The sequence below is a fragment of the Silurus aristotelis genome (genome assembly GCF_946808225.1).
Source record: "Silurus aristotelis genome assembly, chromosome: 1".
Lineage (NCBI taxonomy): Eukaryota > Metazoa > Chordata > Actinopteri > Siluriformes > Siluridae > Silurus > Silurus aristotelis.
In genome coordinates this window covers 31397621-31541799 of record NC_139574.1, presented here as the reverse complement: position 1 = coordinate 31541799, position 144179 = coordinate 31397621, and the positions used below count along the sequence as shown (strand labels likewise).

Genomic DNA, 144179 nt, shown 5'->3' with positions numbered 1-144179 from the left:
CATCGTTGGCATAACCCATGTATCAAAATTTAGTTCTTATAGCAATGATAAAAATCAAACCTGATCAATCGAGTCTTCTTAGGCATGAATGCACACATACATTCAGAAGCATTCAATTAAAAGATTTACAAATAAATCCATTTCTATTCAACTTGATCAATGAGGCCACAATGGGAATACCAGGAAACTAAAGGGATGAAGGTTGTGTAATATGTAAGGTGTGCCATAAGGCATCATACCAGATATAAACATGAGAAACTAAATACAAATACTCAAAGACATGTATTTAATCCATTAAACTCCCAGCTGAATGCTGGATGATGAAATACTGAATAATAAGTTCATGAGAATGACATTTAATGCTTCACACCTTTTTTGAGTGCCATTTTTCCCGGTATCAAATACACTGTTGTATTTTGTCACATGAAAAAGAAGCTTTTTTAGGAGTTTTGAATGCTTTTTTGATTATTGCTTCTGTGCTCTAATGTGCTCTTTGTCTGATTAGATTATACATCATTATACCACTAGAGGGCCTGTGTGAAGTGAGCAGCATAGTATGTTCTTCAGACACGTCTGAAACAGAATGAATTTCTTAAAAAGGAGACGCGCTTATTATATAATATTTCTATGTCGTTCCCTAAAGAGAAATGGTACAGAGACCCAGCTAATTTAACGCTGGCCACTTGGCTGTTCAATAGCATGATAGAAAGAAAAAAAAACATTTTTGAAGACACTGGAAAAACTTGGCACAATGCAAGACTTTGTATTATTTGGGGTTGTAGGAAAGTCATATAATAGTTGTTTTGTGTGTGCTGTCTAAACTCAGACAGCAGTGAGAGGAATGGCCGGGAAATCAGGGTTTGTGTAAGAAAAGCCCTGGAAATCTTCTTGATCGATAGCTGCAAGAACATCTGGATCGGATGGAGTCAGGGCTGCAGAGGCTGCTGTGAAAAACTTATCAAAATTCTCTCCTTTTTTCCCTCCCTATAAGACAATAGAGAAAAAAGCAGCTATTATATGATGTTCAAATGCTCACACACACACACACACACACACACACACACACACACACACACACACACACACACACACACACACACACACACACACACACACACAGGGTTCATATACAGATGAGATCACAATTTAAGGAAGCCATCATCTGATTCATAAGTCGTATCACAGCTACAAATATAATTTACACCTTCACAATTTATGCATGTTTGCAGGTTCATGCTGTTTCTGAATCACCCGTTATGCAGAGACAACTTGTGATGGGAGACAAAAAACAAAAAACAAATTCAAGGTATGATGATTTCATGAAATATCTGGACCCAAAACATTTGTGATGTTCAGCTTTTTGAAAATGCCTATTACTTCTTTACCTATTACTGATTTATTGTACAGTGGACCTTTTTAACAAATAGAACACACAAACACACTTGGACATAAATCAATCTCAATCTCAGTTAGCAAAATTAAACTACTGTGATTTTTACATGGTGAGAAAAGTTTTTATCTTCACAAGGACTGACCAAATGTCCCTACATAATTTGAGCATTCAAATAAACAAACAACAAACAAACAAATAATACAATCATTTTAATTTAGATGTCTTTATATTATCTGAATATACGTCATTAACTGTCGTACATACAATGTACATATCTCACATATATTGTACACACACACACACACACACACACACACACACACACACACACACACACACACACACACACACATAGAGCACTGACAGGCCTGGGCTTGAACGGTGGCTGAATCTCCAGTCTCTCTAGTCTGTCCCAGTCTATCCAACGGAAGAATGGATGCTCACGTATCTCTCTCTCTGCATCTTCTCCCCCACCCAGACGCTTTACAGGATTCTTGGTCAAGAGCTAGAGACAGAGAAAAAAAACAGAGGAGAAGTGAGGGAGAGAGAGTAAGAAAGAGATTTATTGGTGGAAATGCACCTCCACAATGAATATAATTTTGGAATTATAGAACTGGTTATCTAAAGCTCAGAAATAGAATATTTGGTGCAGTAGACTTTGGACACTTTGCATTTAAATTGGTTTGAGGAGATTTTTTTTCCTGTGATTGATTAACCGTGCAAGTATTATTATTTTTTTCATTATTTCATTTTTTTCATTTTATATTTTCATTATTATTTTAGCCCAGTGAAGTTAAATAATTTTTTTCCCTCACTCAGATGATTGTGTATTCATAGCCCCCACAGTCAGCTGACTGGATTCAAAGAAGTTCATTTTAGATATGTGGTTTAATCCACTTTTTACAAAAAAACAGTAGTGGATTACCCCTTTGCAAATGGCAACAGCCTCACGAGACAAAGTTTTGGGATATGATATGCTTTGCTCCATGATAGACTGAAACAACTCCTCTTCATCGATTCCATCAAATGGGGGCTGAAAGAAAGAAAAGAATAAATAGATATATAGACAGATGAATTGTTATTATAGTGTTATTATTTTTCAATGATTCCTCTCTTTCCCATAATGCAAGTTGCTATATATGGTAAAGAGTGCTATTCAAGGCAAACCATATAAAAGTGATTTAATCCATGCAATAATACAGAACAGGTCAAATCTTATAGATATAAAATAGTAATTCACTTTTTTTAATGTCCGGACTAAAATTACAGTAAGCTTCTTTTATTCTTAGAAGTCAGTATTTGGTGCATAGTAATTTTCCACAATAGACAAATGTAATTTACTTGTCTATTTTTATATGATGCAATACGAATTAAATAAGTAAAGCACTGATAACAAAAGTGATAAAAATATGAATAATTGCGTGCCTCACTCCTTGTGTTAATAGTTTAATGAAGAACCATTTATGGCTGGAAAAGTCGATTGTTGCATTACTTTTGTCCTTATAGTAAGTAAAAGTAAAGTAAAACAAACTAACTAAACTAACTAAGGTGTGGTTGTGGAAGACAGTTTTCATGTCACAGGTCATAGACCATGGCAAGATCAAGCAAAGCACCTAGTCACAAGATAATTCCACTGCAGTAGCAGGTCTCTACCAAACAAAGATTTCAAAGCAGACCGGGGTTTCAAGATGTGCTGCTTAAGCTATTTCGAGGAAGAACAAAGAAACATGTTGAGGACTGCAGACACAGTGGTTGGCCAAAGAAACCCAAAACAGCAGATGAAAGACACATAATGCTTACTTCACTTTGATACTGGATAATGTCCAACAGTGCCATCAGCAAAGAACTGGTAGAAACCAGTGGGACACTGGTACACCCAGACAATAGAAAACCAAACTGCCGCACGGCTGGAATGTGGTAGAATAATCAGTGTCTAGAGGCAATAGCTAAGAATGATGGAGGTTCCTCACAAAGTTTTTGGCTGCATTGCTGCAAATGGATTTGGAGATTTGGTCAGGATTATTGGTGTCCTCAATAATGAGAAATGCTGCTGAGGCAGGTATTTATCCATCATACAATACCATCAGGAAGGCATCTGATTGGCACCAAATGTATTCTGTCTATTTTCAGCCTAGAGAAGAACAAGGAGTCCTGGAGCCCTTTGGACCTGACAGAGCCCTGATCTCAACATCATCGACTCAGTCTGGGATTACATGAAGAGACAGGAGGATTTAAGGCAGTCTACTGTCAGGAAGCCACCAGTCACACCTTCCTCCTTTACTCAACACTCTCGCTCAGCCTCTCCCTCCTACTAATCACCTACACATGTCCTCCTCCTACTAATCACCTACACCTGTCCCCCATTTACCTGCCCCCTTTACAAGGTCCCTATTCCCCTTCACTCACCATCCAATCTACAGGTTACGACCATAGATCACCCGGACTTCCTACCGCTCTTGTTCCCTGTGCTTCCATGATCCTGGCTACGCTTCTATGCAAGCACTCAGTTAAGTGTAACATTTTGCTCCAGTCACCTCTCTTGTGTGTGAATGTTTAGACAAAAAAAGACGTTCTATTTTACTCCCGGTTTCTGATGCCTGGTCTATCTGTTACATCTACATCTACAAAAGATCTGTAGTTAGTTCTCCAAAAAAGAACTCTTCCTACCTGAAGAGTTCTTTCAAAAACTGTGTGCAAGTGTACCTAAAAAACATGATGCTGTTTTGCATGAAAGAGAAGTCAAATCAAATATAATTTCGAATTCGGATTTCTCTACTGTTCCTTTACTTTTTGTTTTGTTAATTGATCAGAATGAAATGCATTCTTAGTTAACAGCATTGTTTCACACCTGCTAAATCTTTTGCTCATTACTTTGAAGATAATCTGTAAATCAACCTAAACACATTCAATTCAGAGCAGAGAATTCAAATTAAAGCTACCAGGTCTACAGAGAACCCCAAGTAACCCACTCAGCCTGCAGACATGACTGTTGTCCCTCACAACACACACACACACACAAACACCCCCCCCCCACACACACACACACTTATTCACATGCTCACAATCACTCACTTTTAAATGAGACCGACCTTTTTTCTATTACACACATACAGACTCCTGCTAACTATTTAAAACAATTCATGCATAAAAACACTGCAAAGAATTAGCGCTGTTTGTGTAACTCACAGACTATACCAAGCCCCTCATTTGTAATCTCTGGATTTGGATTTCTTGTCTCTCGATTCTCCTGTTCATGTTGTTTGCTGCTCACCTGTCCTTTTGACTTGGACTTAGATTTTTGGAATATGTTTTGGATTTGTTGACAAACTTCAATTGCATTTGTCTGAGCCTTCATTGGATGACACATTCCTTTTTCTGTTAAAACAATTTCCAAATAAAGCAGTGAATTATTCCTTTAATAATTCCCCTGACACATATTGTAAACTGTGGGAATGTCTTTGTATTTTTCCTGCAACTGTAATTGAGTTTATATGAGGACATACAAGGGAGAACTTTATGCAATTGGTTTAAGCGCTTGAGAAAAAAAATAAAAATAAAAAAACAGATATTTTGACAGTGACACTGATTACTTTGGGGAAGGGCTCTTCTAAAAACAGCGAGCCAGAAAACAGTCCAAATTGCTTGCGCCGGTTTCAGATGACAGAACACGGAATCATTATCACACTGCAGGCCTGGGTGAATCATCTACAAACCATCTGAGACTTAAAAAAAAATTTTTGCAGGAATCATGTTCAAGGAATTGAAATCTTTATAACAGTAAAATATTTAAGAGAGTGTATGTTCACATACCTGCCCAGCCAGCATCTCATAGAGAAGAACCCCATACGACCACCAGTCTACTGCTTTACCATATGGCTGGTATGCTACAATCTGATAAATGTACATATAAACAGACATACATGTACATTAGATAGAGCTCCTAATCCAAGATTGTATTATGCACCTTTTTTGTGTGTGTTTTAGCTAGGATGTATTTTTTTGATTCCTGTGAAAGGGTTATCATCTGCCACTTTGTTACTAAAGGACATTGCTAGAACAGCTATGACATTTAATGCGAGATGCTTGCAGTCTTAAACATAAGTGAGAAATTGTTTAAAATGACTAAAAACTACATGAACAGCTTCTGCATTCAAGAAATCCATAGCATGCCCTTTATGGAGCAATCTAGTCTGATTGCTGCTTAGACACCTTGCCCCTTAACCACAACTTCCTCCAGCAGGTGGGTCAGCAGTGGTAGGCCAAAAAGCAATTCCTTTCCTCCTAACATCCACTTGCCATCTCTTCTTTTCTGTGACAACCTCCAGGCTCCTAGAATGCTGTATTTCAGTTACAGCTTCTGTATCCCACCCACCAGTCTTGCATACCAGACTCCTTCATTTGTGGGTTTTAAGGTCATATTGTCCAGCTGCTTTGGGTCCCACCTTGCCTGACTGGTTGGAGTGTTAATGATTTAGGTTTTTGTTTGCTGGTTTTGCCTAAAATTTTATAGTACTGTAGTAATACATTTTGTTTTCATGAGTAACAATATGGGGGAAAATTGTGCATCTATATTTAATACCATTTTCCCATGAATGCTGATCATTTGTCAAGGTAAAATTGTTGAAGTAACTGCTGATCATGATTTTCATGTAGTCTACAATGTGCCAGGCCTAGCCCAAAGCTAACGGAGTCTTAAGTATCTAAACCATTTTATCTATTGACTCATGTGAGAATGTCATCGATTATAAATTCTGATATACTGATTAAGAATACAGTCATTCAGGCTAGACTTTTTTACTTCAAAGTGATAAAAAGAAACTATCAGTAGACTAATATAAATGTAATATGCTTAAATGTTTTCACAGCAGAGATTATATTTGCTGATAAGAAGCAACAAAGAACACAAGGAAATGTGCCTGGGTGATTCCGCTGGAGTAGATAAACTGCTGTCTTGAGTCTATAAAAACTTTATTATGAAGAAGTTTAATGAGCTAGGTTAATGAAATGCCAAATCTAAGTGTGCAATTTAGAGAACAGTATATGTGTTTTGTGTGTGAATGGGTATGGGCATGAGTAAGAGATTTATTTCTTCATCAGCAGGAATAGGTATACTGTACAGTGTCTATGCATAATGATGGACAAAAAGTGAATACTTACATTATAAAATTAATAACAATGGATTTCACTGCTTAAAGGGAAACATTTCACAAGGTATGTACAGTAACTAAACATAGACATGAGGCAGGACTGTATCTTACAGTGTGTCTATTAAAAGTAAAAATGTCTATGGTTATTAAACCACTTCATTTGCTTTGATAGTGTCATAATTAGAAATAATGGATTTTTTACGGCACCGTTGCACCAGATGTCCTAAATATCAAATACTATAATTAAAGCCTCTCTTGATTAATATAATTACAGATATAGATTTTGTAATAATCAGTGGTGCGAGTGTGTGTGTGTGTGTGTGTGTGTGTGTGTGTGTGTGTGTGTGTGTGTGTGTGTCTGCTGTATGTGGGCTATGCTTGGGGAAAAAATGAACCTCAGGAGCAATGTAGTCCGGAGTGCCACAGAAGGTCCGTGTGGTGTCTCCCTCCATCATGCCTTCCCTGCACATCCCAAAATCAGCGATCTTTATGTGGCCCTCACTGTCTAACAGCACGTTATCCAATTTCAGATCTCTAACATATGACAGAGGAAAGAGAAAGACGAAAAAAAAAGGTGTGGGGAAGAACAAATGTTTTTTTGTAAAATCCTGTCATACTTGGCTGCACAGTATATGAAGAGTAAACAGGTTTTCCTGTCCTGTCAGCAGTACCTATAGATGATGCCTTTGCTGTGCAAGAAGAAGAGGCCCACGGCTATCTCTGCTGCATAGAATCTGCCAAGGGAACACGTTCGCTCGCATCAAACACGTTCAGCTAGAGGGAGAATAGAAATCGAAGTGAGGGAAAAAGGGGCGATACTCACGCAGCATGGGGCTCTTTAAATTTGCCAACAATCTGAATATGAAACATGAGGTCTCCACCATTCACGTATTCCATGACATAGTAGAGACGATCCTGCAGCAGGGTAACAAAAAACGAATCCTTTAAAAACAATCATTGTTAAATGACAAACATCGAATCAGGTCAAAGGTTACTAAAAATAGTACTCAAAGGTTACTTAAACTAGTAAAAAGAACTAAATGTCATAACATCGAACAAGCTTACAGTCTTTTACATAATTATGCCCTGTCAGGTTTGAAATCCCTGAGACACCGACATCTCCCCCACACACTCCCACATTATGCAATCCCCCTTAGACTAAATTGAAAAAAGCAAGCCGTTCTCATTAAGTAGCCCCTCCTCTCAGACTATTAATGTCCTTGCTAAAGAGCATGAGGGCTAATGAATTAATTTAATAACCGAGGCACCGATTTAGGCCAGCCCGCTCGTAACGAAGTGAAAAATTTGACATTATCATAATGCGAAATCGGAGGATCGACGTGCTATGCTTCGACATCGCTCGGCCTGAGATGACCTATAAGCAGCCTGCAGCGCTACGAGGGGGTCAGAATAAGGGCAGTTATGTGAGGGAAGACGGCCTAGAGCAAAAACACTGCAGCTGTTCCATCGGCAAAGAAAAAAAAGGAATCATTTTGGTAAATGGGACATCTTGGATGTGTGCATATATATGGTGCATTCGCTCTGCACACACACACACACACACACACACACACACACACACACACACACACACACACACACACACACACACACACACACACACACACACACACACACACACCTCAGTCTGGAAAGCGCAAAAGAGAGACGTTAGGAAGTGAGGACGACCATTCAGTCCCAGGACTCTCCGCTCCACCATGGCGCTCTCCGTGTCCTCGTCCTGAAACAGCACGTCTTTCTTTAGCACCTTCACTGCAAACAAGCGATCGCTCCCTCTTTCCTCAGCAAGCATCACCTGCAGAGAATACGGGCAAAATGCTCGGGCATTCTCATACTCGTATTCTCTCCGTGGAATAAAACTGAATATCGATGTATAAAGGATCCAAGCACTGTATTGTGACTTATTATTCATTATTATCCATCAGTTAATACATTTATAACTTTTGAATAATTCTGCTGACATTTTCATACAGCCCTCAATATATAATCATAGAACCCTTAACACATATGAGAAATGAAATTTTACTGAAGCAGTCAGATTTCCAGCCTGCAGAATCAAAAATATAATTGCGTGACCTCTCATCTCCTCTCTAATTTTCTCCCATATTCTCTTTTCCATGTCACTTCTCTCATCCCTAGCAAGGAAAATCAGCCTGGAGCTGGAAAAAAAAAATGCAAGAAAAAAACTGTTTCAGTAGGACTAGTTTTTCAATTGAATAATATTTTTCCTCTGGTTGACCTGTTTGCTGTCTGCATTGTATGTCTCCCTATCTGTCTCTACTAACCATAACCCTGCACTCTTAGAAACCCAACACATTTAAATACCAAGACTGTATATACAGATTCCTGAATGATCTGCAAACATCATCACAGCAGCCATATTTGTTAATCACAGTCTTTCCAGGCACTGGGAAACAGTTATGCGTCTCACACTAATGACTAGCATTTTGTCTAGTTCTAATCCTACAACTAGTCCCAAACCTATCAAAATACTAAATCTGACAGCATATTGTGGCCATGGAGTTTGGTCTGGCAGGATGACGTTAATAACGATATAGCCTCAACACAAATTATGCTGTGTGGCTGTCAGGCTCGACATATGCAAGTGAACACTATAATAGGCAATACGCTGTCATCCAGTATACACTCTAGCAGCTTGCTTAGAGCGGTTTTAGACATTCTTTTGTTCAACGTTGCTCAAAAACAGCAGGTGTGGTTCCTTTGTCACTGTGTGGAAAGCACATATGATAGTAACAACTTTTGATATTAATCAGATTTGGCAGGATTCACCTAAAATAGTGTTGAAAAGTGCCCAATAATTTTACAATTGGAAAAAAAAGAAACATTTGCCCTTGTGGGGAAAACAAGCTAACACACTTTTTTGATGTACATACACTATAATCCCCATTTCTACACTATATGGATCATCATATTCAAACGCCTGCTTTTTGCAGCCATATATGGTTGGGGATCCAAACTGTTACCACAATGTTGGAGGCATATAACTGTATAGGACGTCTTTAAATGTGGTAGCACCAAATTTTCTCTTTACCATGACTAGGAGAGCCAAACCTGTTCCAGCATGACTATACCCATATTCACAAAGTAAACTCCATGAAAATATGGTTTGCATTATAAGAAAGTGAAAGATTTCGAGTGGGATGTTATAGAGCTCTGGCCTCGATTCTGCTGAACACCTTTGGGATGAACTGGAAAGCACCACAAACCTCCGCACCCTACAACAAGACCTGATGCCCTTGTGGCTGAATGAACAAAATCTCCACACAAGCATACTCCAAAATCTTTTGGAACATCATTACAGAAGACTGGTTATTATAACAGCAAATGGGGACTAAATGTGTTGAAAAAGCAAATATGAATCTTATAGTAGTATATCCACAAACTTTTTTGTTTATATAGTGTACAATAGTAGCTTTCGAGATTCAGCTGTTAGGTCAAGTTTTCTATCATTGTGACAGTGGAAACACACCTGCTTTATACACTTTTTGGAACTTTTGGAAGGTATTCACTGCGATGTTTTCTTATTAGTCCCCCTAAGCATAACCAGAGCAGTGTTTACATTGCAGTTGCAAAAATCAAGCAAAGGGCTCTAAACCTAACAATCATTTCTTCTAAATGTATATACATTTTATATTCACTTCCTTCCCTTAGCTGGCTGTTAAATTATGTATATGCTTAGGCTTGTGAGTTTAGTCTTTTTGACTGAGTACATGGTGTTCACGCCTGAGGTACCTTGCCAAAGCTGCCCTTGCCTAGCACCATAAGGAAGTTGAAGTCGTGTAGTCCAATTCGGCCCTTTCCCACTGGTAAGCTGGTGGGTGCAGGACTCACAACAGGTGGGGTGACAGCATGCACAGGTGTGGGAACAGTAACCGGAGCAGGAGAAAGAGTAGGAGAGACAGCCGAGTCTGGCTCCTGTTGAGAAATAGACAAACATAAAAAGAGACACTTATGCAGAGAGTTTATTCATGTATGACTTCACAACCAAGGACATTGATCGCTCATGAGTGGAACTCTACTGCCCCCATGTGGGATTGCTTAATAAAGAAAATCAATAACGGCTCAGGAGTCACTACATCCCTGACCCTGACAAATTGCATTCTGTCTAATATTAAAAAAATATATCACCAGTTCAGTGTATTTAAATGCGTAGTTCATGTGTTTTTAAAGCTCGAGTAGAAAACTGTGACCTATCTAGAGGGGGACTCTAAGGACTGGATTGGAAAGTACATCACTGAAGACCTGAAAGAGACTATGTCATGAGACATCTCTTGAGAGTCTCGAGTTTCTGGTGTTACAAAAAACAACCTTATAAAAAACTGTTTTAAGTTTTTTTATCCATCCTTGTGAATATTATTCTAACAAACAGGATCTCATTCAGTTATGTTTCTTCTTTTCACAAACAACTAACTCCTTGTTGGCATCCATAGCAGCACAGGCTCCTTTACTTTAAAAACATGCTTAAAAACAACATTCAATGATCATTCCCTTATGTAGTGCTCCCATACTGTGCTCAGGCACTGAATAGCTTTTGTATATATATTTCCAACATGAGCTCAAAATAATCAACTCCCAGACATCATTTGGTTCATTTTAATGAAACATACCCTGATACATCCTCATAACTACATAAATAGGTATGAGTATGAAAAAATTAAAAAAGGGGAACAAACTTTGATTACTCATTTCAAATTTCAGAACTGCAGGTGTGTATGAGGTACCTGTATGTCTGGATCAGGTACAGGGATATTGTAGTACTCCCCCTCATCCTGGTTGAGCAGCTTGAACCATCCGCTAACAGGACGACGGAATATCTCACTCACTCCAAACGAGAGCGCTCCCATAAAGTCATTCCGAGATGTGCGATCCCAGTCCCATACTTCTATTGACAAGCGTCTGTCCCACTGCCTGCCTCTCACTGAACTATTGAGACAGATGGATCAATAGACAGAGAAAAGGAGGCAGACGAGTGAAAATTGAATGGGCAGTGTATGAAATAAAAGGCAGAATTTCAACATGTAAAAAAAAGGAAATATAATCCAAAACAGAAATCCATTATAATGTGTTAAAATGTTAACATAGACACACACACTTACAACACAAAGCTTTCATTCCAGACTGGGTTAAGAGTGGAACGAATAGTCTTGGTTTTCTGTTTGCTATGACTCTTCGGGTCTGGAATCAGTTTGAGCTTCACATAGGGGTCAGAAAGGCCATTGGGATCCATGGGAATCAGGTTCCGTGCCTCACGTACTGCAAACACATAAGGCAAGTTAGAGTGAAAGCAAATACAACAGTAGCATTTTTGATCAGCAGTGTATGATGCAGTGTATGATGCAGTGTATAAACCTTCCATCTAGTGTTTGGGATTCAGACACAGTCTCAGCGTTCAAGTCGAAGCTAAAAACACATTTATTTAGTCAAGCCATTTATCTGTAGGTTTTTCTTAGGTAAAGGTGCAGATCTACAGGGATCGTGGATATCAAGTGTTTGGTGAACTGGGATATTTGTATGGTGTCATCCCCTCACTCTCACATGTTCACACAGGTTGGTTGATGGTGGTGTGGCGGGCCATCATTTATCCCTGAGATCCCCTTACGTCTGTGTTACACTCTCTTTTAGTTCTGCTGCCATAGTGTGTCTTGCTAGAGTCCCCAACTGCACAGTGTCCCTAGCTTTTATACAACAAAAAGAATACTTAATAATCTATATCATACCCTGTCACCCCCCCCCCCCTCTCTCTCTCTCTCTCTCTCTCTCTCTCTCTCTCTCTCTTTCTCTCTCTCTCTCTTCCTTGGTCGAGTTAAAGAAACATGCTCCTGAGATAGCAGTGACCAGTGTTTCTGCCCCTCTCCTCCCTTCAGATCTGCTTGTTTTGTCCCAGCCTGCCTCTGGATGTTGTTCTCTTGGATTGGAGGCCACTCTGTGCTGCTGGGAATGTTTTACAATAACAGCCTGGAGATCCATAAAATTACAGAGTAACACATGCGCTTTGAGGATAGATTTGGACTCTACTTAATTTCAACAGTCTGCTACACTGACTCAGGACTACAGTTTGCATTTGATCACCATCACTGCACACCTCAACATCATTTAACTTTAATGAATGGACATTCGGTGCCACCCAGCTGAGGATGGGTTCTCTCTTAAATCTGGTTCCTCTCATGGTTTCTTCTTTTGCCATCTCAGATCATTTTTTTCCTGCCACAGTGTCCACCAGCTTGCTCATTAAGGACAAACTTACACTTATAAAGAATAATTACATTATTTGTGTCAAGCTGCTTTGAGACAATGTCTATTGTTAAAAATATACTATAAAATAAAAAATTCATTGATCTGATGCGTTAATATTTCCAACAATCTACTATAACTAATAATAATTCATTATTTTTGGTGACTTCACATTTCAAATTGATACTTAAAGTACAGAAGTGTCTACTTATGAATTATTACTCTTTATTTTTTTATAAAGAACTAATTAAATATTCCACTTTGAGATGTTTTCCAGCATGACAATGCCCCTGTGCACAAAGCCAGCTCCATGAAGATATGGATTACAAGGGTTGGATTGGAAGATCTTGCATGACTTGTTATAAAGCTCCGATCTAAACCCTATAAAACATATTTGGGACGAACTGAAATGCTGGCTGCACCTCAGTCCTTCTCACCATACATCAGTAACTGACTTTACTTTATTCATGTGACTCCAACATGCTACACATGATGGGTGTGAGGTCACTCTGGAATTTTGCCAGTCTGCAGTTAGAGGGGGTGAGAACCTCAGGGAGAACATGATGGTACTGTTATTTTTCTGCTCTTTATGCTCTTTCAACAGCTGGGTGTTAAAGGTCCTTTGTCAAGTCCTTAGTGCAGCTCTCCTTTTGTATGACATGTGGAGATAGAAGACCTTTTTAGGGAGCATTCCCAGTTTCAGCATGGGATCTCATTCTAGAAGCTTAAAGATCATCCAAATGGGAACTAAATGTGGAATGGGATGTTTATAAAGCACATACTGTAGAATTTGGTCAGGTGCTCATTATATGTTCTTCATACAGTCTAGTTAACCCAAAGAAAATATAAAGCATCCCAGGAACATACCATCTTCATTAACACTGTAAGGTATATGAATAATGAAGCCTTATAAGACTTTGGTGGAAGTGTGGATTTGACTGTCTGATACTTTTGTACTGTCAATCACACTTTTAGCTTACAGCAGTCTTCCTCAGCCCCTACTTATATCCTGCTTTATATAATCTATGCAGGGCAGCTGAAATGAATATTAGGTGCTGACTGATAATAATGGAAAGAATAAATGCATGCATGATTTTGCTGTGGGAAAGGAAATAAAAAATAAAAGAATCTGACAGTTTGTGTGGAAAAATTAAACGTAAGTATATGTCTAATAAATATTAGCAAAAACAATCAAATAAATAATATACCGGTACACTAATAAACCAGAACCACAATAAAAATATAGATATTATTTACTAAGGCTTTTTTTTCTTTTTATTGTAAATGACAACACTGCTCTCTGCTGGTAAATAGCTGAAGTAAGATAACTTTCACAAACAGTTTATTCACCTAATTTATGACAGTGTCTGTAGTCGTCGTATCTCACCTGTAACAACAACATCTCCTTTTACTCTTACCTTACTGTATATCTTAACCTGTGACTTTAAACCTCAACCTTCATACTTACCTTTAGATGGGACCCCTGCTTTCTACATGTCAACTTCATTCCCCTTTTTGTCTACCCATGTCTATCAGGTCTATGTCGGTCTAAGATGAAGAAATATTCATGGAGCAGAAAACTGATGCCCAGCTAAAGAACTGTTGGACACCAATATCTCTCAGGTGGGCACATTCTCTCCTCATCCTCATTACTTCCTATTTTACCACACATGTCATTTTAGTCTGGCACAACCAAGAGTGACATGAGCACCATTAAAAGAATGTCACAGTGATGCATCTGGCACAAATAAACATGAAGCATCGTCAAGGAAAACACTGGTCTGGTACAGCAAAATGATCGACCACTGAATACATACTTGGAGGTTTTTACTTGTCTGTGGACTAATGGAACCTCCTGCTACTCTAAAACACTATTACTGTCCAGGAGACATCCATTGGCTATTCATTGGCTATTCACTGTTTGACTGTTTGTTTCATAGACCTTATTGAACATGTCTGACAGTGGTGCATAATGGTCAGCCATTTGGGAAACCATAGAGAGATTTTAAAAACATTTTAAACAAAAGGCTTGAGCCTGCTTTCTACTCTTATATTTCCACTTGACATGGCCACTACATAAAAGCATATCAACTGAGGCCAGATGCTCTCAGCCCACCAAAGGCAAGAATGTGGACAAATGCATGAAAGACCAGCAAATGTCTTTAGCACCACACCCAGTCAATCACACATAATCCGACACCAAATCAAAACGGCACCAGGAGTATTTGCTTAGCACTGCCTCTACTTCGTATCTGAGTCTCCAGTTCCGTATTAGGTCCTGAGTAGACAAACAAACTCATAGATTAACAGGGAAGGTCATAACACATCTCAATCCTTAAGCTAACAAAGAGCTATTGACATGTAGCCTTCATTTCAGAGTCACACCCCCCACCACCACCACCACCACCCCATCCATCAGTATTCATCATCCCTATAGACTTAGAAAGATACAGTATATAGGATCCTCCAAGAGGGCACCTTCAACCTTCTAATATCTTATGAATAGTGTACAGCTATGCAACAGCCTAACTAGCTTTCATTTGTACCCTCAAACCCCAAGAGAATTAGTGAAAAACTTTCGACAGCCAGGCACAACCCCCCCCCCCCCCCCCCCCAAAAAAAAAAAAAAAAAAAAAACAGGTACATGCCTTCCTTGAGGCTATTACTGTTGATTTATGACTTAATTCCCCTTTGTAGCCTCCTTCCTTTCAGATAGGACAAAAAAGACTGTCTTAAAAAGGTAAGATGAACAGCAGCAATGGAGACAACGTTCTGCAAGCTAAAGCAGGATCTTAGATTCAAACCAGTGCTGATAAATCTTATTGTCACTTAGATACGTCTAAAACATGCTTGTGGGTATCTATCTATCTATCTATCTATCTATCTATCTATCTATCTATCTATCTATCTATCTATCTATCTATCTATCTATCTATCTATCTATCTATCTATCTATCTATCTATCTATCTATCTATCTATCTATCTATCTATCTATCTATCTATCTATCTATCTATCTATCTATCTATATTGTTGATATAGACATCTTTATAACAGTGTTAGACAACATCATTGTTGTATGATGTTGGAATCTAACTTCAGAGAACTCTGTGTAAATGCTTCCAAGTTATTTCCTTATTGCCAAATACTTTCCATTTCTCACCTGTGACATAAATGTCCTCCTTCTCTCCACGCACACTCAGGTGGATTCGTCCTCTTTTCTCTGTGTGATCATGCCCACATAGGCTGGGTACACTGTTCTCGCATCGCTTATGAACGTTCATCTCACAGCCTCACAAACATACAGAAAGGAAAAAAGATTACTTATTCTTGGCCTTGATTTTGTGCTCGATTTTGTGTTTTTGTTGCTGTTTTCTATATTCCTCACTACTTTTCTGCAAGGCACATACTGAACATGGAGCAAACTTGAAAGCAATGGAAACAGATTTTTGTTGTTTTATATAAATATCTGACTAAATCCTTAACTGCTTGGATTTACATTATAACCAAACAAGCCACACCTCTTTATTACAAGGCCACATTCTATTTGGATAAAAGTTTGTGGACACCTTGCTGTAACGTAAATCACATCTTTATCAAGCTCCCTTTGTGCACAGGGGCATTGCCATCCTAGAACAGGTTTGGGTCTCCTAGTTCAAGTAAAGGGAAAAATGAATGCTACCACACCTACATACCTCCTATATAATTATGTGCCTCCAACTTTGTTGTAAAAGATTGGGAAATAACCATATTTTGAAACTGTTGTCCATTTACATGACTGTTTCAGTCATATGCATTATTTTCCCCAGAGGTGTTACTACAAATTTGGAGGCACAAAATAATGGCACATCTTCCTAGTGAATTGGAAGTTATTATAACAGCAAATGGGGACTAAATGTGGAATTGGATATTCAAAATCCACATACAAATCTTATGGTCAGGTGTCCACAAAATTATGTCCATATATAATGTATAGTGTATATTACACTGATATATTGTCCAAATAATTTGATGGACATAAGGCCTAGTGTTATCATTCAAATATCTTCCTTCCAGGCATCCTTCCTAAAACTAATCAGATGCTACTTCAATCTATTTCTGCTTGCTACTTCCAGATGTCTTTGCATATTTGTGTCTGGATCTGAGACTAAGCCAAAGCATATTAAATGGCCACTGCAGGGGACGTCACACACTATAGAAAATTTAAAATGCGAGTGAAAATGTCATTGCAAGGCAAGGATTCTCCAGGAAAACCAAACACAATCCCAAAATGAGAAAGGAACTGTCAATTGTCTATCATTAGATTGGTAGAGTCAGAAAGAATAAATACATTATATTTATTTTTTTTGTTAACCCAATACAGTCTGGACTTAGTTTTACAAATTGTTCATGTTTAACTCTCATTTTATATCATAAACATTCTAAATGCACATAAATTGTACAAATGTACTTTATTGGCTTTAGTCAAAACAAGTCACACTGTAAATATTGCTACATGTTTTAATTCATGATTTCAATCTAACTTAGTTGTAATTTTTTATTTATTTCACTGCAAATACTGTACTTTATAGTCTATTTGTATATTCTATATGTTATATCAAACTCTTTTTTTTTCATTATTCTTTATTAATGTCATGGACCAGTCGTAATTAGTATTTCGCAGTATGGGACAAATAATTTTAATTTGTTAGACCTGCAAATCATATCCTTTCTTGCTAATATTTGAATATTTGAATGAAACTCGTTGGAACCCATACTTCACGTGAGCATCGCTATTAACCAGTCCAATTATTGCACGATATGAAAGACGACACATGCTCATTCATATCTCTACAAATTACATCCCCGACAATGACACATCATGCAAGTTACACTGGCGATGTTCTGACGATGAACGTTAATTAAATTGATTTCATGTCTTGTTATGATGCCATATTATTCAAAACAATGTCAGTTAAAATCCAGTCTCTCTGCATTTACGCCATATCACAGTGCATCGATCATCATGACGGATGCATAGATACTGCTCCTGATCAGAAAATCGATCTGCAGCCTAAGTTTTAGCAGAATGAGCCTACATATTGTGGCGATCATTTCCTAAAACGAAGTCGTTTGGCACCGCCTGATTCTCTGCCATCTGCTCTAGTAATAAAACATCGGAATAATAGTAAACCATTACAGGATGTTGATTATAACTAAAGCCTTTAATTATCATTATATGACCCCTGTTGAGTTTTAGTTTAATTGCTTAATTGAAAAATGCGCCGAATTTCATCATCGTGCATCACTTGCGCATACACACACGCACACACACACGCACACACACACACACACACACACACACACACACACACACACACACACACACACACACACACACACACTCACTGGTGCATTTCATTCCTTGGTGAATTAGGCCATAGAGCAGAGAGCCGCAGTGATCACAGAAGGTTGGACTGGAGTAAGTTTGTATCTTAAACTTGTGTTTACTCTTCAGATCCTATGAAGAGAGAGAGAGGGAGAGAGAGAGAGAGAGAGAGAGAGAGAGAGAGAGAGAGAGAGAGAGAGAGAGAGAGAGAGAGAGAGAGAGAGAGATAAAAGACAGATGATAGGAGAGTATGAGAGAGGTTTAAATTAGGCTTCTGATCCCAGTGTTACTGGCCTTTATATCTCTATAAATAGAACAGATATAATTTCATTTCTACACACCTGTAAACACACACACACACACACACACACACACACACACACACACACACACACACACACACACACACACACACACACACACACACAAACACACACACAGGAAGGACTCCATTTTGAAGTGACTGTGAGCCAATTAGCTCACACTATTTTGAGGCAGCTGAATGGTGGATGAATAAAACAGCTCAGCCCAGCTGCAGAACCCGAATCTTCATCTCTCTCTCTCTCTCTCTCTCTCTCTCTCTCTCTCTCTCTCTCTCTCTCTCTCTCTCTTACTATCACTTTCTCAATCTTTCTCTCCTCAGCTTGTCTTAACCCCCCCACTTTCTCTCTCATGCTATTTGCCCATCTCCCTCCCTCCCTCTCTTGCTCTTGCGCTCTTTCTTCTTTCCTGACTGTCTCTGTTCTTATTTTCCACACTCAGCTTCTTTCATCTGTCTGTCCAGCACTTCCTCTCCTGTCACTCTCTGCAAAGTTGCCGCCCTCTTTTTTCATCGCATGCCAATCGCTCTTCTCTCCTCCCTCTACTGTGCCAGCCAGTTTCAAATCTCTTTATAAGCAGACCGTCCTGTCACACTCTTCCTATCTGACGCCTGCACACACACACACACACACACACACACACACACACACACACACAACACACACACACACACACACACACACACACACACACACACACACACACACACCTACACACACCTACACACACCGACACACACACACACACACACACACACACACACACACACACACACACAAACACATCATTAGTTTATCCGTTGTATTTAAAAGACTTGTCAAGCATATACAGCAAACAGACAATGCACAGGAGATGAGCAAAATAAATCTGTCATTAGTTTCCTCTCCTTATATTTTTTTACTATTGTCAGTCTTTCTATTGTTAGGTCTCAACACTTCAATAGACCAGCATCACATCGCCACGTCTGTCAGTTTTTCAAAGGATAAGAGATGATGGTGTATTTAAGGTGGTCTGTGTGTGGGGGGATTGGATTTCTGCTTTCCAGATGCATTTTGATGTACTTTATTTATCTTTCTTTAGAACTAACAGCATAGATCTACATTAAGCAAGGATTGGGAATAATGGAACTTTACGAGTATGAGGGGGAGAGAGAAACAGAGACACTGGTATATATATATATGTTTGTGTGTGTGTGTGTGTGTGTGTGTGTGTGTGTGTGTGTGTGTGTGTGTGTGTGTATATATAGATAGATAGATAGATAGATAGATAGATAGATAGATAGATAGATAGATAGATAGATAGATAGATAGATAGATAGAGAGATAGAAAGATAGATAGATAGATAGGTAGATAGATAGATAGATAGATAGATAGATAGATAGATAGATAGATAGATAGATAGATAGATAGATAGATAGATAGATAGATAGATAGATAGATAGATAGATAGATAGATAGATAGATAGATAGAAAAAATAGTGTTCAGACTGTGTAGGAAAGAAAACACACAGTCATACCTCTGCTTTAGGTGCGGTGATGCTTCCAGGACATATGAAAGTCACAAACTCGTGACAGCGTTTGTGCACGACAAAACTGCAAACTAAAACACATTTACATTAGATATGAAAACTTGATATAAATCATCTTAGTAACGTGAACTTTTTTCCTTTTCTTTACCTCATTAATCAAAGGTTCAAATATCAAACTCAAGTTAATATGTTTTAAAAAATTAAACTGTCCCACTGTCTTGACCATGTGTGACACCTTTTGAGTTGAAACAAAAGGATTTTCAAGTTTTCAAGACACATTCCTGACTTTAACCAACTTACAGTATTGTAATGGAGATAACTGAAGCTGATAACCAAATAAACAACAACAATAATAAAATAAAAGTGTCCTTTTGAGTTTACCTTGGCACTGGAATCCTTGCTTTCCTATACCCCTTGAAAAAGATGTAAAAATAAATATATAAAGGTTAATCCTTAATATGGAAAACATGGAGGCCTATGCACACTTTAAGAACACTATATTTACAAACGCACCCACTGAATTTTACAAATATTTTTATTTTGAACATAAATAAGCCTCACCTGTCTATAAGCCTATAAGCTCTATAAGCCATTAGTGTCTACACTAATGAACTTTACACAGGCTTTAACGAAAGACACGTTACACACTGTGTAACGGGTGAAATATGTTGCGCTTCCTTTAGGAGCATAGCAGTATTTTGGGAATAGCATGTCACTGCATTTTTCCGCTAATACTGCATGTGTGGAGACCGAGGAATATGTCCTTATTATTTTTGATGCTCATTTTTAAGTTTCTTTGACTAACCCGTAACGCTTTTGCCAAGAAAAATAAAAAAGCACGAGTTTTGGAAACCTGTCTGTGCTTATATGATTTCTGTTGCAACTGGAGTTAGTGAGCTCTCCTTTTACCCAGACTCAACGTGTTACAACGGCTTGTATCTAAACAGTAGCCTACCAAGAAAGTCATTGTTCACTGTCTTCCTCCTTCCCTTCACAACTATTTTTCTCTGGAGTTTATCTTTTGGCATCGTCATGCGTTTAAAAAAAAGTTTTTTTCTCCCGATGTCGTGCAGCTCAGAACACAGGTGAGGTGCGTTTTTCGTTTCCGTTCAAAAATTTCATTGGTCTAATGTAATGTGGTTCAGTTTTTTGGCTTGAAGTTTGTGAAACCGGGAAAAACCCGCTCCGTTGTTTAAGCCGCAGGGTTCAAAACGTGGGAAAAAAGTAGCGGCTTATAGTCCGGAAAATACGGTATATCTTTTGATGCAGTAGCATTAAATTTTTCCCTTTACTTAAACTATGAAGACACAAACCTGTTCCAGCATGACAAATGCCCCAGTGCACAAAACAAGCTCCATGAACATATGCTTTACATGGGTTGGATTGGAAGGTCTTGAGTGATCTGCTATAGAGCTCTGACCTCAACCCTACTGAACACCTTTTTAAATGAATTTGAACACTGACTGCACCCAAGGCCTCTTCTCCCTACATCAGAACTTAACTTTAATAAAAATCCTTTTGGATGAATGTTCAGAAATCTCCTTAACCTTGTTCCAAAATCTAGTGGAACATCCTCCCAGAAGAGTGGAGGTTATTATAACAGTAAATGTGGACTAAGTGTGGATTATTGTATACTATTCACATTAGTTTGCTTCATCTCTGTAATTTTTTCTGATTCCACATTATATATACAGTATTTATAGTAAAAAGAGAGAGAGAGAGAGAGAGAGAGAGAGAGAGAGAGAGAGAGAGAGAGAGAGAGAGAAAAATTATTATCGTTCTGCTGTAGGTAGACTGACCTCTAACCTGCAACTGTAAACACAATATATGTAGCCAATTATTTTTCCACCAAATAACAAATGGGATATTTAGCCACTGTGACTCTGAAACATTTATAATTAGGTAGTGCCAGCCCTTGCTCTCTTTTCCATCCATTGCCTAAAAAGCATTCTCATGTTTTTCCATAACAAAAAAAAGTCTTTGTTCAACCCACAAGAACAAATAAAAAATATATATTCCTCTAATATTACCCCAGTGGCCCAGTTAATAACATATAATTATTTGAGGAAGTCAGATCAGACAGAGAGAGAGAGAGAGAGAGAGAGAGAGAGAGAGAGAGAGAGAGAGAGAGAGAGAGAGAGAGAGAGTGAGAGAAAGAAAGCAGAACACATTGGTGATTTAAGGGACATATGTCTACCTGTAGCTGTGCACTAGCTGGACCTCAGCATTCACCCCAAGAAAGATCTGCATAATTGAATTCATCCCGGCAGACTTGAGCTTTACCCACCCACAGGGGATGAGGTAAATATAAGCATGCTATACAGTAATATGTAGTAAGTATGCCACATAGCCTCACTCTAGCCTTTAGGAGTAAACCTGAGCAAAAGCCACCCAGTAAACTAATTAACAAATGCATTGAATGTCATACAAAATCTCAAGATAAAAGTGCCAGGAAAAAAATGCTTACAGTAGATATATGTCCATGAATTTGTTCATGAAGGTAGTAAAAACAAATCTGATTCTATAAAGGTAAAGTATAAAGATAATGATAGCAGATGGTTTGTTATTGCTTGTAGTTTTTTTGTTGTTGTTGTTGTTGTTAATTCCACAGTGTACAGATTTACATGTTCAGTCTGAAGCATTACTATGATAGGTAATGCTAATTCGAACAGCACAACAAGAAGCCAGCAAACTCTTGGCACTTGGTCTCTATTGCAGTGATGGACAAACGACTTTGGCCAACTCCCAAGTTGGCAGGAGCAGGAAGCAGACTAGCTGAAATATGTGGCTGTTTCAAGAGATGAGGTCTCAACCCACTAGCACTGTTAGTCACATCAATATGACACACAGGCAAGACTGGGGAAAAAGGCATTTTAAATGCGGGTCAGTCATCTATTTTACCGAATCAAACATCCACTGAGGCCTGATGAGGATAGATTTACATCTATTAATTTGAATTTGAACCCTGGAATTTCTGATGATCGGCAGCTTAATTTAATTCCGCCCTGAAATGATACTGGATCCAGATGGGTTTGAAAATTACACTGATTGGTCTCTCATGGATCTAATGTTTCAAGCAAATGCCTGGAGATCCGGAGTTTGACTCATCACAATGCTTTTGAATAACAAGTCCAAGGGAGTGCTCACCTTTTCCTCATTCCCTTTTTAACCTGTGTAAGGGTTATAGCCTGTAGAAAATGTACTAATCACCAAAAGCTGGGAAGTGTGAACATGTGTTTTATTTGTTATATATCAGTAAACTGATCAGTTGATAGATAACCTGTTTCTACTCTGAAATGGAAAACCTAGTAATCAATAATGCAGAAAAGAGTGAAAATTATGTTAATATTACTATGTTAAATAAATGGTTTAAGAATGCATGAGTAGAAGAATATAACATTTTTCATGATCATTAGTCAGGAAAAAAAATATACCATTAACATCAGTTATGGTAAATGGTGAAAGCTTTGTATCTCTCTCAGCAGACAGAAATTTTGGAATTTCCCATGTGTGTATGTTAAACTGTGAATATAAAGTACCAGATGAAGTCTGTGCAGTGGCTGCAGAAGGTGGGCTGTTTGAAGAAGCGGGCTGTGAACTGATGGTCTTTCACTTCTACAATCCGCTTGTGCTTGAGTGCTCCTTTCCTCTGGAAGACTGGAAGCCTGGGGGGAGGAGAGAGGGGAGAGGGCAAAGGAGAAGAGGAGGGAGAAGGAGAGGACAGGGACAGCGAGGAAAGAGAGGGCGATGGAGAGACTGGTGTAGACATGTTGCTGATTGAAGGATGGGGGCAGGGGGAAAGTAAAAAGGTTAAATGCTAGGTGAAAAAAATGAAAAGGTGAAGATGTGCAGGTGGAGAAATAAAAGAGAAGATGAAGGGTAAAGGAAGAAAAGGAAAAAAACGATGGGAAAGGAGGGCAAAGGATTTTGATAAGGTTTGTGTGTGTGTGTGTGTGTGTGTGTGTGTGTGTGTGTGTGTGTGTGTGTGTGTGTGTGTGTGTGTGTGGTGTGTGTACAGATGGCAGTTTGTGATGCTGATGAAGTCTAGAGAACAAAATTCAGAAGAGAAACAGAGACACAAAGACAGAGAGGGAGACAGCTTGTGAGTGAACAGAATAAAAAAGAGCTTAATACACACACACACACACACACACACACACACACACACACACACACACACACACACACACACACTTGCAATGGGACACTAAAGCACATAGTGATTCTCCTTTACACACACATATATACACACACGCATGCACACGCGTACACACAAACACTCTATTTCACCATGTCAACTATGCCCAGCACCTGCTCCTCTACTTCCCCATCTCCTTTCCTCCTTCTCTCGTTTACATTTCTTTTATTTTCCCCAATTTTTCCACCACACCACTCATTATATTCATAAAGAGCATTTGATACAGGTATCACAAAGATACCTGATATAAAATAGGTAACACATCTAGTCCAGATTCTCCTCTTTTGAATATAACTTTTAACTCAGACATCTGTACTGATTCAGGCAGATTCAGGGTCAAACATCTTGTGCAACAAAAACAGAATCGATCTGAGCCACATTAATTTAGTAGGGCCAATACAGTGCCGCTAGTGAGTGATGAGCCACATTGCAGGATCAAATCTAGCAACAGGAGATAAGAGGGGCCAGCAGAAGAGCACATCAGACAAGAGACAGATAAATTGAGTAGGAAAAGGAAGAAAGGAGAAAATTAGGAAACCTTGACAACCGGAAGAAAATAAATCACCTGCAACAACAAGAAAAAAAAAATCAATGCCAAAGTATTTTTAGAGTTAAAAGAGTAGATTCAGATAAGTTAACAAAGGTCAAGGCAAGACAGAAAGAACAGACGAGAGTGGAGAAATTACCTGTTTGTTGACTGATTTGGCAAAAATGGTTGCTCGCTGTTCTCCCTCCTCCGCTTTATGGAAGGACTTCAACCCTGACTCATGAAAAGTAGAAGATAGTGCAGAAAACCAAAAACCAAAAATAGGGAAAACCCTCTGAACAGCCCTCGAGCGGGAAAAAAGAAGAGAGAAAGAAAGTTGAAGGTTGAGTGAAGATTTCCAGGAACGCAGGAAGGTGGAGGAGGAGTAGAGGGCTCTGTATTCCTTTATCCAATAGAGACTGGAGAGGGGCAGAGACACTGAGGCGATTTTCACTTTCCAAGATTGATTCTGTTTTTACCAACAGGAAGAGTGTGCGAGGTAAAAAAGAGAAAAAGTGACAGAGAAAGAGAGAGAGAGAGAGAGAGAGAGAGAGAGAGAGAGAGAGAGAGAGAGAGAGAGAGAGAGAGAGAAAGAGAGAGAGAGGGAGTGTGTGAGAGAGAGAAGAAGGGAGTAGATGATTAGAGATAGGCAGGAGCTCATTTTTAAAATCTGGGTTATGTCTCTCCAGAGAGTGAAAGAGAGACGGATGGAGGGAGGTAGAAAGAGGACAGAGTGGGAGACACATTGGACAGCTTGGTCAGCGAGCATCTCGGCTCGTCAAAAGTGTGTCCAAACTGTTGACCAGAGCACAGATCATTAGACAGCCTCATGTGCTCAAGCTGATATGTCAAGCTTTGTGAGTGTGTACCACGTTCTTACCTTAAAATGAGCTCATCGGGTGGCTGGGAGCGAAACAATATAGCTGACAAGCATGATGACACCAAAAAAAGAGCATGTCACATAATGCCATATATTTGGAATCCCAAAGAAACCCAGGCATGGTACAGTCTGTGATAGCAAACTCCCTCACACAGGTGGCTGACTCAATCCAGGTCACTGTGGGAGGATTCAGAAAATATAGCAAGATGGCTGCAGTGCAGGGAGGACGAACCGAACGGGGCTAAGGGAAAGAGTGCAGTGAAAAATCAGGACAATGTGCTGCTCTCTTTGACAGTTGGGAAGTGACAAGACTGGGCAGAACAAAAACACCCTCACCCCCATTGGCAACAGGGTTGGTGTGTGTGTGTGAATGTGTGTGGAACATGGGAGAGAACGAGACCAGGCAAAATGGAAAAGGGAGGGATGGTATGAGCTTGCAGCGAGAGATAGAGGGAGTAAAAGGTTAAAGGTCTAATTATGTAAAATGTAGGTTATTAGTCTCCTGATGAGGCCACTGCGAGAAAATTAATTAACAATTATAATTAGCAAGATTGTTAGAGAGCAAAATGGTGTCACTGGGCAAGGATGTGTACAGGGCCAAGCGTGTGTACCTGTGTGGGGGACGTTGGTGTGTCTCACTGTCATTGAGAACGCAAGTGTGGAGGTCAGTCTGCTTTTTTTGCTTTAATTTCACATTGGAGTAGTAGAATCTTTGATTGTGTCCTCATGCATCAGATCAAAAGACTCCAGGACACCAGTCTACTTTGTTTGAAGTGGTTCTGAAAATGAGGTCCAGGAACCCTCAGAGGTTCTGAAGTGTTTGTAGTGGGTCTTCAAATTTAGTTTCACAAAGTACGTTCGCGTAAGTTATACATGATGTACTGTATGTATTACAGTGTTTGACTGATTACTTGAACAAGAACTCAGAAACAAGTAGACTGATTTGCAGAATCTGCATCTTGTCAGTAGCTGGCATGTGGAGCAAAGTCCAGCTATGTTCAAGTTCCAGTTTAAGTTTATTTCTATAGCACTATTCACAAGGGACATTGTGCTTTACAGGATGTAAGAATTATAGAATAAATAAATAGTCTGTATTAGCAACATATCTACATCAGCAAATGTTCATCTGTAAAGATCTTATTTACAGTACATATCTTTACAAATTTAGTTGAAATACTAAATGCCTGGCAGAACTAAGCAGATGTGTTGATTTGCCTGTCTTCCAACATGTTGCCCTATTTAGCACTGCAACACACTCTAATAGTGGCCAATTTGGTCAAGAATCCCTCTGTACTATGCACACTTTATGCACATTTTCATTCATTTGTTATAATGAAAACGGAAGCTATGAATAAACAATACTCTCTTTATAAATCAAACAGGCTGATATGTGCTTCATCTAAACTATTATGTAGCTAGCTATGTAACTAGCTAGAAAACGCTCAAAAAAGTATGCAGGAGAATGGAACACTGAACATGATCAATGATTAGAAATATACATTTCTCAGAAATCAGTCATTTTACTTTTGCAAGCACTTTCTTACTTTCACTTATGTAGAAAAATAAAAGGAGTTATTTTATTCATATTTGAGCAGGGGATTAGTACTTTTACTCAGGTATAGAAATGATATACTTTATCCACTGTTCATTATTAGCATTATTAGGAATGATTAGCTTGTCAAAAAATGCAAATCTAGTGTTTACAGCTTTACTGAAATCAGATTTTATTCACATTTTATGATCACTTGTGCAGTACAGGTATAATGGCTGCTTATAGTTGCACTTCAAAGACATGCCAACAACCTATTGGTACAGATGCACAATGAGAGAAATTCAACTCTACACAATTTCTCAACAGAACCGTGGAATTACTGACAGGTTCTGTTAAAATTATACCAAGAGACTACGAACTGTTGCACCATGTCACGTGTTTGTTTGTGCACCTGATTTACTTTTACGGTAATTAGCAAAGCTATTACTTACAGCTCACAGCGCGCTTTGTCTTTTCTTTGTTATATGCCAGGTTTGTTTTGAGTTCACTCTCACTTCTTGTTCCATACTGTTCTGTTCTTTGTTTCTTTATTTCTCTGTGTCTTGGTGTTACTTTCTTACACCTTGTTCCGTTTGTACTGTTGCCCTTTATAAAACATTTTCCACACTTGCATCCACTTCCCGCCTCATTACATGACAGGCATTCATTTAACGCGATTTATGTAAAGTATTTAAGCGAAGAACAGCATGTTTTTCTGAAACGTAATGGAGTGAAAAGTAAAAGTTTCCCAATATGAAAATACTCTGATAAAGATTAGGTACTTGAAAGATGTACTGAAGTCTATAACAAATTCCAAATATACTGCTGAAGCACATGAAACAGTGAAGTAGCAGTGTTACAGTATATCAGAATTTTCTTTTTTATCTGTTCTGGGGCACTGTTTTTTAGACCAAATGACATCTTTTTGTTCTCCCTTTAACAACTGGTGCATAATTAGTTGTATTTATGGTTTGTCATTTCTAATTTGCTTACTACAAGGTTGCTCTAATTCACTAGAAAGTAGGTTATAGCTTGTTTAAGACTGTGATATTATTCATGTGTTTGGCTCCACCAAGCTTCACATCCACATGTGTTGTTTTTCATCCTCTAAATAGCTGAAATATTACTGGACGCATTTATATAATGTTTAAATAGTTGAACTGTGTTCATTGAAAATCTGTATTGAGAAATAGAATTGATTTAGCATTTAAAGGTAAAAAACGATTGAGAGTTTTAGATTGCCATGAAGCAATCAATTGAATCACAAACACATTTAAAGAGACCTTAATGATTATTTATGGATAAATAAAAATATGAAATTCTTTTTTTCATTAAACATTAATAGAAAAACCTTGGACTGTCCATAAATGTAAATGTAATGGCAAATAAAGGTAAAAAGTTAATAACGTGAAATCAAAAGGAGTTTACAGATTAGCAATAACAGACTGTTTTCAAATCATATACAAACATTAATCCCCACTGTCATAATATAGATCTGGGTATACAGTTCTGAATAATACAGAAATGACTAATAGAGAAATTAACTATAAAGGATATAAGATTTTAACAGAAATGAGGTTGGTTACTTTTGAAATAGAAAAATATTAGTGTTGTATTGAAAAAAACAAATGCTTGCTGCTGACAGAACGAGTGGATGATGGAAGAGTAAAAGGTGGAGTGGAGGACAAACCCATTTCCACCATGCAAATCAGTAATACGTGTTATGCTTAAAGGCTTTGAAGTGTCATTTTGAGAGGTGAACACTATTCATAACAGTGCGAATATATGAAGAGTAACAGAAAGCTGTGTAACTGAACATAATGACTCTTTTAAAAAGAAAAAAAGAAAGAAAGACACATCCATTAAAGCAAACTGGATTTTTTTTTCACGGCCACGTGAAAGTGCAGGATTTTTTTGCCATGGTGAAAATTTCGGCAGGTGTTTTTCATGGATGCATATTCTGGTTGAGCTGCAATGCACTTCTTTGGCTCATAAAGATGAGCTATAACCCCACTGAAATACATTACTGCTATAAAGCACTAGGCCACCCAAAAAACTCAACATTTATAGACACACGTCCTGGAAAGTGAAAGGATGATTTGCTGATATGCTGCTAAAAGAAAAGAGGGCATGATGCGAGCAAATAAAAGCAAACAAGGCATTAGTACTGAATATAATATGCAAAAAGAAAAGAAACTAGATGTGAGGGAGGATGTTTAAGGGAGGAAGGCAATGAGTGCAAAATCATTTCGAACACACAGTACATTTCCGACTCTAGTGTGCCACGCAGATTATAAAAATCTGTATTCGGAATAAATCCAGCCAAATAATCAAGGAAAAACAACCCATCATCTTTCATTTGCTGGAGCTATTTCTGCTCATTCTGCTGACTGGACCCATCTCATTGTCAAAGACTCCTTTTCTGAAAGTTTCATAGCTCATTTCTCTCTCTTAGTTTAGGCAGAGAAAGGCTCTGCCTAAATGCAGTGATTTTTGATTAGGAGGACCTCAAGGCTCTGGGCAGCACCGTAGTCAAAGCCAAGCTGAGCTCTTTTTCCTCAAACCATTTCACCAGTCATTTTTTGCTCATTTTTACACTTATGTTGCATAATAGATAATATATTTTTTTAAGAAAGAAAGAAAAAGCCCTGAGTGAAACTTCTATGCTGATGCCAATATGAGTTTTACTGAGAGTCAAAGACATTATTACAGAAGCAAAAGATAGATGAATTTGTTACAGCGAATAAAAAAAAAAAAAAAAAAGAAGCAGCTGAATTATTGTATTTGATTGTAGCCATTGGTCAGATAACAAAATATCACAACAACACATTTTTTTTCAGAAATGTATGAGATGCATTGCTATTATTTATCTATAAATAAATAAATACATACATACATACATACATACATACATACATACATAAATTGAGCAAATTTAAGTATCTTTAATATAATTCAATATATTGCAATGAGGTTACAATAAATCAAATATAAGATCTTAAAACATTATGTTTTCTTCTAGAAATAATTAAATTGGGTGACCTTATCTGCCAAAAAAATTATATTATATAAGAAACCAAATAAAAAAAAAATTGCTAAATTTGTTTCATGCCAATGCTACACAATGTTTAAACTTGAATTAAGTTTAATGATTTTATAATTGGAAATATTAAATAACACTAAATATAGGTCCCCTGGTGGTCTAGTGGTTAAGATGCAGCGCTCTCACTGCTGCGACCCGGGTTCGATCCCCGGTCAGGGAACCATCCCCAGCCACTCTCAGTGCCGGTCCCAAGCCCGGATAAATTGGGGAGGGTTGTGTTAGGAAGGGCATCCAGCGTAAAACGTGCCAAATCAAAAAACATGCGGAGGATCCGCTGTGGCGACCCCTAACGGGAGAAGCCGAAAGAAAGAAAAATAACACTAAATATAATGAAAATATTTTTGCTCGCTTTTTTTTTGCAGTGAAGCATGTATGGATACAAATCATTATCATGACCATATATGCTATACTTTATTAAATAGTTGATTGTGTAGTGTATTGTGTATAAAAGAGGTGGGAAGTAATGATGTAGAAATACTTCATTACTGTACTTAAGTATATTTTTCTGGTATCAGTAAAAATATTTCACTATTTATTTTTCAGACAACCTTTTACTTTCATTCATTACATCTTTACACAAATATCTGTACTTTCTACTTCTACATTTTCAAAACAGGCTCATAACGTGGATGGGACAGAGGGAGTCAGTAATGTATACATGACTGAGAACAGAGACATTCCTGATTACCTGATCATCATGATTTCTATATGTTCTATATAGTGGTTGTTCAGCCTGGATACATTCATTAGATAACAAAATCTGAAATTCTTTTGTATTAATATATTAATATGATGTGAGGTCCAGTTACCAGCATGACACTAAAGCAGGTAGTAGTAATGGCTTCTGTTTACATAAGTACCTGTCAGAGCCCAAACTTCTTTGCTTTAACTTGAACGAAAAAGTGTAGTCAGTACTTCATACTTTTACCAGAGACTTTTAAAACAAGAGTATCTACTTGAGTGAAGGATGTGCGTACTTTTGTCATCTCTGGTGTATAATTATTGTTTTACACTGCCTGTGTCTGTGATTCGCTCCTCCATTCTGGAGGAAATGCGCAATATGAACAAATATTTGTGCACACCTGACCATAAAATTCTTATGTGTTTTCTGAACATCCCATTCTACATTTAGTTATCATTTGCACTTATAATAACCTCCACTCTTTTGGGAAGATGTTCCACTAGATTTACGGAGTGTGTTTGTAGAGATTTGTGTTCATTGAGCCACAAGGATTTTTGTACAGGGGGTACAGTCAGTATTCACATTTGTTCCAGGGTCAAGGTCAGAGCTCTTTAGCAGGCCAGCTATGTAACTCCAAACCATGTAAGCCATATTTTCATGGAGCTCATTTTTTGCATTGGGGAACATGTTTGATTTTCATGGAGCTCATTTTGTGCATTCAGAAACATGTTTGCCTCTCCTAGTTCAAATGAAGGGGAAATGTAATGCTACTGCACCCAAAGACATTCTATACAATTGTGTGCCTTCAGATTTGTGGTAGAAGTTTGGGGAAGAGTCACATATGGCTGGAAATTTCAGGAGTCCCAATACTTTGTTTCCATATGGTGTAGTTTCACTTGCAACAGATTTTCAGTATAGAATGTATAAACAAAAATTATCATTAGCAAATTAGCACCCTGTATTTATATATTCCAGTGTATAGACTGTATGTATTTATTATTTCATTGATTTTACATTTTGATCAGTGATCAATTCTATCCCACAGTCTGACACTGTTAAAACTATATTTCCTTTCCATTCTGTGATTAGAATTAGAAGAATGTCAACAAACCCTACTTTCCATTACATATATAGGTTTTGGTTCACTGCTTTTTGTTTTATTTCAAATAAAATCATTTGATCCATAAAATAATTTGGCCCACCTAAAACCCGATTAAAAATGAGGGAATAAAATATATAATGTTACAAGAGCAGGTTGTTACTCTACCTTTTTAAAGCATACATGATACATACACCTAGAATTTCATTTCTGCATGGACAATCTTTATAAGCCCTGCTCTGCTCAACACGCCTGATGAAATTCTGCCACCCCAGCTGAGTCCACTGTCTGGCTAACTAATCACCCTAATTTAGGCAAACTGGCCAATTATCCAATCAGGTAAAATGAGCTCCAGCACAAAGCAGCTCTCAATATATCCAGAAAAATGGAATTTGAAAGGATGCATAGTAGAAAAAAGCAGTCATGTAGATCTTTAACTGATTATGAACCTAATTCTGAGACATAAGTGTTTTTAGTGTTTTTTTAACAAAACATAATGGTTTTTATGGTTAGGCAGCAAATCAGTGTATTATGTTGAATGAGGCGTTATAATAATTATTTAAACAGTGTCATTTAATATGTTAGAATTAGGAATTAAAATGAAAGAGAGAAAGAGAGCGTATAAGAGAGAAAGAAGACAAAGCATCTTCCGAACCATGTATACACATTATGGCTATAAGTATTGGGGCACTTAACATCTTCCTAAAAGAATGGAGAATATTATGACTGCGAATGGAGACACCATGCATTGGGATGTTACAAAAGTGCATGTATATTAGGACTGTCATTTATATATACTGTATATATATATATATATATATATATATATATATATATATATATATATATATATACATATATACTGTATTATATATAACATATATAATGTATATGTTTACATCATGGTGGATTTTTGGCACTTTAAAATGTGGTCCTTCAAACAAGTCTCAAACTTGAGACTTGAGGTATCAGTAAAACAAATGTATAGTGGTTAAAAACTATTTGTGAATGGAGTACAATTTTTCCTATATGAGTAAAGAAAGGACGTCGTGAATAAATGTGTGTGGAGTTAAAGGTTTAAATTTATAAAAATGGTCAAACATAAATGCATCAATCGTGCGTTAATAAAATTAGTGCCGTTAAAATGAATTTGTGTTAACGGTGTAAAAGATACTGAATGAGTTATGCTTCACCTCTCTGCTATCCTAAAAACAGCATATTTAAATACACAAGGCATTTAATCTTCTGACAAAAAGCCTTGAGTGTTTAGTCAGCAAAACCCAACACACTACTACCTTCACTCAAAATAAAAATTGAAGTTATAAAAAGAAGAATCAGACAGCTGTAAAATTCTTACACCATGAAATTGTGCCCTATACACCGCCAGAGGAAAAAAGAAATCTGCCTGGACAGCAAAACGGAGGCAGCAAACTGTCGCATGTAATTTGTGATAAACGCCATCTCTGTAGATTTAAGAGGAAGAGAAATTGTGTAAAAAACTACTAAAGTAGGCAACATGTGTTGAGCATCATCATCTGTCCCAATAACCTTGATTTATTCATCTGTTAGCTCAATAAACAGGGACAAATTCTTCCACCTTTTATAATCAGTAATTTGTGATATATCTTACCCTGTTTTTTTTTTTTACTTTTCTTTCTTTTCCAGACAGAACAAAACATCACACATAGCCCACTCTCAAATGGCCCTACAGAACTATTTCATTTCAGAAACAACCTCAATCATACACCTCAATTATTCCTCAATCAACTACCACTTTCTCTCATTAGTGCTTCAGTCCACTTGAATCACAATGTGCCGTCTTGTGTTTCAGCCACTGGGACTTATTTCCAGCTGTACATCCAAAACTGTTTTAAATGAGCACTTTCTGTTGCAGGCGGTAAAGGACCGGAATTCCATTCAAGGTGTAGTCCTGCCTCGCACCCAGTGTTCCTAGGAGTAGGCTCCAGGATTCACCATGGCCCTAAGCAGGATACAGCACTTACTAAAGATAAATGAATGACTATCAGTAGCAGGAGCACAAAATGCCTTTTAGATCCCGAGCCAAATGTCAGATGAACACCTGTTCCTCCAATCACTTTGTAACCTCTCTTTATCTCCCTCCTACACATTTTTATTGATTCAAGAAGGAGATGGGAAATCCAGTGAGACTAATTAAAATAAATGCCAGTGTTAAAAAACGATCACAGAAAAGATGTCAATGTGCATTGTGTACAAGACCCTACTGCACTGATGGGTGAAAAAAGGGAGAGCGGTTCAGACAGAATTTACAGAGAAAGAAAAGATGGAGGGAAAAGCATCATGGTGTTTTATGTGTCCCTTGCTCTTCTGTGTTTCTTTGGAGATCTAGTCGATGTGCTTGTGAAGCCTGCAGCACTCAGTGTCCATGATGAAAGAGAAGACAGTGAGGCTTTTAGCATATTTTGTGTGCATGTGTGTGTGCATGTGTGTGTGTGCACAAGTCCGATACTTCGTGCTCATCGTTTCTCTTTCTCTCTCTGCCCGCAACCCCCTTTGCACACATACAGTGTTAATCTAGGCTTTGAGGCTTCAGTTGGAAGATAAGTAGAGGCTCAGCGTCTGCTCTGATGCAGTAACCTCGCTTTACAGCTCACTCACTCACTCACCTACTCACTCACTTTCTCTCTTTCTTTCTCTGCATATCCTTCTCCGTTCCATTTCCCCCTACACACTCCTATGCTGTCGGATACTCACATAAACATGGCTCGGTGCTGATCAACATGCTCCACAGCAAAGAAACCGATCGAGCGCAGCGCAGACCAAACATCACTTATAACATAATCTTACCCACTGACATTACATACATTTTACATTATATTCACTCGCCTGGTATCGCCATATATCACTCTACAACATAGGAACACAAATTACAAATAGTTTACACATGCAAAAAAAGAATATGCAGTCGGGGGGTGTTTGTTTTTAAATCCAGCATGCAAATAAATGTATTTTGCTGCTAAAGTGTAAATAGAGCAAATAAATGTGCAAATGAATACACCACTTGAAGAAATAATAAAAACAATTGTTTTTACTCAATAATTCCCAGGGTTCTGTAGGGAATTCCCAAACCAATGTGAGATTTTTATGAAAATCTGACAATATTAATGGCAAAAAAATTGCTCTGATGATAATTTGTATAGTGAATGCACAATGGTGCTTACAGTACCACATAGGCATATGAAATTATCTATATTATATATTAAATTATCTATGTGGTACAGGTGTCAGCTTTACTCTCTGATTAACTAATCACAGCTTTGACAATCAGTCAGCATGAGCATATCCCTGATTTAAAGGATGCTTTCCTCTAGTGATTTTGCATACAATGTTTTTTTACTTAATAATTTCCATATGATAAATTATTGACTACAACAAGTGTACACTGTTTATCAGATTGCACATGTAAATTGAGCCTGAACATAATAATTTAGTCTCTGATAAACACCAACGTCCACATGATGCATTGAGATTAATCATGTCCCAAAAACACATCTGGTAGTGGTGTTAATTCAACAGCACTGTGATCAATACCTGTAACAACAGCAGCATTACAAGTTATGCCATTATGAATCTGATCTTTTCAAAAGAAGGTCATATAATAGTACATCAAGTCACTATAGATCTTTCTGCAGAAGTTAATACGCTATATTCACAATACGGTGATGAACAGAGAAAAACAAAAAACAGAACACAGGGCTTTACAGTGTTTATGGAAATCCAAGCAAAAAAAAAGGAAAGACTGCAGCATCAGCACTTTCTATCAGGCGGCTTTAAATGAACCTTTCCATCAAACCCTGCAAAAACATGCACCTTAGACGGCAAAAGACTGGATTATCATAACAGTGTCCTAATTTGGCACTAAACAGAAATGTGTTACAGTGAGTAGTTTCTTTTCTTTTGCTATAAATTATAACAATAACACAGAAGCATTATAATAAGGAGCAAGATATTTTATAGGTATTTCAGGGTGCTTACTACATTATATGGAGAAACGTTTGTGGACACCTGGGGATAAGATTCGTATGTGCTTCTTGAACATCCCATTGCACATTTAGTCAACATTTGCTGTTTTAATAACCTTCACTCTTCAGCATTTGTTATGCAACCCAAATGTGCTCAGTAGAGATGAGATCAGAGCTCTGTAGCAGGCCACTCAAGATCTTTCACTCCAACCCATGTAAACTATATGTTCATACAGCTGGCATTGCAATCAAGAAACACACTGACAGAGCAAAAACACAAAAAGTTTATACAAAATTATAGTGCCTTGCAAAACTATTTCAAGTAATCTTGGTGTTTTTTTCTGTTCTTTTACATTTACAAGACAGAATTCAAATACAGTAATCCCCCATTTATTTATAAATTAAAAACTGCGATAAACGGACACCACCCCAAAAATGCAATTTTATGTATACTGTACTGTATTAACATTTTACTTCATTTTATAATTTACAATTAGATTTGTATTAATAAATTTTATTATTTTAACAAAAAACTCCATAAAAACAATTCAATATGAGTTGTTTGGTCTATTGTGTTATCCGTGAGAGACCGGAAAAATCTGCGAAACCAATTAGTTATGTTGTATATACAATTAAACGATAAACCGGTGGCACGAGATTCGAACCGCGGTAAAGCGGGGGATTACTGTATTTCGGAATGATTATAACTGATCTGGATTATGCAACATGCGACACCATCAAAGAAGTTGTGGTTCATTGTGACAATTATTATTACAAAAAAAGTGCATGCATATTTTGCATATTTTGACTGAAATCAAAATTTTAATCCTATCTGACTAGAAACCTTATTCCTTCAGCCACAAGCTGTTCTGCAAAACTCAAATGTGCATTCCTAATTTTTTTTCAAGCAAAGCCTTTTTTACTGCATTTTCTACCTTAAAGTTTGTCTCTGTGGTGTGTACAGCTCCTATGAACAGATTCTCCCATGACAGATTCTACCATCTCTGTCAAATGGAGCTCCATTAGATGTTCATAGTTTGGGATATTTTTGTCTTTTAGCTATATTTCTTCACACATCTCTCTCTTTCACTGACCTGTTTGAAAAGGTCTTTGGTCTGCATGGTGTTTATACAGTGATGCTGCAGTCTCAGGGGCTTTTCAGAATAGGTGTATTAACATTATTTGTCAGATGTGACACTTCAGACAGATGTGACACTTAAGACAAATGTAGATTATTTAATTATTTAACTTTTATTAATGAATAATTATTTAAAGATGTCATAGCAAAGAAAGCTTTCCCGTGGGCTCACCACCTGCGGGAGGGACCGTAAGGGACGGTGCTGTGAGGATTGGGCAGCAGGCGGGGGCCTGCTTAGACTACTGCCCCCGCGACCCGAATTACGGATAAGCGGGAGAAAATGGATGAATGAATGAATAGCAAAGAAAGTGAATGTATGCAATTGCCTTTTCTTCCCAACATATTTGAACATTCTGGACTATTTTGTTCCATTACATCAAATTAAAATCTAAATTAATTTAAATTCCAGGTTATGATGCTTTATAACAGAAAGGAGGATTGGGTGAATACATCCAAAAAGAACTGTAACTCAAAGGGTACATGACATGCTTGTTGGACAAAGGGAAATTACTAACAAAAGACAAAAAGACTTTTCTGTCTGTTATCTAGTCAGCCTAGATCAAATGATTAAAAGTGAAGTTACTTATTTTGTTATAATGAGGAATTATTCTTTTTATTGAATAACCAGGCATTGATTGAGTTTACAGCTTTCAAATTTGCCATGCAAAGTTGACAGCATATAAAAAAATAATATCTCACACACACCTATGTAAATAAAAACAATTAATAAATTAAAATAAATAAATACAACTAAATAAATTAAGGAGTCTTAAAACAGTCCTCAGCCAAGGTAAATTTGCTTTTTTGGTTCACAGAATTAGGTGCTGTTTGAAACCAAATATTAAATAAAGAAAAGTCTATATTTCACTCGAATGTGCAAACAGACTAAAAGGTGTGAAAGTGCCCTTGGATTCAGGAGCAGGGCTATGGTTTGGCTTGTTTTGACTTGTGCTGAGGCAAATAGAAAAAAGTCTCATAGGAACACCCTGGACCATGACCTCCAGAAAAAGGTGTGATTGGGAGTAATACATGCCAGTTCGACATGCCTGTCTGGATTTTGGAAGACAGTGAGTGACTTGTATTGAAACATGTTGTACTTTGCAGTGACCAGATATAAAATAAAATGTCGAAAAGAGCAGTTCTGAAAACTGGACTTAATCCTATTTGTTATGAAAACCAAGACAATATATAACAGCTCTTTCTGTATACTGCTAATTCACATTAATTTACTTGGCAAAGATGTATGAATGGCATGGATAATAGTAGATCATTGGAGAATGTTGTTCAGCTTATCAATCTTGCTCCAAAGGGGTCCTGTGCTCTGGGGTGGAATCTGCAGAGAAAAAAATGCTTTAAAAACATAGAAATACACTACATTGACTGACAGTTTCAGCACTGCAAGAAACTCTGATATCCATTGTGTTAATATTTATATATCTGTGGGAAGATATTGTGTTTTATGGCATTAGTTCTGGCTTCGAAAAAAGAAAGAGATAATAAGAATGAGATTTATGATGGGACTCACCAAGACACCAGGTTGTATGAAATTTATCTTTTTTGTGCAGTGAGATGTTTAAACACACACAGTTTTTACTTCCTGTTAGATAACAACAAATTTCAGCTTCTACACTTTTGAAAACCAGAAAAAAAAGTCAATAATAAATATGAATGACCAAAAAAAAAAAAAAAAGCAATCAAGTAAATAAGTGAATGAATAAACCAAAATATATTAGTGTCTTTTTCACTCTTTTATTTTCTTATCCCTATACTTATTGAGGATTTCTTTCAAGTGCAGTTGATTTCTTAGCCAGAAAGAAATGCTTTGTCAACTATCCTGTTAACCTACATTCAATGGGACATGTTTTTTTTTTTTTTTTTATAGGAAATGCCCACTGACAATATAGCACACTAAAAGAGCTCAGTTCACTGAGTTATGTCTGGGAAACTGTTCACATTTTCAGCACACACATTACTCATTCATTCTTAAATTGCACATGATCACAATCCATTTTCGGCTTGCAATTCAGATTTTCAATTTCACATTTTCAGTGCGTGCTCAGATTTGTTCAGGTAAAATCCATCTTTTTTCACATCCTATGTTTTGCACACTCCTCAGTGGAAATCATCATGAGCACCAAATTCTTAGGTGTTAACCTGGTGCAGAACCTCAACTGGTTCCTCAACACAAGCTCCATAGAGCCAAATAAACCCCACCAGTGCATCTCCTTATTGAGAAGGCTGAGGAACGCATCCTGACCATGTTCTGCTAATAGACTATGGAGAGCATCCTAACCATCCCTTCCCAGTTTGGGAATGGTGCTGACTCGGATCACAAGACCCTCCAGCAGAGTGTGAGAACAACTGTGACTATCATCTGGGCATTACAATTTACCGTATATCTGCAAAGCTTTCAGCATTGTGATTGACCACATACACTTCTCTCTCTCACACACGCACACACACGCACACACACACACACACACACACACACACACACACACACACACACACACACACACACACACACACACACACCCCACACACATACTCTTTACTCTAAGGAACAGAAGCATAAAAACAACTTCTGAAAACAAACATTAAAATGTCATGATAAAGTATTTCTAATGTTTACATACAATATTTATTATAATATATACAATGCTTTTGTGCTTTATTTCACATCCATATTAGGTCTCTGTACTAGTCGGTGTCAATCACTGTGCCATACAATTTTATACATTCTATACTGCCTTTCGCACAATAAAATATATTTGTAATATTTTTAACTTCTGCATCATCTTATCTAATATATTTTTTTATATTATTTTATATTCATAGATCTTTTTATTTAATGCACAATTTTCTGAGCAACAAATAAAAGGCTTGAATATACATTTTTGTGTTCTTGTGTGTTGTCTAATTGTACTGTGGTTCGTTGTTTGCACTACGTATGTAGTACTGTGTGTAGGTCTGCTTGTCTTGTAGTAGCATTTTGGTCCTGATCTTGCTCAATGTGCACTGTACCAAATGTATATGATTAAAATTACAGTAAAAGCCACTTAACTTGAATTGACTTCAACTACCAGACTTTTTTCCCTCTTTCTCTGTGTGAGTTTCCATTATCACTAAATGATGTTCCTTTGCCAATCTATGACTGCTTTAACACTGAGTTCTCCCTCATTTAATTACTGAGTATGTAATATAAAAAAATATAAAGAAATTGTGCAGTATTGCTGACTCACAGCTTTAGCTTCCCTTATTTAATCCTGCACTGCGTGCATCGAGATACTTATGTTTTCCACGTTACTGCGGTTTCAGTTTATTCCCGCTATCCAAAAACAAATAGGCATATTTGCTATGCTAGATTGGTCCTGTTTGTGGATATTTTTATGTACTGTTCCCTAAAATGGACCTAAGTGAATTCTCTAGTCTTATCAGGACCCACCAGTCATGACTAGGATAAATCAATGTTTATACAGAAGCTTATTTCAGTTAAATATCTTCAATTCATGTAATTTAGAACACCAAAATCTTATAATATATTGTAAGTAATCAGCGTCCGATTAACATGACTACTTTAAATTCAAGTTTCTGTTCCTGTTCACTTATTTCCCAGTTCTCACAGGCTATTTCATGAGAAGTGCAATGATAAAAGTCAAAACTGATTCACTGTACATTACCACTGTGTTGTTACACCTGATCAATTCACACCATAAATCCTAGCACTCTCTGATTGTGGGAGGCCATAAAGCAATCGTTGTGTGATGAAAAGCAGGTCGTCCATTTCGCCTTTTCTAATTTTGTTCTCGGAGAAATTAAAGGTTAAATGAAGGAGGACAACATTGTGAACACATGTACTTCAGCAGATAAAGAAGCAGAACAGTCGATGTGCTTTGGAAATATATCTTTTATGGGGCAGTTTAGCGTATTCAGACCCCATCCACAGGTCATGATGTCATAATTAAACACCAGTGGAAGATATAGTTTGCAAAGCATGCACTTGAGTTAAAATAGAGATACAGAAGGTAAAATATGACTCCAGTCAAAGTAAAAGTGCTTCCTTCAAACTTTACTTGAGTAAAAGTACAAAAGTATTTGCCTTCAAATGTACTTACATGTACTAAAAAATCCAAAGTACTAGGATTTATTATGGCTATAATATCTTATTATCATTTTATGTCACAAAACTCTTACTTAATTTACTCAGTTTATGTGAAAAGACTATGTTACTCTTTTAGCACAGCAATGTATTAATGGAAAGATATTAATGAGTCAAACACTGATTGATATCTATTAAAATTATCATGAGCCCAAAACCTTCTTTTTAACTACTCTAAAAAAAATCACGCAAATAAGGACACGGTATTTGACAAGATATTTGACTTTGAAATGTAGTAAAGTTAAAGAAAAAGTTTCCCCAAATACAAATACTTCAGTAAAGTTCAGCTAGGTTTAAGTACGTTAACAAATTACATTTACTTCAATACTGTCCACCACTGCTAAACAGACTTTGGATGAGGTCTGGATTGTGAAGTAAAAATGATTTTGACATACTTTTTGTGGCTTTTGTTTAAAAGAAATTCAGTCATTAAAAATACTTTTAAAAAAGTGAAAAAACTACATAAACCGAATACCATATGAACAATAATGTATAAAAAATTGCACATGTAAATTGACATACCAATTGGCAATTTGTCACTGCGATTAGTACAAATAAATGTAACCATTATACATGATTATTGGACATCTTTAGCATCATTTTATTTTGAAGGGAAAAATGTCATGTCATGAATCATTAGATAAGACTAGAATTTTTTTGATTTTCCTGGTCAGAGGTCATTTTAGTAATAAGGATTTTTTGGAAAGACTGACAATCATATTCAAGAACAAATTCGATTATTAGGAGATTCTGCTGAAACAGCCAAAATCCCGGCGCTATGTTTGACTCAAATGTAAGACAGACTTACTCTGAGCGCAGACAAAGCCAACTGTGCCACATAAGCCATGCTCCGCTTATCACTTATTCATTAGTAGTATGCGAAAAAAGACGATGAATAATGTGTGTGCCATTTACTGGAGCCTTCATTCACAGGAGATGACACAGAGCTATAACTACTATACTCATCTGTGCCAACCTTAGTGACTGTAAAGAAGTGCTCGGGCGACACGCTGTGCAGAAAGAGTAGACGAAGTAAAGAATGCAACAGGCTGACCTGCTTTCCTGCATATACACTGCCATCAGATCTGCTCAGTGCTGAGGGAGACAAGCAGACACTTGGATGCCAGGGATGCTGTCCTTCAAGTGAGGCCTTTCAGAGTGCCTAAAGCTAAGCTGCCACTCTAACTAGGGAGCAAGAGAGCGAGAGAAAGAGAAAGATATATATATATATATATATATATATATATATATATATATATATATATATATATATATATATATATATATATATATATATATATATATATATATAGAGAGAGAGAGAGAGAGAGAGAGAGAGAGAGAGAGAGAGAGAGAGAGAGAGAATGTGCACAAGTTCTTGCTTCAATGCTCAGATTCTTCAGATTCTTATGTATGTAACAGTCCAGTGAAATCTATTTGTACATGTTAATGTATGTGAAGTATGTCTAAAGAGATAAAAAGGAAAGAAAGTGTGTGTGTGTGTGTGTGTGTGTGTGTGTGTGTGTGTGTGTGTGTGTGTGTGTGTGTGTGTGGATAGAAGAAAAAATTGCTCCCAGCAACAGGCATAGCGGCACTGCTAGAGGCATACTGACAACTCACTCATGAAAATTCATGCACATATGCACACGCACACACACACACACACACACACACACACACACACACACACACACACACACACACACACAGATAAAATAAATTCAAGTCACCATAACTTTCTCAAGGTCATAGCTGAGAATAACTAAGAACTGCGCTATTGCTTCATTCTCACCGAGGCCGAGCTTCAGCATGCAGCGTACAAGACATCTCATCTCTGATCACTCAGCTCAGTATGAGGTGAATGATAGTAAACTCAGCTACACATAGCTGAGAGGTACACACGCTCCCACACACACACACACACACACACACACACACACACACACACACACACACACACACAAACAAACACACACACACACACACACACACACACACACACACACACACACACACACACACACACACACACGCACACATTGCATACAGTGAATATTGGTTTCATCAGTGTTCATAGAGCCACATAAACAAAGCCACTTATCTGGACAACATGATGGTCACATGATATTCCCAGGAAAATATTGACCACATTTTACATATTGACCTTTCCATACATGGGTCCTGATTTACTAAGGATTTTCGGAGCATAGAAATGTGCAAATTTGACTGCAACATGCAAGCTGATTCAATAAGGTTTTTACGTAGAACCCATGTTACCTATGTTACTCAGGTTCTCTGAACCCAACATAATCATCAGTAATCATTCCATCAATCCCAGGGGAATTGCTGCGCTACTGGCCATCAGCAGTCCTATTGTAATGGCAAGAGAAATCATATATGCTGCATGTTGGAGTAAACAAAGCGTGGATAGCATTTTTTTATGAAATTAAAAAAGCATTTGTTTTAATGGAGTTGCTCAGACCACCGATGTGAACCAAAAATGCTTGGCAAGAGTAACACAGCAGGAATTTGGCAACTTTAACATATATAAAGAAAGTGCTTATCACCCGTGTCACTTGAATCTAAATCACCATTTATCCTTCTTTTGAACAAGAAACTATACTGTGCAAAATGTGTCATCGTAAAGATGGGGGCTACATTTGTGTCTGTGCCTCTGTCCAAATCTTAGCAGACCTTTGAGGACACATTGGCTGTAAATTGCTGTGCCACTAGCTTGTCATTGGCTATTTATTGGTGAATGAGAACTGCCTATGGCTCCACCCATAGGATAAGTGAGAGAGTACTCGAGAGCTCATCAAGGACTCTGAGGGGATAATGCTGTTTTGTTTTTTCCACCACTTAAACATTAAATGTATGGTTAGGTGCTAAGGCTAAAGGCTGATTGGATTTCAAAGTTTGCAGCTTTTCCTATGACAGCAGGACCAACGAGCATCCCAGACACTCAGTTCTGAGTTTAAAAAAGTGCCCTTATCCTGCATCAGGTGTTTAACTGCCAGGTGAAATCTGAAGATCAGCTCCCTTGCAGAAAAAAAGTCTACATCTGCAGATTGCAATGTTTTCCCCAATGCTAGCAATAGAACATCTGACGTATTGCTGATGCAATATTTAAAAATTTTAACCAGGACTTGCATCTAAATTCAGTGCTTAGGCAGCGCATGTCTGGAAAAAGAGCTTTATTTGGTGATGCACTACTCATGAATTAAAGGTAGGCATGTGGCCAAGGCTGACCTGCTCATATTCAGTCATACTAGCTAAAGAGAATGTCAAACCATGGGTATGTGGATTAAATCTCTATTAAAACTCTTAATAAAATCCTTGCACTGTGGCTAGTGAATTTCAGGATGACTGATGTGGTGTGAGAAAGTGTAGTCAGTGCCATGTATTGCAAGTCACTATACAACTCAGTCTGGTCTGAATTGTCAAAAAGATAAGAGAAGAACAGAGAGAATTCAACTCCAGCCCTAATATGCTAAGTTAGGAAAGCTAGACAGTATAGCAAAGGAAAGCCTCTTAACCTACATATGCAAAAACTTAAACTGAGCAATAACACAGTAGTAGTAGTACAGTAGCTAACATTTTTAACAACATGCTATAGAGTCAAACTAAAAAAATGCTAATAAGGTAAATAAAGCTGGTGATGAGGGTGACCAGCTTTTTTTTTTTCTACAAAGAGAGTGAAAATATAAGTAAAAATTTACTTACCATGAAGGAAGAGATCAAATGAGATGACAGGAGTCTATAGCCATCTTTGGAAATATGAAGCTCAGAGCATAGTCACATAGTTATAGCTCCATGGTGTATATTTCATTTGACTTGGACACGATGAGAAGACGTCAGATAGGTCGGAAAGATAAGCTGCATGACAGCAGTATCACTTCATGAATTCGCTGGAAGGTCTCAATGTTAGATATCTAGGTGATTCTCTCCATCCCTGTCTTTCACATGAGCAAAACTACATGTGATCCATTCCTCACTGAACATTCAATTTGATTTTTGTTTCTACTCTACATACAGTGGCTGTCAAAAATTGTAAAAACACTTGGTCTTTTATAGTTTTTGGAACAGATGCATGTTTCTTTTGTTCATGAATAACAAACTAGGAAAAGGCAAAAACACACATGAATTTAATGTCTAGAAGAGAGTCCTATAGACAGATAAGTCAAACGTTTACATGTTTGGCTCTAACAGATGAACCTATGTAAGATGAAGAACAGGAGAGAAGCTGTTACCAGAATGTCTCATACCCACATTTAAACATGGATGTTGAAGCCTGATGGTTTGGGTTGTTTTAGAGCAAGGAGTGAAAGGAAAACTGACCCAACTTGGCTACAATGCAAATAAAAATCCAATTGTACTGTGGCTAATTGGAACCAACTACACAATACAAAAAGACTATGACCCAAAGCATACCTCCAAGCTTTGTAAGCATTATTTAAAGAGCAGTCAGCTAGAGTGTTATCTATCAAGAAATTGCCTGCCCAGTAACCTCACTTAAATTATTGAACTGCTCTGGGATGAACTGGATCACGAATTCAGAACTAGGGAAGAACGCTTTTGTCAAGTTTTACAAGAAGTGTGGCAAAGTATTTCAGCTGAATGGCAAAACGGTCTGGATGCCAATAGTGTGTAAAGCTGTTGTTCATGCTATGGGAGGGTTTTCCCAAGAAAATTAAGTATAACATAGATTTATATAATTGTTCTTCAAAGTAAACCTTTATACCATTACATTACCTGGTTTAAAATTTTTAAGTGTCTCTCAAAATCTATAAAAGACAAGGTGTTCCCAAACTTTTGACAGGCACTGTACAGTATATAGGATGTGCAAAATACAGGTTGAAGGCATTGCAAGTCAGTTCATTTTACACCCACAAGGTGAGCCTGAAAGTCACTTAGGAAACAGCCGTAGCATGCACAAATTATGATGTCTAGGACCACATTAAATTTGCAGAAGCTTGTAGTTTGAAGACAAAATTACACCATTTAGCATATAATAAGAAGGTTTAGTCAAATTATGCCTTACTATCTCAAAACAATCAGTAAGTTTTTAAAATTACGTGTTGAGATTACCATAGTACCATGGTAAAGTTAGTTGTGTATGATTATATGTGTGCGCATTTTGCACTCTTTATAAAGGTTTCATTCACATATACCTTTGTCAACATAGTCCACACTCTTGTCTATACTCTTTAATTCATTTATTTGTATTGAATTTTGAACAGTTTTTCATTTTTCTTGTCAGCATTATACTAAAATTTCAAGTTTCACTTACTCTCTGAGATTTGAATTGGCTATGGCTACCGGGAACACTTAGCGTGCACAAAAGTCTGATTCATATATTGCTTCCTCACGCTACTTTGCATGTGATGTAATTCCTTCAATTATTTGTTGTAAATTACGCAACATGCCCACTTTTTGGCCGGCACCATTTCTCCCCAGGCACACATAAATAAGCACTTGTTAATTTTTTTTTATCATAATAAATGAGGGACATAATAGTTCCATACAATTCATAAATCTCATAGCAATGCTTTAAATGACCTAGTAGTTCTCAACTCAGTCCGTGAAAACCACTGCCCTGAAGGGTTTCAAGTGTTTTTTCCTATGCCTAACACACCTAGCCACCAACTCATATGCTAATTATCAAGTTTATCAAGAGAATTAAGGGCAAGATAAAAAAATTAAAAATATATGATGGAAATCCTCTAGGGGACTGGGGAAGGGCACTTTTCATCTTGACCAATAGGTAATTACTGCATTACTGCAATAATTACTGCTTGTTCATTTTACTATGTTACATACATTACTATCATGCAGCTGTTCAGTACAGTAACACTACACTGAGTACAGTACAGCCCAGACTCTTGCTTCATGGTCATCACATGCACCCCTTTCAATCACGCTGTCAATTCATTAATGCATTACATTTTGATTAGAATCAAATTGATCATCATCTTTAATAATCAGTTAACAGGAGCAAGAACACAGTAGCTACTGGTCTCTGTTTTTTGCTAAGAACTGACAGGTATAAGCATTGTGATAAACCATGAATTCAGAAAGTGAAGCAAATACATGGAAATGTATTAGATGTATTAGAACTAAAATAAGATTTGTAATGTAAAAAGAAATCCCAAACATTATACGAATCTGGAAAACAAATAAGCTTTCAAATATCCACAGATGGATCAATGGAATGGTGGATGCATTTTTAGATGGATTAAAATCTAAAAGAAAAACAACAGGAAATAGTTGCTTCAGGCAGTTTTACAAAAGCATCTTAAAGCAGAATAAAATTTAATTATATATATATATATATATATATATATATATATATATATATATATATATATATATATATATATATATATATATATATATATATAATTTATGTTTTAATTCTCACAAATACCAAGGGATCAGTATAATATATGGTTGGATGGATAAATGGATAGATGAAAGTACAGAAAGTTGAGGATATTAGACTTGTTTCTTGTCTTTTCTTATTTTACAGGCACTAATGTTTTCACAGTCATATAGGAGGAATAAAATTCAAAAATGTTTTCGGTATCTAGAATTGCTACAAAGCTAAAACATTTAAAACTAGTTCTCTAACACTTCCTCCAAGAATACCAAATATAACTTTTTATATACTGTATATATATATATATATATATATATATATATATATATATATATATATATATATATATATATATATATATATATATATATATTACATACAGTATATATCTGTCAGTATATGTATGTATATATTTATTTGTACACATATATATATATATATATATATATATATATATATATATATATATATATATATATATATATATATATATATATATATATATCATATCATTTCATATCATATCAATTTAATCTTATAGTTTATATCATATATAAAAGATAAGATTCAAATGAGACCTCCAATCAGAAATTAAAAAAGTTCATTCACAGCATTACATGATACATTCTGAAGAAAATAATTTAAACGAAAAAACAAATAAACATTTTATATATATATATATATATATATATATATATATATATATATATATATATATATATATATATATATATATATATATATATATATATAATTTTTTGTCAGCAAAATTAAGCTACATGGAAAATTTAAGTTCTGTACATGCAGTCAAAGAATACTGTGTTAGTGCCTTTCAAGGATCAGTGAAAGATCAAGTGAACATACACCTCACTGGACCCATTCAACTGTCCCTCAGCCCTTGTCCCATTCTCAAATGTAGCCAAACTTTCCACTAACATACCAGACGTTCCCCAAACAGCGCCAGAAAGCTGACCAAGATGGGCTGAGCAGCTGTATTTGAACAATTTAGTTACACAAGTCGCACTTGATTACCTGAGCATTTTCATCCCCATACTTATGCGATTGTGTACCTCTTCATAAATGGGCGAAGTAATCAAACATATTGCAAATTTTAGCAAATTTGTTTCCGAAAGAAAGAAAAGTCCTCGTTAAAGCAATACTTACTTAAGTACAGAAAGACATCACATATCCTACTAAAAAGCGAAATCTTGGGTAAAGGGTGTTTTAATCTAGAGCATGTGCAAGTACTTTATGTCCTGATGAGTGTGATTTTTTTTTATGATATCTACATCCAAAATGCTACAAGTCTAAAGGTATCTCTATATTCTGCTACATTATGTTTAAGCTACATTCAACTACAACAAGGGCAAATTAGTTGTGCCTGGTGTCAAAAAATTATGAGTAACATTTTCATGATGTAGTCTAACCTAGAAGATCTAAAGCCCTGATATGTGCTCAGTTTGTGTGTGTTGGCACCTGTGTTCGTTCTTATGAGTAACGATGGTCTTAGTGATTTGCCCTTGATGTATTAAATGATGCATTTACTGGCATGAGCCACAGCTTTTGTGCTTTCTAAAATTATTTCTCTTTGCACTGGTAATTGTGTCCACCAAATAATGATCAAAATGTGGTGGAAAGAGCTGGGAACACACTCAGTATCTTATATCTGCAGAAATTAGTTGACTATTGAAAAAATAATAAAAATAACTATTAAGGTTAAAAGACATGAGTCACTAGTCAAATTAACTAATTTTAATATTATGTAGCCATCTAGTGCCAATTATAGATATTGCAACCCTCATTTTGGTTAAGACAGTTATGTATTGCTTGTGTTAAATACTTTAAACCAACAAGAGAGATCAAATATCATGGGTCCACTCTAATGATCTGAATTCTCTGCATTATTTGGCATCCAAGACTAAAGTTCTACTATTTAACTTTAGACACAGCTAGCTTACTCTACTTTTACTAACACAGTGAGCGCAATAGATAGAATAAAAAAGGAATAGTGGAAACCTGGAGTAAGAAAAGAAATTCATACAGAAAAAACTGCTACATGTATTCTGTTTTTGTCCTTAGTTGTTTTTCTGGTAAAATACATCGCAGATTATAGTAACATCCCTGTTTGACACCACAGCATCAGAGTTCTGACAATGAATTTCTGCTAATGGGATAAGATTGGCAGATGCTGTTGCATTAAAACAAAGGAAACAAAAGCGATTTGTGACTAAATAGGGCAGAGTTCAGACATCACTGTCCAATGTAGCCTTGGTTGGACACAAACAGAAAAATTGTCAGTGCATCACTGTGGCAAAACCCAGCAAAAAAGATGCAAGGCCATTTGTCAGTGAAGTGACGTGATTTTGGCTACAGCCAGTGTGCCGAAAATGCAAACAAAAAAACTAAAAAGCAGCTTTAGTCTTAATGGTCTCCATAGTCCATAGAATTCCCATTGAAGCAAAAACATGTTCCTTGAATGACAGTGTGTGTAAACATGACATCATTACTCACAGATTCTGGATCCATTGTTCTCGTTGGAGGAAAGGACTACGGACGACATTGTAATGCTCAGTTCCGAGCGGAAGTGGAGCACAGCTGGGGTTTCCGTGGTTAAGGAGACAGCCTCTGCCGACACATCTCCTGTTGTGATAACATCACCACTGTCCGGTCCTCTGGCACCATCATGGCAGTCGTAGGCACTGCCTTGGTCCTGGTGCAGCGCGTGTATGTGTGTCAACGTCCATTTGCATCTTACCATCGAGCTCACACACACGTGCAGCAATGAAGCCCCGTGTCATACTTCGCTTTCAAGGCTGGAAAAGTGGGCAGACCCACGTCGAGAGCACAGGCTTTTTGCTTTAAGGGGCAAGTGGGGTGAGTAGAAGCGCCGAGGTTGGGGCACAGAGCGCAGTCTCTGGTACTGAAGTTTGGCACTAGCACTAGCCCCTTTTGAAGTACCAGGTGATAATACCGGTGGGGGAGACATTGATGTAGAAGAAGGGGCTTGTGGGATGGGCACAGGGAGAGAGGAGGGTGCAGAGCTTACAGGGAGTGAGGGCAGTAAGGACTGAGTAGGGGAAGATGCTGGCTCTGAATGTTGGGCTTGTTGGGTGCTGAGGTTTGACTGACTACCGGATTTGGCACCCTCGGGTTTGGGCGGAAGTTTGGGTCGGGGTCCTGCATTTAGACTGTGGCAGTGGGGAAGCAACTCCTCTTGACTGTGGGAGGTGGCGCTGCCCCGTTTGGACCGACATGGTACTCTGCTGTGGCTTATCTGTGTGTATCCCATATCTTGTTCCCTTTCTCTAGCCCTCTTTCCTTTGCCCTTTGACCTACTGTGACCACGTTTCTCACTCTTCATGGGCAGCTTATCAACTGACCAGTACCGTCGAGGGGGTGGTAGTGATGCTGGAGGAGGTGGCCATTGTGAGCCAAGACCCCCACTTCCACCTCCAGAGCCCCACCCAACCCCTGAACCTGAACCCCAAAAATCTCCACTCCACCCTTCAGTTCGTCCTAATATTGAATCATCTCTGCTGTTGATGCTTCCCCCTTTCTCTCTAGCAGGGTAGGTGCCAAAAAACCAACCCCCACCCCCAATCCCACTTCCCCCATCTGCAGCATTGCCCTCCCAGTACCTTTCAAATTGACCAAACTCTCCTGAGGAGCCGTCATCAGAGTAACTCTCTTCTGCTCTAATTCGATCCCTCTCAGACTCAGACACAGCCCCTCTGCCCCCTGCCCTTCTCGCTCTTCCTTCCACTCTTACTCTCCCTTGATCTCTTTTCTGTTCCTCTTCTGCATCATTATCCTCTTCATCTTCAGAATCCCACTCATGGAAAGACAGGCCCTCTCGGGTGTGTGCCCGCCCCCTTTCATAGTGTAGTAGTAATGGTCGACGTTCACCTCCCCTCCCTGCCACCTCTCGCTCTGCTCCACTGCTCCTTCTTCGCTTAGTTGATGGAAGTAGGGCATGTAATGAAGAGGGAGGTGAGCCTCCGGATGCTTCTGTACCCCCTCCACTTACCCAAAATTTAACAGAAGCAGGAAGTTTGTTGAGATTTGGGTATCTCTTGCTGGAAGGTCTGTGGCGTGTATGGCCACTTTTTGGCCGTCTTTCTCTACTTCTGCCACCTCCACTCTCCTCATCTTGTTCGTCTCCCACATCCTCTTCTCCATCTCTCCTCTCTCGTTCTCTCTCTCCTTTCCAACCTAACAGACTTCCCTTTTCTCCAAATGTGTTCCGGTACTGGTTGGAGAAGGAGGCGTACTCTCCTTCTCTCTCTCCGTCACCCTCTCTCTCTACCTCAACATCACCTTCATCTGGTTCTGAATGCTTGCCAGTTGATGGCTTCTTCTTCTTTTTTTCCTTCATCACTCTTTTCTTTTTTTTCTTCACCTTCCTGCGTTTACGCTCTCTCTCCCTTTCACGTTCCTCTCTCTTTTTCCTCTTCTTGTTTTTTTTCTTTTTCTTCTTCTCTTTCTCTCTCTCTTTCCTGTGCCGTTTCTCCCTTTTCCGTTCAGTATCACCAGATCCTCCCCCATTCCGCTCTCTCTCTCTCTCTCCCCATCCCGCCCACCACTCCTGGAGTTGAGCAAGTTGGCTTCCACCTCGCTCTCTCAATCTACCACTCTCCCTTTCTCGTTCACGTTCTCCAAATGAGCCACGGGGCTTGCGTGGAGGGATAGGGGGTGGAGGTGGACCATGTGTAAGAGATCTGGGAGAAAGGATGGAGCGCTCCCTGTTGTTGTGCCGATTGTGTCCCTGAAGAAGACTGGACTCCTCTGTCAGTTCATCCAAATCTTCCTCTTCCTCTTCTTCCCTATCCCTAGTGCTGCGTGAGGTAGTGCTGGAGGTGGTAGAAGGTGAGGTGGATCGAGAGGAAGAGGCAGAGGATGTGGTAGAGGAACTAGTGGTGGAGGTGGATGATGAGGTGGAGGTGTATGGGAGAGAAAGGGAGGGTGATGGTGGCGTGTAAGTTGGGGAAAGTGGTACAGGTACTAGAATAGGAAGAGGGGGAGATGGTCTGGGCCTACGACCCATGTCCCTTCCACCTCCTCTCCGACCTAGGGGAAGAATGTTCTCATACAGTGGGCCACTAGATTCTTTCGATTTTTTGGCTCTCCGCTTCCTCCAAAGGGATGAGGGAAGAGGAGGAGAGAGGTGCTGCAGTGGGGGGTTAGGTGGCAGTGGGGCTGGAGTCTGACTTTTGGGTGGCAGTCTAGGAGTGCCCAAAGACTTCACCCCCTTCCCCTGACCCCCTCCACCAGTACACACTCCCACCTTCTTCCCCACCCCATGGTCCATGCCCTTTTCCTGGTAGAAAGCCAAGCTAGCTGGTGGGGGTTGCTGATGGTTCCTGGGAGCGGATTTTGGAGTCTGAGTGCCTGCCTGTTGCTCCATACATGGACCCAAGCCTTCAGGGTCAATGGGCCCATAGTAGCGCTTATAGCCATCCAAAGTGCTTCCAGCAGGTCCACTCCCTGCCCATGCGGGAACCATCTTTTGTGGAAAGGTCCCAATGTCAGATAGGCCCCCTCTGAGATTCATAGGTGTGGTGGCACCAGCAGATTTTGGCAGCCTCCAGCGATCCACTACAGCCAGTCTCCGGTCAGGGCGGGGTAGAAATGTGGAGCATGGGAGAGGGGCACCCAGAATTGGTGTTGTAGAGGGGACCAAAGATCCCCCAGAATGTACCACAGCAGGAGGGGACCCAGGAAGAGAGGTTTTGTAGGACTGTGGAGGCTGAGATGGATGCTGCTGTTGCTGCTGTTGCTGGGGCACCATGGCAATGGCTTGATTGGTGATACCAGTAGTGACAACATGGGATGAAGGGGGGGCTGACACCACAGAAGGATGATGGTGGGAGGGAATGGTGACTTTAGGTCCACCTGGGGCAGTTTCATCTTCAAAACTGCAACAGCTATACATTCCCTGAGGGAGAGAAAAGAGAAAAGGAGAGCAAAATTAAAAGAAGAGCAACATTGAAAGAATTTTAGCAACAAATATATGATAGATGTCCCATTACTAAGACTGCTATTTATAAATTATATTTTCTACCAGGTTAGCCAATCCGAGGGAATATGTAAATTTGATTTAGGAAAAATTAAGGTTAAAGTTAAAGTATTACACACTACCCTTATTGTTTTTTCTTTCACTCTGATTCTACAATGGAGTATCTCATGTAAAGCAAGAAATACTGTATGCGATTTATCCTTCATCTACTTTTCTCTACATATGTTATAACCTCCCCATACTGACTTATTAGTCTGATTGTATTTGCCTGACCCTCTTACCCTGCTGAAGGCAAGTAGAAAGTCCAGCTTGCCAGCTTGGCCCATTCGACTCATACAGTGGCGAAGCCTCCAATAGACAAGATGCTCCCAGGCAAACACTAGTAGGCTCAGGCCCATGGCTACAAGCAACATGTAAAAGACTCCAGCCATATTGTCAATGTCCAGCTTGGAGCTCATCACTTCAATCTTATCATTGTGGCATATCCCTGAAAGCCAGAGACGCTCCAGCATCTCAATTTCATCTGAAAAGATATAAGAAGAGAGTTAACCACTGTTAATTGATGTTATATTAATCTACACTCTTCTGGTAAGACATTCCATTGGATTGTGGAGTGTGATTGTGGAGATTTTTGCTTATTTAGCAAGGGCAGTTACATTAGTAAAGCCAGGCACTCATGTAGTGTGACAAGGCCTGGGGTACAGTCAGTGTACTAATTCATCCCAAAATTTGGAATAAAGTCAGAACTCTATAGCAGGCCACCCAAGATCTTCCACTCCAATTCATGTAAACCATGCATTCATAGAGCTTGTAAACAGGGGCATTGTCAGGCTGTAATAGATTTGGAGCTCTAGTTAAAGTGAAGGGAAAATGTAATGCTACTGCATCCTAACATATCCTATAACATTGTATGCCTTTAAGTATGTAGTAAAAATCAGGTTTCACAATGCTTTTGTCAACATAGTGTTAATAGGTAAAGGAGGAAGGTTATCATCAATTATTTTCCTGTAATAATCACAGGTCAAAAAGTGCACAACACTTTCTCAAAAAGAGTGAAAGATTCACTGTAAATATATATATATATATATATATATATATATATATATATATATATATATATATATATATATATATATATATATATATATATATATAGTAGAGATGGGGAAATTTAGGTTCTACACCATAATCCTTTCTGTATCATCAGTTAAATATGAAAGTGGAGAGAAATGTAGGAAGTGAGGGGAAATTTGTTTGTTTTTGTTCGTTTGAAACTCCATTGGGTAAATGGGCAGAAAAAGAAAGCAGAAAAAGGGAAAAAACATAGAAAAATAGGATTGTGACAGAATGACAAATAGCACAAGCACACTTTCAGTTCAGAAAGGATTACATAAAACAGTGATGAGGATACAGAAAGAGAGGGCGAGTGTGAAAACAACAAAAAACATTATACAAGAATATGTGTCTGACAGCATAAAATAATAAAAACCTACTTAAATGAAATAAGTCAGAAAATTAACGGTGAAACAGATAGGGAAAAAAGATTGAAGGATGAGATCATAATCATTTAATTGTGGTCAGTTTTATTGTAGAACTGATTATTCTTTTTTAGAGAGAACTAGAAACACCAGAACCATCCAAGACTTTTAGTTTCTATCAATAGAAAGACAATTGCAAGTCCAATATACAGTGAACGTCCCAAAGATTCTGTGAAATCTATATTTGGTAGTATTCTATATACGGACAAGTATTAGTAGTGCTTAATCTTTGATTTTATGAAAAAAACTTTTTTCTATTTCTACATCTACAAATGTCAGATTTTTACCCATTTGGCTCATTTCATCTTGACACCCTACTGTTCAGTTGATCATCTAGGTCTTGCTACAGTCAGAGAATTCCACCACTGCATGTGGCTGAAACATGAGAAAAACTACAAATTACTCTTGAATCCCTTTGTCTATTAAAAAACTGTGTGGGTGATTGACCCGCAATAACCATAACAACAATAATGTTTATCAATATCAATAGTAAATATTACCATTATTGATGGTACTGCTTTACAAATTATTGTTGTTTATGAGTGGCTGTTGTTATTACTTGATTCCCCTCCAGGAACTCAAGCTGCATCAAAAACATTTTGGGAATGCTTCTGTGTACTCCATGCTCTGAATCACATATATAATCCAATGGAAAGTGCAGCATTACCGGTGGGGTGATGTCACGACCAGGAAGTATAAAAGCACATGAAGTGAAACCAATGTTAACATCTCTAGGTTACGTATGTAAACCTAGTTCCCTGAGGGAACGAGACGCTGCGTCGAAACGCTTTGGGAACGCGCCTGAGTGTTCATGCTCTGAATAACGTGTGTAATCAGTCAAAAATTGGACGCTGGCCATCACCGATGAGGTGACGTCACGACCAGGAGTATAAAACGCATATGAGAAGTGTGTTTTCTTCATCACAGAGAACCACTTACTTAGGCTTAGTATTGGATTTGAAACTTATGCGGGCACATTTGTCCTCAACCAGGGAAAAACTATCCTCACAGCCGTCAAGCAGTCACTTACTCAAAGCAGTTTCAAAAACTGATGGATCTGATGGCCACAGCAGCTAATGTGGTTCCAATTAGCCTCCTGCACATGAGACCCTTTTAGTGGTGGCTCAAGACCAGAGGATTCTCTGGAAGAGGCAATCCACTCCGTGCAATCATGGTTACGTGGCGACCCCTACATGATATCCTGGGTTTCTGATTTAGGGCCCTGTGCTGAGAGTTCCTGGGCATCGCATAAAGCTTATGACAAATGTGTCCCTCACGGGGTGGGGAGCTGTCATGAGTGGCCACTCTGCTCAAGGTCTCTGGGGGACACCCCTTCGGACATGGCACATCAACGGCCTGGAGATGCTGGCCATGCTTTAATCTTTGAGGTTTTTCCCCCAAGACCTCACAGGCCGCCATATGTTGGGGCCGTACAGACAACACTTCAGGGGTTTCCTATATCAACCACCAGGGTGGTAGTGATCTCGCCTCCTGTACAAGCTGGCACATCAGATCCTTCTGTGGGCCCAAGGGGCCCAAGCTTTCCTTGAAGCCAGCGTATATCTCAGTCCACTTAAACAAGGGAGCAGACAACCTCTCGAGGCACGGGCCGAGACGCCGGGGAATGGCGACTGTACACGGATGTGGTGGAGCAAATCTGAGAACAATTTTACAGAGCTTAGGTGGCATCGCACTGCTCCCTCTGGTTTTCCCTTACATCCCCATCCCCTCTAGGACTGGATGCCCAGAGCCGCAGCCACGCCTGTAAGCCTTTCTGCCTGTTGTGCTGCTCCCAGGAGTTCTGGAGAGAGTTCTCCTCCTGGTGGCTCCGCGGTAGAGGTTTACGTGTCTGCCATTGCAGCCTGTCATGCCCCCTCGCTGAGTAAGAACTCGTTGGTGACACGTTTTCTCCACGGCACCCGGAGGCTAATGCCTCCGGCATGACCTAGAGTGCCTGCATGGGACTTGGTCATTGGACAAAAAAAAAATTCAACAGCAGAACTAGAGTCACTTGCCACTTGCCACACTTGTTTGGAATTCATTAACAAAAAGAGATGATCCACAAAAGTGTTAAAACAAGATGAACTTCTACCAAAGAAAAGGAAGGGCCAAAATATTGAGAAAATTTGCATCTGCTAAAGATCAAAAATGTATGAGTTTATTTGCCAGGGTGCGGTGGAGGTAGTGTTATGGCTTGGGCTTTTCTGGAACAGATTTACTGATGATGGAACTTATAATAGCAGCTAAATGAATTTGAAGACTCCAGAAACAGTCTGTTTGACAATATATAGAAAAATTCAGCCAACCCCTAACCCTAAACCTAACCATAACCCTAACCCTAACCCATTCATTATGTAGAATAAAAAGGAGCCAAAACACTATGACCACCACAAAACAAAGGACTTCATCAGCGGGAAAAGTGAAAGACATTAGATCTTGCCAGGTCATTTACCAGACCTTAAACCAAAATAAGCTACATTTTACTGACTGAAGGAGAAAGCTGCCAAATAAAGAACGACTGGAAGAATCTACAGCATAAGTGTGCAAATATATCATAATTGAGAAAGAAGTAGCAGTGTGTTAATGTTTGTGGGTCAACAGTTATTGCAGGGATAGAACAGAAAAGCCTTGCATTTGTCACATATACATTACAGCACAGTGAAATTCTTTCTACGCATATCCTAGCTTTCTCAGAAACTGGGGTCAGAGCACAGGGTCAGCCATGAGATGGGGCCCTGGAGCACAGAGAGTTAAGGGTCCTGCTCAAGGACCCAAGAGTGGCAGCTTGGCGATACCGGAGCTTAAACCCCCAACCTTCCGATCAGTAACCCAGAGCCTTAACCACTGAGCTACCACTCCTCAGGGATATGCAACCAAATAAATATTATGTGTAATTAGCTTTATTAATTAATATTTGATTAATTAAAAATGGGTGGCCTGGCATCAAAGGTGTTATGTTGTTTAACAAAACTAGATGTAACTATTTGGAAATAAAAGCTGAAATTTGGATCTATCAAAAAATGTCTTCAATGTACAGCAAAAACAAAAGAATTGACTTTATTTAAATACCTTCATTAAGGGCTGTACAGAGGACAGTTTTTTACACTTTAAGCAGATAAGATTACTTTGTTTTCACAAAATGCAAATCACAAGCAAACTGTATTCAGTACTCCAGATCTCCAGAGTAAATCTGCTGGTCATTTTAGTGTGCCTTGGCATGACACAAGTTGTTTGGCAGCATAGGCAAAGGCTGGCAAAAGACAGGCATGGTTAAGTGGGCATATTTTTACAGACACACTTTAACACACTTTAACCTGGGCCAACAGCCAGACATGGCACCATCTGTGTGACCTACAGCCCCAATCCCACTCTTACCCACCATCAGGCTAAAACCAGCCACAAACCTAAGTCTGACTAAGAGAATTTTGCCAAAAATATGCATCAGTTCGTTACTACGATAAATAATACACAAATAAAATAATTAAACAATTGTTTTATTTTGCCAATAGGACTAGGCGATATTAGAAGGATTTTATGAAAACACCACGCTTCTATTTTATAATATGTAAAATTGGCAATATGCCATCAAGTGGTTCTAGAGAAAATGTATTTCTAAAACATAATACATAATTCAAGTGGTTGTGCATGTAAACTGGAACATTCCAATATGGTGGTTCAAAAATAATAGAATTGATCACGTACCCAATAAAACAATATGTGAATAACATTTAGCCAAAAAGTAAAAAAAGAAAATTCAACAGCCGAACTATATAGTCACTTGCCACTTGCCACACTTGTTTGGAATTCATTAAAAAAAAGAGATGAGCCATAAAAGTGTTAAACCAAGATTAACTTCTACCAAAGAAAAGGAAGGGCCAAAATTTAGAGAAAATGTGCATCTGCTAACGATCAAAAATTTATTAGTTTATTTGCCAGGGTGCGGTGGAGGTAGTGTTATGGCTTGGGCTTTCATGGCTGTTTCTGGAACAGATTTACTGATGATGGAACTCATGATAGCAGCTAAATGAATTTGAAGACTCCAGAAACAGTCTGTCTGACAATATAGAGAAAAATTCAGCCAACCCCTAACCCTAAAGCTAACCATAACCCTAACCCATTCATTATGTAGAATAAAAAGGAGCCAAAACACCAAGACCACCATATTTTATATATATAATATATATATATATATATATATATATATATATATATATATATATATATATATATATATATATATATATATATATATATTAATTACCTCATATATATATGTATATACTGAAATGCATGTTTAAAAAAGCAGCACAACAAATTGCAAAACTGCATATGAAGAGTTGCAATACTGATGACTGTCAGCCTTCCGTGATGAAACTCTAACAGGAGGTAACAAGTGAGACATTATTGTCAGAGAGGTAGAAGGAAGGAGTGAAAGATTAGATCCACATGGAGAGAAGAGCGGGATTACAGTCAGCAGGTTATAGATGGTAGACAGAATAAAAGAGAAATGCATAGGAGCACCACCTGTGAAATGCTCTTAAAATGCAGCGATAAACCCCCCCACCCCCCGAAAACTAATCAGCCTACAAAGCAAGTCATTAGTGTCAATAACCGCTAAACCTATCATGCTTTTTAGTGTTTCAAAAGAGAAGTGGGTGTAGATTTACAGAAAATGAAAGCACAAAACACACAGACACACACACACACCCATATGGCAAGAAAAATACAAACGGCACAATTCGCATTGCATATGGAATTACCATGCCAGGGTTAGCTGTTTAATTGTGACATTAGCTGAGGTGACCTGGCATCAGTTAGATGCTCTCACAGCAGGGGATTTGGCAAACACACACACACACACACACACACACACACACACACACACACACACACACACACACAAACACACAAACACACACACACACACACACACAAACACACACACGTGTACACTGAATACCAGTGGCACTTAGCACCAGTAATAAAATAAACCACCAATCTATGCATTGGTGAGCATGAGAAGCTATGTGAATGAGAAAAAGCATTATTGCATGGACAAGTGTGTGTGTGTGTGCATGTGTGTGTGTGTGTGTGTGTGTGTGTGTGTGTGAGTGAGTGAATAGATGCACTAAACTAATCCTCTAGAGTGCAAATGAGTACACTATCGGTATCATGCTGACAAAATGGAGTCAGAGGACCTCCTCAATTAAAAGAAAAAAAATTGTTCAAGGCTGTACTGGACAGTGGGGTGCTGTTGTAATGTTCATGGGTTTTTTTTTTTATATGTTTGTATTTGTTGGGTTATACAGTTTTATAAGCTGCTTGTTATACCATTTTGTTGGGTTTTTTTCATCATAAAACAGCAGCCACAATGTCAGGCTCTTACCGTCACCCACCAGCTGCAGAAGTGCCAGGTCTAGCGGTCGTTTCCAGCGGGAGTTCTTAATGAGAGCAATGCCATAGCCCGTGGTGGCAAACACTTTTCCAGAGCCTATAGTCATCACTTTACAGCCCTCGTCCTTACGAGCCATGTAGTTTAGCACTGCGGCATCATAGATAAATGCATCTAGCTTACTGCAGAGGGGGGGTGGGGGGTAGGCGGGGGAGGGGTAGAAAGAAAAACTGTGAGAATGTCTGCTTCTCAGATCTTTTAGCAAATAAAAGAAAAAGAAAAAATAAAAAGTGTAAAGACATGACTGACATTGGAATGATGTGTTATGATTAACAGTTTTCAACACCAAACTATGCTATAATTCCACAACTGTAGATCCTTAGGAATTTTAGACACATAAAGGAGCAGTGATATGCAAATATATATAGAAAAAATACTGATATACCCTTAGGGTACCATTATCATTTTCAAAAGATTAACTTTCAAAAGATTAATTAAACGGTCGTTTCCAATAAGGTGCGTAACAATAAGGTGCGTAACAATGAAAAAAAAATAAGGTTTTTTTTCATTGTTACGCACCCCAGCACTCCACAAACATTTGGCTGTTGCATTTAGGTGCAAAACACATGGCTCACACACACACCATTAAACAAGACGCAGCAAGTAAGCTTAATAGCAACATTGTTTAGCAATTTTATCACTGACCATATTCACTTGTCAATCGGATTATTCATGGCAATGCTCTCAGAATACTTTTAGCCAAATTCTTGAGCATTGAATCATACAAAGACATCCACTTCATGCACGTAAGTGGTTTCGAAGGTTCTTTAATTATTTAGCACTGGCCACCTTCGGAAACCTTCAGTGTGATTAATGGAGTATATTTCATAATGTGCTTGGTTGTGGTTTCTCTCTCTCTCTCTCTCTCTCTCTCTCTCTCTCTCTCTCTCTCTATTTATCTCTTTTGTATTTTTGATAATTTATGTTTATTTTGTTCATTATAATTCAAAGAGTTAAAGTCAAATGCTAAAAATATTTGAATTACAGTTTATTAGAATTTATTTAAAAATACACTATATGGACAAAACAACTATCGTCTCTAGGTTACGTATGTAACCCTAGTTCCTTGAGGGTATCAGACGCTGCTTCGGAACACTTTGGGAATGCTCTGAATAACGAGTCTAATCAGTCAAAATTGAAGGAAGGCTGTCACCGGCAGGGTGACATCATGACCAGGGAGTATAAAGCACACCTGGAGAGAAGTCAGCTTTAGCTTCTGTAACCGTGAAGGAAGCGCTGGAGGCGCCGGGGGTGTGGCTAGTGACGCAGCGTCTCGTTCCCTCAGGGAACAAGGGTTACATACGTAACCTAGAGACGTTCCCTGTCAGGAACTCGAGCTACGTCGGAATGCTTTGGGAACGAGAATCCAATAACACCACACCAGTCCCTGACTAGTGTAAATGAGCACAACTGAGTCGAAGGACAGAGGTGCCAGGAGTGGCACAGAGTTTAAGGTTGTAAAACCTGGCAAAGGTGAGTGGGGTGGACCACCCTGCAGCGCAGTAGAGGTCTTGGAGGGACACTCCAGAGGACCAAGCCTTAGAGGCTGCCACCCTCTGGGTCAAGTGAGCTCTGACCCCGAATGGAGCGGAGAGACCAGAGGACCCATAAGAAGACACAATAGCGTCAATAATCCACTTGCTGAGTGTCTGCTTATGAGCAGGAAGGCATCTACTCGGAGGGCTGTAGCAGATGAACAATTCCGACTTTCTCCAGGGACTCATACGGTGGACACACGACAGGTCGTGGGACAACCGAGGGCACCTTGGGGACGTAACCTGCTCTAGGGTGCAGGAAGGCACTGGTCATACCTGGAGTAAACTGCGACGTCTCAGCAGTTGTCCGAGCGGACCACAAGTGATGGCCCCTTCTTTGTCGGATCGATCACTTGCTTTTTAGACATTTACCACTTACCTGAAGGGTACAAACACACACAGAGCCCTTCATGAACAAAAAGAAGCTGAATCTTTTCTTCAGGTGCTCTTTATACTCCCTGATCATGTCGTCACCCCGCAGGTAAAAGCCTTTGACTAATTAGACTCATTATTCAGAGCATGGACAACGCAGTCCCGTTCCCAAAGCATTCCGATGCAGCTTGAGTTCTTGAAAGGGAAATGTAATTCTTCCCCAAACTGTTACCACATAGTTGAGGAACACAATTATATAGGATGTCTTTAGATGTGATGGTATTTGGTTTGCCCTTCACTTGAAATAGGAGATCCAAACCTGTTTCAGAATGACAATGTGCCTATGCACAAAGTTAACTCCAAGAAAATATGGTTTACATTGGATTGAAGTAGAAGAACTTAAGTGGCCTGCTATAGAGCTAATGCTCTTGTCGCTAAATGAGTACAAATCTCCACTGTTCAAAAAGCACATTTGAATGTTATGGTCAGGTGTCCACAAGCTTTTGTCCATAAAGTGTATGTTTCAAACCATTAACTAGCTTCTGCCTTATTTCATCATAATATCTAAAAAAAGGTCAGGTTATTAGATCACTTTTAGGTGGGTGACTGTCTGTACGGTATTTCATCTGTTTCATTCTGTATCTAAGAGTTTCCTTCAGGTTCCTTCTTCAGTGCAAAACAGGTTTGAATAAATTCCAAAAACTTTGAGTTCCAGCTTTTGTTGCCCTTCTCTGAGACTTAAAGGTGCATCAAATCACACAGCTCTATTTGGTTTTACTTTATTTACTGATTGTCTATTAAATACTAATGGTTCTTTTACTCTGTGACATGATACTGTAATTTTATTTATTGAATATTGAATACCTTTTTGAAAGATTGTTTTATTACTAGGTCTTTTTTTCCCCGACTTTGATCGTTTGAACTTTGTTTCATTCAGGCACGCTAAAAAGGCAATTGTGTTGATCTTGGGTTAATGCAGTGTCGAGGTGTACAATTTGATTTGTATTTTAGGAAATAAAACCTCACAAATCAACTGTTTTTGGCTTTTCACTAACATGTGTCTTGGGGTTAAGGACTAGTGCATCTTTGAGCCTATGTTCAATACGAGTAAAATACTCAAGTACTCTTTAAATCAGATCTAAGTCAAGTTGTATTGGACTTTTAACTTGTAATGGAGCATTATGGTATCTATACATTTACTCAAGTATGATTTTCAGGTACTAAATCAAAAAGGGCACCGTAAACCTAACACTCTACACCTTTTTCTTTGAAATGCTACACTTTAGTGGTAAAATTGTTAATCAAAAAGTGCTGTGGATAACAACATACATATTTCACAAATCCTTCTGTGTTAAATGTTGAAGTACATGAATTCTAAAAGTTAACCGAGCCTCTATAATCATGCAAATAAGTCCATTCAGTTCATTTAGTCGAATTACTGGGTGGAGATATCACATTTAGATCATATGCTAAAGCCTCATAGTGTAACCAATTACAACTGAGAGGTATATCATTATTTCAATCACACTTCATATTTTAAATATGAATGTTGAAGTGCTTCTGTGTACTTTTTCTTTTAATGATAAGAACACACTCTCAAAGATATTGATATCCAATTAAATAAAATCAAAAAGAAAATCTGAAAAGCAATATAGATTTAACAAAAAAATATTGAATAAGGTGCATCTAGGTGCACATTATCTGTACAGATTTTTTCTCTTTAATATTTTCTTTGATTTCTCTTTAATTATACCTGACTCTAATTACTAAATAAGTTTTGCATATGTGGATGTAACATGCTCATTCCCTTTCAGGAACTCGAGCTGCGTCAACAACGCTTTGGGAATGCTTTCGCGTGTCAATGCTCTGAATCATGTGAGGTATCTGTCCAACAGAAAGGCGCGACGTGACCTCACAACCAGGAAGCAAATAAAGCACCTTGGGTGGAGACAACACCAGCTTCTGTTTGTTCAGGAAGCGCTCTTTGTGTCATGGGGGTTGCAGGTGAATCTGGCATAGGGCTTGGAAAAGAGCGTGTCCCTTTCTTCGGCTTGACCTGCCAGATCCACTGCCTTCTCCCAGGGTTTGGCAACACGCCATTGGCGATTTCTTCCCCCTGTAGAGGGAGTGATGCGCTCCACCTCTCTTCCGCCGAGGGAACTTGGAAACTACTTCATAGTTCCCAACAAGGATGGGGGTTGCGTCCCATTCTGGATCTGTGTCAGTGGAACCGCTCACTGTTGAGTCTCAGGTTTAAGATGCTCACAATTTAAGCAGGTCGTGTCTCAAATCAGATCCGAGGAATGGTTTGTCACGATAGATCTAAAAGACGCTTATTTCCACATATTCATCCTTCCTTTGCACAGGAAGTTCCTGAGGTTTGTATTCAGGGTGCTGAAGCTTACGAATATCGGGTCCATCCATTCGGCCTTGCACTCTTTCCCCGCACCTTGACAAAATGTATGAATGTGGCTCTGGCCCCACTGAGACTCTGGGGCATCGCATTCTGAACTATATGACAATTGGTTGATATTAGCTCAATCAGAGCTTTTGGAGGTCCAGCATTGAGATGTCGTTCTCACCCACATGAAGGATTTGGGGTTAAGACTAAACAGCAAGAAGTGTTCTTTTTTTCAGTACAGACAACCACTTATCTAGGCGTAGTGTGGGATTTGATCGTTATGCGGGCACAACTGAATCCTGCTCAGAACGAGTCTATCCTGACAAATGTCGAGAGAAAGAAGGCCAGTCACTCACTGTGCAGCAGTTTCAAAGACTGCTGCGTCTGATGGCAGCTGTGTCCAACATGGTTCCACTTGGCCTCCTGCATATGAGACCCCTCCAGTGGTGGCTCGGGGACAAAGGGTTCTCCTGGGAAGGGCAACCCACGCCGCACTATCAAGGTCTTGCGGCAAGCCATATGGGCCTTAAATATGAGCAGCACCCAGATTCCTGTCTTCTGTCGTTGTAACGCTAACGACGGATGCCTCCCTCATGGGTGGGGGCAATCGTGAGTGGCCGCTCTGCCCAAGGTCCGTGAAGCAGGCTCCATCTCACCTGGCACATCAGCTGTCTAGAGATGCTAACCGTGTTTCTGGCTCTGAAACACTTGCTCGCAGACCCGAGAGGTCACCATGTGTTGATTCGTACAGACAACACATTAGTTGTCTCCTACACCAAATGGGGATTCTGCAATCTCTCCCCCTGTACAGGCTTTCACGTCAGATCCTCCTTTGGGCCCATGGGAATCTGCTCTCTGTGAAGGTAGCATATATCCCAGGGTGCTTAAACCAGGGAGCAGACACCACTTTTAAGGCAAGGGCCGAGGCCTGGTGAATGAAGGCTCCACCCAGACGTGGTGGAGCAGATATTAAGGGAGATTTACAGAGCACAATTGGATCTGTTTGCTACTCAAGAGGCATTGCTCTGTCCCCTCTGGTTTTCCCTCACTCATCCAGCCCCTCTTTGGCTGGACACCATAGTACAGGCACGGCTGAGGTTGCACCTGTATGCCTTTCCCCCTGTCGTGCTGCTCCCGGGAGTTCTGGAGAGAGTTAGATGGGATGGACTCCATCTCCTCCTAGTGGCCCCGAAGTGGCCGGGCAGATGATGGACCTGGTAGCCCTTCTCGAGCAACCACCTTGGGAGATTCCTCCCAGAAGGGATGTTCTCTCTCAGACTGTTGTTCAACCCCACCCGAAGTTATGGAGGCTGTGGCTCTTAGCCGCTGGTCTCTCTGCCAAGGTAGTGGAGACCACTGTCTAATCCAGAGCTCCCTCCATTAGAAGGTTGTATGCCAAGAAATAGCACCCGTGTGGTGCGAGCACCACCAATTGTATCCAGTTAACTGACTGGTCGGTTCAGTACTGGAGTTCCTGCAAACACAGTTTGCCACAAGGTTGCCTTTCTCTACCTTAAACTGGGCCCTCGGTTACTCGGTACTGTGAAGAAAGTTGGAGCAGCTGTTCATCTGCAACGGTCCTTATAAAAAGGAGCTCCTGTAAACCCTCAGCAGGTGGATTGTGGATGCTATCTCATCCTCTTATGAGTCATCTGGTCTCCCTGCACATTTCTGGGTCAGAGCTCACTCCACTTGAAGTGTGGCGGCCTCTAAAGTCTGGTCCTCTGTAGCATTACTCTAAGACATTTGCAACGCTGCGGGCTGGTCCACACCACTGACCTTTGCCAGATTCTATAGCCTTGACCTTAAGGCCACTCATGGATCCTCTGATCATTTGGCCTAGCTGTGCCTATCCGCACTAGTCTGGCATTACTGTACTTTCATTTCCAAAGCGTTGTTGACGCAGCTCAAGTTCCTAAGATGTAACGTCTCTAGGTTACGTATTTAACCCTGGTTCCCTGAGCTGCATTTCCAGGCCACACTGCCTGCATCCCTGCAGCGCTTTTCTTCCATGTCAGAAGCTCATTTACACCGCATGTGCTTTTAAAGCTTGCTGGTTGTGACATCACCCTGCCGGTGATGTCACGCCTTTCCGTTGCACAGATAACACATGTGATTCAGAGCTTGCACACTAAGAAGTGTTCCCAATTCGTTGTTGATACAGCATCTCTTTCCCTCAGGGTACCAGGGTTACATACGTAACCTAGAGACGTTCTTTCATGGGTTTATTAAATAAGAAACGCTCCACGAAACATTTTTAGAATGTGAACATTGACTGCTAGTAAAGGTGTTACTCTTTCACTATTGTGTTAGAGTGTCTCGAAGTAGGCTCAGCCAAGTGAAAAGTCACATGAGCTTTTCCCCATTGGTGGGCATTTACAAATTCAGACTATAAATCCAAACAATACAGAGAATGAGAAAAAGTGAATTTGCATTTTTTATGTGTGTGTGTGTGTGTGTGTGTGTGTGTGTGTGTGTGTGTGTGTGTGTGTGTGTGAGAGAGAGAGAGAGAGAGAGAGAGACAGAAAAAAAATTACAGATCGTATAGTGAGAGAGGATTTGCTTGCAAGAAAGAAAAAGTGCAAGCACATCAAAAAAAATGGATATCCTTTAAACTGCAGAGCACTCGGGGTCGAGGGGTGAAATGAACTCGGCTGGTTGGCTGAGAAAAAAAGAGATGAAATGAGAAAAAAAAAAAGAAAAATATATGACGAGAGTCAGCAAGACATATGCAGCACAAACCCTGTCTTCAGATTGGTGATGGCTTCTTCCACTCCTTTCTGGTTGTATTTGATCATGTAGTGATGCATGTCCGGGTAATTACTGCGGATGTTTTTCTCTGTGCTGCCGTTCGGGACTGTTCCAAACTTCAAGGGTGGGTATTGTTCAGTAGGGTGCTGAAACTGATTGACGAATAATAGAAGGACTGATTATAATTATGAGCAGTGATTTAAGGTATGTATTATATTGTATATACATTTGGGAGGACTGGATATACGTATCAACAAAATAGTAAAGGAGAGCGCTATAAAGAGGCAAAAATAAAGAGGTTCTTAAGGATAATAAGGTAACTGATCACAGAGCTTTCACTTTCAGACAGGTCATTCACCAGTTCATATTAAATACATCTTTCTTAGAATAAACAAGGGTAGCAATAATTATAGAGTTTACTTGGCATATCAAAGAAGGTCTTATTTTGTACTGGAGTATTTAATAATATAAAACTCATATTTATCTTCTCCCCAATAAAAATATTATTCCGAAGGCTGGGTACTGGGTACAGAACTGATAACATGGGACCCTAGACTAGTTATTATTTAAACATCTGAAATTGCTGACACCTCACAGTGGTCAAGGGTCATTCAAAATTGTCATTCTTGAACATTCTGTATACAACCTTCTCTCTTCTCACTGAAAGCCTGCTGTGGCTAGCATCAGAGTTCTCATCTAAAAATCCATTCATGATGAGGGCTGAATTAAATGGCCCTCTTGTGCAGACATTTTATCCCCTAAATCATTATATGAGTCTATGTTCTGCAGAATTAGTTCCAAGAACTGCTCATATTTGCTCATACTGCTGCTTTTATCCCTAATTTTGGAATGTGCCCAGAATCTGATGCAGTAGTATTTATCTATTTGTCCTTCATCTACTGTGTAGCACAGTGAGGGGTAGAGGGGTTTAAAAATAACACAATTCCTCATGCTGCAGAGGGTAAAAAGTATAAGACCCTTTTTTTACACTGTGATTAACTACTCTATTTTGTATATAAATAAATTGTATAACTGAAAATGATGTAGATTTTCAATTTCATAGAGGTTGTGAAAAGAAAAAGAGAAAAACCAACGGAATGTTAAAGATTAAAGCTCAGAGGGGTTTGCAAAAGGCATGGCACAGGCTTTAGAGCTGTTGACTTAAAAAAATTAAAACTAATGGTGACTAATCGACAAAAGCACAGCGTTGTTAGATGCAAATATGTAATAGTTTAATATTTTACCATGTTGTATGAATGAAATATCCAAACAGGCTAAAAAAAAAAGTATTAGAAAGTATATGCATTCAATTAAATATACATCAGTACTACCCAATGCATTTTAATCTGGCTAAGGTATTATTTATCTTATATTATTTAGTATTTTTATTTTATACTTCCGAATGTACTTCCAAGAGCACACCAAATATACATTTCCATTTATGACATTCAGCAGATGCCCTTATCCAGAGCTAATAATTCTAAGAATTGTATCCCCTAAATCATTTCTTATTTACATACAGTAACTGAGCAAATGAGGGTTAGGTGCCTTGAATATTATATAATTCTATTGTATTCAATAATAATAATAATAATAATAATAATAATAATAATAATAATTATTATTATTATTATTATTATTATTATATATTAAATAAATAAATAAATAAATAAATAAATAAATAAATAAATAAATATTATTTTGCCTGTATTACACCATTCTTTAACTCCACATTAGCACATTATTTGCCTACTATGTCCCATTGCTGTTATAAATAACCTTCACTCTTCTGGGAACATGTTCCACTAGATTTTGGAGTGTGCTTGTGGAGATTTGTGCTCATTCAGCCACAAGATGTTAGTAAAGGCAGGTACTGATGTAATGAGGTGAGGGGGCCTGGGGTGCAGTCAGCATTCCAACACATCCCAATGGTGTTCAATAGGGTTGAGGTCAGATCTCTAGAGCAGGCCAATCAAGATCTTCCATTTCAACCAATGAAAGCATATTTTCATGAAGCTGGCTTTGTACTATTCTAATGCTGGAACCGGGTTGGGTCTCCTAGTTCAGGTTGATTGAAAATGTAATCCTGCAAATACCATTAGTTATAGATAGGTGTAACAGTTTGTGGAAGAAGCAAAGTAGGCTGGAAAAGTCAGGTGTCCCAATACTTTTCTCCCTCGAGTGTGCATGTGACTACAGAGAAACAGGTTTACACACACAAGTGGTTTCAAAGCATTGATTAATCGAGCAAAGTGCTGCAAGTGGCACAATTACTGCTTCAGTAAATGCTGACAATAAATGAATGTTTAGAGCAGTTTCTCAGACTGTTAACAAAAAAGAGGCAAACTGATACTTGTCTTGATCAAGAAAGACCAACCAGTCGATAGAGGCTCCTCTGTTTTAAAATAAACTCTTAAGAAACCAATTGTTTTACTACTACTACTACTACTACTATTAATATTATTATTATTATTTTATTTTATTTACATTTTTGAATAAAAGAAAATAATTATCTCCTCTTGAGTTTAATTCTTTCATTCCTTTTGTCTCTTTTTTTAAATGACTGCCTGAATATTTTCTTTTCATTTGCTCATTATGGCACTGTCTGCATACATTAGAGCATGTTTTATGTCAAAATGTATGTATATAAAAAGGTACATTTATGTATGTTCCATGAATGACATGTAAATAAAGAAACTGGCAGGAGCCTGAATCCATACATGACTTTTGCTCAGATCGTCACTAATTTTTATGTCATATAAAAGATTTACAAATGGAAACATTCATTCAACATAAATCATGGTTGTGACTTTGACATGTAGGAGTCAAACTTTTGTTTAAACAGGAAAGGAACCATGGAAATTTAACTGTTTCAAACTGTTTCATAATATGGTGACTCTTTTTTTGGGAGAGTTATAATGCATCCAGAAACATCCTACAATTGTATAGGATGTTTCTGGATGCAGTAGTATTAAAATTTCTCTTCACTTGAAATAGGAGACCGAAACCTGTTCCAGCATGACAATGCCACTGTTCAAAAAGTCAGCTCTCTGAAGACATAATTTACATGTTTTGGAGTGGAAGATCTTGAGTGGCCTGCTACAGAGCTTTGACCTCAATCATACTGAACAGCTTTGGGGTGAATTGAAACTTTGAAAGCACCCAAGGACTCCTCACCATACATCAGTACCGGATTTTACTAACACCTTTGTGGCTGAATGAGCACAAATCTCCAAAAGCAAACTAGAAATATCAAATGGAACTTCTTCTCAGAAGAGTGGAGGTTATTATAACAGCAAATGGGGACTAAATATGTTCAAAAATCACAAACAAATCTTATGGTCCTGTGTCCACAAACTTTTGTCTATATTGTGTAGATAGTGGTAATGCATATGAATTGACTGGTGTAATACAGACAGGTATAATATTCAGTATTTACTTAAAATTGTTCATAAAGGAGATCACTGTTCCAATTTTAGTACAAAATTCTAAATTAAAAGCATTCAGAAACAAAGCAAGGAACAGACTCTTATTGAAATGACAGCTAAAAATAACTCAGATTTTTTTAACTCAAATTTCCTAGAACAAAGTTGCTCTCAAATGAAAAGCTTTAACATTCTTAAGAAAAGATTTTGAAGTGGCCATTCTTAGGAAAAGAAGCAGTGCTTACAAGAAACCAAATCAATGCGATTTTGCTATTGTTTTTTTCTCCGAGTAGAAGTAAAGTGGGTTGAGTGTGCCAATCATAAAAACAGCTGTGACTTCCAACAGTGTTGTTAGTTGCAAATATTATTTGCAGATTGGTTTGTGATAAGGTGCTTTCAGAGTGGCCTGCTCACCGAACTGGGATCCGGCTACAAAAAAAAAAAAATCTGGTCAAAAAGAAATGCTAGCTCACTAGAAGAAGACTAGGACCATACATCAAGCCACATAAAAAAATTATGTCTGTAACATTTTTCAAGAACAATTGAAATAATTTTGAATGTCTTACTATTAAACATATAACTTGTGTCCTTTTTGCATCACTGAGAACCGAAAGTATTACCCACAAAAGTAGAAACACTAGATACAGCACTGCTGACTATCTACATAGTAGAATTTAAATTATAAATATAACATACCTTAGACAATGTTTTTTTCTTCAGACACCTATAATACCTTAACCTCAAACCATCTCACTTGACTTTGCTATTCAATGCCATCATGCCGCGGCAAAAAAAACAAACATTTAAATAGCTTTATTCATAACTATATCTTGATTTGATAAAGATAAAAATGAGCCCTTCATTCGATGTCTTGATCTACACAATCCTAAAGGTATTATCAATCTTCCATTCTGACTGAGTACACTCTTTTTCTTCCTGCTTAAGTCTCTAAAGGCAAGAAGCAAATCGATTTTACACTCTACATCCATGTGCTGCTGCTGCCCTAAATAATGAAAACAGCATGAACTCAAACATGCACACACATACTTTCTATTAAAAGGCCTTTAATTTTCCACACATACAAGAACATGTGTACTCAAGCGTACCTTCCTGTCACTGAGGCCAGACACAGTGTCAATGTATTCCTCTTGGATCATGAAGGCCGCCAGGTTGGCTGTATAGCTGGCAAGAAAGATTACAGCGAAGAAAGCCCACACGAGCACCATTATCTTACTGGTGGTACCTTTGGGGTTCTCCACAGGCACAGAGTTATTGAAGACCAAAGCCCATAGAAGCCATATAGACTTCCCTATAGTGAACTTAGAACCTCCTGCTTCTAAAAGTCAGAGAGAGAGAGAGAGAGAGAGAGAGAGAGAGAGAGAGAGAGAGAGAGAGAGAGAGAGGAGGGAGAGAGAGAGAGATTGAGAGAGAGAAAAAGATTTTAATTGGGTTTTTCTGCTATTTTTTTTTTCTTGTTCATCCTTCATTTAACTGCAATTAACTGGACACAGGACACTAGAACAGATGATGTAACAAGAGCTGCACATTTCCAAAAGAGAAATACGTGAGTGAGTAGAGGAGCTGTAGGATGCATACAGAGCTTCTGTACTCCTTTATTATACATGAGGGCTGAGAACGAGTGAAAAGTCAGCAGCGGCTACTGCACAGCAATCAAAAATGGATCTAAAAAGCGATTAGGGCAGGCCAGTTTACTTATTAGTCTTTCTCAGAATTCTTGCTGCTGCACAGAACAAGTGTGTTCATTCATCTTTATGGACAGCATGCTAGTCATGTAAAATATGGCCATTATTAAAAAGCAATAGAGATGTCTAAGAGCCGGCACAGCAAGCTGGAAAACAACATGGCCGCCAGCAAGCCTGGGGTTTGACTCACTCTTGCCGTTCTGCAGACTGCGGTTATATCCAACTGGACTGAAGAATTCAAAGATAAAGACAGTCACTGCTACGACGGTCAGGCACATAACAAACATCATCACCCAAACTGCAGGACTGTATGGCTCTGAAAGGAAAGAAAGAGTACAATTAATTAAAGAATAAGACAGACAGAAAAAAGAGAAATAGATCCAAACAACACTGTATCTCCTTAACACAATTGCATTTGTATTGATTATTAGGTTACAAAGAGCATTTTATAATGTAAAAACAGATGCAGCTCCATTTATAACAAAACAAATTATAGCTGTTTGCTAAGGGAATGTTTATGTACTGCATTCCTCTGAAGTAAAATAAATAGTTTGTTCGGATTGGGAACATTAAGTCTGATCGATTTGTACAATATGCACCATCCGTGCGCTCATTCATCACATGTTAAAAATGGTTTAAGCCTGCAGTGATAAAACTGTTTTTCATCATGAGACATGGTACTCACCGAGGAAGGCGGAGGGTGACACTGTGCCATTACTACGGGAGACCATGACGCTTATTCCTGTCTCTACAAAGGGCACTGAGAAGTCAATGACCTCTGATCTCTCCTCGTTGATGGTGAGGGAGCCGATAGCCATATCTGCACGCTTATCCACCACCTACAGCACAGGAGGAATAACTGAGCACCTACAAGGCAGCACAGGGAGGCAGCTGTCACTCTACTTGTGCAGCCCCAGGATTTTGATTCTAATATGAATTAGAACTGTCCACACACCCTAAGACAAACAAGAGAATTGTGAAGAGAATATACATTATTTATGTGTGAATTCACACAACCATCCCACCAGTTGCAAGGAATCCAGACACAGCTATGCTTATGAATCCATTCATTTCTAGCTAAGAGTACAAACAGACTTATGTCTGATTTTATGTTGTGTTGCAGAGGGAGACATGATTCAAGGTAAATGAGTAGTAGTTCAATCTCTGGTGGAAACTCAATGACATTGCAAGAAGCTGTGTTCAGAAGGCCGCCCTTGGTGATAACCCTAGACCACACCCTAAAACAAAGTTTCAAATTAAAGGACAAGGCCTTCTGAGTAAAGCTCACAGATAGCTCTCATTATTCAACTGAAAGGTCCAGGACAGCTGGAAGTGTTGCAGTAAAAGATGTTTCTGCATGGAAAGGCCATTGAAAAAGTTTAACAAACAATGCCCTAGGTGGGGGAGGAATGGCCAAGCACATGTTCTGTTAAGCAAGAATGGGAAGATATAGACATTTACTTTTACTGTGGATATGGTTAAACCAAGGAAGGCCCACTTTGACAAACCCGTTAAACCAGTAGGAATGCCCTCCCGCAGTGCCAGTGGTGTCCATCTTTATGGCTGAATATACTCTGGCTATGATAATATTGCTACATGTATGTTGAAAATATTGAAAGCCAACACACTTCTTCGATACTTAATGGAAATCTTAGGCAGTGTGTAGATCTTAGACAAAAGGGAAACCAAAGGGTATTATACTGTAAAAAATATAACTGAATTACATTCCTGAGGCTCTAAGAAAAGACAATTAAATGGCTTTGAAGAAGACAAGATAGGTCTGATAGGATTCAATGTGACTTCCATCCTTTGTTTTGGGAAGTACTAAATGAATTTTATTGTGGGTATTATGCAGTTCAGTCTCCTTTTTTTCTTGGCAACACAGTTAGAGCAGCACATGAACCAGAGGGTGATATCTAGGGATCCAAATCATTATACACCCAAATTCAGCATTGGACCACAATGATCAGTACGGACAGAGGACGGGGTCAAATAATTACACATCGAATGCTTGCACTTATGAGGATTCTCAAAAAAGGGGGGAAAGAAAAATCATTATTTGCTCACTCCAAAACAAGGGAATACGCAAATTACAGAATAGTTAGAGACAAATTACCACTTAACAGCCCCTTAAAAGATTTCTGGTGCTGCAGTCCCAAACATCCCCTTTATTGCTAAAGTCCTTCCCATCATTTCTTCACACTTTCATTTTTACCTCTGCATTTTCTCTGCTTCTCTGGGCATTCTTTAAAACAATGGACACCCACCTCCATGCCTGTAGAAGGTAACAGAAAACCTGGTAGCTTTTAGATGTTTAGTGGTAACAAATACCCTACCCAACATTAGGCAAACCAAAATAGATGATGATGCTAGGGACTTCCTACATACCTTTCTACATACCTACACACCTATGATGTATCATCATAGCCTCCTTCCTAATAGAGTAAGCCCATCTAGTCTATTTTTCTCTCACTGCAAAGGATACCAATGAATATGACAAATTAAACAGGATGGTACTTGGAAGGGTCATTGTGGCTCCAGCTGCTGTTGAATACAAACAGGATTGCTCACTAGACAGCAGATGCATTTCAAAGGTCTTAACAAATGAGCAGCTCACTACAGACCAGTTCTTTTGGACACTCCCCATAAAGCAAAAAATGTCTGTTGTTTTAAGGATCCTACTAAAATATATGAATGAAACCTCTACGGCCATGCTGAGTGTGTTCAGACCGTTGAGGGACAAAGCCATTAAAGCCCTTGCACAAAGAAACCAACCCTGGCACCAGAGGAAATCTGAATATCCTTGACCAATTATGTTGGGTGTTAAAGCCTTGCCCACTGAAGGCAAGTTTGACACTTTTTACACAGTTTAAAATGTTATGAAGGTAACTCTGTTAGCTATTTCCCTTTGTGGTGTGTGATATTCATTTATGCATCATTAGAAAGCACTTTGCAATAGGAGGGAAAAAACTATATACGGAATACCAAGCATATATGAATTCATGCATACGTGCAATGCAGAGTAAAAAAATATTAATTGGCATGTTTTAGCAGGTGGGTGTAACCATGTGAAACTCCACACAGGAACTGGAAATGCTATCTGATAATTGTGACATCACAAAAGGATGTTACAGACAATATAAAATGAAAACCATAATTCAACCCTTTTTTGTTTGGTGAAAGAGGACGGGGAGGTGTAAAAACAATGACATCATTGGTTAATGTGTTTTCCCCTTTGCCCAACTGTGCATGATGACAGTCAAACATTTTCATGTAGAATTATTTCTTTATCACTTTACTAGCTGAAAGTACCCGTGCTTCGCTACGGAAGGCAGAACGCTAAGCAATATGGCAATAAGCAGTAAGCACTGAGCAGGACTGGATGATCAGAGATCAGAACGTAACGTCAACAAATAACGTACTACCCCTTTGTAGTACAGATACAGGGCGAACTACTTTGAAAATCATTTTTATCGTGCATCTAACATCTAATAAGAAACAATGTACTAAGTTTCATTAGGATCCGTAATGTTATTTCAAAGAATTTACAATGCGTGAGAAATCGCGTTTTTCGCGAGTTAGCCGCGATCCAGGCCGAATTTTTCAAAACCCTTTCTTAGTGAGCACCTAAGACCCAAGAGGAAGGTATGTTCCAAATTTCATTGCAATCCGTTCAGTGATTTTTGAGATTTCGTGATGAGTGAGTGAGTCAGTCAGTGGTATTTGAGCTTTATATATATATAGATCACCCGAACAGATCCCAATCCCTATTCTCATAACTGTTCGCCTTTCCTATCAGATCCAGTGTAGTTATATGCTAATATATAGCGTCTGCTGAATTATGCTTCATGCTTTACAAATAATTCTATAATAAACCAGGATGATTCATTCTGCTAAAAAGGGTGCAATATATCAAGGAACATGCACTAACAATGACATAAAGTATTTATTTCATTTCTTTCCATGGGGAAAAGAGGATGGCAGTTTTATAAGAAGGAGGGGATCCCACCTCTGAAATCAAGCCCTGAGTGTGAAGGCTAGACTACTGTACATCCATAGTGTGAAATACTAAGAAATACTCCCAGGGCTTATTCATACTTCTGCTTTGAAGCACAAGCTTGCAGTGCTCAGGCAAACTCACATGCTGACCTGAGAACAAGATAACTATTATGTGTGAATACAGTCCGGTGTGGCAATCAGGAAAATGCTTTTTTGGTAAGCAGTGAGGTAAGTTCAGTTATATTGTGATATTTCTTATTTGAGTTTGATCAAATGTTTGTATAAAATCTTATATTACATCATATATGTAATGTAATGTAATGTAATGTAATCGCCCAACGCATCAGGGGCACCCAACTACCCACTATTGAGCACCTTCACTACAGCAGATGTCTGCACAGAGCTCACAACATCATCAAGGACTCACATCCTAGTCACAAACTGTCTAACCTCCTTCCATCAAGAAGAAGATACAGGAACATATGCACCAGAACCAGCAGGACAGCTTTAATCCATCCACCATCACCCTACTGAACTCTACACTACACCGTTAGATCACTGTATAAACACTAAAATAATATCTTAATAGTACAGCTTGCTTTTTATAAATATACAAAGTTTGGGCAAACTTGTCCTATTAGTTTCTTTAATAAATGTGTTCTATGATTAAACTCTTGAATTAGACAGCTATAAAGGTTTAGTATGTACAAATAGATAAGTTTTCCTCTTGCCATTTATTCACAGAAAACTGAGGCTCCATACCAACTAAATGTTATTATAATTACCAAATTAATCAGCCTGAATTATCATACAGTTTTTTTATTTTTTATTTCCCTTCTACTCTTTCCTCAGTAAGGTATAAACACAAAGCATTTATATTGTCACATAGATTGTCCATTTGTGCTTTCTGGTGTATGCAAGTTCTTTACGTAACTTAGCCAACTAGTGTACACTCTCCGGTTTGGTGCAAAAACTTGATATGCTCATATGTAAACAAATACAAAAGTATAAATCAGTCTTCAGACCCAAAGTGAGAATTTCCAGATCAATGAAGCATATACACACACATACAAGTGCATACAATCTTTAACTCAGCACAAAGTGGAGCTGATACGCTGATGACTATCTCAAAAACAAACAAAAAAGTTTGAAAACTGAGGCAGCAAGAGTAATAATAGTGCAATAGTGTGACTGTTATTAAGAGCAAGAGGAAAATTAGGGAAAATTAGGAAAAAGATAAACAGCAGTAAAATTTGGCTGGAAAAACAAAGGTGTGGGAAGAATGTGAGAAGGAAATAAAATTTAAATGAATAGATAAAGTGATAGAGGAAAAGGAAAATAAGGCTCTGATTCCTTAGCAACCATCTTGAGCAGGCCTCCCTTGGGGGTGTGAGCAGCGCAGCAGGGTTTCTCTCTCAAAACAACAGCCGTCTACATCTTCCTCACATGAACGCAACAAGTGTAGGCATAGCCAAGATAGAGTCCTAAAATTGTTTGGAAAAAAAAATAAAAATGAGGAGTGTGTGCGTGAATGTGTGTGTTAGCCATCGTTCACACTTCGGCGCTGTGTGTTAAAAGGGGGACACAGTGTTTCAGTGGCAGTTTCCAAGTGACAGGTTGAGAATCCACGCATTAAACACTTCACAGCTCCTTATGTTACACACAACAAGTCGGAGTATCACCCACCCACGCCCGCAAACACACATTCACAAATGTACATATCAACTTGAACAGACAGTGTCACGCTTTCACTCTCGGGGACTCACAACTTTTACAAAGCACATAAGCTTCACACTGACTGTAAACAGAAACCAGAGAGAGACAAAATACTGGGCTTTTTACAGTATATTCACACCTGCATATATATGCTGGAAACTTGCTAGATTATCGTAATAAAACAATTCAGAGGGTGCTGATATGAGAAAATTTTCAACATAGAGCTACTCATATTGGGCTGCATCAGAGCACAAGCGTTTCATTCCTTATCAAATGATTGGTCTATACAACTTACACTGACAGGGTTAAATTAAGAATAGTTTGTATATTTTTAAACAGGCGAGTCTGCTTAGCTGATGCTAATGTAATTTCATTAAATACACTATATGGACAACATTTTGTGGACACCTGACCCTAAGGTTCTTATGTGCTTTTTTGAATATTCTATTCCACAAATGGTCCCTATTCAATGTTATAATAACCTCCACTTTTCTGGGAAAATGTTTTTATTCAGTCACAAGGGTGTTAATGATGTCAGGAATTGACATTGGGAATTGAGGAGGCCTAGGGTACAGTCAGCATTCCAATTCAAAAGGTGTTCAGGTCACTTAACATCTTCCAACCCAAGCTATATCTCCATGGAGCTGGCTTTGCATATGCTGGAACAGGTTTAGGTCTCTTAATTCAAGTGAAGGAAAAATATAATCCTACTGCATCCAAATAATTGTGTGCCACCAATTGTGATAACTGGTTGTGATAACATGTGGCTGGAAAGTCACGTGTCCAAATATGTTTGTCTGTACAGTGTATTTCACGGAACAGTTCACAAGAGTTCAAAACATTGCATACACTAACCTGGATGATCACCAACTGTTATTATGACATTCTTCTTCAGGAACTGAATTTATTGGATTTTATTTTAGCATCTGTTCTAATTGAGGCTTTATAATTTTGAGACCAATATTTTTTTACACTTAGGACAACTGAGGGACTCATGAATAATACAAACGGTGAAAACTTTGATCATTGATCCTCCTAGAAGGCAACACAGCACATTAAGAAGTGATAGGGGGTGGGGAGGGGCAATTTATTTTGTACATGCTGATCAATGTAAATAATTTTTTTCCAGAATCAAAATATTTTAATATTTCCCAAAAGACAAACAATATTATTTTAAAATAACAATTTACACAGATCATTTTGTTCGAAACTTTACACCCCACTGGCTCTTAAGGTATCATCTGTGTACTGACAGTGTATCTGACAGTGTTTGTGCAGTAAATGTAGTTATTTTAGATTTGCTACTCCAGTATAAGCCATCACTACACTGGTGCATATTGTTATTATGTCTCTCATTAGGCATTCCTTCATCAGCTGAGTGAAAAACAACATCAGTCAGGGTGAACGTAACAAAGACACTCTGAAGGGAACAGGTACCGAAGGGCCATCTGGCACCTTACCTCCCCCACCATGCCGTTCCACACGCCGTCAATCTTCTTCCCGTGCTTTCCATTGGTGACCAGATAGAGGTCATAAGTGAAGCCAACAATCTTGGCCAGACGCTTTAGGATGTCGATGCAGAAGCCCTTGCAACACTGTTTCACAGGAGCCACCCCTTCCTGATGAGCCCTGTAACCACAAAAGAAAGACAAAACAAAAAAAGAACAGAAGGAGAAAGATGAAATGTGAGAAACGTAGGAGAGATAGTAGGATGTATTATTTAACTGTACTGCAGGAGCCCACAAATGTATCAGTAATAATTATTTCTGTGCTGAGGACCATGAAGCGGAAAGAGAAAAATGAAGGATGAAACAAGTGAGAGAAAGAGGATGTGAGATGATGAGAAAAAGAGAGCTTTAAGTTTATGTCTAATGTAGGAATAGGTGAGTAGAAGGTAAGGATAATGAGATGAATACGCATTAAGAAGTGAGTAGCAGAAAGCATGCATAAGCAAGCATGGTTCACTCACCCGCAAGGACACACACACACACACATACACACATACACGTACACACACCCCAGGTCAGTGTCTCTGCAATAAGGCAGTATCCACATGAGACACATTAATACCTTGAGCACTCAAGCAGATTGACAGGCTACATGATGAGCGAGGGAGTGTAGAGACAGCCATAAGGCAAACATACAAAAAACAGGCAGAGAACAAGAACGACAAATCGATGGAAAAACGGTATCGGTGAACGTAGCCTCTGGACCTATGTGGCTTCTCCTGGGCCTTACCTATTAAAGACATGGAGTAACAGATAGAATGGAAAAAAAAAAACTGGAAAAAAAAGTGACAAATGGTGCAAATTTGGACTCTAATGCTGGAGAAGTAGCAGCTCTAAAGAAGAAAAAGTGCCTAGTTAAGCCGTTATCCTTTTTTTTTTTTACTTGTCCCTGTAGGAACGCTTGCTGGTGTAACGTACAAGCTGTTAGCAGAAATTCTACAGTGGACCATTAAGATATGAATCACATTTACGGTAATTGTTACTCTGACTTCTCTGCATCACAGATCAGCCTTTCATCGAAATGAAGAGGTTGCAGAAATCAGTGGCATAATGACATAATAAAGTGAAAAACAATATTAGTCCCAGGTATTTCCTTTTTTATCATTGGAACTTTTAGGGCTAGCCACTTTCTATTTACATCTATTCATTTGGCAGACATTTACACCTGAAGCAAATTACAAGTAAAAGAGAAGCTATTGCGTGAATATAGCAGTCACAGCTCAGTGGTAGCGACAGGATTTGAACCATCCGCTGTTCATAATGGAAGCTTATCCACTCTGCTACCACTCTTTATTTCCTTTTATTTGTTATGTAAGATTGATCTGACATGTTCCCATGGCAGAACATGCCACATAAAATTCCGAGGAAAATCCTATCTGTTCTGCCTTTCGAATGCGTTTTACAAAGCCGTAAGCCTGCTCACAATGCTGTGATATAAGTTGTACAAACACACTAAATGATTGTAAAGCATAAACCCCATGTTCCTGTGATTATCATTCACCCGGGTTTTGTCCATGGCTAAAGCCCACCCTAATCTCAGGCTACAAGATGAGTTTTCAGACGGATAAGAATAGTGAATAATAATGTGGACACATTCAGGAACCCCGCAAGAAGCCCATTAGGAAACCTTTAATGCACCACTCAGAGTGATGCTGAGATATTCGGGGCTCTAAGCGAGGCAGAGATTTACAGGTACAATAACCAGAGCAAAAAAGCTTGTTTTCCCAACCATACCCAATCACAAACAGTTTTTATTTACTGGAAACAACACCCAGAGTAAAGAATGAATAGTGCTAGACTATTAATATTGTTAATATTAGGAGCTGCAAGAACATTGTGTTTTAGGGTAGATTTTGAAAATTGTTGCAGAAGTTGCATTATTAAAACCAGGTAATAAAAAAAAAAAACACAAACAAAAAAAATCTACAGTAAATAAAACTAAATGCATGCTCACATGTTACATGTTTGTATGTTGTATTCCATGCTGTATTCATTGCCACATCTGTTTATTGACCCGTCTTATCATTGGTCCTGTTGTTGGTAATAGCTCAGTGGATAAGGCAATGGACTTGGAGCGGAAGGTCATGAGTTCAAATCCCAGCACCACCAAGCTGCCACTGCTGGGCCCTTAGCAGGGCCCTTTACCACCCAACTGCTTAGTTGTAATTTGCTCTGGGTAAGGGCATCTGCCTTCTTCTTCTTCTTCTTCTTCTTTCGGCTGCTCCCATTAGGGGTCGCCACAGCGGATCATCCGTCTCCATACCACCCTGTCCTCTACATCTGCCTCTTTCACACCAACTACCTGCATGTCTTCCCTCACCACATCCATGAACCTCCTTCTTGGCCTTCCTCTTTTCCTTCTACCTGGTGGCTCCATCTTCAGCATTTTTCTACCAATATAATTCGTGTCCCTTCTCTGCACATGTCCAAACCATCTCAATCTCGCCTCCCTCACCTTGTCACCAAAACATCCTACATGTGCTGTCCCTCTAATAAACTCATTTCTAATCTTGTCCATCCTCGTCACTCCCAACGAAAACCTTAACATCTTCAGCTCTGCTACCTCCAGCTCCATCTCCTGTCTTTTACTCAATGCCACTGTCTCTAATCCATACAACATCGCAGGTCTCACCACAGTCCTATAAACTTTCCCTTTCATTCTTGCAGATACCCTACTATCACAAATCACTCCTGTCACTCTTCTCCACCCACTCCACCCTGCCTGCACTCTTTTCTTTACTTCTCTAACACACTCTCCATTACTTTGCACTGTTGACCCCAGGTACCTGAACTCCTCCACCTTCTCCACCTCTTCTCCCTGCAACCGCATCACTCCACTGCCCTCCCTCTCATTCACACACATGTACTCTGTCTTACTCCTACTGACTTTCATTCCCCTTCTCTCAAGCGCATACCTCCACCTCTCCAGGCTCTTCTCAACCTGCTCTCTACTCTCACCACAAATCACAATATCATCTGCAAACATCATAGTCCAGGGAGACTCCTGTCTGACCTCGTCCGTCAACCTGTCCATCACCACTGCAAACAGGAAAGGGCTCAGGGCCGATCCTTGATGCAGTCCAACCTTCACCCTGAACCAGTCTGTCGTACCTACTGCACACTTCACTGCCGTCACACTGTCCTCATACATGTCCTGCACCACCCTCACATACTTCTCTGACACACCTGACTTCCTCATACAATACCACAACTCCTCTCTCGGCACCCTGTCGTACGCTTTCTCTAAATCCACAAATACACAATGCAGCTCCTTCTGTCCTTCTCTATACTTCTCCATCAACATCCTCAAAGCAAATAAGGCATCTGTGGTGCTCTTCCTCGGCATGAAACCATACTGTTGCTTACAGATGGTCACCTCTTCTCTCAGCCTGGCTTCCACTACTCTTTCCCATAACTTCATGGTGTGACTGATCAACTTAATTCCCCTGTAGTTACTGCAGGTCTGCACATCTCCCTTATGTTTAAAGATCGGTACCAGCACACTCCTTCTCCATTCCTCAGGCATCCTCTCCCCTTCCAGAATCCTGTTAAACAATCTGGTTAAAAACTCCACTGCCATCTCTCCTAAACATCTCCACGCTTCTACTGGTATGTCATCTGGTCCAACCGACTTTCCATTCTTCATCCTCTTAATCGCTGCTCTCACTTCCTCCTTACTAATCCTATCTACATCCTGCTTCACCAACTCCACATCCTCCAACCTTCTCTCTCTCTGATTTTCCTCATTCATCAGCTGCTCAAAATACTCCCTCCATCTTCTCAACACACTCTCCTCATTAGTCAACACATTTCCCTCTCCATCCTTTATTGCTCTAACTTGCAGTACATCCTTCCCAGCTCGGTCCCTCTGCCTGGCCAATCGGTACAAATCCTTTTCTCCTTCCTGTCCAACCTCTTATACAGCTCCTCATATGCCTTTTCCTTGGCTTTCGCCACATCCCTTTTTACCTGCTGCCGCATCTCCTTGTACTCCTGCCTACTTTTCTCATCACTCTGTCGATCCCACTTCTGTTTTGACAACCTCTTTCCCCTAATGCTCTCCTGCACTTCCTCATTCCACCACCACGTCTCCTTGTCTTGCTTTCTATTTCCAGATGTCACACCAAGTACTTTTCTAGCTGCCTCCCTCATCGCTCCTGCAGTAGTTGCCCAATCATCCAGCACCTCTTCACCACCACCAAACCCCTGTCTGACCTCTTCCCTGAACCTCACACTACACTCTTCCTCCTTCAGTTTCCACCATCTTATTCTTCTTTCAATCCTTACTTTCCTCCTCTTCTTCTTTGCCTCCAAAACCATCCTACAGACCACCATCCGATGCTGTCTAGCTACACTGTCCCCCGCCAACACCTTACAGTCTCCAATCTCCTTCAGGTTGCATCTCCTACACAGAACATAATCCACCTGTGTGCACCTTCCTCCACTCTTATACGTCACCCTATGATCCTCCTTCTTCTTAAAATACGTGTTCACCACTGCCATTTCCATCCTTTTAGCAAAATCTACCACCATCTGCCCTTCCACATTCCTCTCCTTGAAACCATACCTACCCATCACCTCCTCATCACCTCTGTTCCCTTCACCTACATGCCCATCAAAGTCTGCCCCAATCACCAATCGTTCTTTCCTAGGTACACCATCTACCACTTCATCTAATTCACTCCAGAATCTTTCCTTCTCCTCCATCTCACAGCCAACTTGTGGAGCATAGGCACTGATGACATTTATCATCATCCCTTCAACCTCCACCTTCACGATCATCACCCTATCAGAAACTCTCTTCACCTCCACTACACTCTTACTGTACTCTTCCTTCAGAATCACCCCTACACCATTTCTCTTTCCATCCACACCATGATAAAACAGTTTAAACCCACCTCCAATGTTCCTGGCCTTACTCCCTTTCCACTTGGTCTCCTGAACACACAGCATATCTACCTTTCTCCTCTCCATCATATCAGCTATCTCTCTCCCTTTACCCGTCATAGTACCAACATTTAAAGTACCAACCCGAACCTCTACTCTCCTACACTGCTCCTTTTCCCGCCGTCTCTGTAGACGTCTTCCTCCTCTCCTTCTCCTCCTTCGGCCAACAGTAGCCCAATTTCCACCGGTACCCTGTCGGCTAACGATACCTGTGGCGGTCGTTGTTAACCCGGGCCTCGACCGATCCGGTATGAAATTCTCATTTGTGATCCACATATTTGATTTGGCACATGTTTTACGCTGGATGCCCTTCCTAACGCAACCCTCCCCATTTACCCGGGCTTGGGACCGGCACTAAGAGTGCACTGGCTTGTGCCCCCCTAATGGCTGGGTTGGTAAGGGCATCTGCCAAATGCCATAAATGTAAAGGTATGTAAAAATAACCCTTTTGTTTCCATATGGCCTCTGCTACATATTACGGTATACTGTGTATACCAAGTATCTGTTACACATTTTCTTGTTCCTCAAAACTTCTAAGTTTTTATCTCATTTTGGCTTTTGCGTTCACATTATTGTTTTCTGTAGTCCATCTCACTTTATTTTCCATATTGTTATAAATAGTTCTTAGTGAAGTTACATGACCTTACTTTATTTCTATCACTATACTATTTTACCTGTAAATTCAGTACATTCTAAATCATAGTCACATACTATAAATCACCACATGCTATGATTGATCTTATCTAAACCAGAAGAACATTAACAGAATGAATCTAAAGTACACCAACTATCTCCAAACCACCATTAACCTAAATAAGGAAGGCGGCAAAGGTTTGCAAATGTGAGCGAATTTCTGTGACTGTAGTAACATGGATATGACTGGCTGATGCAGAGCCAGTAAGAATACAATACAATTCATTGACTGACTTGTCCAAGACAAAATAAGTACATGAATCCAGAAGATTTAAACACATGGCATGTGCATTATGCATCAACACAGCTGATTCCACATATCATTGCTAGACGGGTGTGTTTGGGCACTATGTATCTCTGAACTTTTTTTTGTATAAGAATAATCTATGTACAAATGGATCTACCTTTATCTTTATGACACTTAATGTGTAATTTATGCAGCAATTTAGATTAAAAAAAATAATCAACCAGGTTTTATACATTTTAACTTCATACTTTAAAGTATAAATTAATTAATGATGAAATTATAAAACCAAGAGGTTTGGAGCTTGCTTTAGGCAGAGAGAAAGGATATAATGCGATGTTATGCTGGGTGGTATACTAACGTGGCATTGAGAGGTCGTCGGCAGGGCACAGAATCCCTGATGCAGGTTCCTGAAGCGGGGTCAGCCAGCTCGACAATGACAAATGGCCTCTCCTCCAGGGTCACAACCCTCAGGTGCTGTGCATCATCAGGAGGCTGTAGGAAGGGGCCGTACCGAGACCAGGCCGGGTATCGCAAACGCAGAACGCCGTTCTCCCACCAACCTACCTGAGACCACACACAGAACACAAGGTGAAATTGACCACCTGATGATAATAGGTAAAAAAAAAAAAAGAGGCTCCTTGGTTAATTCTTTGACCCTTACATTAAGTACAAACTGCTACAGGTAGAAAAACTGTAGATTTTTCTATGCCCATGTACAAATAGACTATTTCCTCAAAATCAAAAATGTCTGCTTAAAAATGGAATGCTCTCTTTATTCCCCATGAAATTCCCTTTTATGAATGTCAGAGGTCAACCCCAGTTCATTAAACCTCTCTAGCAACTGCCTCACTTTTGGCAGGTCATTGAGGCAGGTTAATGGAGGAGAATGGCTCTACTCTGTGTTAGGAAGCCTGCAGAGCGTGTGGAGGCAGTGAAAAATGACTCCCTGCCTCTTCCATACTTTTCTCATTGAGAGGTTTGGACCTTTCACGCTGAAGCAGCATGAGCCTTTTTACTGAGAAGCAAGATGGAGCCCTTAGCTAAGAGCTGGCCGACAAAGGAAAAGGTCAGGGACACACTTGAGGGCTTTATTTACTAAGTGTGCTATTAAGGAGTTTTCATTTGCTTTTTGTGAGAAGACAAAATATAGCAACACAGCACTTCTGATTTCTCTACTGTTTGACTGCAATCCAGTAACAATCATTGAGGATAACAGCATTAGAAAGAGAACAAAATAATGAACCTCTCTGTATTAAGTTAACTTTATTAATTCCTGTTATGAACAGATTAATGGTCAATACTAACAACAATCACTCCCAGAGCTTTGTAGATGGAAGACAGGCACACGACAACAACGTGAATGTATGGATTGGTCTCCCGGTCCCATGAGATATCTATTAAGGCTCAAATATTTTTTTATCCAATCTGTACAGTTGCTTTTTAATTAGACAATAATTAGCCTTTTGTATTTGCATAGCAAGTAAATGTTGCCATCTATACAGTGTGTTTGGCCTACAGATCTCCCAGTAGAACTAATTAGCTTTTGAATGGTTGGCCCCAGAATGCTAGGCGTCTTAATGAACACATAATCTAAAAGCAAATACGCATCAAAAAAATCTAAATCTTTTCAAATTCAACCCTTGAATTAGTATACAGTAGATGGTAAAAAGCCTTTGACAAACCATTTCCTGTAAATGCCGTCCAACCCGAACGCATGCATAAAATGTGTAATAATGAAATATCATTAGGCAGTGAAAAGTTGCACAAGAAGGTTGCAGTAAAATGTCAACTCGGCCAATTACACCCAAAAATTTATTACAAAGGTAATGAGTGGGCTAACACAATGCAATAGCAACAGAAGGAACTGTGTGGGCATGCAAGGCTCTTCAAACTGTCAGGCTGTGAATGCTGCACGCTTCACGCTCTCTCCTCATTACTTCAGGCCTCGCGCTTCAGCCTCTGCACCTCCACCAGCGCAGCCGTCATATTTCTCAGATCTGCCGATGACACCGCAGTGCTGGGTCTTATCAGTGACAGTGATGTGCAGAAGAGGCACATCACCTTGCATCAGTGAGTGCAATCCTTCAGTAAATCATACTCGCAGAAAAAAGATAGGTCAAATATGCTGTCGACGGGCGAAGAAACACTAAACAGTAAAGAGTTCTAGCAGCTCCACTTTGGTTCCATTTCGTCAGAACGAGCTCACAGATGTCTCATTACATTCTTCTTGTAATATTGCTCTGTCCAACTCAACATCTTGCAATTAGCACATCTTGTGCATTTTTTTTAGTGGCTGCAATATGACTCGATGGCCTCCAGGTTTATCCTTGACACTTTCACACACTGTGACAGCTATCAGTAATTCTGCAGCTCTCCACTTAATCCCCATAGATCTATTCACCTGCCCCAGACACTGAAATTGCACTTCTGCTCTATTATATATCCATCACAGCTAAGACGGTGAGCACACAGCACAGGTGGCTGGGTGTAAATTGTAGACGGGAACCTGGCGGCCAGTTCCTGCTAGAGTTTCAATACAAGGCAGCGTGGGCTTGGAGCCGAGACAGCTAATTGAAAGGGAAATGCTAGCAAGCAGCATGTAGGCGTAGGCGTCACTAGCCTGCTCACTTATAGCCAGTCTGTAGCCTCAGAGCTGGCAGGTGACCTCATAGTTAAACGCCTCAGACATTCACATTTGCATGGTACAGTACAGAAAGTCCACGTATCCCAGGGACTGCTTTTTTTTCTCTGACAGTCTGCTTGTCACCTTCACGCCTCTATTGCTCCCTCCTGTTATCAACCTGTCTCTGTAGGTTGGTCTGACCCTCTATTTCAGCTTGTCTGTTCACTCGTCCGCTTGATGCGTTCAACTGTTTAACTCAAACTCAGTTTACCCTACAAAAAAAAAAGCTAAATCTCAGAAACCCAGACAGTCGGAAGATCCTCGGTGTGCTTGCGATTGTGACAATGGACAAAATCTTAAAAAATGTAAGAAGATTTTATGAGACATGCCCAATCCGTTGATGTCAGCTAACACTGTGTAAGAAAAGGTAAAGGTGTATGTAAAGAAAATGGTGCTGCAGGTGGATATGCATGATGGCAGTGGCATGTCTTTGAGGACCGCTTTAATAATGTTTACTGGATTTCTTCTGCTTCCTCTTTGACTCTTGTCTATCGTTCAGTTTGAATCAACTGGACAAGGAGCTGTGAGATGTCGTAACTTCTCTGTCACATTTCAGCAAAGTGGTGGCTCTGCAGAAATCTCACTCTGCACTGAGGTGGAGGGAGAGCTGTAAAAGACAGGCTCTGATCAAACACTCTCTCCCCAGGGAACAGCTAATGCTTTCACAGGGCGAATCACACACACTGCCATAACACACCCATCCCTCTGAACAGCCCCTCTGAGAGCTAGCAACGGATGGGATAAAACGGGACATGCTTAACCCACGAAGGTCTGTACAAATAAAGCCGGGAGCATTTAAACAAGCTAAATACAACCACAGCAGATTTGATTGACCATGATGTGCTTTGAAGCTGTAGAAGCCATTTGCAGTTACACATTTTTCTTTAAATTTGATGAATGGTTTTGTTTTAAGAATACAGTGCATGTGACAGAATAATTGCCTAAGTAGGCCGAACACTACTTTAGTGAATAGACCTAACAAGAAGAAAATGAATGTTTAAAGGGCATACAAATGTGCTATTTGTGTGGGTTACCAATGGCTCTGGAAATGATCAACACTACATTTTACAAAGTTCATTCAGGAATATTTCCAGGCCTTAGACTTTTACCATAGCACTAAAAATTATTAGAAAGGGAAAAAAAAAAAAAAAAACATCTATACTGAGCACACCCTCGTAAACCGACATTACTGCACTTCACTAAATATTTGATGAGAATTAGAAATAGAAAGACTGATTGTTGGAGCTAGAAACCCTCAGAGCCAGAGTTCCCACTAAGATGTCTAATCTAAAGCTCTTGAACTCGGCAGATCGTATCTTAAAAATAAATCTCAGGAATAAAACACAGCCCTGTGTGCAGACATGACTTGTAACTCTCTCCAAACTGTTGCATCAGTGTGTTAACGTCCTAATATATTCAGTTTGTCTTTAGCAAGCTCGAGACCGCAACACACCAGAAGCTGAACGGCCAGTTTGCTCTTTTGTCCAGCTAGTCGGAACAAAGAACTCAAATCAGAGCCAGGCATGATTTCGGATGGAAGAAGAAAAAAGGAGCAAGGGGAGAGAGATTTTCTGGGTGGATTGTAATAGGCCAAAAGGCTAATGGCTGGTATCAATGCTGACTTCCACAGCTGGAGACATGGGAATCTAAACTAAGCTGACAGGAGTACTTGAGCATCAGTAAAAGATCAATGTGTGACCTCTTGGCATGCCCGAGGCCAGGAGGAGCCACCACGTTCTTTCGCTCTTTAGATTTGGGCTTGCCACTGGAGCACAACCAGTGCTTATTACAGTTCTCCAGTCAGCCAGAGTGTTCTCTCCTACTGAAGAACCAGGTAGGCATTTCTTATGTAACTCAGAGTTATAGAACATATGTGCTGGGTCTCTCTTTCACCTAGGTTCCATATACTTAAGCCCAGATAAAAGTAGTTTTAAAAAAAAAGGAGTGACCGACGTGCTTCAGACACACACACACACACACACACACACACACACACACACACACACACACACACACACACACTATTCGAAATACTTCTCTGAACAAAATTCACTTCCCAGACATACACTCACTGACTTCTATATTAGGAACATCTGTACACCTGCTCATTCATGCAATCAGCTAATCATGTGGCAGCAGCACGCTGCATAAAATCATGCAGATACAGGTCAAGAGCTTCAGTTAATTTTCACTTCAAACATCCGAATGGGGAAAAATGCGATCTCAGTGACTGATTGTGGCATGGTTGTTGCCAACAAATGGGTAGAAAGTGACAATGTCCTGGGATTTTACCACACAACAGTCTCTAGAGTTACAGAGATTAGGAGCGGCAGTCTTGTAGACAGAAATGGCTTGTTAATGTGAAGTGTATATAATGAGATATATCGTGAGATATAATGGATTTTTTTTTAACCAATACATCACATGGCTGAAAATTTGTGGGCACATGACCATTGTATCTCCTCCAAACTTCCCTTGCATCCCTAACAGCTTCCATTTCAATGAGAAAGCTTTCCAGTATACGGTTTTGTAGCCATTTCTGCCCATTCAGAATTACAGAGACAAGAGCATTCATGAGGTCAAGTAGCAATGCCAAATGGGAATGTGGGTTCATTGTCGGCACTCAAATGCACCAATAAAGTGGTCAGTGGGGTTGAGTTCAGTGCATTTCACTTGAGGTCTTTTACACCAACTATGGCAAACTATGTCTTTATGGAGCTAACTATGTGCACAGGGTAATGTGCACATGCAAGAGCATGTTTGTGCCCCCTTAATTCAAGTTAAGGGAAATCTTCAACATACTTCTAGGCTTTTTTTTTCCTCTTAAGCTTTGTTCCTGCATGTGCATGCCCTTAACTCTCATTTGCTCCTGGGATCGAGAGTGAGAAGTGCACCATTTAACACCTGCTTCTTTAAAACGAATGCACTTTGTGCTCTGCTTGTTCCTCTAGTGTGCAAATGCATTTGATTTCATGTCTGTAAACATGGACCGCGTGCAAATGAGCCGAAGCTTTCCTATCAACAAGAGACCAACTTTTTGTCTCTGATCTTATAAAAACAGACCTAAATGAATTTATGTCTCATAATCAAATGTAAATTTCTGTTGCCACCAGGAGGTGTTCAATATGCAGGAATAAATTAGGGGGTTTGTTTGTTTTGCTTTCTTTTCTTTTTCTGATTTTTATTCTTTATTATTTCTTTTGCTTTTTCGGGTTGGTGGAGAAATCAACTGTGGTACCGTTTGCCACGCTACTGAACAGTAAAGAGATTGCCAGAATTTCATGCACTTTTTCCATGTCTTTTGTTTGTCTGCACGGTCGGCCGTGCGCTATAACTTTGTTATTCTGTTTTATCTTGTAGCACTGAGTGACATTGCGATGTTTGTGACATTTCCCCAGCTATATTTGTTATTACTGCCTTTGCCTCCCTTGAGTGGTGCTCTGCAGGTAGCACCTGACATATTACACACGACTGCTATATTCAGCTCACTGAGGCTTAAGGCTAAAATGCCATAAGTTTTCATCAAGCGTTAAATAATTGAACCATATTTAGTCATTGTGAGTGTAGGTTTTTTCTTCACTTTTTATCCAGCATTTTACTTGTCTCTCAAACCTGAAGAAATGTTTTTATTTATTTATTTATTTCTATGAAAGAATGAATATCATGTCAGGTATGTAATTTGCAAAATACACAAATTACCTCCAAGTGTACACAGCATGACATTGCATGTGTGAAAATTATTATAATTTTTTTTTTTAATTTTACATGGAGCATTTATTTGGAGCCTTAAAGAGCCAAAACTATAAAGACCAGTGGTATGGAGTGCATTTCACACCTAGGCCTTCGATGGTGTCCTGCCTGAATCAGGACACCTCTTAATACCATCATTATGATGCCATGGCTATAGAAATCATCAATATTATAGAGAACCGTAGTATAATGGCGCACTGCATCACAGAGAGGAATCTCATACAGCAAAAATTAATTCTGAAGCAAGAAAAGTGTCCTTTCACTGTAGCCACAGCTGCACCCCATATCTCTAGCAGAAGCATCAATATTACCCTAATCAAATGATTTTCTGTGCATTTTTGGGGATTTTCCTTTGGGCATTACGTTTTTCTGAAGATTTGAAATGAAAAATTGTGTGTGTTTTATGCATATTCTACAGGTAAGGAAAAGTAAATATATAAATGACTCAAGAAAAAGCTTAAAATTTTTGGCTGACCTTTCCTCACAATCTCTAGTTTTTCTTAAAAAAACTCCATCTTGTAAATGGCCTTGAAAGTGTATCTGTGACCGAATCAATTTCTTCCCCTCTGTCAGCATTTAGAATGAAAAAACAGTTATTAAATTCACAAGAATATGTTCGAGCTTGTGCAGTTTGTAACAGATGCGGATTGCGAGCTCTGACAAGTGCACTTTCTGACCATCCCATCGAAGCACATGAAAATGCAGACGTGAGTCCATGCCTTCTAGCAGGCCTCCGAGTAAGCAAGTAGCAAACTAATTGGTTTAAGCAACAGCTTTAAGCAACATGGATTTGAAGCTAGCAAAAGCTTGTGCTGTTTATTTCTGCAGGCTTTACGGCACTACGTGATGTGATGGATGAAATCTGATAATGCTTCTGAGACAAAAGCTATAAAATAAAGAAAATAGAGTATTGGGCAAAATTTGATAGATAGTCATAGACAAAAATATATTAAAAGGTAAGTCAGTGATTTTGCTAGAGTTTAGGCCAGTAGAGAAGGCCTTAGGGCCCTGATGGCCTACCACTGATACAGACACTTCAGACCCATTTGTGGTTCTTCTGTGAACTGTTTCCACAATGTTGAAACAATTGTATAGAATGATTTTGATTAATTCACTTTTTTAAGATTTCCTTTCACTAGAACTACAAGGCCACAGACATAACATAACAACATAATAATGCTCCTGTGCACAAGGAGGTGGGAGCTCAGTGGTAAGGGTGCTGTTCAACCCCTTGGTATTGCCAAGCTGCCTCTTTTGGGACATTGATCAAGGCTTTTAACCCCCTGGTGCTCCACCCTGTGCCCTGACCCCAGGATCTGAACAAGCTCGGATATGCAAAGGAAAAAAACACAATTTTATGCTATTCTTCACAAAATGAGCTCCAAGGATGTAGTGGAAGAATTTGTGAGATTTGAGAGTGTCATGTAAAAAACCCCGACCTCAAGCCCACTAAACACCTTTGAATAAACTGGAATGCTGACTGTGCTTCAGGCCTCCCCATTAACATCAAAGCCTAAACTCTTTATTGCTCTTGTAGCTGAATGGCCAGAAATTCCTACAGCCACATTTGAAGATCTAGTAAAAAAGAAACCTTCCCAAAAGACCAAAAGTTCTAATAGTAGCAAAATGGAGGGTCAGAACATTATAAATATGTTCTAAACATCAGATTATTATGCACACATATTCCCACTAGAAATGTCATTAATTTAATCAGGTTTGTGCCAGTACACTGTTTATAAAGTTTACATTTTTTTCCAGTATGACATGAGAAAATATCAACCATCAGCATATAAAATAACACTGACATGAGGAACTGTAGTTGAACTGTTAGTATGCCATTTAAAGCCTTTTCTTCTGTTCATTAACTTGTACTTTTTTTTTAAACTCAAATCTGGGGACAGAATTTGTGCATTTTTATCCTAATTTCTTTCCTGAATATATGGTTCATGAGAAAGATGTGCAGCTACACTCTTCTGGGAAGATTTTTAATTAGATATTGGAGTGAGCTTGTGAAAATTGAAAAAATACCTCCAACTTTGTGGTAACAGTTTCAGGAAGAACCACATATAACTGGAAAAACTCAGGTGACCCAAAATTTATGTTACATACTGTACCTGACTTGCTTTTATGTTTAATGCTAAGACAGTGTGCGATTTATAATAATTTTTTTTTAAGTATTTAAAAGAAAGATATGTGATCATGGATACATTTTATTCTATTGAGTCACCTCAGATTCAGTCCAAAGCTTTAAACATGAAATATCACCATTATTACAGATATTATAATTTTAACTGATAATAAGAGTAATACCCATGTAGCCATGAAAATAATTATTATTAAACTATGTTAAAAGCTTTAAATAAAAGCAAGCATATTATATACAACAAAGCATGTGGCTCTTTAAAAATGACAATGTGGTATAAGCTGTCATGCCAGTCAATATTATATCAGCTAGCATCACAACGATAACATGACACAGCTCGACAGATGAACAAGTGTCATTACACATCCTGACAGAGTGTGACATCTGCTATGCTACATTGATGAAATGGTTATGCAAGATTTAAGCAAGATACTGTCAAACAACAAAGATTAATCTCCCTAAGTAACTGTGCAGCATATATACTGTAAGGCCAATTCTTTAGAGACCACTAGTGAACATGCTTCTATTCTGCCTTTATATTTTATAACTGAAATGTAGAATGTTTGAAATATTGTCATTAATGCTTCATAGTATTTTGTTCGTCTCGTTTCTGTTTTAATTCTCGTTCAAGCTGGCATGGGCTCCATAAGCTTGTGCTTAAAAATCTTATGATTATGATTTATTTCAGATTGAATTTATCACACAGTTCACATTATCAAACAGTAGACATTTGGCAAAAGGAAAATCTGGTCCTAACATAATTACAGAAACAGTGCAGAACATTAAATAAAAATATATATATATATAATTTCTCATTTTAAATAGTAAAAATGAATCCCAGATTTTCAACATGGTCTCAGATAATATGGTCTGAGACCCCAAAATGGCGTCATTCATACATAATAAAGAAAGGAAATGTTTTCTAAATTAAAAAGATCTTTTTTCCCGTTTGTTATTTAAACTGACTGCAGTAATCTCACATATCGATAGCCACTAATAGGGAACACCTTGATACAGATCGATGTATCGTTACACCTCCATTACAGCTGTACACAGTCAGCACTTGTGCTCAAAGCATACATGATGCATTGTTCTTAGTTAATTGTAATAGGTTTCTCTGCTGATGAGTGCCTGAGAGCCCTGGGAAACATTTTCTTCTAAATGAGTGCATTGTCTAAGACATAATTTTATACAGTGGTTTCACTGCAAAATTATGGTGTCACTTCAAACCAGGAAAGAGTAAACCGAATACCATATTTCAAACACTACACTTTCCTATATAGTATGCTTACAATTGTATTAACAAAACAAATGTTACACTACATAATGTATGTGACGTGTGAAGCCAGCCTTGCTGTCTCTTTGAATTGCTGCTTGTGCTGCATTGCACACTTGAAAGAAAGCACTATCTACCCTATTGTGCATGCATGAGCTCACAAATGCCTGTGATTGATTAGTGTTGTGAGTGATGCAGGAGAGAGGGAGAGATAGAGGGAGAGAGAGAGAGAATGCCATCCCTCCCACTCTGAGCACACAGCCAATTTTGGTCTCTTGACTCCAGGCCACAGATGGCTGAGACATCTTCAGGATTCAAACGATATGGTTTTCTGTGGTGCCATTCAAAAGACATAAACTGCAAAATTCTAAATATATCCAGTTCATTCTCAGAATTTCGTTTTTCAAAGAACAACTTTGTATTTTAAAATAGATTAATAGTTACCTGGAAAGCTGTTCAATCTAGCCGCATTCCTTAGCACCACTGGTGGCAAGTTCCTTAGCCTCCTGATACTTGTTAAAATCATTAGGGCCTTTTTGCCTTGGCAGCACAGAATTACTAGCTAAACCCATTGATCCAGTAACAGCTAAAAGAGCTCACAGTTTTTAATTTGGGAACAAAAAAAGGTATCTAATGAAACACCGTCAGCAAGTACTAAAGGCAGAGAACATCTCTAAGATTTGGAGTCTCAAAAATCCATTCAGTGCGCATAATGCATCACATGACCAATTAGCCACAGCTGAAAACTACAGCGTTCTTACAAAGACCCGAGCTGCCCATATGAAAACATAATCCTTTGTTATTTCTTACGTCTTCCCAGCCACTCCCAGGTGTGTAGGAGATGACATCCAGAAAGGGGTTCGCCAGGTAGCCTTCATTACTGAAAGAGTAATCCTTCCCACTCATGGTGATGTTACTGAAATATCTGAAAGGAAAAGGGGAAAAAGGAAATGAGCAACGGTGCAGATTTGCATTCACACTGTCTTTAGCACTAAAATGGGATTTGTGTAGGCTGTAATCTAAAAGATGGTATTTTCTATAATTACCTCAAATTAATCATTTTTTCCTTACAAATTTCACAGTCTATCTTTCAGTATGAATCTGTGCACTTTCTTGAAATGTTGGTTTACACTCCACTGTGCTTTGTGTATCTGTGTTATATGCAATTGCAAGTCGAGTTTCATTCTGGAGTCCTAAGTATATATTATTGCATGGGAACAAAGAACATGATGGGAGTATACAGCATTCAGGCTGCTTTATTATTTTGCATAATTGTACTGTAAACAATCTGGTAATTAGAGCAGGGTTTATAAATGAAATAAAAAAAAAAAAATACCACAAAACACCCAAATGGTTGGTGTCACACAAATGAGGATGGTTCCTTTTGATTCTGGTTCCTCTCAAGGTTTCTTCCTCATACCATCTAAGGGAATTTTTCCTTTTCACAGTCACCCCAGGCTTGCTCATGGGGGATAAATTAAACATAATTCACTTATATAAACATTTTTGTTCTATACTTCTTACGTTCTGTAAAGCTGCTTTGAGACAATGTCAATTGTCCAAAAGTGCTATAGAAATAAACTTTTAAATGAAAAACACAATGCAAAGTGGGATATCTTTTTTAGGTATGAGTAAGAAATATGCTGCAAATTTGACAAAATTTGACGTTTTTTAATAGTTTAGTCAAATATAATCCCTGTAATGATTGGGTGCTAAAATAAATCATTCACTGTGAGTTAATTTGTTTGTAAAGACTGTTGAATCAGTGTAAGTTAGCATAGGTAAGTAATGGCTCAGTGTTTAATTCATTGGGCTACAGCTCAGAAGGCTGACATGGTTGGGTCGCACTGTGTCCAGCCGAAGCTGTCAGTTTCATTGGATAAATTTGTCAGCCAAATGTAAATATAGTGGGCTAGGTTTAAGTTTATGCTTATGTTTATGTTTATGCTAAGTTTATTTATGTCATCTGCTGCCAGGAAATTACTGTATTTGTTTTCTACAGTGAATAATAAATCCAGTGGGTTTAACCTGAATTTTATGCCTTGCAGACTTTATAAAAAGAAAAAGATACATTTAAGGTGACTACTCACTGATTAAAGCTTTATTATCATTGACGATCTTATTATCACTGTAATAAATGATTTAATAAAGCCAAATGTGTGCAGATTTGAGGTTTTAAGTGGTGTGGTCTCAAGTATGTGGATACCTGGCAGTCACACCTACACAAGCTTTTTAAAAATGCAATTATAGATTTCCTTTGTTTCCCTTTTTGCAAATATGTTAAAATAAGCTCTGCTATTCTGGAAAGGAAACGTCTCCAACTGGTTTTGTGCAGCTGTAGGAAATTGTGAGCATTTAACTACAAGAGCATTTTTAGTTCAAGAACTGATGTTGGGTGGTCCAACCTGGGGTGCAGTCAATGTTCCAATTCATCTTAAAAGTGTTCTGTGCAGAGCAGTCTATTTTATATACTCCAGCTTAAGCAAACCTTCTTTGAGAATTTTTGCTTTGTGCATGGGGGCTTTGCCATGCTAGGACTGGTTTGGGAATGTCATGGATGGGTATGTCAAAACTAATTGTATGTGAGTAATGAAATGGTCGGGTGGCGACATACCCTTGTCCATATAGTGTATTTAAGATGGATCTGGCATGTTTAATTATAAGCCTTACTTCAACACCTGCCCCATGTTATTTTCTCTACTATTAGCTTTTTTTTCTTATCTCATCCATTTCGGTGACCTGGTTGTAAATCAGAACAGACTTCTATTTTGCCCCTGGAATCTCTTAAGAAGAAAGAATGGAGGACGTAATGTTGCCCAAGGATATCCTATGTTGACTCTAATTACTAAATATGCCATACAAGCTCTTTTTTTAAGTGCAACAAAACATGTAAAACTGCATACTAAATCAGAACCTTGAGCTAAACAAGATGATATTTAAAAGCAGTGCCTAGGGATATTATAGGCAAAGGACATAATTTGCCTCCAAAAAAAACCTCTGCTAATGTAGAATCTGTAGCGAAAGAGGTACGACCAGATTGGTTTGAATTACAGGGATAATTTAATTAAAAAAACGCAACCCAGTCAGCAACGTATGGAACAAATTCCAAAAAAATCCAGATATATTCCATTTGTTCCAGAACTCTTCCTTACTTCATTCTCCCACGAATCCTCTGTGTCCTGTTGCCATCTGTCTGGCAGTTTGTGACAAAGTGAGGCCCACTGGTAGCGCCGTAGTCCTGGCGCAGGGCCATGGCTCCATGAATGAGGACGGAAACGCCCCGGGCGATCCGTTTGCGTGCTTCATCTCTCCAGCCCTGAGGCCTCACAGCAAAAAGACGGCTGGGCAGGCCATTCACACCCAGCTCAGACAGCGCCGGGCCCACAGCGAACCACATATGAGATGCTCCAGCCTGCCCAGCCGCCCACGCTGCATGAAACACCTGCTCAGCCTCCTCCTGGGAGCAGTACAGCAGACGGACCTGGGAGAATGTGAATAGAGAGAGAAAGTTAGGGCAGAGAGGTCAATACAGAGCGACTCCGACTGAATACAGACACCAAGTGAAGAGCGCGAGAGATCATTTGTGGTAAATGGACAGAAGATCAGAAATAGGTCAGAGATTTTGGAAAAAGGAAGGACCCAAAAAACAGACAGAACATGACAGAAGCAGAGCATGGCTGGGTGAAGATATTTGCATACAAGTCTCATAGCTTCAGAGGAGACGAATAATTATGATCATAAAAGAGGGTGGCATTTCCCTGGGGAGAAAGATGGTGAGAATCAAAATAGTCCCAGTGGGAAATAAGAGAAATATGTCATTACGTTAGTGTTATATTTTCAAAGCATAGCAATTTGATCCAAAAGAAAGTTTCACTGCTCCATGAAATCTTACTCTGTCTTCTAATTAATAAAACAACAATACTTTGTATTGCATTTTATTAAAAACAGAAAGCAACTGTTTCTGACTATAAATGTAGCCATAACAACATACAATATACATTCTGGCATTAGTGCTTCCATGCCTGCTTTGTCTTCATGTGTGTTCAGTAAGAAAAGTCATTTCCATTTAACCCGATAACCAGAAACCCTCCTATGATACATATTTCTGTAGAAAAAAAAAAAAAAACGACCGTAGATCTTCTACAAAAAAATACTGCAGCCACTTCTCCCTGTCATGCTGCCTCATACAAACAATTAAAAAAGATGTTAGGAAGATGTTACCATGGAAGCATTTTGATTGAATTACTCTGCAGGAGTAACATCATGTATGCAAGCCTTATGCGCTTTACATAAAAGAGGAGATTTAAAATGCAGAAACATTCACAAATAACATGCTATAATAATAATTACACAAGGCCAAACCCAATATGATTGGCAAGCCAAAAGCATTTAAAAGTGTTTCTGTTTGGTGGTCTACAGACATGTAAGCGTTAAGCATTCTTTTTTTTTCCAACATTTTTTTCCAGCATTTCCAACAGATATCTACATTAATCAGATATTAAGACTTTGCACTGGGTCAACAAAATGTGGATGCTTGCTATCTAATTGCTTAGCTAGCAAGATTTAGCTTGTTAGCCAAAGAGGCTTAAAAGCAAAGTCTTGTAAAAAAAAAATACTTAAAGTTAAATCCCCACTCGCTAATTCCAAAATTATAGTTATTTAATATGGTATTTTGAGGTCAGGCTCACAACCTACTAAATAGTTCACCTTATCATATTAGCTTAGATTTTGACCCTAAATAGAATTTTAATAGGACCATTAATTTCAGCTTACGCAAAATACATTACATCATAATACACGTTTAAACATAATTAGATGTTTGTATTAGCTATAGTCAATATTAATTTATACATTTGATCAATAATAGCAATTTTAATCCTCTCAACAACATTATAGTTTTGATTACACACTTTTCTGATTTGTTAAAAACACTAAGACAGTCAAGGACAGTCAAAACTAAAATAAAATAAAATAAAAAACTTCTCAAATAGCAGTTTTATTTACTTAAATGTTTTTACATTAAAGAAATATATTGGTTAATGGTTAAAAATGTAAAAAAAAAAAAAAAAGACTAAGAATAAACACTAATAAAACTTTCCAGTATTTTAAAGGCACCCATGGGCAAAGGATATAAAGACAAGGGAGAACACTTCAGGTTACTAAAGAGATTCCTGTATTTATCATCCCCACGGCATGAGTCAGCCTAGTTGGTCATGTTCACCATGTTTATGAAATAGATCCCATAAAAATGGCTCGCTCTTTCGAAAACCTTACACAAGCTTTTCGTAACTTTATGCTAACAATTAAAAAATTATATGTTCATTCATTTTTGTCTTGTTTATACAATCTTGGAAGTTTTACACTTTACACTTTATTCCACAGGTCTCCATTATTAGCATATTCTCTGTTATATCTAATATTACTTCATTACATGCAGTAATGTTCTTCTAACTTTGCCCTTCTGGAAACAGTGTGTTCTTTTTCCCATGTCAAAAAATATGAATAATCATGTTCCATTTAAAAAGTTCCATTAAATATGCAGCAAAATATCCTGGAATGTAAAACCATATTTTAGCATTAACCTTTGAGAATGTGCAAGGAGCATTGTTCTTGGAAAATACCCAAACCACCTTCCGATTGGTTGGGAAAGGAAAGGAAAGGAAAGGAAAGGAAAGGAAAGGAAAGGAAAGGAAAGGAAAGGAAAGGAAAGGAAAGGAAAGGAAAGGAAAGGAAAGGAAAGGAAAGGGCATTTGAAAATTGACAAAAGGCATGTACAAAAAAATGTTTAAAACCTTGCAAACAAGAACAGAACGCATTTCATGTATGCACTCTTTTAAAATGCAAGCAAGTCACATTCACAGGAGATCATAATGAGTTTGCGTGTTCAATGCTGCATGTGAACAAAGTAATTTGGCATGTGACGGTAACAGACTTTAGTGTGGACGTGCACGTCAAGGACGTCTGTGCAGAGCAGAAGGAAATCTTATAATATATTAAGGTTTGGTGAGTTCAGTTTCTGGCAGGAAGTTACTGCCATAGAGGAAGATTAGGAGTGGAATGAGAGAGAGAGAGAGGAAACGTTAGGAAAGGAGAAATAAACTAAGAATTTGAACTGTTAATCTTTTATTGGGTTTGGAGTTAGACGGACTAAGTGAAATAGCCAGGCACAGACCCTTGCAAACAAATCGAAAGAGAAGAAAGCCTACTTTGTTCTTTGGCATCTAAAACTGTCGTGTCTATTATCATTTTTAATACTCTAGTTATGCCTTTCAGTGTCTGCACAACACAGGTGCATGCTGGTAATGTGTGTGGGTGCATGAGTCCGTGAGTCCATGTGTGTGTGTGTGTGTGTGCACTTGCGAGTTCAGGACACACATGGTTGTAATTGAGCAGGACCACTGGATGCTCCCGTCTGCCAAAGGAATCGGCAGGTCTGGCTGAGGCTAATGCACAAGGCACTGGGCTGCAAAGCCACTAGCGCAGAGCTATATTAACACTGACACTGGTGTACAAGGACCCACACAGTACAATAACAACCCTCTGAACATACCTCCCCTACTACACACACACATACACACCACAATAACAACCCATAGCAACAATTGAAAAAAGAGGGAATGAGAGAGAGAAAGTGTACTCAGAAAGGACAGAGAGAGGTCAGAGAGGAAAAGGGCAAAGCAAGGAAGCGTGGCTGATGGAAACAAATAGTAATGAAAGATGAAAAAAGAAAGAGAATTAGAGAGACTGGGATTTGGAGATTGGGAGAAGGGCAGTAGAGATGCCGGGTCAAAAGGAGACAAAATTGGACATGTGGCTATGTGAAAGAGAAATGGACAGAGACAGGCAGTGGAGGAAAAAAATGACCAAGAGAGAGAAAGGAATGAAGGAACAGACAGACAGATAGACAGCCTGTCATACAATGACAGAACAATGTTAGAAGTAAGTAATAGAAGGAAACATGGCTCTCGATCATCTTTACCTGTGCCTCGTTTTCCTTCAGCAATCTGCGCGTGCGAGATCCGCCTGGGTCATCGGTTAAATTCAGCATCACCACGCTTTTCTTCTCCCAGCCAATAAAGGAGCCATCTGTCAATCCCTCAATCATAGACAGAAAGTCCTGGTAGCCATGGTGACGTGTCGACACCACAGAAAAGGCCGTCCAATCATATTCTTCGAGCACCTCGAAGATCACTTCCAGTTGGAGCGCAGTGGAGGTGCTAAACTGCAGGAAGATGGAGCCGCTCTCCTGCGCAACGATGAAAGGGAAAAAACATATGGACTTTTTTTTCCACTTCTCCTCTCTATTCGTTCTCTCCATAAGGCATTGAATTGCATTGGATTGAATTCCTTATACAGCGTTTCTTACATAACACTATTTACAATTAACTTCAGGGTGCTACAGCCTCTGGAAGAGTAATTAAGGGGGAAAAACTACATTTCCCATGACTACGCTCGCTCTTCATTTTCAGTTTGCATCATCATGGAAATTGAATTTCTCATCAAGTGTTTCTGAAATAGGAGTCCACTGCAGCAAGGAGAGGCAGCAACACGGGAAATGTAATTGTGAATGGGTTTCAAATGGTTGCTGGTGCAAATCAGCCACAAATTTAAATATCATTTGGGGAGACATGCAGGGACTGTGGTAGGAAAAGCACACAGTTTGAAAGCAACTGCTATCTCTCCAGAGTAAATTTTAAAATATATAATTTGTTAGAGGAAACAATTCTGTCTGTTAATTTTCAGTTTTGTTTTATTTTTTTTTATTTTCCCACCGATATGCTGGGTATGGCTTATTATACACTATATGGACAAACGTTTGTGGAAACCTGACAAATAGGATTTGTATTAACTTTTTAAGCCTTCTATTCCACATTTAGTCTACATTTGCTGCTATAATAATCTCTACTTCTGGGAAGATGTTCCACTAGACTTTGAAATGTGCTTGTTTAGATTTAAACAATCTAGTCAGTGTTCAGTTAGTTTATCCCAAAGGTATCCAGTAGCTCTATAGCAGGCCATTCAAGAGCTTTTATTTTAACCCATGTAAACCATATCATCAAGGAGCTGGCTTTGTGCACCCACACGTAAATCTGATATATGGCCATATATATGAACATTGTTGTTGTAGAATTAATGTTATTGTAGAATTGTAGTTCTACTGGTTGCTTGAGACATATATAATAACGTTTTTTTTACTTACTATCTAATATTTATATACATATGTAGGATATATTGTGTAACACCATTCATGATACATTAAAGTAAAACATAATATATGAGATACTTGATGTTGAGTTATGGAATTAGTAACTATGTGAAAATAGTGTCACATAGATGTTAATGTAAAATTTGCAAACACTGCATTTGAGTAATTGTCCCAAACTGGAGTAAAAAATTTTGGAATAATATCACTCCCAAAACTCACATATCTAAAAAAAAAAAAAACCAACAAAAAAAAAAAAAAGAAAAACAAGAGACATCAACCCTCTTACAAAGTATTACACAAGTAAAGTTAAGTTTACTGCATGAAAATGCATCTTATACTGATTTATTTTATAGAAAGTGGAAAATAGTTAATTTCAGATCAGGAGAAAGTGCAAAATGTAGTTGTAGAGCCTGTAGCTTGGATGCCATGCTGCAATTTTTAATGCATAGACGTCTAAACTGAAATGCATCTGAACACATTCTGTGAGTGCTTGGTGACACTGAACAATTTTCCTCATTCCTCGAACTTGAGGAGAAAGCCCTTACGGAACTCAGAACTGGGCTGTGTTCCCTTCTCCTTCTCTTTGCAGGCTGAGATAGGAGGACAGGGGAACATTCGCATGTAAGGCTGCATGCTTCTTCTTTCATTTCTCGGGGTGGGGCGGAGGGCTTCTAGCTGCCGCGGCCACAAATAAATGCTTTCCTCATGGTCCCGAGCCGTCTGATCTTGGACGCTGCCCAGCATGCTGACCGCTGAAGGGCTGGTCTCGCACTTTTCGCACCCATCGGTCTCCCGGCAGGCAGGAGTTGTCTCACTGCCGGTTGAACAGGCGGCAGCCTAATCCCGTCATAAAGGTCCCTTTCAGGTTCTTCCTTCCTTGACCTAGGCCGTGGGCCAAGCTAGGCCTAGTTTTGCCGCGGCTCGCTTTCATACCTCATGCAGATTACTGTCCGCCTGTGAGGCTGAGTCGCCCGTGCTCTGGGGTCTCGACTGTTGGGCTGGGAAGGGACAACAGTCGCCCTCATCCTCGCCCTCCATATAAAAATCGAAAAGGTCAGAGTTAGCATCACCCTCTATGTCCTCGTCGCCTGGTCGTTCCTCCTCCTCCGCGAGGAGGTTATCAAAGTGGTGGAATGACCGGCGATTCGGCCTCCATCAAGTCCGCCCAGCTTGTGGTAGCTCGCGACTGATGGTCAAGGGCCATAAATTTCACGGCAGCACCAGACAGACATGGGTGGTGAGCCACCGTCTTTCAAAAATTTTTACCGGCATTTACGGACAGCGAACGCATGCTTGTGGGTCCGCGAACAACGTTGGGTTGTTGCTCCACATGACGATGGACACGGGCGAAATGTAACCTTCCTGATCTTTAACTCATTGAAGACAGTGGATATGGCTGAGTACAAAGAAATCAAGACTCATCACAACATGTTAGTCTATCGATTTTCCTAGGGTAGTTAGCCCTTTGAAGGTTCGCCTTGATGCGTGAACCCTTTGGTTAGCTTGTTGCCACTAATTCCTTACCGTGTAATTTAATACCCGATAGGTCGAAAAGGAATAGTGTCTTGACGCGAACACTATACCGAACTTTGCACTATACTATACCGAATTTCTAGCACAAGGAAAAGAGACAGCAGCCATCAAATATTAGCTCGGAGCTTTTCAGCAATGGTGAAATGCCTGCACCAAGGTATTCTGCTCAATTTTCCATTACCTCTGCTTCCATAGTCTTTGATGAGCACAATGCCAAGCAAACAATCACACATTTAAACATTGCAGCAAGTACGGTTCAGGTAGTCAGTTAACCTATCAGAGGTTCTAGTCAATTTACAAAGACTTCATTCATTCAAGCCAGCAGGTATTTGCGAAGCTGGTTTTCATTTGAAAATCTAACTAACCTCAAGCGAATGCTCCGCATCATTTTATTCTGCCGTGGGCACATTCTTAACCATTAGAGTAATAACCCTCGTCATACCTGTGGCACTCTGCCCAGTCCTGCTCCCCCTCCCACAGATACAATAGGAAGGCCCGTCTGGGCCGAGACAAATTCCAGCATGGGGGCCAGCGGGCCTGAAGCCAGCGGGATGGGTCTCTCATCCTCATACACCAGCCCCTGCACAGGTCTTGATGCCAACAGGTCACACAGTTGAGAGAGCAGGCTCCTGGGACTGCTGTCATTCACCTGTAAACAATTTCAAATCAGTATTCTCAATTAAATTCACATCAATCTACACTTCTGCATGTACACTCACACATTTAAAAAAATAAACCAACATATTAAAATGTGGCTGTCAGCGTCTGACTTTTTACCATTTCACATTCAGTCTCTGTCTCAGAATGCAACCCAAGCTCTCTAGCCCACCTGAAGCCAGATGACGTTAACATAACCCCACTTGGTGACAACGCTCTCCCCGAAGCTGCTGTGCACTCGGCCAAAGCCTGGATACAGGACCCTGCCTCCAGCCGCTGCCACTCCCGCCTCGTCCTGAGCCACAGAGCCCGCATGGATCACCGCGATGTTAAAGTGCATCGGTGCCACCTGGTCTCGCTCACGTTCTCGGGGGCGGAGCAAGAGGTGAGGGGAGGTGGTGACCGGCCCCACCCATTCCACCAGGGCCAACAGGAGAGGGAAAGCAGGTACTGTGACCATGGCAACAGAAAAGAGAGCAGGAGAAGCGGAGCAACAGGAGGTGCAATCTAGTGAACACCTAAGAAAGAGAAAGTGAAAGAAATAAAGCAAAATGGAGGAGAAAATAAAACAATGATTAGAATAATTTTGCTCAGTGGTCCCCAACCCCCGGGCCGTGGACCAGGACCAGTCCGTGGATCAATTGGTACCGAGCCGCACAGAAAGAATACATAACTTACATAATTTCCATTTTATTTATTATCTGATTTTAAACGATGTTTTATTTTAAAAAATCCACATCTGTCTATGATTCACTCTTGATGCATGTCAAGATGCTTGCCTCGGTCACATGTCTTACCTCCATCTGCTACTTTCTTAAAGGGGCTGCTCTGGCCGGTAACACATAACCTCTAAATTAAAACCCTCAAGCTAGCAAAATGAACAAAACACAACACAGTGGATTCACGTTTATTATTATATTTAGAAAATAAATTTTTTTTTGCCGGTCGTATAATTTTATTTTGTTGTATTTATCCGCCACATCTAACCGGTCCGTGAAAATATTGTCCGACATTAATCTGGTCCGTGGCGCAAAAAAGGTTGAGTAGCACTGATCTAGCTGACAAGGGGTTCTTGAAGAGCACTGACTGGCTGGAAATAAAACAAAAAAGATAAGTAACATAAAAGTACACCAGAGAAAGAAAAAAAATTTAATAAACTATTTAGGCCACTGAATGAAATAGAGCAATACTGAGGAGAAAATAGAAACTGAGAAATAGACCAAAACTAATAGACAGATATAGCTGTGCTAGAAGAAGATGTGTATGTGTATGTGTGTGTATGTGTGTGTGTGTGTGTGTGTGGGGGGGGGGGGGTATGTATGATTACACCCATGGTTATTAAGGGGTATGTATGATTACACCCATGGTTATTAAGGCAAGTAAATAATATTAATTAAACCCTCTGTCGCACAAACACAAACATACACACACACACACACACACACACACACACACACACACACACACACACACACACACACACACAATGAGACACACACACACACACAATGAGACACTCCCACACACAGTGGCATACTAACACACCACACTCTCTCTCTTTCTCTCTCTCTCTCTCTCTCTCTCTCTCTCTTTCTCTCTCTCTCTCTCTCTCTCTCTCTCTCTCTCTCTTTCTCTCTCTTACACACACACACAAGCACACACACTACAAAATATTATTCCTACACTTTCATCTGTATTCAACCACTGCACTCTTTGCTTTATCCACTTTGTTGTTTAGGTTTTCTCCATGCTTGAACATATTGAGGTATTGAAGGATAGACGAGAGGGGGTGAGGGGGTTGGTGTGGACAACAAAAAGAAAAACTATTAAAAAATGTTGTCTGTAAGGGTTAAGTACAGTACTAATGACTAATAAAGAGGCAAAGATAAAAAGAGAGAGCTACAGTATATGAATTAAATATCAAGAGAGGGGAAAGAACTGAAAGAAAGGCTGATTGCCAGGCTGTGTGAATGTGTGTGGCCTACACAAACAAACTATGCTATTGTTATGTTTGAGTGTATATGTTTGAGACGTGGAAGTACTTTATAAACCAGAATTGGATTGACGAGACACACTAAGCAGTTAAAAGAAATCCTCATTAACGTAACTGTAGACACACCACTTCTCTTCAGAATAACACTGATGTATTGCACATTAAAACAAAAAATATGGATGAACTGAAATGTGATAAACTTTCAGCCTCTGTACATTTACAAAACAAGAAATAAAAGCTGAAAATTCTGACTTAAAAAACCTACAATGATGGTCAGATCTAAAAATATTTTAAATCATTGTCAAGTCAAGTCAAGAAGATTTTATTGTCATTTCAACCATATATACAGTAGCTGACGCAGTACACAGTGAAATGAAACAATGTTCCTCCTGAACCCTGATGCTACATACAACAATAATCACAGAAACAGAAAACACAGGGCTAAGGACTATTAAGTGTCCTCGCCACATAAAGTGCATGTGTGCAACCTGGTGCAAACAGTGCAAAGACAACACAAGACAGTGCAAGACAAACAGGACAGTGCGTGATAATTGTGATAATGAAAAATGAAATGCGAGTAAATGTCCAAAACAAGAATCTAGTGGAATATATTTTCAGAAGAGTGGAGGTTATTAGACCAGCAAATGGGGACTTAATGTGGAATCAGCTGTTCAAAAAGCACATACAAATCTTATGGCCAGGCATCCACAAACTTTTGTTCATATAGTGTGTATGTTGCATTTACTCTCCACAATGTTAGCAAATATGCACATTTCTTGAACTCCAACATTTAATGTTAATGTTCACAGCAAACACCAGAATAGAAAAAAAATATGTGATGTCTTGAAAAAAAAAAAAAAAAGATTTTTATACTTAAGAGTTCAGAGTCTTAACTGAAAACTGCAATAAAAACAGAGCAGTTTTACAGGCAGAAATGCTTGTTTATTAAAGAGGTCAAAGAGAAATGGTCAAACTGGTTGGAGCTGACAGGGGATCTACAGTAACTCTATATCCCAGTATTACAAACCGTGCGGTGGATGGCCTTCAACAGCAAATAACCACAATATGTTCCACTCTTGTCATCCAAGAACAGGGAGCTAATCATGAGCACATGCTCAGTGAAACTGGACAGGTGAAGACTAAAAAATATCCCCTTCTTGTTTTCCAGTCTATAGCTGTGCACTACCAGTGAGCCTATGTTTAATATTGGCCTCAGAATCCTGTTCTTGGCTGACAAGTATGGAACCGATTGTGGTTTTCTGCTGTTGAAGGCCATCTGCATCAAAGTTTGATATTTTGTGCTTTTAGCTCACTATGCATCTCTGCTTGCTGTGGATTTAAAGAGTGGTAATTTGAATTACTGTTACCGTCCTCCCAGCTCGTAGTTGTCTGGCCATTCTCCTCTGATTTCTCTCATCAACAAGGCATTTGTGTCTTGTAAAACTGCTGCTCAATGAATGTTTGTATGTTTTGCCCAGTCACTAGAAACTGTTGTTCACTGGACAGAATCTGAACGATTCTAACCAGCCTATCTGGTAGCTGTACCTGCAGGTTTTATAAATTACACTGCTGCCACATGATTAGCTGCCACGTGATAATTGCATGAATAATTAGCTGATGTTGATGATTAAATGTACAAATCCTAAAAAGTTGAACCAAAGAAAATATAAACCACAAATCATTTTGCAAAGCAGATATAATAAGAGGCCTAGCAGGTCATTTGGAAGCCCAACGGCAAATATGCAAGTATTTAGCCAACACCTAATGATTCAAAAATAAAACTTAATGAATACAAACATTTTTTTATACTCAAGACACTGACTATATCTTGCTTCAAACAGCTCTTCAAAATATGTTTACAGAGATCCAAGACAAAGTTAAAAAAAAAGGCAAAAGATAAAGGTTTTAATGGTCTAAACAAGAAATCAGTGGTCAGGAAATTCGCATGAAAAAAACAAATGCACCTGAGACTCTCCTGTTCTATTACTTTTGCTGCCATGAACTGTTTGGGGAAAAGCTCTTATCTGAGAAGTTCACTCTTATAGTCTTAGTAGATAATTTCCAGACCAATGATTTGTTAAGACAAATAAAAAGCAACAACATTTACGTACACTATATAGGCGTAGGTTTGTGGACAACTGACCCTAAGATTTCGATGTGCTTTCTAAACATTTTGTCACCTTTCATTTGTTGTTTGTGTTCCGATTTATCCCAAAGGTGTTCAATATAGTTGAGGTCAAAGCTCTATAGCAGGCCACTCAAGATCTTTCAAGCCAAACCATGTAAACCATATCCTCATGGAGCTGGCTTTGTGCAGAGAGGCATTGTCACGCTAGAACAGGTTTGGCTCTCCTAGTTCAATAGAAATTTTAATGCTGCCACATCCAAAGACATATTATACAATTGTGTGCCTCCAGCTACATGGTAACACTTTGGGGAAGCACCACATATGGCTGGAAAATCCAGGTGTCCCAATACTTGTCCTTATCATGTATGTTTATTTCACTAGCCAAACATCACTAGTATTGAATAAATAAATATATATATATATATATATATATATATATATATATATATATATATATATATATATATATATATATATATATATATATATATATATGTGGAATAAAAATAGTGTAATACCTTATGCTAGTTTGGCCACTGTGATTTCCACTACTGGTGAATGACCAACATAATATCAATTCTAATCATGTAACATGGCTTGTGACACTTTCCAATGTCATTCCACATCATTGTCATTCAGAACCCATTCGTGGCATTTATGATACAATTATCTAACGCTTTCCAAGCTGCATCCTATTATAGCCAGATCCCTAACGATGATTAAGGTTCTACCTGGCCAAGAACGGCTTGCAAATGGCTAAACTCTGAAACGCTGAAATCGAAAGCACCACATACGCATGATACTCCCAGCAATAAAGGTAATAAGATTTACATCATTATTCGTACATCGATAATCAATAATTCATGCTTTCATATTGCTGTATGAGGCTTAAAGCCACCCGCCCACAGTCAGAACAGTAATATCACACCCCAGTTTCTGATTCACTTTCCATGGCTAGTTTGGAGCTAATTGGCTCTTACTTTGATCATATTCAGTATTCATGGAGATGTGCATAGCCTGCATGGATCATACTGATTTTTGAAGTGGGGTGTGTGACCATGTGTGTGTGTGTGTGTGTGTGTGCATGTGGGGCGAAGGGGGGTTACAGTCCTGTGCAGAAGTATGGCACATACACAAGCACACACACACACACACACACACACACACACACACACACACACACACACACACACACACACACACACAGATAGAATTGCACAAACACATTATGCATGCATGAGCTTACAGAGACGCACAGGCACTCATGCAAACACATGCACGCACACACACACACACACACACAAACACACACACACACACACACACACACACACACACACAAACACACACACACACACACACACACACACACACATAATCTTATGCATACTGTACAGGCTCAAGCTGATGTGCATTATGCAAATGTAAAACACCTGAAAGCACATGCACACACAAAAAAAAAATCAAGCACACTCGGGCCGTCTGGATCTTGATTCGCCTGCTGCTCGTTACGGCTGGCAGCATCACCGGATCTCAAGCAGCGCACAACTGCCAGGGTGCCGCGGCACTGTGGTCTCCCTCCACAGTGCGGGTGTAAACACCTGTCATAAAGCATCGTGCCCACACCCTGATGACCGCCGCTATCTCAACTCCTTCATCTGACAAACGACCATGCCATCAATTATGTACTCAGACTGCAATAACAAAAGCCTGAATTTTTCGACTCCACTGTACATGAACGTTAATGCACTATTTATACACTGTTACACGGTTAAAAAAGAGGGGGTTGAGGGGGTACACAAGCATAATGCAGAGAACATCAATTACAGCGTAGTGTACGAAGCAGCAGGGCAAACGCTGTGTTATATATAATCTACCAGGCAAACCCAAAAGCTATTTTGTTGCCCTTTCTTATTTTTTTAACTTCATTCCACAATAGAAAATCAGCTAACCACTGATGTCTGTCATCATCGTTTCCGAGATACCACTTGTGATTTGCAGTTTCAGCAAAGCAACTGAGAATCCACTATGTAAGACACTTCAAAATCATTCATTCATTCATTATTCAATAACAAGCCCTGTCCAGTTTAGTGCAAAACGCACTTCAGAGTGCATTTGCAGGAAGCCACAATGCGATCCAGCTATATACGCTAGGTACGTCAGATATTAAAGAAAAATAAGTTTCAGCAATCCAGCCAGCAAACTATATCCACGGCTCTCAGTTGTAATCTTATCACCTTCGGTGAATTACATAATTGCAGTGGTGTAACAGCGCTCAATATACTATCTTGCTCCTGCGTCTGTAGTGCTTTTACCCAGATGCTTGCTCCAGTCACTAAAACAGTGAAATGATATAAGGAGCCTAACTAATAACCTCCTCTCAAGTTAGTCCTGCTCTGCTCCTCACCGAGCTCTGGATGATTTTTCCAAATCACTTAGCAACCATTGATTAAAGTAATGAAATTCATACATTTTGACATTGGTACATTTCAGGGCAATTACGGAGCTGTAACCTATTATCGGGGTACTTTAAAAATTCTTCTAAAGGATTTCAAATTTACTGCACCAAACACTCTGAAAATTAGCACGTGACAAAATGTACTTGTTGTATGATACCAGTGGTGAACCCAGCCATTAGGGGGGCACAAGCCAGTGTACTCTTAGTGCCGGTCCCAAGCCCGGGTAAATGGGGAGGGTTGCGTTAGGAAGGGCATCCAGCGTAAAACATGTGCCAAATCAAATATGCGGATCACAAATGAGAATTTCATACCGGATTGGTCGAGGCCCGGGTTAACAACGACCGCCACAGGTATCCTTAGCCGACAGGGTACCGGTGGAAATTGGGCTACTGTTGGCCGAAGGAGGAGAAGGAGAGGAGGAAGGCGTCTACAGAGATGGCAGGAAAAGGAGCAGTGTAGGAGAGTAGAGGTTCGGGTTGGTACTTTAAATGTTGGTACTATGACGGGTAAAGGGAGAGAGATAGCTGATATGATGGAGAGGAGAAAGGTAGATGTGTTGTGTGTTCAGGAGATCAAGTGGAAAGGGAGTAAGGCCAGGAACATTGGAGGTGGGTTTAAACTGTTTTATCATGGTGTGGATGGGAAGAGAAATGGTGTAGGGGTGATTCTGAAGGAAGCGTACAGTAAGAGTGTAGTGGAGGTGAAGAGAGTTTCTGATAGGGTGATGATCGTGAAGGTGGAAGTTGAAGGGATGATGATAAATGTCATCAGTGCCTATGCTCCACAAGTTGGCTGTGAGATGGAGGAGAAGGAAAGATTCTGGAGTGAATTAGATGAAGTGGTAGATGGTGTACCTAGGAAAGAACGATTGGTGATTGGGGCAGACTTTAATGGGCATGTAGGTGAAGGGAACAGAGGTGATGAGGAGGTGATGGGTAGGTATGGTTTTAAGGAGAGGAATGTGGAAGGGCAGATGGTGGTAGATTTTGCTAAAAGGATGGAACTGGCAGTGGTGAACACGTATTTTAAGAAGACGGAGGATCATAGGGTGACGTATAAGAGTGGAGGAAGGTGCACACAGGTGGATTATCTTCTGTGTAGGAGATGCAACCTGAAGGAGATTGGAGACTGTAAGGTGTTGGCGGGGGACAGTGTAGCTAGACAGCATCGGATGGTGGTCTGTAGGATGGTTTTGGAGGCGAAGAAGAAGAGGAGGAAAGTAAGGTTTGAAAGAAGAATAAGATGGTGGAAACTGAAGGAGGAAGAGTGTAGTGTGAGGTTCAGGGAAGAGGTCAGACAGGGGCTTGGTGGTGGTGAAGAGGTGCCGGATGATTGGGCAACTACTGCAGGAGTGATGAGGGAGGCAGCTAGAAAAGTACTTGGTGTGACATCTGGAAATAGAAAGCAAGACAAGGAGACGTGGTGGTGGAATGAGGAAGTGCAGGAGAGCATTAGGGGAAAGAGGTTGGCAAAACAGAAGTGGGATCGACAGAGTGATGAGAAAAGTAGGCAGGAGTACAAGGAGATGCGGCAGCAGGTTAAAAGGGATGTGGCGAAAGCCAAGGAAAAGGCATATGAGGAGCTGTATAAGAGGTTGGACACTAAGGAAGGAGAAAAGGATTTATACCGATTGGCCAAGCAGAGGGACCGAGCTGGGAAGGATGTACTGCAAGTTAGAGCAATAAAAGACGGAGAGGGAAATGTGTTGACTAGTGAGGAGAGTGTGTTGAGAAGATGGAGGGAGTATTTTGAGCAGCTGATGAATGAGGAAAATCAGAGAGAGAGAAGGTTGGAGGATGTGGAGTTGGTGAAGCAGGATGTAGATAGGATTAGTAAGGAGGAAGTGAGAGCAGCGATTAAGAGGATGAAGAATGGAAAGTCGGTTGGACCAGATGACATACCGGTAGAAGCGTGGAGATGTTTAGGAGAGATGGCAGTGGAGTTTTCAACCAGATTGTTTAACAGGATTCTGGAAGGGGAGAGGATGCCTGAGGAATGGAGAAGGAGTGTGCTGGTACCGATCTTTAAGCATAAGGGAGATGTGCAGACCTGCAGTAACTACAGGGAAATTAAGTTGATCAGTCACACCATGAAGTTATGGGAAAGAGTAGTGGAAGCCAGACTGAGAGAAGAGGTGACCATCTGTGAGCAACAGTATGGTTTCATGCCGAGGAAGAGCACCACAGATGCCTTATTTGCTTTGAGGATGTTGATGGAGAAGTATAGAGAAGGACAGAAGGAGCTGCATTGTGTATTTGTGGATTTAGAGAAAGCGTACGACAGGGTGCCGAGAGAGGAGTTGTGGTATTGTATGAGGAAGTCAGGTGTGTCAGAGAAGTATGTGAGGGTGGTGCAGGACATGTATGAGGACAGTGTGACGGCAGTAAAGTGTGCAGTAGCTACGACAGACTGGTTCAGGGTGAAGGTTGGACTGCATCAAGGATCGGCCCTGAGCCCTTTCCTGTTTGCAGTGGTAATGGACAGGTTGACGGACGAGGTCAGACAGGAGTCTCCCTGGACTATGATGTTTGCAGATGATATTGTGATTTGTGGTGAGAGTAGAGAGCAGGTTGAGAAGAGCCTGGAGAGGTGGAGATATGCGCTGGAGAGAAGGGGAATGAAAGTCAGCAGGAGTAAGACAGAGTACATGTGTGTGAATGAGAGGGAGGGCAGTGGAGTGATGCGGTTGCAGGGAGAAGAGGTGGAGAAGGTGGAGGAGTTCGGGTACCTGGGGTCAACAGTGCAAAGTAATGGAGAGTGTGTTAGGGAAGTAAAGAAAAGAGTGCAGGCAGGGTGGAGTGGGTGGAGAAGAGTGACAGGAGTGATTTGTGATAAAAGAGTATCTGCAAGAATGAAAGGGAAAGTTTATAGGACTGTGGTGAGACCTGCGATGTTGTATGGGTTAGAGACAGTGGCATTGAGTAAAAGACAGGAGGTGGAGCTGGAGGTAGCAGAGCTGAAGATGTTGAGGTTTTCGTTGGGAGTGACGAGGATGGACAAGATTAGAAATGAGTTTATTAGAGGGACAGCACATGTAGGATGTTTTGGTGACAAGGTGAGGGAGGCGAGATTGAGATGGTTTGGACATGTGCAGAGAAGCGACAGAAATTATATTAGTAGAAAAATGCTGAAGATGGAGCCACCAGGTAGGAGGAAAAGAGGAAGGCCAAGGAGGAGGTTCATGGATGTGGTGAGGGATGACATGCAGGTAGTTGGTGTAAAAGAGGCAGATATAGAGGACAGGGTGGTATGGAGACGGATGATCCGCTGTGGCGACCCCTAATGGGAGCAGCCGAAAGAAGAAGAAGAAGTATGATACCAGTGGTGGGCTGTCAGGGCCAGCAATGCCTTCTCTGCTGGCCTAAACACTATCAGAAGCACTGACCTACATTTACAACCTAAATTCTAATATTTGATTCATGAAATTGTAACAATTTATTATTTTGTAGTGTTCTTTTATTATTTTGTAGTGTTTACCCTGGCTGCACTGCTTCCAGTACGTGTATGTGGATGTTCGATTTTAAGTCCAATAAGATTCAGCCACTATTTGCTGCCATGTCAATCTAACCTGCCCAGGGCTTTCAGACTCAGTATCGCTGGCCGATGTACCTTAAACTATATTAGCAATGGGTCTGTTTTTTTAACCAATCAGATTTAAGCTAGCTGGCCCAGAATATTTTTGTGCTCTGATTGGTTGGTCAGAGGAAAACTGTTACAGCCAAGTTCAACTAGCAAAACACGTCTGTAGCGATCTGCAATAAACTATTTTTATTTGCCCACAGTGGCTGACAGAGGAAGAGAAATTAATTTGGTCTCTGACATACTTAAAATTCCATTTTCAAAGTGGACTTTTCCAGAAAAGCTAGACATCGTGAGGAAAGGTCGGCCAACCCTGAAGCTAGCTAGCTTGTCTTAGCCCGGGAAAGGGTTTCTTCGCCACTTGCAGACCTGTGCCTATGAGCGGTACAACTGGCTTACAGCCTCTGAGGCTGAGCTTTGCAAATTATGTGAGTATGCATTATGAGTATGCATCTCTGGTGAGATGGTTGTATTTTATAAAAATTTTCATTTGTTTTTGTCATGTTATCATTCTAAACTGCTCCAGATGATGTAGGTGTACAGTTGCGGTGGTAGTGTAGAGGTTTTGAGTTGTCTTAACTGGGTTTCTTGCTTTAGTTAAATGGTATTCGGACTCCATAAGTGAAATGAGTTTTTGTATAATATTGATGGTTTTTAGTGGGGGGTATTAAGAGGAGGATTAAATCGGGTAAGTCACCACTGAAGGCCCAGTTACCAAATGCACGGTCCGCCACTGTATTATACTTTCTTTTATTTTTGAGATCACTCAGTAAAGTAAAACTTTTTTTAATTGTGTACACTCACAATGGTCAAATATAAGAATCATAGCTGCTCTGTTTTACGGTCTGCTAAAAAGATTTTATAAATTTTTTTTTCCTCAGTTTAGATTCACTAGCACAGTTGAGGACTCTTCATGCTCAACCCATTTACAAGTAGTTTTTTCCTTTTCTGTCTCTCTATCTCCGGCTCTGAAAGCTACTTGAGTGGTGAAACAGCACATCCCTGTAAAGCCCAGTATCTGAGCATGCTGTGCCTCTCTTTGTCTCACAGAGTCCATTTAATCCAACAGGCTGCTTTGACCCACTCACAAATAACATTGTATAAACCTTATTCAGTAAAGACACAAAACTTTCATTAAAAAATATCATAATAAATAAGTTTCTTTCAATTCCCTTGCATCTAAAAATACATTTGGAACCTCCATAAAAAGCCAACTCTCCCAATTCTCCAACCCTCCATTCACTCTGTTACATTTAACCAAACAATTTTCTTTTCTATTCTCTTCATTTCTAAACATGTTCTGTTCCTTTCAAATGGTATAGGGGCCTTTCATTTGACCTCCAGTTACAGCACAACTCCTAAATTTCAACTGTAGCAATTTCACTAATAGGAGCTGCATATCCACCTCTGCTCAGCCCCATTCACAAACATCCATTGCTGTGTCCCATTTTCTTTCCTGCTCCATTCTTACAAAGCTGGCTGCTTTTCAGAAGCATGCCGATGATGAATGGTTTCCCGAATACCTCTATTAGCAGGTAGTTGGTTTAAAACAAGCTTCGGGGGGTTGATCAGCACTATGCAGCTATTTGGCATTAGGTGCTACAGTAGGTGCTAGACTGTCTGCTGAGCTCGTGGGCAAAAATGAACACAGCTGGTCTTCCTTTTAAGTTCACAGGTCTGTGCTGCATGCGGTAAAAGTAGTTGGTTTGTAGTTTGAACACATTTAAACAATTAAAGGCTCAATCAGCTTACTTACTAATAAACAGACACTACATGGACATAAGTATTGGGGTACCTGAGTGTTCCAGCCATATGTGGTTCTTTCACAAACTGTTACCACAAAGTTAGAGGCACACAGTTGGGATGTTTTTAGATGTGGTAGCATTACATATCCCTTTCACTTGAATTAGGAATTCAAAGCCAGCTCCATGAACATGTGATTTTAATTGATTGGAGTGAAAGATCTTGAGTGGCCTGTTATCAATTTCTGACTTCAACCCTACTGAACACTTTTGGGATGAATTTGATTTGCTGACTACACCCCAGGCCTCCACACTCTACAGGACTTTAGCCACAATTGTTAGTAGCTGTTATAAGGTGATAAGAAATAAATCATATGGCCAAAGGTTTTGTCTAAAGATTTGCTTTTTGAACATCTTACTTGACATTTAGTACTTATTTGCTCTTGTAATAACCTCTATTTTTCTGGAAAGATGTTTCCACTAGATTTTGAAATGTTCTTGTAAAAATTTGTGCTCATTCACCTACAAGAGCATTAGTAAAGTTAGATATTGATGTAGGTTGAGGAGGCCTGGGGTGCAGTCAGCATTCCGATTCATCCCAAAGGTGTTTAGTAGGGTTAAATTCAGAACTCTATAGCAGGCCACTGCTTTTGTATGCAGAGTGATTATTATGCTGGAGCAGGTTTAGGTCTCCTATTTAAAGTGAAGGGAAAATTTTATGGTACCATATCCAAAGACAGCCTATACAATCGACTCCAGTATGACTCCAACTTTGTGGCAACAGTTTGATGAAGATCCACATATGGCCAGAAAAGTCATGTGTGCAAAAAATTGTATAAAGTGTAGCTTGTGTATGTAAGAATTATTATATTCTTATATTATTATTGTATATATTACTGTATAACTGTTTTAGTAAAGAAAAAAAAACATAGCGACCTACTGTCCTATACATTTACAGGGCTCAAGGGGCTAAATGGCACAAAGAATGATAAGGATTTTGGCTATAGAACATGAAAACCTCCTAAATGCTAAATATACTCATTCTGTTTTACTGAACCTGAAAGAAAATAGTTTTTTTTAAGCAAAAAAGAGGCTCCGAACTGATTTGGAAATTAAATATTTTACATCTGAGGGCTAGATTTGCTCCTTTTCTCTTGATCCAATTTAAAATGACTTTTTAAAATGATTATTTAAAGTATATATGAATTAAAACTGGCTTAAATGTGGATTCTATCCAGGGCGATACTAAACAGAAATGTAAACAACATGCTCCAGGCCATCTGTAGATAAAAACATGTTAAAAATGAATTTAACTGAGTGGCATTTTAAGGTTGAGGAAAGCAAAGCAAATGTGAAAATCTTGAATTTCACAGTATCCTTATTCTGCAGCTATAATTAAATCTTATCCTTGAGTTGTGATAAAAGAGTGGCTTTGCATTATAAGATTAGATTAGTTTTGTTATTTCTGCAAAAATTTTATAGACTCGTTCAATAAAATTAAAAAAAGCAATTCTTTTTGGTAACAGTTTCTTGTTGCTTATTTACAGAATATACAGATTCTACAACTTCCAGCATCAGCAAATCTAACTGTCTAAGAGATGGCTGGAAATTTATTCACGACTATTGTCTTGACATGCACAATATAGATTGGGACACCTGACTTTTCCAGCTATTATGTAACTGTTATAATGAAGTTGGAGGGATACAATTGTATGGGATGTCTTTTGATGCAGTACCATTACATTTTTCCTTCACCTAAACTATGAAGACCCAAATGTGTTCCAGCATGACAAATCCAGCTCCATAAAGATATGTTTTTAATGGGTTGAAATGGAAGATCTTGATTGGCCTGCTAGAGAGCTCTGACCTCAACCCATATTGAACACCTTTACAATGAATTGGAACACTGACCGCACCCCAGGCCTCCTCATTATACATCAGTGCTTGACTTTACTAACATTCTTGTGGCTGAATGTACACCATTCTCCACATGTGCACTCCAAAATCTAGTGGAATACCTTCCCAGAAGAGTGGAAGTTATTATAACATCAAATGGGGACTAAATGTGGAATAGGATGTTCAAAAAGCACAAACGAATCTTATGGTCAGGCGTCCACAAACATTTGTCCACATTGTGTATTATACCTTTATACCTTGTTAACTATAATCCTTTATAAATGATTTGAATGTTAGAAAATGGTACCATCTAACCAATCAGATTCAAAATTCGTCATTGTTGTGGTGTGACGTATTAGAAAATGTAAATTATTATTCCATAGCATGGATGGGTTCTCCAATCCGCTCATTTTAAACACTAATGTTTGTATAGTGACAGCTCATCCAACATAATAAATAATTAACACTAATACATACCAAGGTCCCGGTACATTGTATTCATTCGTTGTTTGTTTTGTAAATGAAAAGTAACTAGGTTAAATGTAGGTTTAAAACTATTTTTGATTAACATTTTAAATATGTAGAATATGCTTCATGCATAGTTTCTTGGCATTTTCTTGACTTTGAGTTGTATGGATTTGTGGGAGTCAAAGGATGTAAAATAACTGATCAGCCATCAGCACGTAATCCATCAGTGATTCCATCCAACATTCTAACTTCACTACTATTAGTTAATATGGATCACTATGTGCTTTTCAAAAGCAACAAGAGACTGACAGTAAATGGAAGTCTGACACATGTCCTCTTCTTACAATGGTAATCTGTGCACAAAATTTTCCAACACTAATTGCAGAGCAACCCTTCAAAACCCTGCCCCATCTCATCCTGCCCAGCCATGCACCATGTTCTACCAGATAGTCTACGATCTTCAGAGTTCTGAATATGTTTCCTTAGTTTGTATCATAATATTTATCATTTTTGCAAACGGTTCCAGATTGTACATTTCATCCTAAAATAAGACTGGCATTAAAAATCCACTTTTACTTACAGTTTAGGATGTTAGATTGGACAAACTGTGCATTTTACATCATATTTAGTATTGTAAGATTTTGATCACTACACTATTGTGGTTAAACGAGTAGAGGAAATGAATAAATGTAATTTTCTAATTTTATTTTATTTTTTGTGTGCACTCAAACAATGAAAAGCCACTTTTCTTTGTCTTTCAACATTACATATTATAAATATCACAATTTGCATTTTGTTTTTCTGTGCGAGATTTGTTTTTTCGATTCAAAAACAGTACATACACACAGTGTATACATAGTTTTGTGCCCTAGTTGCAGCAGCTACAATGCTTTGTAAAACTTCCCAGCCCCAGAAAAGTGTAAAAAAAAATATCTGAAATGTTGATCATATACCAGTCTAGTCAGTGGAAAATATTTTGTCATATTAAATCAAGCTTTTCTATTCCATTTGGCCATTTTGAATTCATTCCTTTTTTTTTAACTCAAGACATTAAAAAAAAAAAATCAATATTTCAGTAAATACCTTTCGAGTATTTATCCAATTTTGCACAACATACAGCAGCTTTAGAAGAATGTCAGGAGAAGCTGTGGATCGGATCAACACACATAAACAGATTGATCAAATCAGAGTGATTGTACAGACCGTAGGCATTCTTTTGTATTTTTGAATCCCCCTCCACACACACATACACACACACTTCACAAAGAAGCAGGCCAGGTGGGAAACCCCTCACATAAACCCAGACCCACTTGCCACCGATACCATGCGTCTACTCAAAATTCCGACATGCACCCACACACACAAACACACACACACACACATGCATTCACACAACATCTGCTATATCCTTACACACACCGGGTGCCAAGAAAGAGACCGGATTCACACTGTGCACATCAACACACATACACACAAAGACAGATGTCAGCTTTCGGTGTACCTTCCATGTCATGCACACACAAATACCAATACACCTGCACGGATGGAGGCTCCCATCGACATGTAATTTAGCATATGCATGTTTACAACCAGATGTATTTGTTCACACACAAACAAACACACTTACATATTTATACATGTTAAAAGATTCTACAAACACTGTACCCTGCAGACACATTTACACATATGTTAAGTGACATACTGCAGATACATTAACCCCAATCCAGCATGATACCAAAACACACTAGGAAAGTCTCACACACATACACACACTTACACTCGCTTTGTGACATATATCTTAGTTCGTGTTAGGGCGGTGCTCCGAAGCAATACAACACTTTGTTGGACACGGTCATTATTAAAGGTCAATGACCACACGGCGGTGTCATTATCATAACAAGGAAACCGTCAAAGGAACCTTTGATCCGACACGTGCGTTTCTGACAAGCGCGATTAACATTCTGACACACAGGAGACTGAATACCCTGCACTGCAACCTCACTGCGTTATTCATTCGCACCGAGCAATCTGGCTTACAGGCTTTTTTTCTTTTTTTCACGTGTACTCTTGGATCTGCATATTAACAAAAGGAAGTGACATTGTTAAAGGCATGCCATAACGGCCAGATCAAAGAGAATGGTTTAAGTCCTGCATGTGCACAGGAAGGAGAGTAGCTATTAATATCAATGAGCAAATAAAAAAGAACAGAATATAGGAGCTCTATTAAACATTGTACAGGTTCAGTTTTCCAGGAAACTGTGGTCAGGTGCATTTATGCAAATCCTTAACACCAATTAAGATATAAATATATTTATTAGAAGTCTAACGGTATTCATACTAAACTGTTTTGCTACAAGGCTTCTGGTTCGATGCACATGTGTACCGAATGTAATCATGTTCTTACGTGCGGAACATAGTTGCAATCTGAGTTCCCTCATGAACATATTAAGTGGCAGACCACAAGTTTGTTTTGTCTCCACCTCGCACTTTGAGTGCAGTGTCACTGTGTCTACTCAATCTATACTGAAAACATTTTTTGCGTATGTGTGAAATGGCTGCCCCTTCTTAAAAGGAGAACATCATGACAATTTATATATAGAGTAAATAAATGAATGAAGGATGGAAGGAATGGAGACGTTTCTCAAAGTATGCTGAAAAAAGTAGAACAGTTAAGCAAAACATCTCTTTCGAGATAAATATAAAATGTAAAGCACACACACACGAACACACATTCGTATACACATCTGTATTACCCACATGGGGTCTAACAAATATAAACTATTTAATTACAAATTTTTATGGATTTAATTCAATTTGATAAATTTTATTTGTGCCTATTTAATCAATATAATAAAAGAATGTATTGCATGAATTTTATTTATTCTATTTTATATTTTACATTTTATATTCAACCCAAACATGCATTATTTTAAATTGATTTAAAAATGTAAACTGTTGATGTTCACAAGTGTTAATAATATTAATAATAATAATAATAATAATAATAATAATAATAATAATAATAATAATAATAATAAACAGTGTTAATGAAAAACGACAAGCAATTTTACATTTCTTCCCCATAACTGTAAAAAAATTAAACCGAATCGTGATTTAAAACCCAAGGTACATTCTGAACTGTAAACCATGAACTGTGAGTATATATCAATTATAATTATTTAATTTAAAATTTACAGTCAAGACTTTTTGTCACAAAATCATCAAAACCACTAAGATAACCGTAGTGTTTCCACCATGTGCTTTTAAGAAAACTAGACAATCTTGTGACCTGACCATTGCATATACACACACCTATAAGTTATCCATATATTTCTCAAATAAAGGTTATTTTTTTATTCACTTAGTCTAGGAGATTTTTTTTTATGTTCTAATGTCAGGTTAAGGTGATCCTGTGCTACTGCTGCTTCAGTGAAGTGGAAGCTAATGTTGTCTATTCTTCTGTTAAAGCCTGTCTGCCTCGTATTTTGACTTTGAGTTTTGAAATGCTTTTCTGTTCTTCGTGGTTATAAAGGGTGATTATTTAAACTGACTGTTGACTTCCTGTCTCCAGCTTAAAGCAGTCTGGCTTTTTTCCTCTGTCTCATGAACAAGGCGTTTCCACCCATAAAGCTGCCACTCTGTGGATTTTTTTCCCTAACACCGTACTGTATAATCTGTAGAGGCTGTTGAGTGTAAAAATCCCATCACATCAGTTTCTCAAATACTCAAGCCAGTCCATTGTTTTCCTTTTCTATTTGTTGTGGACAACCAACTGCAGCTCTTGAACTGTTGCTGCATGATTTTATGCAATTCATTGTTATGACATGGTTTGCTGGCCGAATGGATAATTGCATGAATAAGCAGGTGTGTGTATATATATATATATATATATATATATATATATATATATATATATATATATATATATATATATATATATATATATACTGTATATGGTGCTTCTATTTATATAGGAAATTACTATCTCACCACTGTCAATCACTCTATATTATTACTAGATTAATACTGTATTAATACTAAAAGGGACGTCAACAGAGCCTTGCTTGACATGGATTCCTAAAGGTTTCCAGCCTCTGGTCAATGTCTACATCAGGCAGTTCCTTCACATTTCTTAAGTGTAAATTCGGTAAATCTCCCATTCTACCACATTCCAAAAAAGCGTTACTGGATTCATACTGGGTGTCTTGGAAGGCTACTGAAAAACACTGAACCCATTGTTGAAGAACCAGTCTGAATTATGAATTAGTGTTTTAGAATACGGTAAATTGTGGTCGTGCAAGGATCAGTCAAGTGATAATTGATTGCTATTACTGCTCCAAAGTGTGGCAAAAAACATTCCCCACACCATTACTTCACCCTTTCCAGCCAGGACTGTGGACACACAGGACAGGTTGAGTCCATGGATTTATTTTTTTGGTGCCAAAATTTTGCATCTAACATTGGTGGGCCTCAGCAGAAATCCAGATTCATCAGACCAGGCTACGGTTTTCTAATCTTCAAGTGCCCAGTGTTGCTGATTGTGTGCCCCTTTGCAACTTCAGCATTCTGCTCTTATCTGACAGAAAATGAGCAGGATATGGTCTTCTGCTGTTGTAGCTGACCTGGCTCAATGTTCGACATGTGCATTTCTGCTCACCACAATTGTACAGGGTGGTTATTTGAATTACTATAGTTTTCCTGTCAGCTGGAACCAGTCTGTCTATTCTCCACTGACCTCTCTCATCAGCAAGGCATTTCAGGATCCAGAACCTGCAGGATGTTTTTCGTGTTTCTCGACTGTTCTGAGTGAAAATCCAGATCGGCAATTATACCTAAACCAGTCATACCATGGTCAAAATCAGAGATGAATTCTTTCTCTATTCTGATGGTTGATGTGAACTTTACCCAACATTTTATGGTATAATATCTACTATTATTTTTATGATTTATTATATTAGCATTTCATGCTATCCTGTCACATGACTGGCTGATCTGCAGGAATGTGTATGTGAGTGAAGATCAGGGTAGAATCACATTACACGTTGCCCTGTGATACAGCACGAGCATCAGTCGTGGGTGTTGACTTTGCATGTCTTAAAGGAAACAGGTACTAAAGGGTACTGTCTGCATGGGCTGTGAATTCTGGGTCTGACAATCCTTTACTTTAGATACATCATTTGCAATAATATTTGGTTACAACTACATGAATACATTTATTCCTATTTGTGTTAGAAATCTTTTCTAATAAAGGTATGTGTTTTATATATATATATATAAACAAACTAGCACATTAAGCAGTATGCAGTATGCAGTATGCTCTGGGTTATATCCAGTGGAATCCTAATATTGAAGTATACCTGTAGTCTTTACACTGCCTGGCCTGACTGCCTGACCTTCCTGTCGAAAAAGCTTATTCAGATCTATATCTGTAGCTGTTTGGAACATATTTGTGTTCATTCAAAAATGATTTATTCATATTTGCTCACATCTTGCTCACTATATTGCTTGCAGGCTAAATAGTATTTTATAAAATACTTTGTTTAAATGAAAGCGTTTCATTTAACACTGAAACATTTAACACTAAACTTGTTCGTGTTGATATTTTTTTTTTTTTCAATATACCTGTCATTAGATAAACCATCATTTAAATCAAATCCATAAAGATGAGCATTATCAAATAGGTGCCTTTAAGGCAGCAGTGCAATGTTTCTCATCAGGTGTCTGCATAAAAACAAAAAGAATCTGAGCTCATGACATCTAATCTAATTAGACGGAGGTTGTACTCATACAATGTAAATCACACTGTGGTTACTGGTGTGTGTAAAGAGCCTGCAGCTGTAGCTTCAGTGGAAAGTAAAGAAAATGGTTTTTCTTTTTTTTTGTTGTTTTGTTTTTCTTTTTAATTAAATACCCTCTGATTCAATCACACAATGCTTTTTTAAGAAGCAATGGGACTCTAAGAGGGTTTTCCCTGGTAACTGTACATGACCGTAGTTGTAAAAGAACGGAAATATCCGTGGTTACCGTAACCGTGGAGACGAGAGACGGCTTCCTGTAGAAATGCATGGCTGAGGAGAGAGCAGGATGCCGTCAAGTGTCGCTCCCGCTTTCCCAAAGCAAACATTTGCGGCTCATTTTTAAATTAACACTTTACGTTTCCATTTTCAGAATCTATTCATCATCGAGAGACACCTACGTTTCCGCTCTCTTTTTTCCGCTTCGCTCTCTTTCTCTCGAAGAATACGATGCACTGCCAAAAGCAGGGTCAATTTAGTAAATGTGATTAATGTTTATACATATACTGTATGTGTGTGTGTGTTTGTGTGTGTGTGTGTGTGTGTGTGTTTGTGTAAAAAATATATGTGTTTGTGAACATTGGTTGTCCCATGTTCACTGCTGCATCTGACCCGAGCTGTGTGTTCATTAGCGGCGTTTTTATCATTGGGCCCATCAAAACCACGCGGGACCCGGCAGAGAAGGAGGCACTGTAATCTCTGATCTCGTTAAAGACTAATTGATGTACAGTGTTAACGAGCTTTACCTTAATTAGTCACATTTAAGTGAACAGGGGATACTGAAGGAGGGGAGCAAGCCGATGCAGTTTGGGGTGGGCTGAAAATATTAGCTGTGTTATTTGATCAAAGTGTGCATGGACCTGAGCAGACAGACAAACAGACTGATAGATAGATAAAAACAGGTGGGCTGATCAATGAATAGATGTTAGGAAATGAAAGAAACAGGCAGGCGAACAGCGGAAGAGGGAATAAAGGAGATAGATGCAAGGGAGGACGACTTCAGTATAAGCAATACTGAGAAAAATAAAGGTAGACAGCAGAGGTAAAAAATATATATATATTTTTTTTTTTAAAGAGAGGAGGGGAAGCAGGAAGGCACAGACAAACGGAAACAGTAACTCCAGTTTCTCTCATCTCACAGTCTAAGCCCTCCAACATGTTTGGCCTCAGACACTCAATTCCAGCTGTCTTCTTCCCCCCCCCCCCCCCCCTGCTTCCTATTTTCCCTCATCTTCCTCTCGCTTACTCCTCACTCCCTCTATCTATTCTTTCTGTTTCTCCACTGTTGATTTCTTTCACACTGTTCTCCCTCCTGCCATTTGCTCCATCCCACTCTTCTCCCCTTCCCCCAGCCATAACACTCCATCCCTCATAACACTGCTGCCACATCTCCCTCATTATATGTGTATTCATTTTTTACATCTAACCCTTTCCACAAAACCACCACACACACACATTCCCCTTTTTGCTCGGACTCCTCTCTCTTGCCCCCTCTCTTGAAACCTGGAAAACAGATGAGAGGCTGATGGCGAGGAGCTGTACTGACACGGATGGCAACATATGAACGCCAATATCTGCATTGGAGTGATGCGGCATCGCCTGCGTCTTGCTTATTTCTATCTGAAATATTTATTTGTATTAATAAATACTCTATTTTCTTTTCCCGTGATGAAACAAATTTGGATGGACTGTTCTATGATTCAACTCTGCAGTCACACTGGCATTTAAAGCAGGCCACTGCAAAGGTATCCATGGTGCAAGTAGTTGTGAGTGAGTAAATGAGTGAGTGAAAGAGAAAGAGAAAGCATAATTTTTTTTTTTGATTAAAAATCTCTTTAAAAGAAAGAAAGAAAGAAAGAAAGAAAGAAAGAAAGAAAGAAAGAAAGAAAGAAAGAAAGAAAGAAAGAAAGAAAGAAAGAAAGAAAGAAATGGGGGAGAAAAATCTATATTTTCTTTTAGGAAGACCCAAGCTGGGAAACAGAGGAATGCAAAGTTATGGGGGATGATGGGATGATGAAGGCTTGCACTCCAATGATTTTAGTTAATCCACTTGCTGCGATCCACTCACATCACGTGACAAGGAGCACCCGCGTAGGCCTATTCAACTAATCAGCATCGACGTGCAGCCTAATGAACCCGGCTCAGTGTTCTGCTCTTTCCACATCCAAATCATGCAGCCGTGCACAGAACAAATCACATTTGTATGCACTCGAGCAGCGTGCATTTCGATCACTTTATGGCCAAGCGTAAGTTGAGGAAAATTCAACTCGATGCTATTATAAAGAGAGGCCGCTGTGTGCAGTGCACGGGGAGAGCTTTATCGACAGCTGCGCTCCGTGGAATTGATAAAGCCGCAGTTTACGCGACTGGAGAGAAGCGGGCTGACAGCGCACTACGGCCAAGCACTGATGCTGCTGCTGCTGCTGCTACTGTTGCTCTTGCTGCTGCTGCTGCTGTTCAAGCGGTCAGAGAGGCGGAATTTTAAACACACTTCAGTCTGCCACGGTCATTCATACACAGATGCGGTTTTTTTTTTTTCCCCTTTCTTTCATGAATGCGTCTCCGCCGTCTCCCGCAAACCTGCCGCAAACGTGAGCAAGCGCACGCGTGTGTACGAGTGTGAGAAGAGAGCGCGTAAGAAAGACAGAAAGACAGAGAGAGAGAGAGAGAGAGAGAGAGAGAGAGAGAGAGAGAGAGAGAGAGAGTACGTGTCAGAAAAGAAAGTCATAGTTCTTATGGCCTATGTGCGAGCGCACGGCAATGACAGAAGGGTCAAAGCCCCCCACGCGCGCCGGCTCGCTTCCACCGCCGCTCCGTCCCGCGCCAGTCTCTCTCTCTTTCTCTCGCGCGCGCGCTCATACGTGCGCCTGCACCCGCACGCGCATCCCCATCAAATACTGCAACAGTGCTCCGTCAATGACGCTTCGTGCGCCCGGTTCCAGCCCGGCAAAACACACACACACACACACGCACGCACGAACGCGCTCGCGCGCGCACAAACACACATGCACATCAGCCCGCAACGCGATGGTTAGGTTTATTACAGATGTACTGTAGGCTACTTACTGCGGGTTTTTCACGCGCCTGTCCCCCCTCTCTCTCTCTCTCTCTCTCTTTCTCTCTCTCCTCTCGGCCCCTATTTTCTCTTCACATCATCTTCCTCGGGCTATATCCCTTTTGGCGTGTTCTCCCCCGGCAAATGCACCTACACACAGATTCTACATGGATTCAATTTTCGCGAGCTCACTTTCTCTCTCTTCCCCTCTCTCTCTCTCTCCCTCGCTCCCCCTATCCTCTTCTCTCTCACTCTCCCCTTCCCCTCTCTCTCTCTCTCTCTCTCTCTCTCGCTCTTTTGTTAAAATTCAGTATATGCACCCGGTCACCTAGCAACCGTCAACCTCTCTCTCTCTCTCTCTCTCTCTCTCTCTCTCTCTCTCCATCACAAGCGACACGTGTTGAATGCTAAACTTAGCGGCGTGCAATAATAATACTAACCGGTTGGTTCGCGTTCTCTCCTTCTTTCTTGCTCTTTTTCTCCCTTTTCTCTCCCCATTCTCTCCCTCTCTCAGCCTCTCACTGCTTCACCTCCAGCGTTCGCCTTCGTGTATCATAACGCAATATAAATATTTACTAGAAACGCTCAGCCTTTCCTCAACACCCCCTTCCCTCCTACTCGTCCTCCTCCTCCTATAACCCCAAAACCATCTCTCGTCCCCTCCGTGCAGCATCTCCTCTACGACAGGGTTGCCAGATTGGGTTGACCAACCATTTCTGAGAATTAATTATGTTTGAGGAGTACATATACTCACCGTTCACTTCACTAGGATTATCTGTATACCTGCTTAGTTAATCAGTTTTTCAGTTAGCCAATCATGTGGCAAAGGCACAATGCAAACAAAATTAATTAATATAAAAAAGATACAGGTCTACAGGTTATGTTCATATCAAAGATTAGAACAAGGAAAAGTGGGATCTGGGTTGTTTTGAGTGTTTCTCTAAGTGCTGCCTATCTCCTCTCTCTTGACACATTTAGTAGTCTCCATGGTGCAGAAAACAAAAAACATTAATTAGGTGACAGTTATGTGGGTACCCAAAAAAATTACTCGGCCCTCGATTGTCCTTAAGTTGCCCATGATAGCTTCAGATTCTTGTTCTTGGCTGACAAAAGGGAAACCTGACATGGTTTCCTGCTGCTGTAGCTCATCCATCTTAAGGTTCAATGTGTTTTGCATTTGTGATGCTTTTCTGCTCAATATGATCATAAAGAGTTTTTATTTGAACTATAGACTTCCTGTCAGCTCCTACCAGTCTGCTCATTCATGGGAATGTGCTAGTGGTGTTTTGGTCCACACACCATATTTTCTGAATTTCACACCATTCTGTGCAAACACTAGAGACTGAAAATAAAAATATGCCTATCTAGAACCAACATGCATGCCAAGGGGAAAATCACAGCGATGCAGAATTTTTCTTTATTTTGTTATTTGATTGAACATTACCTGATGCTCTTGACCTGTATCTGCATGATATTGTGCTGCTGACACTTGATTGGATCTCGCCTTACTGTAAATGAGCAAGTATACAGGAGTTCTTATTAATGCATGGTGAGTGTTAATGTCTTTGATTACACCACATTGCTTAAAAATTGTGGGGTTACAGAATGTATAGCCTATTTATACTGCAAAGATGTTAAATTATTTGACTGCGTGGAGTGTTTTAATTTGAGGAAATTTAATATTTAAACGTGTCATAGGAGAATCTTAGGCTTGTATAAATAAACTTTCTTTCGGCTTCTCCCATCAGGGGGCGCCACAGCGGACCATCCGCATGTTTAATTTGGCACATGTTTTTACGCTGGATGCCCTTTCTAACACAACCCTCCCCATTTATCTGGGCTTGGGACCGGCACTATGGCTTGTGCAACCCTAATGGCTGGGGTTGGTTCCCTGACCGGGGATCGAACCTGGACCGCAGCCTGGACCGCAGCGGTGAGAGCGCCGCATCCTAACCACTAGACCACCAGGGAACCTTAGGCTTGTATAAATTAAGATTAAAAATGTACAACATGCATAGGCCAAGTACACAACATGTCCCATTGATGGAATCACAAACCCCACAAGGAAAGTCCTTTTTTTTTTTTTTTTTTTTTTTTTTTATAAATCCTTAGGCTTGTATAAATAAAGATAAAAAAATTTTACTTTTCTTGTGGTTTTTGTGATTCCATTAAGGGGACATGTTGTGTACTTGGCCTATGCATGTTGTACATGGAAAGGTGCATGTGGTGTGCGTTTATAAGTTTTTGGACTAACGGTGCATCAATGGTTGAGATTGTACCTTCATAAGACTACAATAGTGTCAAGAATAAGTAGCTAATAATCAATGGGAGGTGGCAGCTCAGTGTTAAGGCTCTGGGTTACTGATTGGAAGGTCAGGGATTCAAGCCCCATAACTACTAAGCTGCCACTCTCAGGGCCCTTAAACAAGGCCCTTAAACTTCTGTGTTCCAGGGGCACTGTAACTTGACTAAACCTGCACTCTGACCCCAGCTTCCAACATCGCTGGGGTATGTCAAGCAAAAATTTTAGTGTGCTGTAAAGTACATGTGAGAAGTATAAGGTACCATTCTTTCTTTTTCCTTAATTTTGGTTTATATCTGAAAGTGTAGCCAATTTCAAATTTTCGCCCTCAAAACAGCTTGAATTGCCCTGAAACAATCAAGAAGTAATTCTGGACTGGTAGGTCGATGTACTTTGCCCCATTTTGGATAAACTTGTGTTTTCTTGGATAATTTATATGAGTGGACTTATATGTTCTGCTGGTGGGCTTTCTGGTGTCCTCGTACTGTATTTTTCAAAAACATGCCAGTAGGGGGATTGACTACTCTAAACAATAGCTAGGTGTGAACGAGTGTTCCATTCTTTAGCTAGGTAAGGACATGGGAGTGAGTCAAAGAGATGGAAACAGTAGCCAAGACTGTGGACATTGTTTCTTTAAGGCTAACACATTACTCTGGCAGTGGAGGCTTGAAGAACTGAAGTGCCACAGGCCACTAAATACACTTGTAATTAAAATGAGTATCATGCACATAGATCAGACCAGGACTCCAGGTGGTGAACTGGTAGTGAACTCTAGGACAGTCAGCAAAGAGGGTTCAGAAATGGAACCATACAAGCAGGTAATATAGCAGTGAGCTGTCAGACTATGTGCCAGTTATGTAATGAAACAAAGTTTTATGTAGCCCTTGGAGTGGCAAGGCTAGCAACCAAATGGGAGCCAGAGAAATGAAGACTCCAGAAGCAACTCTGGACCGGCAAAGCCAAAAATACTACTGAACACTGTTATCTCTGCAGGTAAGAAGTAAGATCATGTCAGAAGAAGAAGCATGGTCCAGTGGTAATTGGGGACTAGTAGAAAACACTTTGTAAAAAGAAAATGGTAGTGAGCATTAGCGATCCTACAACATGAGCCAAATTCAGTGATAGATTTTTCAATAAATGGATTGGAACAGGACCAACACAAGATGGTGCTTAGGGATTGGCAGAGACAGTAAAGGATCAGGTACTACTGCTTAGATAATATTAGGACTTAATGTTCAGAAATGCACTAAAGGCAAAATATTGTCCAGTTTCAGAGATGTGTAGGTCATATAGTGCAGGAGGAGTTAGCTGTTTAATAAGGAAAAATATCAAACAGCAATTTATCTTTTCCTGTTATTAACAAACATTGCTGAACACATCAAGTACATTATTTTATAAACGTGATAAAAAAACATTTTATTCAAGGTGTTCTTTTCCATCATTTTATTTGCCACAAAGATATTATTTTTTTATTAAAAAAATGTGCTAAGGCATATGTGGTTTCAATATCCCAGTTTAAAACTTTAAAACGTGCAAATTAACCATATAGCAAATTAATTCTAACTCACAAAGCTAAAGAAATCATGGCCAGTCAGTCATTGGATCTAAATAACATGCTAGCAGCTTAGTGCATGTAATAAAATGTTCCTTATTGTAATGGAAACCACCCAATCTGGCAACATGTACTCTGGTGCCATGTCTTTTCTGCCTCTCCAAGAAAAAGGGAAAAGGGGGGATTTTACAGGACCAGAATTAAGCCATGCTGTGTGCATGAGGCTCTGTAAGTGTGTGTCAAAAGGAAAAACAGAAGTATAGGCTCCACAGGGAAAAAAAATCTAATAATCAATGAATATCAAACATGGCTAAACTGTTTAATTCCTAAAACATTTATTTATATTCTGAAATATCATGTAGGTTAATAAAGTGCAGATTTATTTGAATCGGCCTACACAAAAATTCCTCCTTTTTTTAATGTCAGGTTAATATGATTTTCTTTTTCTCATGTTTTTATAGACAAAATGTGGAAGCTACATAAAAAACAATTAAACAAAAACAAATCTGGAGCCCCTGGCACTGCATTTCAGATTCCTGGCATACAGATTTCTATCGACATAAGACAACCAATGTTTTTTTTTTCGTTACTGAGGTATGGCACATGCTCTGCGATGCAGCCCAGCTGACGAAATTCTGCCAAGCATTATCTGTCGCATAATGGACTTTTACATTTTCCCTGTCTCTTTCACTGAACAAATCCATTAGACATCACTAGCATGTGTGGGGCAGGGAAAGAGAAAAGAGAGAGGGGGGAAAAGATAGAAGGGAACGATGAGCAATCAACAGCCACGGTAGCATTTAATTGTTGCGTTCACCTTCCTTTCACCCAAAAATTTGTTTTCCCACAGTCCCCTTAGTCTACCTCTGACAGGTGGGCAGCCCAATATGAAGAGACACATCTGATCCATTATCGTTAGTGGAGAAGACGATACGCATATAAGCTTGGCTGATATTTAGTTATTCATTTAGAGAATTTTTCGCACAGAGGTTTGATAAAAGATTGGTCTTTTACAGACTCTTAAGCCTGGCCTTCATTCATGAATTCATCACACAACTCCCCTTTCACACCAACCCACCCCACATGCACCCACCACCTCTACAACCCCCTGCCAGATCTTCAGATCACAAGAATATCACAGAGCAGATTTTTGATACTGCATGGCTTTTATTAGGCAAAGTGCATGTTAATGTGCATTACAATGCTGTTGCCATCCCAGTGTCTTTGTGTGTGTGTGTGTGTGTGTGTGTGTGTGTGTGTGTGTGTGTGTGTGTGTGTGTGTGTGTCCTGTTGTTTGAGGAACTGCTCAAAGCACAACAGATGAGTCAATACTGATAGTGAATGATCCATTTTGCTTTGCTTTGTATGCAGATAAACAGCAAGGCCTGAAGAGCTATTAAAAGCGAGCAAGATGCAAAGAAAGTGCAAATTAATAATGCAAAATTAAACATACCCTATTTACTAAAGAATGGTTGACCTGAGAAACAACTGGTGATTATTGGAATTTTCAGATATATCCTAAGGTTACACTGCACGCAGCTCTATCAAGCTCTATCTCAAAATCGCTATAGCGTGTGCGCAAACCAGCCTGTCAATTACGAATTCGTAGCCAAGTACTCACTGAAACTTCATCAACACAGCTTCCTGAATTTGAAATGCTCTACTTATTATTCAGGCTATAAATATCACTAGACTATAGCTTTACTTGTTTCAGGTTTAAATTTACAAGCATTGAGAAATAGCGTATATTTCCCCATTAAGCGCTCTGATTAACAAGAAACGTCTGTGGGTGTGCTTTAGTCGACCACTCAGACCTGACAGTAGTTGTTTTTTTGCTGTGTCATTAGAAGATGAATTAAAGCGTAAATGCCATAAATGGCCTGTTAGTGAAATGCAATTATAAGCAATCTGTATCTATGTCTGTTATAGAAGTGTAGTCTAAACTAGGAGTGCTTTTTTTAATTTTAATTTTTATATTACTTTTCAAATATGCCAGCAGAAATACTGAGAGGAGAAAAAACTCAGAAGGGAGAAATGTCAGCAAGGAATGCATGTGATTTGATATACACATGTTGATGTTGACTGTTTCCGGTCTCCAGAACTGCCTGATCCTTCCTTATGCCCTACTTCTGGATAGGAAAACACTCACCACTGCTGAGGATATGACTAATAATATGACTGTGGATGGTAGCCACTTAATCATGTTACCATTTAGATGACTTTGGACTGCAATTAATATGAAAAGTTATACACTCAAATCACTCAAATTGACTTAATGCTAAATCCCTGCTTACACATTTAGCATGTTTTGATTATATAGTACAAATTTATCAAAGAGATACATTATAATGGTGCTATGTGGTGTCTCTCAGATAAATATGGGTTTCCCCTAAATGAATATCAAAGTTTCTTTCATATTGTCTCAAAGGAGTTTTTTGCTATGTTGCCTCTGGCTTGCTCATTAGGGATAAACTTATAGAGAAACTTATTGTCAGGGTTATGACAAAAGACTACACTTTTTACTGCACCAAAATATACATTTGTTTCCTTCCCTGAATCACATTGTCTATTGATTACCACTTATTGTGGAATATAGGCACAATGTTCACTGCACCTCTAAATCTCCCTCAATGTCCCTCAATGCTGACTGTCCGTCGATGCTCGTCATTGTTACCTGTGTTCCATGTTTCAGGTCTTGGGTTCAGTGTCTTTGTTTATTCTGTGTTTGTTTTTATTATGTGAATTTTTTTTTGTGTGCACCTCTTAAAAAAAAAAAATTGTCCATAAAAGCTATAAAAGCACATGGAGTGAAGCCGGCGCTAGCTACTGTACGGAGAAGGAAGCGCTGCAGGGATGCCGGCAGTGTGGCATGAAGATGGAGCACCTCGTTCCCTCAGGGAACCAGGGTTACCTACATAACCTGGAGATGTTCCCGCATTGGGAACGAGAGTCCAATACCACCAGACTGACCAGTCCCTGCCAGTGTGTGAAAGCACAGCTTGGTCGAAGGACAGAGGGGCCAGGAGTGGCACTGAGGTCAAGGTTATAAAACCTGACAAAGGTCAGTGAGGTGGACCAGCCAGCAGCATTGCAGATGTCGTAAATATATACCAAGCTTTAGAGGCTGCCACACTCTGAGTCGAGTGGGTGTGGGGCGACCAGAGGACTCGTTGGAGGATGCAATTGCATCAACAATCCATCTGTTAAGCGTCTGCTTGTTCGCAGGGAGGCCTCTCTTCGGAGGACCATAGCAGATAAACAGATTGTTCCGACTTCCTCCACAGACTCATCCCGTGGATGTAAGTGTCCTGTGCTCGCACCGGACACAGCCGGATCAGCTTTTCCTGGTCTGGGGCCTGAAAAGGAGGAGGATAGAATGCCTGGTGCCTAACAGGTCATGGGACGACCCAGGAGAACCTTAGGAATGTAACCCATTCTAGGGTACAGAAAGGCACTGGCCATGCCTGGAGTAAACTCCACAAAGAGCGGGACACGGAAAGGGCCTGAAAATCCCAGGAGGAACACAATCCTGACTGTAAGATGCCTTCAAGATGCCTCAGCCAACGGCTCAAAGGGCGGCTCAGATAGAGCCTCCACACAGGCAATCTAAGTCGTGGAGAAAAAGCGTCACTAGTGGGTCTCTGCCCAGCGATTGCCCCGCCACAGGGGCATGATACCCGAAATGGTGGATGCATAGACTTTGAGGGTGGAAGGTGCTAACACTTTGGCGAACGGTTCCTAAAAAAATTCCAGCACTGAACCAGAGTGGAGGAGATTCCTCCTGAGAGGAATCTCCTAGGAAGGGTGCTCGAGAAGGGCTACCAGGTCCACAAACAATGGTCTGCCTGGCCACTGTGGGGCCACCAGGAGGAGATGGACTCCATCCTGACAAAGAATTTCCAGAACTCCCGAAAGCAGCACGATGGGGGAAATGCGTACAGGCAAATCCTAGGCCAAGCCTGAGCCATGGCATCCAGCCACAGAGGGGGCAGTACGATGTCTTTTGAGTCGCAAACAAGTCTACCTGAGCCCTGCCAAATCTCTCCCAGATCTGCTCCACCACATGAGTGCCATTCCCCGGGTCTCATCCTTTGTCTTAAAAGGGCATTTGCTGCTTCGTTTAGAAGGCCCAGAATGGATGCTGCCCACAAGGAGAGCAGCTTCCTGTAGGCCCACAGCAGGATCTGGCATGCCAGCTTGTACAAGAGACGTGAGCGCAGACCCCACCTGTTGGTTCGTGTAATTGTCAGAGCAGATTGACACATGGTAACCTCTAAAGTCTGACAGGAAATGCTTTAAAGCTAGAAGCACGGCCAGCATCTCTAGGCAATTGATGTACCACAGCAGATGGGCCCCTACCCATAGACCTTTGGTGGCATGGCAATTAATGACTGCTTCTCAACCCGTGAGGGATGTGTCTGTCGTTAGCCAAGTCAAGTCAAGTCTATTCAAGTTTATTTCTATAGCGCTTTTCACAACAGACATTGTCTCAAAGCAGCTTTACGGAAATCAACAGTTAAGGTGAATGGTGTGCATTTATCCCTGATGAGCAAGCTATGGCGACTGTGGCAAGGAAAAAACTCCCTTAGATGTCATGAGGAAGAAACCTTGGAAGGAACCAGACTCAAAAGGGGAACCTCGTCCTCATTTGGGTGACATCAAGAGTGTGATATAAATCTTTAAACAATAAAGAACACTGGATAGTGAGAACTAACATGAGCACTGGAATGTAAGATTATAAGTAATGTTCTTCCAACAGTCTTTTACAGTCATTGTGGTTATAAAACTAGGAGCTACTGAGCAACTTATAAAATAGCTCAACATTTCCGATCATCAAAGATCCAACACCAGCTTCTCCATGCCAGAACCTTTAAACACTCCAGGAGATCCAATGTCAAAACTCCACACATGAAGTGGGATCCGATTGGCACTGGTACGTCTTCCCCAGCAGGATCCTCAGAACGTTTCGTGTCAGGACTTCTAGGCTGTAGCTCTCTTATTGAAAATGACAGTTCTCAGATCTGTCATCTCACAGGGCTTCTGCACAGACCATCGCACAGGATTCCTCGCAGGGGAAGTGTGAGTTGTGACGCTTTGTTTTTGCCCGCCGAGCAGCCCCATGAGAGCAACGTGGGAGAAACCGTTGAAATGCCGCCACCTGTTTCTTGGCCTCCTGGAACCTATCGACTACCGTGTTTTACGGAGTCGCTTAATAGGCCAGTCGGCACTAGAGGGGCATCCAGCAGTACGCAATGATCCATAAGTGCCTTTCACTGGAGGATAGGGTAGCCATAGACCGGCCAACGGACATAGCAGTCTTCTATGTGGCCCTGAGGCATAAGCCTTACCCGCCAGTGCTGACATATTACACAGGGGCTTGGTGGGCAATGTCGGGGTCTTGAGGGACGATGCAACAACCAGGGAGAGATAGCTGGCCAGCGTCTCTTTAACCTGGGGCACCAACCCATAACTATGTTCTTTCAGCCCCATAACATTGGAGTACAACGCTGCTTTGGGACTAAAGAGCCCTTCACCCAGGACCTGGACACCTCGGTGTGAAGGTCTGGAAAGAATGGCAGACCCCGATGTGGAGGTTGTGATGCGGGTTGCAGAAAGCGCTCATCGAGTTTGCTGGACGGCAAAGCCAGATTCAGCATGGCAACGGCACGGGTCACAACCCCCATAAGTCCCCACCCCCCCCCCAAGAGGCTACCGCTGGCTTCACTCCATGTGCTTTTATAGCTCCCTGGTCATGACGGGGCACTTTCCATTGGACGGATTACACATGTGATTCAGAGCATGGACAACGTGGAAGCGTTCCCAAAGATTTGTTGATGCAGCTTGAGTTCCTGAAAGGGAACTCTGCACTTCCCCTTTTGTGCAATGATACCTTCCTATTTCATTTATATCCAAAACCAATGTATTGATGGAAAGCTGCTTTATAACAAAGTCCCTATTAAAAATTTTATACAACTAGATATGGACTGAAGTCTGTTATTCAAACTGCTACAGTATTTAGTTTCCTAAATTGTCATACCTAACTATGACTTTTTTTTATCCTATATCTATTGTTATTATTATTTATGTGCCCATTATAGTTTTATCATTTCAACTACATCAATTCTGAACATGCAGCTACTAAAGATTCCATAAATGCATCACATAGATGATGAATTAGCTTCTAAAATACAATTCAAAACTAGAAAGAAAATAGTAGGATGTTAGCAGCAATGTCAGCATGGTGACCTCTTTAAATAAAAATATATCAAGTTTCAGTGAACCTTGCCTAATCTATCCTCAGAATCCTGGTTTTGTAGGAAATAGGAGTGGAACCCAATGTGGCCTTCTGATGCTGTAGCCTATTTGGTTCCAATTTTGACGTGTCATATGTTTTGAGATGCCTTCAAGTTACCTATGCTCTTCGGAAATCTGAAACCAGTCTTGCTATTCTTCTCTGGTCTTTCTCATTATCAAGACATTTCCATTTACAGAACTGTTGATTTTTATACCTTTCTCTGTAAAACCTTAACAACCAGGCTTCCTGGCACTAACAACCATGTCACAGATAAAGTTACATTTTTTTCCCCACTTTGATGTTTGATATGAACATCAACTGAAGCTCTTGACTTGTGCTGTTGCCACATGATTGGCTGATTATATAATTGCACGAATGAGCAGGGGTACAGGACACTATGAAAGTGGCCAGGAAGTGTGACAGCTGATGCAATTTTCATACTTTCGAGTGAGCTAACTTGTTTTTCTGCCAAGAGCAAGTGCATCCTGACTGATAAATCCGCTTGCCCGTTTCCCCTAGTGCCACAAGTGTGACATATGTAAGGCTCAATTTGAAAGAGATGCAAGCTGATGCAATGTCCCTGGTTGAAACAAATATTTCCTGCAAAATATTTCCTGTTGTACCAGTGCCACTTTACAGTTGGATTCGCTGAATGTATGTTACACATTTCTAAGCGGTTAAGGCGATTAGATGAAACTGCATTGTCCCACAATCCCTTGCCATGATTATCAAAGGGGGAAAATTCACTGAATGAGAATCAAGCTGGATTTTAATTCAGTGTACACATTCTCCCCAAAGAATTGTCTTAAACGCATCGGCCTTCAGACGATTAGCATCCTATGTGCACCAGGATATAGCATCTGTCATTAGTATCGAATAAAAACGACAGGATCTTGGCTAACATAGAAAGAGGCTAATAAAGAAGTTAGAGACAAAGAGGGAGATGGAAAAAGAGGGTGAGCCTTATTCACTAGGCTGCCACCACATAGGCTTCGGTATCACACATAGACGCCGTGTCAATAGAATTTTTCCCATTGCAGTTACAGAAGGAAATAAAGGAGGCCACAGCTCAGATTGGAGCTAATCTATTACAGGGCCCCTGGCCATATATCTTCGTGTCTTCAAAACTACCATATTTCCTGTCTTGAATAAATTAACTTTCCAAACCCCCCCCCTCCCAACACACACACACACACACACACACACACACACACACACACACACACACACACAGGAGCTGTGTCTGTGTCCTCCTCTGTGTTCCTTAGAGAGCTGAAGATGAACCATTTCTCTTCAAACTCAGTACTTACTATTTTTACTAAATGAACATGAAAAGCTAAAAGCAAGCCTCACTTGGATCCTTTACAAGCACAACAAAGAAGCTGCCATTATCCCTGATGATTCACAAACTAGCAGCAAAAGTGCATCACCATGGTAAAATTACATTTATAACGTATCTTAAGTAAGACAATATTATGAATGCATATACCAGTTAATTATTATTCATATTCATGAAACTAGGATATCTGAATATATTATTCTTTTTTAAAGACCGGAGGGAATAATGTCTGATTGGACATGATATAAGAAAAGGTAATAAGTTGGCTTCACCGAAGATTTGGTAGAGTCTGGCTTTGTTCATTCATTATGCATATATTTTAGGATTAGAAGATATTTAATGCATGTTAAAGGCTTCTAATGTATGTTAAAGGCAATTATTAGCAGAAATGTATTTCTAAAGGTTCCCACATACTTTGTTTCATGAGACCTAAATGCAGGATGCCAGTGAGGTATATATTTAAAGTCTTTAATAACAAAAAAAAACATTTTAGGCAAAACACAATGTCCTTGCAGAACAAAAGGTACAAAACCAAAGTGTCCGAAAACACACCGAAAAGTACGACCGCCAGTCTGAATTAGTCCATGTATGCAAAAAACACAAAAACAAAGCGTCCGAAACTTACGGCCACCCCGCACCGCGCGGGGGTAAGGCCGCATGAGAGAACCAGTCTGTGTCGAAAAAAATTACAAATCTAAACCAAACCGCGACCGGTGGCAAGGCCCAAATCGGAGAAAACCAAAGGAAAACCAAAGGTTCCGGGAGCAAAACAAGGGGCAGGAAAGTCTTAAACAGAACAGGAAGCCGGCGAGACGATCTGGCAGAGAACGCGAGGAATCCGCATCCATTTATGCAGCGGGAAGATGGGATGGATGCAAGTTCGCAATACCCCGGAAGCGGAAGCTGTGGAAGTGGGAGAACCGGAAGTGCATGCGCCGCTGGCTGGTATTGTAAGGTATTGTAAGCCTCTTCCTCTGCATCTTGAGCGCAGGTGAAGGTGCACAGTGAAGGCGTGGCCACCGGGTGGGTGGAGGAAACCAGGGAGCAAGCTTGGACCAGTTTAAGGCATGCAACTTGGAAGGTGGGGTGGACATGAAAGACTCTGGGAAGGCGGAGGAGGACTGCCACAGGGTTGAGAGCCTTGGATATAGGAAAAGGTCCAATAAAGTGACGGGCTAGCTTCCTGCGTGTGACCTTCAGGGGCAGGTCCTTGGTAGAGAGCCAGACCCTCTGACTGAGGCAGTAAGCAGGTGCTGGTCTGCACCTGCGATTGGCCTAGTGGGCATAGAAGAGGGAAGATCTGAAGAGAGCAACCTGGGTCTTCTTCCAGGCACGGCGGCAGTGACTGACCAAAGCACCTGCTGATTGTACCGAGGCCTCAACTTCTTGGGAGGAACAAATGGGTTGGTGGTAACCATAAGTGGCCTGGAAAGGGAAGAGGCCGGTGGCAGAGGACAGCAGAGTTTTATGGGCATATTCAGCGTGAACATCTTCCTTGATAGTGGGCCACCAAAAACATTGCTGCAGGAGGGTCAAGGTGTGAGGGGTACCCGGGTGGCAGAAAAGTGGAGAGCTGGGCCACTCCTCCATGGCGAGAATCCGATCATGATCCATCTGCACGTTCCTCTCAGATTAGATGAAACTGGTTCTGGCGGAGACTCTTGTCCTTCTTTTCAACAAAAAAGAAACTCGCCCCCAGCCAGAGAGGAGGAAGGGCAGATGATACCAGAAGCGAGGGACTCCCGGATGTAATCGGTCATGGCCTCTCTTTCAGAAGGGGGGGGGGGGGCGGTATGTACTGTATACTATATGTAATACCAATGTAATTTTATTTAGTCAAAAAGACAGATCAGATTTTATTGCAGTATGGATTTAAGTCTAATCAATAAAAGCATTCATAAGGTTAGGCAATGATGTTGGGCAAATAGGCCTGGCTTTTTGCCATTTAATTTTTTCAGTCATTCATTCATTCATTCATTCATTCATCTTCTGTAGATGCCTGATCCTGGTTAGGATTGTTGGCAAATCCAGAGCTACCCAGGATTCCAATCCTGAGTAGCCTTGTAGGCTTGCCATTCTATAAATATCTTAAAAAGGCAAATTTACCCCAAGGTATTACTTGTTGTTGAAGGTTAGGCTATATACAAACCATTCGTGTTCTTCCTCTCCTCCTTTAACAAAGCATTTGTATAAATACTTTGCTTCCTTCTCAAACAAGTTCAATCCGATTCAATTATAATTTAATTGTATAGCAATCCAGGTCTGTATCCTGATCCCTAATGAGCAAGCCAGAGGCAATAGTGGCAAAAAACTCCCTGAAACAGCAGAAAGTAAGAAACCTTGAGAGGAACCAAATGAAAAATGAAAAACATCCTCTTTCAGGGGCAACACTAAAAGCATCTGCCTTCCCCAAAGCTGCCATAAAATAGGAAAACTGAGTTCTCCATAATGTGATGCAATGTGTACCATTCATTCATCCTTTTCATTCATTAAATTGCATTAAATTGTTCCTTATTCACAACATTTACTACTTATTACTTATCTGAAGGAGTAATGTTCTCTAGGCATCCACCAAACCCCAGTCTGGCCACCAAAATTTTTTTGAATCAACTAATGGTGAGATTTACACTAATCTATCCATGGTTTAGGATTTTTGGAAGGAAATACAAGGCTCCAGTGTGATTGCTTACGAAAAAGGCATGAAATTCTTGTGCTAACATTGCTTCTAGAGGCAGTCTGCAACATGATAGCAACAAGTACAGCCGAGGCTAGATTATTTTTATATACTATGCACTCAAGCAATATGCAGTCCAGTACTGTGGCATATTACTACAGATGAGCTACTGTAAGGCAGAAAGTTTTCAAAAGGTCAATAGAATGTTGATACCACTTAAAAAGGCATTGAGCTCTTTACCAGATCCTACTATACTGTTATTGGGTTCCCTTGTGAACACAATCAATTGGAGTTTATTAAATGTAAAATGTATGGTAATATAAGCATTTGTGAACATCTGGTAACATCAGTATTATGTAAATTATGTATATAGCATACATGCCCATATTATTTTTTTTGTTGAGGTTAAAAATATTAATGGTAGTCTCAATAATTATCAACAACCCATTTTTATGGATTACAATAAAATTCAGACCACATACTGCTACACAGAAAAAACTGTTTATTACAAGGACAACACAGATATTTAGAATACAAATGTTGAATTATTCATATACATACAGGAAGACCCTATGCTAATACATTCTTTCTGGTACTTGGGTATATCCATGGCAGCACCAAAAAA

At 39.5% G+C, this 144179-nt stretch overlaps 2 protein-coding genes across 8 annotated transcripts; both read right to left on the bottom strand.

The window, feature by feature from the left end:
- Positions 1-453: 453 nt before the first annotated feature.
- Positions 454-23821, bottom strand: prkcg (protein kinase C, gamma). The gene is made up of 16 exons (XM_083523756.1): positions 23570-23821; positions 20412-20443; positions 20019-20101; positions 18201-18312; positions 15976-16104; positions 11679-11835; positions 11304-11505; positions 10315-10497; positions 8183-8356; positions 7364-7455; positions 7212-7274; positions 6936-7074; positions 5204-5284; positions 2319-2426; positions 1758-1898; positions 454-984 (listed from the first exon to the last, which is right to left on the bottom strand). The coding sequence occupies exons 1-16, from the start codon at positions 23797-23799 to the stop codon at positions 823-825; spliced, it is 2088 nt and encodes a 695-aa protein (XP_083379882.1). The 5' UTR covers positions 23800-23821; the 3' UTR covers positions 454-822.
- Positions 23822-48487: 24666 nt separating this feature from the next.
- grin2db (glutamate receptor, ionotropic, N-methyl D-aspartate 2D, b) lies at positions 48488-130083 on the bottom strand. 7 transcript variants are annotated; one of them, XM_083569627.1, is made up of 16 exons: positions 129833-130040; positions 106450-106795; positions 106063-106269; positions 102861-103127; positions 99310-99362; positions 99034-99222; positions 96692-96806; positions 86388-86593; positions 80095-80263; positions 73605-73758; positions 73110-73235; positions 72323-72552; positions 67783-67943; positions 60667-60854; positions 54024-54265; positions 48488-53661 (listed from the first exon to the last, which is right to left on the bottom strand). In XM_083569627.1, exons 2-16 carry the CDS (start codon positions 106735-106737, stop codon positions 50521-50523), a joined length of 5736 nt encoding a protein of 1911 aa, XP_083425753.1. In that variant the 5' UTR covers positions 106738-106795; positions 129833-130040; the 3' UTR covers positions 48488-50520. The 7 variants fall into 7 exon arrangements, with proteins under 7 accessions (XP_083425753.1, XP_083425752.1, XP_083425751.1 ...); XM_083569626.1 differs by lacking the exon at positions 129833-130040 and adding an exon at positions 129404-129689; XM_083569625.1 differs by having other exon boundaries at positions 99034-99362; positions 129833-130083.
- Positions 130084-144179: the final 14096 nt, after the last annotated feature.

What these genes read in the sequence shown, in the direction of transcription:
- prkcg (XM_083523756.1), bottom strand. Translation starts at nt 23,799, where the DNA reads ATGTCTACACCAGTCTCTCCATCGCCCTCTCTTTCCTCGCTGTCCCTG. An exon ending in CCAAGGAATGAAATGCACCA is followed by an intron (nt 16,105 to 18,200) that starts GTGAGTGTGTGT and finishes TATGTTTGTGAG; the next exon opens with GCTGTGAGATGAACGTTCAT. An exon ending in GGAGGACATTTATGTCACAG is followed by an intron (nt 11,836 to 15,975) that starts GTGAGAAATGGA and finishes ATGTGTTTGCAG; the next exon opens with TACGTGAGGCACGGAACCTG.
- grin2db (XM_083569625.1), bottom strand. Translation starts at nt 106,737, where the DNA reads ATGGTCACAGTACCTGCTTTCCCTCTCCTGTTGGCCCTGGTGGAATGG. An exon ending in CTGGGAGTGGCTGGGAAGAC is followed by an intron (nt 86,594 to 96,691) that starts GTAAGAAATAAC and finishes GTGTGGTCTCAG; the next exon opens with GTAGGTTGGTGGGAGAACGG. An exon ending in TCTGCAGCTGGTGGGTGACG is followed by an intron (nt 54,266 to 60,666) that starts GTAAGAGCCTGA and finishes ATATCTTTTCAG; the next exon opens with ATGAAATTGAGATGCTGGAG.